General features: G+C 31.7%; 2 protein-coding genes and 1 pseudogene across 5 annotated transcripts; 1 reads left to right on the top strand and 2 right to left on the bottom strand.

The window, feature by feature from the left end:
* LOC143078364 (toll-like receptor 4) overlaps nucleotides 1-2,491 on the bottom strand; it is a 2,545-nt pseudogene extending 54 nt beyond the window's left edge.
* Nucleotides 2,492-63,950: 61,459 nt separating this feature from the next.
* On the bottom strand, nucleotides 63,951-141,330 carry LOC143080528 (A disintegrin and metalloproteinase with thrombospondin motifs 16-like). 4 transcript variants are annotated; one of them, XM_076256406.1, is made up of 25 exons: nucleotides 116,734-117,012; nucleotides 101,960-102,005; nucleotides 96,103-96,452; nucleotides 87,840-87,984; nucleotides 86,167-86,369; nucleotides 84,951-85,034; nucleotides 84,095-84,254; nucleotides 83,488-83,550; nucleotides 82,761-82,803; nucleotides 81,835-81,972; nucleotides 80,968-81,121; nucleotides 80,400-80,495; nucleotides 79,906-80,054; nucleotides 79,483-79,546; nucleotides 78,864-78,975; nucleotides 78,478-78,605; nucleotides 77,663-77,786; nucleotides 76,474-76,718; nucleotides 75,877-76,018; nucleotides 73,546-73,672; nucleotides 72,313-72,520; nucleotides 71,884-72,081; nucleotides 70,960-71,166; nucleotides 65,404-65,557; nucleotides 63,951-64,711 (listed from the first exon to the last, which is right to left on the bottom strand). In XM_076256406.1, the coding sequence occupies exons 1-25, from the start codon at nucleotides 116,785-116,787 to the stop codon at nucleotides 64,584-64,586; spliced, it is 3,522 nt and encodes a 1,173-aa protein (XP_076112521.1). In that variant the 5' UTR covers nucleotides 116,788-117,012; the 3' UTR covers nucleotides 63,951-64,583. The 4 variants fall into 4 exon arrangements, with proteins under 4 accessions (XP_076112521.1, XP_076112522.1, XP_076112520.1 ...); XM_076256407.1 differs by lacking the exons at nucleotides 82,761-82,803; nucleotides 116,734-117,012 and adding an exon at nucleotides 141,265-141,330 and having other exon boundaries at nucleotides 83,445-83,550; XM_076256405.1 differs by lacking the exon at nucleotides 82,761-82,803 and having other exon boundaries at nucleotides 83,445-83,550.
* On the top strand, nucleotides 134,138-136,633 carry LOC143080527 (uncharacterized). Its single transcript, XM_076256404.1, has one exon. It carries the CDS (start codon nucleotides 134,402-134,404, stop codon nucleotides 136,400-136,402), a length of 2,001 nt encoding a protein of 666 aa, XP_076112519.1. The 5' UTR covers nucleotides 134,138-134,401; the 3' UTR covers nucleotides 136,403-136,633.
* Nucleotides 141,331-144,179: the final 2,849 nt, after the last annotated feature.

Below are 144,179 nucleotides of genomic sequence, written 5' to 3'. Positions count from 1 at the left end.
AAGTATTTATTCCACGCGGTTAATTCGAATGATTAAGGAATAACCACAATCTAAGCTTGTTCCAAACGTTCTCAAGTTCTTTTTCGTTGTCTTTCGGCCATGCAATAAGGGCAAGGTCCTTCCATAAAACAGCTAATTCGTGGGGAATATCCTCCATATGTATTCCTTTGGTAATGACAATAATCTTTTGTAAATTCTGTGAGAAGTGATGATATTTTGCCCGCTCGACTGCATATTGTCCCCATATATCATTCTTAAAGGAAGACGTCACAAGAAATATGACATGTCTGCTTTGTTCAATGCAGTCAGCAAAGGTGTCGGCTATAGGCCTCCCTACTGGAAAATCTCTATGTTCTATGCACATTGTCAAACCCCATTTTCTCTCTAACTCAGGCATCAGTATATACTTTATCCATGACAGATCACTTTCAGGATAATACACGAAAACATCATACTTGAATTTTACATCGATACCCTTTTCTAGAGTGTGTCTAAAACGTTTGTAAAAATAAAATGAAATTCGCCATCTAAAACTGTATATAAGTGTAAAAGGAAAGAAAATAGCAATAAATGTTACAATAAGACCTACCCCTGCTTTAAGCCACAAACCGTTGTTACAACCAGCAAAAAGTTCATTAAAATGCGAAGCAGCAATTCTTGTGTTAGTTACTGTTGAATTGTGTAAAAGACAGTTGTAACCATTACGATCGAATGTGAAATTGGTTCTATTCATTTTATGAAGCCATCGGATGAAGTCGTAGTTCTTACAATCGCAAACAAATGCGTTGTTGTCCAAATGAAGCTTAAAAACTCCATGTTTTGCATACAAAACATCGAATAACTCTTGAAATGTACTATTGATATTGGTAAGAAGGTTTTTACTCAAATCGAGTTCTTTGAGATTTGGTATCCTTGTTACAGCAAGCGGAACTGCCCTGAAAAGGTTGTTTGACAAATTCAAGTTGGTCAGTCTAGTCATATTTTCAAATATGTCAGGAGGCAATTTCCACAAAAAGTTATCTGAAATATCTAGTTTTTCAGTTCCTGATACAAACGTAAAAATGTTTTTCTGTTTTTTGATTGTTATATACAAACGTGTGCTCCTCATTACAAGTATTTTAAGTTTAAATAACGGGTACAGTTGTATTTTATCGAAAACTACTCTGGAATCGACTCCAGTTACATCAAGATACTCTATCAAAGAACCATTTGATATGGTTGCCTGATCAACAGTTACACAGAAAGACACATCAAACCGATCTATACTCGCATTCGGTGGTATTTTCCATAAGACTGGTTGCCCGCTGTGTAAAACATGGCTCATATGCACTACTTTTATTGAAGAGGGTAATTTTATTACTCGTTCTTCGGTGATATTAGTCAGATTTGTCACTGCAATATGTGGATAATTGATAAAACTCAAAGGTATATACGAGTACTCGAATTTCGTAAGGTTTTGAGCTTTATTGAAAAACTGTTTGATATTTTCAAGCCGATGTGCATGAAATAATGAAAATCGATTTTCAGATAGTGAAATATTCAAAAGACATTCAGGCCGATTGAATGTAAGAAGTGAACCATTTTCAAAATCTACTATGTTGTTTTTAGAGATATCAAGAATTTCTACACAAATTGTTTGTATATATTTCACCATTTCCTTCGTAATATTTACTTCAAAGCTGTATGCACTGTGGTTTGTAATCGATTCATCATTCACGTGATGAAAGTTTATCATTTCCATTGTTCGATGTAAAAGAGGTTTGAGAAGCTGGAAGGCTTGGATTGGATGCACATAAGTATCCGACAAATCTAGCACTTTGAGATTTGGGAAAGGTTTTCGGGTGTTGACATCTATTCATATGCAAATATTCAATACTCCAGTTAAAATTTATGAATGTTGAATTGTGCAATACCTCTACTTTACAATTATCGAATTCCAAAACCTTAAGTTTATCCATCTTCTTGAACCCTTCTCCAAAAACAGGTATTGGTCCAAGATCAATAGCAAGAATTTCTAAGTTTACAAGTACGCCAAGTGCTTTATCCGGATTATAAGTCGGCAGTTTTGCATTATTTGAAAAGTTCATGTTCCTACTGATATCAAGTAATGATATATTAGCTATAAAGCTAAATAAGATCGGTGTATATGCTAGACAGTCCAGATTGTTACAAGACATCATAAGTGTCTTTAATGATGTTAATCCAACGAAAGCGTTAGATTCCAAGCTTTCTAATTTATTGCTGTTATTTCAATTAATACTTTTAAATTACTGAAAGCATCATTTTCAATCTTCCGTATTTTGTTATGGTCAAGAATTAGAATGTTGATATCGTCAGATAGATTCTTCGGTACTTGTGTCAAGTTCTCATATGAACAATTTGTAACGTTAGATCCATATGGATTTGTTTTCCTTGTGCATTGGTTCTTAGTTGCAATTATAGAAATCAAACAAACATTTGAAACAAATGGCAAAATACTTCTTTTGTACATCACATAACTGTGATAATAAAGTCTTAAATGTCAGTAAAAATATTGTTTAAACGTTCCAATGAGCAATAGTGAATTCTTTTAACACATTTCTTTATAATTTATAGTACCTGTCTGTAATATACGATAACGATGTTTGCATTAACTAGATTTACGGTACCCTTTATGTGCATTCAAATTTTTCATATGAAGGAAAATCAAACAGTGCACACAGTTCTCAAGGCCAACTACTAGTACTATCATATCATTGCAATACAAAAATCTTTAGGTTATTAGTATTTGGGAAATAACGAATCCATACAATTATTTCCTTCTGCAGTAATCTAAATACGTATTGAGGCGATCATACTCATATCTTTTGACTTTGCTACTTTTTGTAATAAAAACAAAACAGTTATAAGTGCTAAAGAAACTTTTATATTCAGTTTTAGAGATTTATTTAAAATGACGACTCTACCATCTTCCTATCGAATTTGCCTGTAGTATCATGTACATATATCAAATTCTTTTTTTGAATATTTTGAATTGATAAACGAAAGGAAAACAGTGTTAACATATCGCGTTTATTTTTATTACAAATAAATGCTTTATTAATTGTTGTTTATTGAAGGTTCCGCGGCAAATATTCCATGTATATTTGGAACAATAACTAGGTCCGACATACGCGTATGGTCGGGGTAATTAACACTATGTTACAGTTTACTTTTCATGATACTTCTAAACTCTTCATATGTTATGACCGTTCATTAGAAAGACGCTATCAGATACTAGGTAATTTTATTATTATATTATAATAAAAAGATTAGCTAAATAAAAATAAGAAAAGAGGGATGAAAGATACAAGAAGGACAGTCAAACTCATAAATCGAAAATAAACTGACAACGCCATGGCTAAAAATGAAAAAGACAAACAGACAAACAGAAAACAATAGTACACATGACACAATATATATAAACTAAAGAATAAGCAACACGAACCCCATCAAAAACTAGGGATGATCTCAGGTGCTTCGGAAGGGTAAGCAGATCCTGCTCCACATGTGACACCCGTCGTGTTGCTTATGTGATAACAAATCCGGCAAATAGTCTAATTCGGTAGGTCACATTCATGAAAGGGAGGGGATTGTTGTTACGACGTAAGGAACATATCCGATATCATTTGTGAAACGGTTATTCCATAACGGTAAACCAACTCGTGATGGCGTCCGTAAAATTTACGAAGAGATGATTTCAACCTCACCATTTTGAACTCTTGGTTTAATAGCTTTCTTGTGAGCAGCAACCCTCTATCAAGAAAATTATGATGATAGGAAATGCAAGCACGGGAATATCGTATCAATTGGGAGATATATACCCCGTATGCAGGTGCTGCTGGAATGTTGCTTCTTAGAAATGGAAAGTTCACAACTGGAAAGCTGAAATCATCTCTTTTGTCGTAAAGTTTTGTTTTCAACCTATCCTCATTGTCAATTTCTAGATGCAAGTCAAGATATGAGGCCGACTTAACTGTATCTGTAGTATCCTTTATCTCTAGTACGATGGGATAGATGCGTTCAACATAGTCACCAAATTTTGAATTATTTAGTAAAAGTTATTAGTAAAAGTTTCACATTTAATTTTACTTACTTGTCAAAACTATAAGAAATATATTTTATACCGATGGTGATTACCGATTTGTTTTTACGAGTGAATGGCAATATTTCGACTTGAAAAAAATAACTTCCAAAAATTTGTTAATGAACTGTTACACAAGAAGTCACTGGGATGTAACATAGTTTATTTAAGTTGTGTATCGCAGTCAGTTTACAATATTTGATATCACGAGCTTCTTAAAAGAAACACCGTATACATATTGGAATGGCCATGGACATCGGTATCACTAAACGCAGCTGAAAAAAGGCTAGCTTTTCACTCGCAAACACAATGTGTAAATGAAAAGGATCGTGCACAACCAAGACTTGCAAATGCAAAAAAAACTATGATACCGTATGGAAGTAAATGTCATCCCAAGACTACATGTAAGAATGCAATTAGCGACGATAACTAACTATGGCAACAATATTTAATTTGTACGTAGTCTGTAAATCATATAAATACATGTGTAACCATCATTGTTTTTTTTTAGATTAAAGTGTTTGTATTATTGAAACGTTTTTAATGCATATTTGAAATTAAAAACCTATATGGTCCAAATACTCATATGGTCTGGCCCGTTAATAACCAAACGAGTATATACTCATATGGTCCGACCATACGCGTACAGTATGATATACTCATATGGTCCGGAACATACACATATAGATAGATTGAATCAGAATGGAGTGGTAATTTCCACCTTAAAATTAGTTATTATATTTTTGAATAACCAATTTTTGATGGTGTTCGTGTTGCTAAATCTTTTATTCTAGTGTTTTGAATTATAGTTCAAGCAGAAATGATTTTTGGCAACGTCATATTTGATATCACCGAATGTAACATATAATAAAAATATCAAAGTAATAATTGTTTCAGAACACAAGTCATCAAATAAACAAATAATTTTCCCGTTTATATCCCTGTCATGTCTGTTTACTGCATCAACGGTTACAATTGATAAGGATTGATTTTTTTACTTATATTTTTCCTTATGTTAAAAATCGCATAAATTAAAATGTTTGCTTAGATAACAATTCTCATCCGTAGGTCTCTGATAACTCTAAAATTTGACCGCCTAGTTTGTTTTGTAATAACATTCTCAAGTGTCAATAGTTTGATCACAGGCTACATGCAGAGTTCGTATTTAAAACCATGTCCAAAACTTTGTTTCATAAATTGAAGCAATATTCAAAATATAATTTTCTATTTCTTAAGAAATTTTACTATTCACCTCTAAACGCTAATTTCGTCTGAAAATATTAAACGGGATAACAACGCTATAATTAAACATACACAAGTTTTCATTGCAGATCAGTATACAATGTTACAAGTGCTTTATTGATTAAAACCGAATTTTATAATGATCATGTGACATGCAGATGTTGCACATCATTATATTATAAATGGTTGACGCATCAATAAAGTTGTGACAATACACACAAAAAAAAAAAAATGAATTTTCAAATTTGGTTGTTTTCGTAAAATTATGATATTCAATTGTATGGGGACAATATTTTTAATTCCCATTTTACATTCAGAAAACACACGAAGCTTAAAATACAGTCTACAATAGTCTGCAGTAGAAATGGAATTTAAAACTGATTTTCATTAAAATTTCGGCAATGCACTAAAAGAAATCATAATCCTTGTATTCAGAAAAATTGAAAACGGCGTACAAATAAAATTAACGGTACCAATTTTGCTGCACCAGATGCGCATTTCCACAGTACATGTCTCTTCAGTGATGCTCGTGGTCAAAATATTTGAAATCCAAAGCTTAAATAAAAGATGTAGAGCTATAATCCAAAAGTGTTCCCTCGCTAATGTATTCAACTAAACTAACTGCATCTGAAATAAGGATACGGCAAATGCAGTTAGGCCTGATTCAGGGCTTTAAATAATTTATTAACTGACAGCGAGTTTTTTTAACTGAACTTTACATAGATAATTATTTTTTTTAAATTTGAACTCAGCCGCTTTTAATCATTAAATGCTACAATTAAACAATGATTTAAGCTCATCATAAGACATTCGACTACCGTAGTTTACTAGTAATTTAAGTTGAACTAGTCCTCATCGACTTTCAACTAAATCTCTAATCTCTCTTTTTATTGGAAAGAAGCAATGATAGAACAAAACACAATCGAAAAAAAAATCTGATATTTGTAGTGATCTCACATGTTCATCGAATGTGCAGCGTTTTTATTACAGTTAACCTATCATCAGAAATATTATCATGTACTTAAAAGTGATCAACTGATTCAAGCACTCTAACAAATATGTGACATTTAAATAATTCAATCACTCTAATGTCTTGATCAATATTTTAATACTTGCAAAACATTCGATAAGAAGGAAATAAAATTAATATATAACCTGGCTCTTGTAACTGAATTCAAGGAGAGATAAAGTACCCAGTAAGTGAATCAAGACAAGACATACCAAAACGATTATTGTTGATAAACATCTTGCACAATGCCCAATTTGTTATATTTAAAGCTTGTGCGAGCAAGATATATAGTTTATGGCAGCTTGTTCAGATTTCTGCGAAGATTTGTGTGAATGATTTTAAGATATAAATTAAGGCAACAATAGTTTGGCAATATTCAAACCTAGTAAATCGAGAAGAAAGACACAAAGCAAGGTAAAACAAATTAAAAACTGACGAAACTACAGTCAAAATGTTTATATAATACAAAAGTGCACATACCTTCAAATTATTCCAAGATGTCAATGAACGCCTTGTAAATTTTTTTCAATTTAACTAGACTTGATGAATAAATCCCATAAACTCGGACAGACACTGTTTTTACGATAATGTTTATAGTTGGTTGGAAGATATAATTGGAAATATCAAAGAAATGCTAAATACTTTTGAGATTACGGATACGGATAAACCAAAATGAATATTAGGAAGAAATGTCTGTACCTAGTCAGGAATATGACAGTTGTTATCCATTCGTGTGATGTGTTAAAGCGTTTAATTTAGCCATTTGATTAGGGACTTTTCTTTTTGAATTTTCCTCGGAGTTCAGGTTGTTTGTGAATTTACTATTGTCTATGCATTTTGCAGGCAGTACAAGATGATAAACAACAGAACTCCTCTGAATCTAATTAGCATCCACGCAGGCTGCTATACAAAATTTTGTCTAAATACATGGAGTTCACGAGAAAGTATAAATAAAGGCAACAGTAGTATTCCGCTGTTCTAAACTCATAAGTCGATAGAGAGAAAATCAAATTCTGGAAACAAGCTAAAACTAAAACGCATCAAATATAATACTAAGTGCAATGACGCATCATTCAAATGTTAAAACTGCTGCACCTATTTATTGTATATACACAACAGCTTCACCAAATTGTGTTTTTGTTCTTCAGTGCATAATTCCAATTCATTGTCTAAGAGTTACCTTGATTAGTTTCAGGCATATTCGAAAGTCAAAAATGGCAGAATTTGAGAATATTTTCCAGATTTATTCTTGTTCCTTTTTATTTCAAATTATGGCTATGTTTTCAAAATCTATTGTCACTCAACGTTTACTTTAAAACATATGTTTTAGATGAAGCATACTGAAGTAGTAGGATAAGGTTTTTTTTCTATCCCTTTAATCATTTCTATACAAGAAATTTGATGATATTGAAAAACGCATCTTTGTGGTGCAATATGCCTTTGATTGTGTATAATGTGTGTCACTAGTTTAAACATATTTATATATGGTGGATTGGGAAACAAGATATTGCAACTTATAGTAATCCCTTTAAACTTTGCGGGTGCGAGTGCTGCCTTGTAGCGGCATTAGCCTGGACTTTTTTCGAAATCTATAAGGGTGTCTTTTACGTGCAAGAGATATGGATCTCTCTTACATAGGTCAGCCATTTATCGTTCCCTTCCGACGGACTATCAGCATTTCTAAAGACCATACTCGCAAAATGTGTCATGGCAGAGCCAAAAATTCAGTCCCTTAAATTTTCTCCACGGAGTGAAGATCGAAACCAAGAACCTTTGTGTTAGTAGTCCGATGCATTAACCACAAAACCAAGGCTATGTGTCCCTATTTAATGCAAGATGCAGAGATTTGAATGGATACCGTCACCACAGTATGCAATATTGAGTGGAAATTGGTATATTACGTCAATACGGGACTAAAGATGTGGGTTGTACGTAATGTCATATGATTACAGAATTATTCAAGAGTACGTCCAGTGAATTTGATTATTGCGGAATGTTCATGTTGCAACTTGAATAGATTAGCATGCGATATAGTTCAGTAAACAAGTTATTAATTGTACTGAATTAGCAATGATGTCTTGTATAATTGCATAAAACAGTAGTATTTTTTGCTAGACTAGCGAAAATTAAGAATTACCAGAAGACTGAAGCACATTTTCCAAAACGTTTTCACAGTTCACTCAAATTACAAATTTTTAAATACATGTTGCGATTATTACATAATATTTAGACTAACTTTAAAATCGCAACGCTCATTTTGTTGATTTTTTTTTACCAAATCATGTTTGATTCTCATACAACTACTATTCATGCTTACCAAACGTCTTTCTCTTTAGATAAAATCAACATCTGACTTACCTGTGTTTATTGAACATACCGGATTTTTCAAGCCGCGCGATTGTTTTAATTTTTTTTTAGAAATGTTGTATCTCTATATTACCAAGACTGAGGAATAAAAAACAAAATCTGTCCATAAGAGTACTGCAAACGGGAAAACGTGAACGTGCGGCGAACATACATATTGACTTCAGAAACTCATTCCGACAACGATACAGGTAGACGGGATTTGTTGCTGACTATCAATGATCATATCAACATGTAGTGACAATGCAACATCACTAGAATTTGTTAACGCAACGTCATTTGCGAGACATGTTTACGATCGCAACGTCAGATGCTAATCAAATTGCAGAATGCCATTCCGTACGAATTCATGCCATAAATGTTTACCATCAACTGAACTGCCAAAGAATCAGCTGAAGAATAACATTTAAAGCCTTAAAGTTTAAACCGCATAATTGCCATAACCCACTGTAATGGTTGGTACAAAGGCAAAATAAGAAGGTGTAAAACAGAACCCAAAACATGTCAAACAGATTTAATTGACCTTGCTGACAATCACCGTGGCTTTTGATACAGGCAGAAATTGCTTTTGACGGCGACACGTTCATTCAAAAATTAAAAAAGAATAATCTAGTGTTGCATTTTTAAAGTCGGTCAGTATATATGTTAGTGGATTACAATTAATTTCTCCTTCTCGTAAATGTGAGAATAAAGTAAAAACTATATACATGTAAAATCATGGAAAATAACTTCATAACAACATGCTGATGACAGTGATGCTACTTCACAAACAGTATCATTTATAGAGATTTATTTCACCGAGGGTATCACCAGCCCAGTAGTCAGCACTTTTTGTGCTGACATGAATTATCATTGATATGGTTATATTTATAAATTAACTGATTACAAAATTTAGAATTTTTGAAATACTAAGGCTTTTCTACCTCAGTCATAGATTACCTTAGCTGGATTTGGCGAAACTTTTAGGAATTTTGACCCTCAATGCTCTTTAACTTCGTACTTTATTTGGCCTTTTTAACTTTTTTGGATTAGAGCGTCACTGATGAGTCTTTTGTAGACGAAACGCGCGTATGGCGTATATACAAAATTTAGTCCTGGTATCTATGATGAGTTTATATATATCCCTTTTTTGAATCGATATAAGATAAATTATATGAATATGCATGTTTGTATTTAAGTCATTATATTGTCCTTGCTAAAAATGTCTGTAGATCATTTTTATCATTCACGTATCGATCTGAATACGTGCACAAATCGACGCATACGTATCGGGCAGATTTGTAAAGAATAGTGATAAAGCCCCAACCTTAATTAAAACTAAATTAAAGTTAAATGCATTATAAAAGATCTTCATCGCGACGCACTTGACTTCATGTATCCTTTTCTCGTATACGTGTTATACGATTCGTCGATACGGATACGCCAGCAAGTACGTGAATAATGCAAATGCTTTAGTTGAAGGTACATGACTCAGTATTATTACCAACATGAGTATTGCGATTGTCCACACTGTTACTGGAATACCTCTAAATACTCTAAAAACCTTTAACAATTATGTTCAAATTATTCGAAATACCAAATGCATGCAAGAATATCGGATGAAAGCATTGACTGCATATTACATTATCAAACACCTAATATACGTATTGCTGATTTACTTTATTTGGCCTTTTTAGCTTTTTTTTGGAATCAAGCGTCACTGATGAGTCTTTTGTAGACGAAACGTGCGTCTGGCGTAAATACAAAATTTAAAACTGGTATCTATGATGCGTTTATTCACTATCTATCAAATAAACATAGGTGGTATGTTTTAGTACACGCATCTTATAAATAATATTGTTATCTGTCTTGTGAACATAAAATCAATTTTGGCACCATTTAATGATCTTTGAACGTTCGAGAAAGATAACCGATTTTTACAGTTTATAAAAAACAGATATGCAGCGTCGCTAGATTGTCCGAAGGTGATATGAATGATCCAATATGTGCAGTTTATTCAGGTAATTTGTGATAAAACTTTTTTGTCATGATAAATAATGTATTCTGCTCACCACTTATTCAATCTTCATATTTTTTTTTTGTAATTTGTTTATTTTTGACATAAAGACGGAAAACAATCAAGCAGGATTACACACATGTACAGTTTTGAATATGGTCTAAAGATATTATCATATTACTTCAACTCTAAATAGTAAGACATGTAGCAAAAATATAATTATATTTTTCGTACTAGTTATAAAATATTTAAATCACCTAGGACAGATTGTAATGGCAACCATTTTTTATCTATATATTCGTTTTGTGTAGACGATAAGAAATTCACTGTATGTTGTTCTATTCTTATACAGTATTTCTGTGGTAGTTAGGTTTTTTTTTATCATATAAATCATTTATATATTTTATTATGTTTTATGGGTTATTCCGAGACACCATTAATTATATTCTTTCATTTGCAGAGTAGTTTACATAAGTTTACCTTTATTCTATTGATTGTCATTGATTGCCTATTGATTATTTATTGATCCATAAAATCTAACTGTTTACCTTGTAGCATTTACCTATTATTGATTTTACTATCAGTACTCACTGTTCACTGGAGTGTTTATGTATTCTTGTATTCTGATTGGTTTATTAAGCCTTGCCCCAGTTTTGGTGGTAGTTCTGAAAACCGTAATGGAGGATTGATGTCTTTGTTGTGATCTTGATATATTTGTATGTTTTGATGCACTTTGTGCTCATAGACTTTATATTGTGTTTGATTAGTAGTTCCATAAGTACTATGGATTAGTATAGTGATGGAATTCATTCTGGAACAGGACATCATGACTTTATATGAACCATATTTGATGTGAACCTCTGTTACCATTACTGTAGAAGTATGAAGATCGTTACTGTTAGTATTCTGTAGACTGTCGATGTTAGTTATTAAACTCAGTTCAACAGAGTTTATGTATACTTGAAATAGCATAATATATAGTGTTCATGTAAGACAGTGAAGAACATTTGATATAATATAGAGTTATCTACCGTTGATATATATATGCTATGGTTATTTGTAGAATATGGATTTACATGTATCTATTTAGTTAATTGAAATAGTGTGATATGATCTTGACATTATAGTAGTATGTTGAATTGTCAAAGCTGATGATTTTACATGAACGATAAGTGAATATTTGCAAGTGTTAATTATCATCAGGCATGTCATATCACCTTGTGTATAAATATTGTATAAGAACTCTAAACATTCAATGTTCTGATTTTATGTTGATCTGCAGAAATGTTTAATAACTGTAACACAGTATGATATAGTATTTTTAGATAAATGTGATTAATATGTATCTTGTTATATTTTGTAGGGTTTATAATTATATGATTACATCATTGTTGAATAAAGAACCCTAGACTAAGATGAATTGGACTTGTTATTATTTGACTGTCCAGAAATCACCTTTTACATTTCAAATATGCAATACTACCTTTCACAGAAGGTTTTTCTCCTGCATTTTTACAGCTATCAATATAGAATTTTAAAAATTAACATTATATGTTGTACGACATTATATGGGTCAAAAATTTCCCCAATACCGAAAATAACATCTTTTGCCTCTATATATTTAAGGCTAAAAACACATTTTAATAATTAATTTTGGAGTGCTATCCAAATATTTTTGCTGTATATACATTCCCAAAAAATATGCAGTAAGTTTTCTTTGGTTTCAGTACAAAAAGTGCAAAATTCTGTCTCTGTTTAACCACATTTATAAAGAAAATAGTTTGTGTATACAATTCTATGTAATAACTTGAACTGAAAATTTTGAAGTTTAGTGTTTTTTGTTGCCTTAAATGCCATCGAGTAAATTTTCCCCCAATCATCAATTTTAACACATAAATTCTCAGACCATTTGTTTTGTGATCCTGATGAATTTTCTTTAATATTTTCTACAAATAGTTGATAATTTTTTTTTTTATCATTTTTAAGTCTTTTTACAATATCCTTTTCAATAGTATCTAATCTACCTTGATCTGAAATTGTTTTCTTCCAGATACCTGGAACTGCACTAACAAGACCATAATATTCAACAAAATTGGTTTTACCTGCATACTGAGTTTTAAGCTGTTCAAATGTCAGTATGTTTTTTTCATCTGAGATTAGATCATTTATAAAAAATATACCATCATAACAATAATTTTCATAAATAAATGGCTTTCCCCATATTTCAATAATAATATTCAGCCAAATGGGTTGACTCAGGATATTTATGGGATTGTTTCATTTTTCCATACCCTCTTTTGTTAGGTACAATATTTTATCCCCTCCATATTTTTCTATATAACTCAATAATAAAATTTTCCAGGGGAAACATTCAAGGGATTTAGCAATTTATAAAGCAATGACATTTTTTGGGACATACAGAAACTTTCTTTATGGGGGGATTTTAATCCTCCCTCATCATAATTATTTATCATAACCTTCCTTTGTATTTTGTCTGGTTTTCCATCCCATAAAAATTTTATGAAAATTCCTTGTATTTCTTCCATAACCTGAACTGGTGGATTTGGAAGTACTGTCAGAACCTGTACCAACAGTGGGAGAGCCAAAGTTTTTATAACAATGGTTTTGCCAATATATGTCAAGCTTCTGTATGACCATAAATTGGGAAGGCTTTTTGTGCTTTTAATTTTTTCTTTATAGTTTTCTAAAGTTTTATCCTCATTTAAGAGATTGACGCGAATTCCCAACAGTTTAAACTTTCCTGAATTATTCCAAGATAATTTCTTATTTGGTAACAGTTTTTCATTACTTCCTAATCTTGAGCCAACCCATATGGCCTCAGTTTTATCTACATTTACCCTCAAACCAGCACAGGCAGCAAAACTATCAAAAATATGCAATGCTTGTTTAAGAGATTCCTCATTATCATCTAGAATCAGAGAGGAGTCATCTGCATATTGACTTAGTAGAAACTCTGTGTAGTTTACTGTGACACCAGATACCTTTGGGTCATATTTTAAAGCTGCAATAAGGAGTTTCAACACAAGAACGAAGAGATAAGGGGATAAAGGATCCCCTTGCCTAACCCCCCTAGCCAAAGTAAAAAATTCTGATAAATATCCATTATTTGAAACTGCACTGGTAATGTCAGTATAAAAACATTTTATCCATCTACAAAGTGTGGGACCAAACCCATAAAAATCTAAAGTGTTTTCAATAAAGGACCATTCGACCGTGTCGAAGGCTTTTTCAAAGTCAACCAGTAATAGTAATCCTGGAATATCTTCTTCTTCTAGTTTATCTATCAAATCTGCAATAATTCTAACACATTCACTAATATATCTTCCACTTAGAAATCCTTTTTGTGTCTGACTTATAATATTTTGTAGTAGAGGCTTTAATCTATTTGCTATGGAAGCAGATGCTAATTTATAGTCAACACATAGTAAAGTAATTGGACGCCAATTTTTGATGAAGTGTTTTTCTTTTCCCTCTTTTGGTAGACATACTATTAACCCTTGTCGCTAACTTATGAGAATTTTCCCTTTTCAAGGCTCTCATTCGGGCAATTGACAAGTGGAAATTTTATGTCATTCCAGGAAAATTTATAGAATTCTACAGTAAAACCATCTATGCCTGGTGACTTAAAATTTTTCATATCTTTAAGGGCAATACTGCATTCCTTTAAGGTAATTTGACCCTCACAGGAATTAATCTCTCCTCTGCCAGGTTTATTTAAGAAAGGATTATTTTCATTCATGAATGTGGCATTCTCCTCATCACTTGGGTTAGAACTTTTGTACAAAGTTTCATAAAATAATTTTTGTTCTCTAAGTATAGCGGTTGGATCTTGAATAACTTGATTACCTTCCAAAAGTAATTTTGATATAATTTTTTCTGTATAATGTTTTTTTTTCAAGATTACAAAAGAAACGTGTATTTTTCTCCCCTTCAACTTGCCATTTTGCCTTTGCTCTTATTATAATTCCGTTAATTTTTTCTTCTCTTAAAATTTTAAGTTCTGTTTCAGTCCTTTCAATATCTAGTCTAATTTCATCTGAATTATTTAAAACAAAAAGGTTGTTTAATTATTCAAAAAGCATATTCTCCATCTTGTCTTTTTCTTTTTTCTTAAATGAAGAGCAAGATATGGCTGTGCCCCTTATTTTCATTTTTATAGTTTCCCAAAGTAGTTGGTTATCAATTTTGTATGCCTTATCAAGGTTTTCAAGATCTTCATTTGGATTGCATTCATATTCAGATATTACATCTGTAATATTATGCTTGACGTTTTAAAATAAAATCAATATCCTTCAATAAACTGTTGTTAAATTTCCAAGTCCCCTTTCCCCTGATCTGATTAATAAATTTGAGCTCAATCGTCACTGGTGAGTGGTCAGATCTATAGATTATCCCAATATCTGATGTCACAACAAATGGTTCTAAGTCAGAAGAAATGCAAATATAATCAAGACGACCTTGTGTTTTTATTAGGGCCCCTCCAAGATTATCTTTTAACTGTAGGATTTTGTATCCTCCAAATATCTAATAAGTCTAAATTATTCATCATTTCATGAATCTTAACTTGAGCTCTTGGGTTATTCTCAGTCTGATAGTTCAGAGTATCAAGGCTATAATATTGTACTACATTCCAGTCTTCAACAACTATAACTGAAGAATTTTCAAAAAGACAAATTTTATCAATTTTGTATGCCTTATCAAGGTTTTCAAGATCTTCATTTGGATTGCATTCATATTCAGATATTACATCTGTAATATTATGCTTGACGTTTTAAAATAAAATCAATATCCTTCAATAAACTGTTGTTAAATTTCCAAGTCCCCTTTCCCCTGATCTGATTAATAAATTTGAGCTCAATCGTCACTGGTGAGTGGTCAGATCTATAGATTATCCCAATATCTGATGTCACAACAAATGGTTCTAAGTCAGAAGAAATGCAAATATAATCAAGACGACCTTGTGTTTTTATTAGGGCCCCTCCAAGATTATCTTTTAACTGTAGGATTTTGTATCCTCCAAATATCTAATAAGTCTAAATTATTCATCATTTCATGAATCTTAACTTGAGCTCTTGGGTTATTCTCAGTCTGATAGTTCAGAGTATCAAGGCTATAATATTGTACTACATTCCAGTCTTCAACAACTATAACTGAAGAATTTTCAAAAAGACAAATTTTATCAATTTTGTATGCCTTATCAAGGTTTTCAAGATCTTCATTTGGATTGCATTCATATTCAGATATAACATCTGTAATATTATGCTTGACGTTTTAAAATAAAATCAATATCCTTCAATAAACTGTTGTTAAATTTCCAAGTCCCCTTTCCCCTGATCTGATTAATAAATTTGAGCTCAATCGTCACTGGTGAGTGGTCAGATCTATAGATTATCCCAATATCTGATGTCACAACAAATGGTTCTAAGTCAGAAGAAATGCAAATATAATCAAGACGACCTTGTGTTTTTATTAGGGCCCCTCCAAGATTATCTTTTAACTGTAGGATTTTGTATCCTCCAAATATCTAATAATTCTAAATTATTCATCATTTCATGAATCTTAACGTGAGCTCTTGGGTTGTTCTCAGTCTGATAGTTCAGAGTATCAAGGCTATAATATACTACATTCCAGTCTTCAACAACTATAACTGAAGAATTTTCAAAAAGACAAATGCTTTCCAATGAATGAAAAAATTCAGGACAGTCCTCATTTGGGTCATACAATGCTACAAGTATTAACCTATAATCTTTAACAGTAATATCTAAAATAATGAAATTACCATTAGTATCTACCATTTCATTATTTATTTTAAACTCAAAGGAATACTTAAACAAGATTGCTACTCCTCTGTTCCTGTTTGAATAACTACTAAATTTACCTGTATATCCCCATTCTACAAGCCATATATTTTCATTTTCTAAACAACAGTGAGTATCAACCAACACTGCAATATCATAAAGTTTCTTACAAATTGAAAAAAATATCTAATCTTTTTACCTTATTTGCTAATCCCCTACAGTTTACAGAACCTACTGCTATGGATGCCATAGATATGCATACAAAATGTTTATCAATAAAATATCCACATGTATTACACACTTATATGTGTTGCTATCTGTCCCAAGTGATTTATATAACTTACATGTTTTGCATACTGTACACCAAGATTCATATCTTGTGTTGTCTTTAATAATTTTGGTTGTGTGTAGATACCCCCTGTTGAAGAATCTTAATAAACCATGAGTTGTGTTTTTCTATACGCTTAATCGTCGTGATAGCTAATGCATATAATATAACGTCACATAGTATAGCGTTATGTTTGTACTTCGCGTATTTTCCGACATTCTGGGGGCCGACAAAAGTAAAATATGTAATGAAAATTAAAAAAAATGTAAATTCACAATATAGATAAATAAATTTAAAATTACTGTCTATCTCAAATAAAATAACCTAGTTCTTTAACCTTAAATAAACACAATTAAAGTTTATTTCTTAGTCCACTCGTGGATGTTCTTTCTGGCACACACTGCGGCTTCACGAAACGGTAAATCGTCTTTGTATGTTACTAGTTCCTGGTTCTTGAGTTTCACGTGTTTCTTTCGGGTGAATATTGTCACATATCTCTAAGGGATATAATTTGACGATCGGTCGAGAAAAGCATCCGGATTTTGTTCTCACTTCGGTTGCTCTTGTAAGTCCATCGTTTCCAGTTATTAAAGAATCAACGACTCCGATTGTCCATTTGTTTCTTGGATACTTGTCTTCATGGATTTGAACATCTCCCACTTGAATTGTCTGGTCGTTTTCTCCTGTTCGGGTGTGGTATTCACGTAGCGACGTTAGATATTCTGATTTCCATCGCGATCAAAATTGGTCAATTACGAAAGTTTGTAGTTCAGCACGTTTAGAAATGTCGCTTCTGTTGGTGAAACTTGTGTTTTCGTCGATGTCTTGTCGTGGATACGGTGTAGTTGTAATCCTTCTCCCATAAAGCAGGTGCGATGGTGTCAAAGGTTCCTGATCCTCGATGTCGGTGGACACATACGTTAAAGGCCGATCGTTCAACACAGCTTCAATTTCGGTGACTATTGTTTGTAAATCCTCCAATGTAATGTACGATCTTCCAAGAACTTTTCGTAAGCACATTTTTGTTTGTCTTATTAAGCGCTCCCACCAACCATCATACCAGGGAGCTCATTTTATTATGAATTTCCAACTCGTTTCACAGACGGATAACGCATCGTTTAAGATTTCAGATTTGATTAGTCTCTCTAAAGTCTCGGATGCAGCCATGTATGCTGACGCATAGTCAGATATCATCACTCTCGGCAAAGACTTGCGGCTCGTAAATCTCCTAAATGCTTGTAAAAAAAAATCTTTCTTTAAGATCTGTGACGACCTCTAAATGCACTGCGAGCGTTGACGCACATGTAAATAAGCATATGAATACTTTGCTCCCTTGTCCGTTATTGTCTTTAACATATAACGCGCCAATAAAATCAACACCTGTGACGATAAACGGTGGTTCCATTAATCTTGTCTTTGGTAGAGGTGGAGGATCTGGCGCACTGTACGGTTTTCCGGTTACTTTACGGCAAGTAACTCATTTACGAAGAACTTTTTCACTTTTTGACGTATTTTAGGTATCCAATAATTTTGGCGAATCTCGGTGACTGTGGCTAATACTCCTGAATGTTTTAAATGCTTATGAACTTCCGATATAAGAAATTCAGTAAAATGATAATTATTTGGTAATAAACACGGAAATTTTGAATTTTTACTAATTGGAGCATTATGAATTCTCCCGCGGCAACGAATAATTTCTTTCTCATCTATATATAGTGGTAATTGTCGAATTAAAGTATTGGGTGTGTTCGATTGCGACTTCAAAGTCGTGATTTCTTTATCAAATGAAATCCTCTGAGAACTTATTATCCATTTTTCTGTTGCATCTTGTAGTTCCTCGCATGTGATGAATTTGCTCTGTATTCTATGTAAGCGAGATTTGCGGCAATTCGCTATGAATCGGTAAATCCACAAACTAACACGTAGTATCTTTGTTAATGTACTGTATCTCATAATATCCAGTTTGCAATGAATGCCATGTGTATTATTCACTTCAATGGTATTTGTAAAGTTCTCCTCTTGATCTATATTCGTTAAAAGAATGCATGTGTTAGGTGTCCACTGCGGCCAAGATTTTGAACAATTGATCCATTCCGGTCCATTATACCACAGTTTAGCATCTGCTAGTTGTGAAGCGCTGATCCCTCTTGTCAATAGGTCTGCAGGGTTGTCATTCGTCGGACAATATTTCCACTCTGAATCCTGTGTTACAGATTTAATTTCTGTAATTCTGTTGTGGAGGAATTTTTTCAAATGTTTAGTCGTTGTTAACCAATGTAAAACTATTTGACTGTCCGACCAATACGTGACTTTATTTATTGATAAAGGTGATATTACGTGTGCTGCAATTCTAGCTCCTATCACAGCGGCCATTAGTTCTAATTGTGGTAATGTCAATGTCTTTATAGGTGCAACACGGCTCTTAGCAAATACTAATGTTGACTGCTGTCCATTTGTAATATAAACAGCTGATCCGTAGGCTCTCTGGCTGGTATCAACGAAAACATGTAACTGTTTTGGTTCATCTGTACTCTCAGTTAAAAACTGTCTCGGTAACTCTGTGTTTGCTGAAAAGTCTCTAGCTAATTTTATCCACTGTTGTTGTACTTTTAACGGTAGTGGCTCATCCCACTCAAGTTTGTCTTTCCAGAGGTCTTGCATTAAGATTTTGGCCCTAACGGACACTGGAGAAAGTCTTCCCATAGGATCGTAGATTCGAGATGATTGACTCAGTATTTCACGTTTCGTAATGGTTGGTTCCTTAATATCTGTTACATTAACTTTATGAAAAGAAATTGTATCTTTTTCAGTGTTCCATATCATTCCTAGTATTTTCACCATTATGTTCTTTTCGGCTAAATTTTGTTTTTTTGCAATTTCAGTTAAATCACTGCAGTTTGAGCTTCAAGATCGCAAATTGAATCCTCCCTTTGACATGACATTTCTCGCATCCTTTAAATATGTAATGGCTTCGTCATAAGTCTCAACGTTTGACAGAATATTGTCTACATATAAGTCCCTTTTCATCGTTTGTATTATATTATTTTCATTTTCGTCCAAGTGCTTAAGTAGAGTGGCATTTAAAATAAATGGTGAACATGTTGCGCCAAACAATATCGATTTCAACCTGTAAGTTGTAAGATTGCCTTGTGGGTCGTTGGGGGTCAGCTAACCAAAAGAAACGTGTAGCGTCACGATCCTTCTTGTCAAGTCCTATCTGTAAAAAGGCCTTTTCAATATCTGTACTGATACCATATTTTCCGATTCTGAATCGCATTAATATTTTCATTAAGTCATTTAGATGTGTTGGCGTTGACATTAAGCAATCATTTAAGCTGGCTAAATCTTGCTGTGGTTTACAACTGCAGTCGTACACTATACGAATGGGGGTAGTCTCGGAATCTTTTTTAACAGGATGGTGAGGAATGTAGTGAATCATATGTTTGTTGTTATCATCTTCCGTATCTGGAACTCTCTCTTTAAATCTTTCTTTTCTTGGTCATTGATTATTTCACTGTATTTTTGTAGCAAATGCGGTTCCCGGTTAAGGCGTTTAATTATATTCTCGGTCCTACCTTTAGCAATGGCCATATTTGAAGGTAAATCTGGATGGTCAAGTTTCCAAGGCAACTTTACCGTGTACTTTCCATTCTCGTAATCAATAGCTGTGTTCTGGTATGTCTGTAAATAGTTGTTGTTCTCCTTGTTTTCACATGTATTGATTCCTATTGACTCAAGTGTTCAAAACTTTTCAATCTCTGTCTCCTCCAATTGATGGGATGAAATGATGTTTAAAAGAACTGTAGATCTTGAATGATGGCTGATATTTCCAATAGTTGGTCCTGATAACAGATCTCCTATCTTTGATTGTACAGCGATGGGTCCTTTTCCTCTTATGATTTTGTCCTCGATAATTTTCCAGTAATAATCCGCGCCTTTTAGTAGGTCGATCTCAAAACGCTCTCCACTGTGTACAGAATGTGCAAGTTCAAGTCCTCTCAAATGTGGCAAGCTCCTTGTAGTCTGTGAAATATTGTTATGAATCGGGACGGCAATTTCCGGTACAATGAGTGAGTTTATACGCACATTTTCACCCGTGTCGGTCTGTAATTGTATTGTTGCAGTTTCCAAGTTACGAACTTTCTGAGAATCACATAAATCTCCCAAACGCAGACAGTTGAATGCTGACTTTCCCCGTTGTTTTGATTTCTAGTTTATCGGCTAATTTCTGAGTGATAAAAGAACGTTGCGCTCCTTCTTCAAATAAGATGTTACATTCTATTTTTACGTCGTTATATATAACTGGTGCAGTTGCTGTTTTTAGAAGAATGTCTTGTGATGCATACAATACGTTAGTTTTGTCTGTTGTTTCAACCACGTTGATAGCTGTCTGTTGTATTTTCGGCTCCTGCTTCGTACCTGTATTGACCTCTTTCCCTTTACATATGCTTGTATGCATTCCGTTACAATTTTTACACCGTTTTGTAGACTTACATGCGGCCATCCGGTGTGACCCTAAACAGTTAAAGCATAACTGTTTCTGTTTTACAATTTGATTCCTAGCGTTTGCGTCTGTTACTTCAGAGCACTCCGTCGGATAATGCTCACCTGAACAAAAAATACATGTATGCGTATTTACCTTCTTCCGTGTGTCAGTTAATTTACCTTTATTGTTTGATCTTGGTTGTGTACCTGTGAAAAATGCTGTGGTGTGCAATCTGTCCGGTTCCATGACTCCCTGTCCTGCCTCAAGTATTTCAATCTCTTCAGTTATTGATTTTCGTAGATTTTGCAATATCAAATAATCTCTGCCGTGTTCTCTTGCAATAGATTTTCTTATGTCAATCGGTAACTTGTCCAAAACTACAGGTACCAAAGTAACCAAGTGACTCTAATCCTCGTACGTATGAATCTAATCTGCCTCCGTAAGACCCAAACTAAAAGCATCATTTGTTGGTGCGGGTAAATTCATGAGTGGTTTCACGTAAGCATGTATAAGTTTGCTAGGTTGTCCGAACCGATCTCTGAGAAGGTTGACTGCGGTTTCGTAGTTACTATAAGTCAAAGCGAATCCCTCTACTGTTTGTGCGGCGCTTCCCTCTAGCTGGGCTTTAAGATAGTTAAACTTTTGGATTGGCGTTAATGTGTCGTTGTAGTGTATAGAAGAGGGACGAAAGATACCAAAGGGACAGTCAAACTCATAAATCTAAAACAAACTGAAAACGCCATGGCTAAAAATGAAAAAGACAAACAAACAACAGCACACACGACACAACATAGAAACTAAAGAATAAACAACACGACCCCTACCAAAAAACTAGGGGTGATCTCAGGTGCTCCGGAAGGGTAAGCAGATCCTGCTCCACATGCGGCACCCGTCGTGTTGCTTATGTGATAACAAATCCGGTAAATAGTATAATTCGGTAGGTCACATTCAGGAAAGGGAAGGGGATTGTTGTTACGACGTAAGGAACATATCCGATATCATTTGTTATACGGTTATTTCATAACGGTCAACCAACTCGTGATGGTGTCCGTAAAATTTACGAAGGGATGATTTCGACTTCACCATTTGGAACTCTTGGTTTAATAGCTTCCTTGTGAGCAGCAACCCTCTATCAAGAAAATCATAATAGGAAATGCAAGCACGGGAATATCGTATCAATTGGGAGATATGTACCCCGTATTCAGGTGCTGCTGGAATGTTGCTACTTAGAAATGGAAAGTTCACAATTGGAAAGCTGAAATCATCTCTTTTGTCGTAAAGTTTTGTTTTCAACCGACCCTCATTGTCAATTTCTAGATGTAAGTCAAGATATGAGGCCGACTTTACTGTATCTGTAGTATCCTTTGTCTCTAGCTCGATTGGATAGATGCGTTCCACATAGTCACAAAATTTTAAATTATTTAGTGAAAGAACATCATCTATATAGCGAAAAGTAGAGTGAAAGGATAGTGCTAACTTCTTATCTTTCTTCCTAAGAAGTTCCTGCATGAAGTCAGCCTCATAATAATAAAGAAACAAGTCGGCAAGTAGAGGGGCACAGTTTGTTCCCATTGGAATGCCGACAGTCTGTTGAAAAACACGTCCTCCGAACGTAACAAATATGTTGTCAATCAAGAAATCAAGCATCTTGATAATATCAGTTTCAGAGAATTTTTTGTTCGAATCAGAGTGATCCTTTACAAAGTAGGATTTATCCCTCCCTAAGACAAGATACTTGTATCTACGTTGGCCATTCTTTTTTACGAAGCAAAGTACAAACTCTTTCAATTTGTCTTTTAGTTTGGAATGTGGAATACTAGTGTACAGAGTAGAAAAGTCAAATGTTTTAATACTGTTACAAGATGAGATGACTCGAAACAATCCCAAAATGTCTGCCACTTAAGAATATCTCCAGTATCATGCGAAATTATAGTATTTGTTTCAAAGGACTGAATAAAAATCCGAATTTGTCTAATTTTACAATCACGTCCGTACATATACTCATCTGAGTCGGTGATTTTCCTCCGATGTCTGTTCCAAAAGTCTGTTATTCAGGTCAATCAATGTTTTCTGTTTCTGCGTGACGGCATCATCAAGGGCTTTCACTTCGTCAACTTCTGTGTCTGTTTTTGACTTTAACTCGTCGAATTTCACCAGTAGCTTCGTGACGGCTCCTTTGTGTCCGGCACGAACTGACTTCAGCTTTGAATCCATATATATCCAAAGGTTACGGCACCAATAAATGTTGAAGAATCTTAATAAACCATGAGTTGTGTTTTTCTATACGTTTAATCGTCGTGATAGCTAATGCATATAATATAACGTCACACAGTATAGCGTTATGGTAACAACGTTACCATAGCGTAATGTTTGTACTTCGCGTATTTTCCGACACCCCCTTGATGAAGCCTTAAAATCTAAATGCAGTCTACCAATATGAATTTTCTGCTCTTTTAAAGTATTAAAGATCAAAATTAAAATATCAAAGTAAAATTTAAAAAACAATGTTAAAAAATAAAGATAAATTTAGTAACAATTTTCCCCCTTTTGTGGTTCAGGTATTTATGTCTTAAAAAAAAAAGAATAAAAGAAAATTAAACACATTTAATGTGCCAGTGTGTTGTAGCCAAAAGTATTGCTAGGATGTACAAAACAGTAGTTTTCATTTATTTTATATATATAATATAAAGATGATAAATGAGACAGTTGACTGCCTGTCTATTACACAAAAACGTTTTTTTTTTTATTAAATTGATAGCAGACCTTTATTAACTTATTTGCAGAATGTTTGATTCTTTATATGATTGAAGGTTTAAACTGATAATAAATCAGTGTCAATGGAACTAACTCTTCTCCAGTACTAGTAAGTTTCCGATTACATTGAGGGTAGGGAATTTATTAAAAAAAAAACCTATTTGTAAGTTATATAATAAATCATTTCAAATTCTTTGATATATAGGATATTTTCAAAAAAGATGCAAAATATAACAGAGGGATATTTAAATCATAAGACAGAGGCATAGTAAAATAGAAAAATACCAACAGACCAATAGACAAACAGACAAACAAAAATACAACCTAAAAAACTAAAGGCTAAGCAACAAAAACCTAATCAAAAACTGAGGTTGATCTCATGTGCTCCCGTAGTCAAGACTTCGGTGTTGACATGAATATCAATTATATGATCTTTTTATAAATTTACTGTTTGCATTAATATTAATTATTTTAAATGCTATGGATTTTTTTTTAACCCAGATAACCATAGCCATATTTGGCACAGCATTTTGGAATTTTGGGTCATCAAAACTCTTCAACTTTGTACTTGTTTAGCTTTCTAATATTTTGATCTGTGAATCTTTAAAAAAAAATTTATATGTCAGTGGGTAGCCTGCTGCATTATGAATATTGTCCAACATGACCCATTTCCCAGTGTCATCATTTTTGCAGGAACTAACGGTTGTTAATTTCAATTTATTCATACTGACTCAATTTCACACTACTGGTGTGCTGTTAAGTATTGTAGAGGTTCTTTAGCCTGTAGTCAGTGCTTCGGTCCGGATAGAATTCTTCACATGATATTGGCCTGAAGCGCTACGGATGCATATTTTTTTCTACTTGTTATTTCTATTAATCGGCTCACTCCTATAGGATTTTAAGTCCTTGAGTGTATCATCAAGTCAGTAGTCAGTCCATTTCTTTTCTATTACTATATAAACTGATTTTTTTTAATCTTTATTATTTACAATTACGCTAAACATAAATTTTATATTTTTTAAGGTATATGAGTTAGAACGATTGCTAGTCTTTTATTGAAACAATGGCAGAAGCCGATGAAGACGAATCAATGACAGAAGACGATGAAGAAGAAACACTGACGGATGAAGAGTTCCTCCCACTCTCAAAAGAAGAATCTAATTTAGCTAGAATATCACTATTGACAAAGGGTATTGCACCGAAAGCTGTACGGGAATATTTTAATCGACGATTCAAACCAAAAAAACTGAGAGAATTAATTCACAAGAATCATAATATACTCTATGATTTAAGGTTCAAACGGATATTAACTCAGCGTCAATGGAACTTACTTTTCCCCAGTAATGGTAAGTTTCCGTTTACATTGAGGGTAGGGAATTCATCCAAAAAACCCAACTACATGTTAGTTTGGTATTGAACCACTCAAATTCAATTATTTATGTAATATATTTTCAAAAAAGACGCAAAAATACGATAGGACATTCAAACTCATTAGACAACAGCCTGGTCATTAAAGACAAAATAACAACAAACAAACAGACACAAAAAGTACACAACAATACAAAATAAAAAAACTGAAGACTTAGCAACACAAACCAAATCAAAACATAGGGGTGATCTCAGGTGCTCCAGAATAGTAAGCAGATCTTGTTTCACATGCGGCATTCGGCTTGTAGCTCGTGTTAGTACAAAACGGTTCATAAACAATCAGACTGAAAAGTGTAAGTATTAGATACAATACAAAGGTAACAAAGAAACAGGCCGGTAACAACCGTTGCTGGATAGTTTTTCTGGACGAGTAGTCAGGTCAAGGTCCGAGGCGATACCCAAGATACCTTCGGACCTTGACCTGATTACAAGTGCAGAAAAACTATACGGCAGGTTGTTTTTTGTTACTTTTGTTTTGTATCTGACATGTACGACGTTGTGTTAAATTGATTTGAAATAAATAGGCTGTGATCTTTATTTCACCCCCCTAATTCCCCCTTTATAAAATTCGTAAAAATCGAACCTTTGCTGCCAAATACATGAATTAATATTCAGAAGGAGGAGGGGTTCCGGGGGTTGGAACACCCTTTTTTTGGACGATCAATGCATTTTAATGGAGACATATAGTTGGAACACCCTTTTTTATGGGTTGGGAACCCCTTGTTTAAAATGACTGGATCCGCCTCTTATATATTTGAATTCAAGTTATATATAAATTCAATAACAATGTAAATGTAAAGAATGAATTTTCTAAATCATTAGTGAATGAAATGGTATGAAAAAATGGATTTTGTCTTGTTACGGTACATATAAAGTCAAATACTTAAAAAATCAATCATGCTCGTCTCTACATGTGTTGATCACGATTAATTAAACACGTGTTTCTATATGATCCAATCGCAGCCTACCGTCCAAAATATGGGCCATAAGTTGAATGATTTTCTTGGACATGTATTACACGAACACTTTTTATTTATAGGATCAATCGTGCATTGGCGAGTTGATAGGGATTTTATCTTTTGATTAGATTTCATTTTTATTTACATATTTCCTGTCTTTTTAAATTGAAATATAAACGTCGGTGTCATCATTTCTTTACTTTCAGCATTGTCCAAAATTACTATGCATGTCCATGTATTGAAAAAAATACGTTTATTGACCGATTAATTTGCTCCATAAAAAGGGAAAGGCGGTATGTTCTTTTCTAAATATATTAACTATTTACCTTTACAAGGCCATCACCCAATATATATATATATATATATATATATATATACAACTCGTCTAAACATCAACCCAACAATGTTAGATCTGTAAATTTGCTTTCGCAAATTTTTGGTTCTTCCCTCGCCGGGATTCGAACCCATGCTACTGTGATAATATATATATATATTTTAAATTAGCACTTTTATATATACGGTATTCGAAAAAATTCAGGAATCATGCAATTCATTAATTTGTTATCTGCTATAGCAATTTTTTCTCATAAAATTTGGGATCAAAATATATTTTTTTATTAGGAGATAAATGTCGAATCCTTTAGAGTACTAGTATGAATAGTATTTTACTGGAAATGTTTAAAAAAAATATTGATGCTAACGTAAATATTTTATCTTAAAAAAACCCAGGAAATATGTCGGTGAACCAAAACGTTCAAATCTAATTGAAAGTTAAAGTGCCCATGAACTCACTGGTCATGCACGAGTGATTCTATTCATAAAAAGTGTCCGTATAACAACTAAAAAGAGTCCGTGTATCGTCTAAAAAGAGTCCGTGTAACACCCGTTATTGTCCTGTTTTCCTATAGCTCTGCGGGGGCAAAGTCGGATAATTATACTTTAAAATTCATCAACATAATGAATAGATCGAAAAAAAGGACTAAACACACAAAAAATATTTTTAATTGTGAATATCTAAGTAAGGACAAACAGAAAAAAAACAGACACATTTTTATTATTGTGATTATTATTTTTTCTATCATTGTGTTTATGTTTAAAGTAGTAAAACTTAATTTGCACCATAATGACATCAAATGTTATTATTTATACAACATTTCGCATGTCTTGACATTTAAATGTTAAGTGAGGGTTCAGAGCAAGCACACATTTTTACATCTGGGCAATATGTAGGTACCTGCACCAGGTCAGCAGCCTGTAATACATAACAATGAATTACTCTCTACTATTTTTGTTTTACATTTATTGTTTCATGTACATAACTATGGCCGTTTGATTCAATTGTTTTACATTCTAGAATGTTGGGGATTTTTTTTATAGCTAACCATATGGTATGGGTTTAGCTTATTTTCAAATTACTTCCGGTGACCTAGAGACGATTATATTTACGTCATTTCTTCTCTTGTGGAAAATTGTCATTTCGGTAATCATATCACATCGGCTTCTGTTTATATGATTTGCTGAAAGACCTCAGTCCTTAATTATTGAAATTAATCATCGTATCAAAGTTTAAACTATATAAGTCTGATTGACCTAACGACCTCAGGGTTGTATCTAGTAGTACATGTATTGTTATTGCGTTATGAACACTTATGGTAATGCATCTTGTACGACTTTACCCCCAGCAGAGCTATAGAAAAACAGTACGGGTGTTACACGGATACTTTTTAGATGATACACGGACACTTTTAAGTTGTTACACGGACACTTTTTGGTTGTTACACGGGCACTTTTTATGAATAGAATCACTCGTGCATGATCAGTGAGTTCATGGGCACTTTAACTTTCAATTAGATTTGAACTTTTGTTTCACCGACACATTTCCTGTCTTTTTGGTTAAAATATCTACGTTAGCATCAATAACTTTATTTCAAACAATTCCAGTAAATTACTATTCATATTTTGATCCCCAATTTTATGAGAAAAAATACATTGTGGTCAAGCAGATGAACAAATAATGTTCTGATTCCTGATTTTCCGTATACCGTAAATAATCGGTCTAATTTCGAAAAAAAAAATGAAAATAGTTGTGTGATAGCGTTATAAAAATAAATAACGTTCTCACATAGAAAAGAAGAAACCCCCTTTTGAAGCTAAATGGTCGGTCCATTAAGGTTTTTTTACTTCAACATATGGACATGAATAGTATTCTGGACAATGCTGAAAGTAAAGAAATGCTGGTACCAACCTTTATATTTCAATAAAAAAAGACAGGAAATATATATAATAAAAAATTCAAATCTAATCAAAAGATAAAACCCCTATCAACTCACCAATGCACGATTGATCCTATAAATAAAAAGTGTCCGTGTAATATATGTTCAAATATGCAGCAAATCGTGAAGAAAATTCATTCAACTAATGTCATCAATTTTGAACGGTAAGCTGCGATTGGATCATATAGTGACACATGTTAAATCCTGATCAACACTATCAGAGATATATAAAAAAAAAAACACTATATATATGAACTATTAAAATCAAATCCAAAATATATGCCTATATATATATATATCTTATAACAAGACAAAATCCAGTTTTTCATAACATTTCATTCACTTATGCAATAAAAAAATTCAATCAGTTGATACATATATATTGTTATTGAATTAATCTATATTGAATTCATGAAATTTGGCGGCAAATGTATGATTTTAACGATTTTTTAAGGGGAAATTGAGGGGCAGTAGAATGACATATCCTTCACTTTTTCAACAAAAACAAATACCAATTCTGTTTATTTTAAATTGATTACCCCCCACCCCCGGCTATTCCATCCGTTTGTTCCACAATAAAAAAATCCAATGGTAGCTCTTTGTTTTTTTTATATATAAATTACTTACTAGCGAAGTTGCATTCTGAAAAGTCTCAAATGTGAACAACACTCATCTTTTCCTTGAAATGGTTCTTTTTTTATAAAGTTATTAAATTCTTGAAATGTTGTTTTAGAAAAAAAAAATCTTGACTTAAGGGAAGTGTAAATAATGTTTTTAAACTGTAACTTACATTAACTGGTATATTGCCCTTGACATTTCTAATATGTTTAGTTTTGCTACCTCTTCTAAATGCAAAATGTACTACTTCCTTTCTGAAACGTCGTACAAGTCAGATACAAAAAAAAGGTAACAAAAAATAGGCCGGACACAACCTGCCGTATAGTTTGTCTGCACTTGTAGTCAGGTCAAGGTCCTCGACTAGCGCCTCGGATCATGACCTCACTACTCGTGCAGAAAAAACTATCCGGCAATGGTTGTTACCGTCCTGTTTCTTTATTACCTTTGTATTGTATCTACATTGTAATACATATTTTATATCAATATGTTTATGTTGGTAGTGTTGCAAGGTCGTGTCTTTTTTTCGGTCTGATTATTTGTGAATGTTCGGTCTTTTTATAACGACCACATAATTGTCTTATGAAGGGAGTGAACTTTACGGATTTTAATACCGACATGTTCGTTGACAGTATTTTTAATTTTCAATTACGAATTCAATAACAACTAATTTCATGATATTATTTGGTGAAATAAAGGTAGACTTCTTGTAGGTGTACCTAATTCCGAGTCATTTGACATAACCTTGATGTTATGTTTGCTTAGAAATGTAATAGAAGTTGTTGAACCAAGATCCGGATGGGATGGTAAACCATTTGAAGAAGACACACAAATTGGTGCTGATTTGACAAGAATAAAACACTATAGGAATATATTAGCTCATTATGATAGTGGCGAAATGGACGATACTTATTTTGAGAATGTTTGGAAAGATTTATCAAACGTAAGCATTGTTTTGGTACAAGGAATTTTTTGTGCAAACGATGTTCAATGTTTCCCTTTGTACACGCTTATTTTTTTATATTTTGAGATTTATTGATCATTGTCATGTGTTTTTTTATATCAAAATATTCATGTTTCCTGGTAACTTTGAAATAGCAAATTATTTTGTGTATTTTTACCTTCTATTATCTGCAGTGAGAGGTAAATGCCTGTATGCCATCGCATAGTTTACGGAACATCTTAAATGAAATCGCTTATTTCAACATGCTTTCTGAATCTTTATACATTTTTGATGGGAATATTTTAAGCATATCTGTCCATTACAAAAAATGCGAAATCATGGCCAAGTAATTTGGGCTCAAACTGACCAAATAATATATATCTTTCAGCAAAACGATCAAATATGACACAGTTTCCGATGCATGAATATTTAGTAATAATATTTTTTTCGTATTTAGCAGTATAGCGGAAAATTATTGTAGTAGCGCTCCGTCTTAACATTCATGTGATTAATCACATTTGTACATGTACATGTAAAAGATGAGCGGAAAGTATTCCTGTGTAGTAATCACCCTCAACCCAACATTGATACTAGTTAAGAGAAACGCCGGTGTTTTAAGCAGCTCACCAGTAAATGCTTTTACGAGAGAAAGTTTTAATGCTGTATCAACATCTCAACAGGAATTATTGAAAAATATATACCTTAAAATGGACAGTTTATTGACAAATATGCAGACCACCTTACAACAAAATCAACAAGACATTTCTCATACTCAATTAGCTAAAAGGGAAGACACTCTGATCTATTACTACACTTTTCTAAGAAATTCAACGAATAATCAATTTAAGTATGGCATGAAATTTAAATTACACTGAAGGACGCGAGGTCAAGTTTAGAATTCAAGAGTTGACTAGACCATCAAAATGCTAAATCCAGGATTGTCAGAAGGTATTGCAATTGTGCCACAGAGATATAACTCGGATGGAAAGTGGTAAATGAGTATGTTGCCAACCCAGTAGCAGAAGACTCAGAAGATTAGAGAACAACGTTCAGAGCTAAATCTAGAGCAGAGCGTGAGAGTTAAACCAGGAAAAACCTCAAATCTATACAAGTTCTTTTTGCCAGGAGACAGACGGTTCTTTCAATTCAGGAAGATCGTTCTTTAGCGAAAAAAAGGAAGGAGACACTGGGTAGACAATTGTCCTGATAAGAAACAAAATATAAGTAATTATTTGTATTCATCAAACTTGATAGTTCAAGCTTATTTTGTAATAATTTAATTTTGGATGTAACTCGTCTTCTGATTGGCTGACGTCGTTTTGTTTATCATATCATAGACACAATTTTGTCATGTTACCATGCCGTCATCAACGTATTTCATGTTTTACGCGGGTTTAAATGGAATTTAGAATTACATTATAAGAAATAACTGTAATTTTTTGGCAGTCTATTCGAAATAACATAAAATATGTGGTGCACACTGTCAAATAACCCGCTACGAACGTGATTCAGTGTGCACCACTTTTTTTTATGTTAATCCTTCATAGAAAGAAAAAAATATTACAGTCATTCCTTAAATAATTCAAAAATAAGAAACGACGGTTTCAATAATAATTAACCTGTTGATCTTGTTAAAAATGTCTAAAATCTGCCTAGTGTTATCGATGAAAGGAGATTAATAACAGATAATACGCAAGTAATTGGTGAACTACAAAACGGTGTAAGATACCTTTCAAAATTGACCCAGAACACAAAATTATCTATGAGAAATAACTGATCATCTGCAGGTTTTGTTAAGTCAGAAATTAAAACTTTTGAAATGTTATTTACTAGTAACAGTAAATTGAATAACTTGTGTAATAACTCCTTTGACTGCTGCTGCAAATCAGGTTTGGTATTGGATTGTAAAAATATCAATCCTCATTTATTCAAATTTTGATTGAAGTATTACGGTTGAAGGTTACAGTGAAATTTTTCACCACACGACTCCCTATACGGTCATAATTTAAAAGAGTGCTTATCACAATGGAGATTTTTTAATTGAACAGAGAAAATTGAGGTTTTGCATTGGAATTAGATGGTACAAAAAGATATTTCGTTTTTAATGAAAATTGGATTGGTTACAGCTAGTTGAATATTTTCCAAAGTTCTTAGAGAAGTTGTCAAGCATTTCAGGTTTAATGGGGCACAATAAATTATGTTTTTAGATGATGGTTTGGGAGTTGGCAAATATTCTTGTCGAAAAAGTAGTCAGTTTGTTTAGATTCCACGCCATACACTAGGCTTATTAATTTGCAAATGTGTTTGGGATCGAGGTAAAAATTGATAATGTTGGGTTACATTTTGAATATTAAATATATATGGTAAAATGTGTGTCAGTTCTTAGAGCATGGACGCAGCAGATCAAACTGTTGACTATATACACGTGTAATTTCTTACATTGGAAAAGGTAAAGTTTTGTTAAAGGCTTGAATTTTAGCGAGCATAGTTTGTCAACTTATATCAACGCAAATAGTATTTGGTGTCAGATCGGGTAAGATTGAGAACAAGGTTGATGTACGCCTGTGAGAACAGTACTCTAGTATAAGTAAAGATCACATCAGAAACTTTTGATTAGTTAAATTTTAGAGACTTTCCTGCAGAGCAAGGCATGTTAAATATGTGAATATAGGCACAATTGATGTTCACGAAAATTTTTATGTGAATTTGTTTTGTGATGCCTCAGACGTAGGCTTTGGTTGATTTGTTTCATGTATGATAGTTGCGGAGTATTTGGTATAACTGGGTAGAAAATGAACCGTTTGAAAGTGAATTTGAAAGCGCCAAGAGAGTTATGTATACTCAATATTCTTAGTTGGAGAACACATAAGTTCGAGTCAACAGTGACAATCAAAATGTTGCATGAATTTAGGAAATACGACAGTTGTTTTCCATTCGTTTGAAGTGTTTTATCATTTGATTTTGCCATTTGATTAGGGAATTTTCGTTTTGAATTTTCCTCGGAGTTCAGTATTTGTTGTGAGTTTACTTTTTAAACGGTTGGTAGCAGAAATTGATAACTGCAATACTGTGGATTCATTTATTTTCGTGGGTACCAATTTTTGTGGTTTGAGGAAAACTTGCAAATTCGTGGATATTTAATTTCGTGGTTTTGGCAAAGTCTACATACATTCCTTTAGAAAATTTGTAACTCGTGGAATATTGAAATTCGTGGTTCCCTTGTACCCACGAAAGCCACGAAAATTGATATCCAACGAATATTAATGAATCCACAGTATCACGTTTTCAGGTTGGACACAGGTTTCCATCATTTTTTTTTCTTTATCATATTTTTGTTGATCATACTATTTAATATTCGGAGATTGATGTGATGAATGTACACAGCAATTTCTGAAGTACTATGTTTTATCACAGTAAGCCTACTTTTACAAATATTTTAATTGTTAATAAGTTGATTTGGAGTCACATCAATAGTAATTCTAATTCTTTTAATATTAGGAAAATCAGGAAATTATATCTTATGATCCAGTCAACCTCTTTGATTCTTAAGTGTTAACTTGGAAATATCACAAATCAAGTATCCTTAGCCTTAAAAATACGATACGGGCCTTACAGTCTTTTTGCAGTTGACGATAATTTTGCCAACTGTATGAATTATCATCAATTACTGTTAGTAGTAGTAATGAACGTGATTGTAACAAATTGATGATTTCAACACCTATCTAAGCTCTAAAGATTTGATATACATAGATGAAGGTATGGTATGACATAGTTTATCGGTTCTAAGTGATGTATAAAGGCAACAGTAGTATAACGCTGTTCAATAGTTATAAATCGGTACAGCAAGATCAAATCCGTGTTACAAACTAAAATTGAGGGAAACAACGGAACAACAGAACATTGAACTGTAACAAATACCAACGCCAACACACATAGAAACGGACTATTTGATAACAACTGCCATATTCTTGACTTTAGTACAGGACATTTGAGAAAAAAAATATAATGAGATGAAATTATTTTTTTTATGGCAGGCCTTACTTATATGTCAATGTTGCAAATGACGCGAAATGACAACATTTCGTGACAGGAATACAATACAAATAAACGAAAGAACACTAACGACAGTTACGCCCTCTTTTAAGGTTGTTTTAAAACATCGATAACTTTGTGAAACATCCATGGAATTTTATGAAACTTGGACAGAAACTGTATTTTTGACCGCAGACATTATAACAAGCATACTTTTGAATTTATTTTTTTCTCATTAAACTGATAACTAGACTGAGTTGGTTTTTTTTTGCAGTTTACATTAAAATGCAGTCTAATTTTAAAGGGAAATTTGCGATCTTTTACTTATGGTTTAAATATGTTCATAATGACATAAACTATTTATTCACAAAGTTTTAACGCTCTATGTACAGACATAAAGCAGAAATTCAATAATTAAAGAAAGGTCGTGACGTTTTTCTCCTTGTATTGCATGCCGGGATTTAAAATACAATCATTACAAAAGTCTTGGTTTTTAATCATATTTTAACTCTATCTTCTTCTCTTTCTTCTTTTTCGGAGGTCCACCCTATTTCCAGGGTCACCGCATTAAAAATATCTTAGTGTAAGATAGCTTTTAAAAATGCGTATTTTTATAAAATATTAAAAATTTTGTTAGGTTTAAATATGTAACTTTGTTTAAATAAAACAAAAATAATAAGGATAAAAGGTAAAACTTGTATTTACACTGTACATATCATACTGCCATAAGCTTAAAACACTGATTAGATTTTAAAATTGAAAAATGGATAAATTAATCAGTTTTAAAAAGTCTTATTAAAAGAAAAAAAATATGCGATAAGATTTATTTATGTCAGTGATGATAAAAAGTTAACATCAAAAGAGGTTCTTCATTAGATTTTTCATTAAAATCTATAAAAAAAAAACAACATTAACTCATGTCGTTAATTTATTTTAACATGAATTATTATTTATGTTAAAAATAGAACGTAGAGCGTCATTTTAGATACCATTTATCTTCCAGCAACATGTTTAATTCTCTATTTTAATGGAGTATTTAAGGGTGGAATGACAAACAAAATTATCATCAATGATCATGGTGATATGTTCTTATTCATATCCATTCTCATGACCGACACTAGCCAGATTTTTAGATGTTCACCAGCAAGGAGTCAAGTACAATTGTTCTTTATCCTTCATTGAATTTCTGCACTCTTGCAATGGTATGCAGAGTATAAATGTTATATATATTTAACTGTAATTCTGCTCTTTTGGTATGTTATGCATGTACCCAGTCTTTGCAGATTCTTTCTATAGCTACTAGTTGAGATTTTGGTATCCGATGGTTGGTGGAACTGACAATTAATATTGGAGTAACTCATTTTCAAATTCAATGAAGCAGTCGTAGTTGATCTGATTTTCAATCATCAAATGTTTGAGTCTGATATGGTGATTTTTCTGACAGGGTTAAGGCTTTTGCAGTTAATAAGAAAATGGTTATAGTCTTCTGTTTCTTCCATACAAAGTTTGCACTCTGCAGATTTTGTTGAATCTAAGCGTGTTTTTATACGTTGAGTTTTATACGTTCCAGTAAGTATTCTGGATTTAATTATGCCTTTAGCAACATCTCTCTTATTGTCTCTGACACTGCTCCTACAATTATCAGGACTTCGGAAATTCCATTTGCTTATTTCCATATGATTTAATGTTGATTTTGTTTCAGCTATCTGAGACCATTTTGTTTTCCATGTTGAATCTATCATATCATGGGTCAATCTTTTCCAGTTTTTCTTTGGATTTAAGACTATATCATGCGCAGAGGGCAATTCATAAGACTTGGGAATATTATCCACTTTCATATACCAGCTGTTGGAGTTTTCATCTTTTGTCGCTAATTGTCTGATTCCTATTTTATACTCAATTGAATTTGTATCTTTGTTATCGTAAGCGCACCGAAGACTTATGCTATATCTAATAACCATCCGATAATAAGAAAATAAAACACACAGACGTGAAGATGTACACATTCATGAGATAAATTTTCAATATTTACTGTATATATTTCGATTTATTTTTGAAGACAAGACAAGAAATTGTTATTATTTTTTTGTTGTTTAATATTTGCTTTTTCAGACTGATAAAGTAAATTAATTAAAGTATATAACTTAAACTGTTAAGACAATATGTAGGTTTACGCTTATTGACCTTGTATTATCTACGCTATGACTAGATTTATGCGATGTGTGTATTATTCTCGGACAATACTCGTGAAACGCCTGTAAAAAGGTAAACTGTTATTTGGAGATCGGTAATTAACTTGGCATCTAGGGCACACCGTGCCAGGTGTGACTGTCTATTCGGCTCAGTTGATTATAAGACAGGAGGTCGCATTTAATACACAAATTTAAAATACATTCTCAAGGTGTTGACAAATAAAAGTGAATTGCCGTGGAATTATTTAATCATAGTTGGTGCTATTATTTTATTTGATTCAAATAAGTTACTTAAAGCTAAGAAATGAACCGGTTAAATTCAGTTGTCGGAATGAAATGATATGCACTCCTATTTTATTTATTTAAAAAAAAATGGAAAATTGAACTTATTTTGCAAAAGTATTTTAATTGTCCTAAATGTACAGGAACAGTTAAATTTAGACATTTGAAAGCCATGACCAAAATGAAAGGTGTACCTGTATTACTTTTCGTCTTCTAGCGTTTGGCATTAGATTTTAGCTGAGACTACTATTACACATAGTCTTAGATTTTAGTGAGGTCGGAAGGGTTAATCTAATGAAATAATATAGATTAGCTGATATCATTTGGATAATGGAAGGAGCTATACTATAAAACACATGCATTTATTACCAATACGCTCGAGATCAAAGGACGTTTGTTTTGCTGATCCAGTTTTAACTTTTACTCACATATTTTTTTCTCTTTTGATTTGAGCGTGCTTGTTTTTATATGATAGTGTTTTTCAGTTCTCTTATCTCGTTAGAGGAAAGCAAACCTGCACAGTATATTCTGAAGTTTACTAATTGATATTCTTGTTTCACATGGAAAATGAATGAACAATTATCAAAAAAGGCATTCATTTTGAAATATGCCACTGTTTTCTAGAGTGAAAATGAAGTCACATATGTGACGAACTGATTAGAAATAACGGGACCAAAAATTATATATAAAAAGGAAGAATATTAACCGAAATAAAAATAAAAGTAAAATTGAAATAAGATTATATGGGGGTGTGGTCTATAGGTTGCACATTGTAAATACAGCTGTTTCTCAAAACACGACTCTTTTGGGGATTAATTGAATATTCATAGAAAATTCATTTTGTTTACATACTGGTTCCCAGTTATGCTCTCTGTGTTCCATATCGCAGAGACAGAACTTGGGAGTGTTACCAGTAAATAAACACGTGCATATTGTTTACATTGAAATCTGTGGTAACCTTTCATTCGAGGTAGAGGTAGTTAAGAAAATTAGTGTAAGTTTAAACTCTGAGAAGTTCAGGGCATATAAACGTTGAAAATATGCCCTATATTTTGACATTTGAAAAAAATTGTGGTGCATATGAACTTTCAATTCTAGGATAAGATTTTTTTCAAAACTTCATAGTAAAAGTGGTACAGTTTTAGCCGTAAAAGGAGTTCCTATGGGAAATTGCATTGTCAATATTTACAGAAATTCAACCTATACCTATTCTTATAACCACTTGAATTTTGTTAAAATTTTGTACAGAGGATTTATATCACGGACAGTTTATATCAGATTTGGTATATTTTATAAATTTTGCCAGAGCACACCTGGTTCACTCGTGTTTATGTACGTAATTAGTTGACCTTGTTCATTGTGTATTTTATTAAAAAGCCTGCCAGGAGGTCGACCTTTAGAATACCCGAATATGTCACTTTTACAATACCCCGGTAATTACCGGTATTAAGCCATGCTGATTGCAAGAAGACAAGTTTTTGAAAGTTTGTCAAGTTAGGTAAAAACCCAAAATGAGCTAAAAATATACTTTAAAAAAAAGCATTTAAAAAAACTTTTTCAAAAGAGATAAATCTCAGCTATGATTCCTCCACAATAAGTATCTCCGAACTTTTCTCTCTCACTTTATTGAGACTACTATAACATTATTATATCAGAATTGCTATATAATACTTGATACTATATCTCAGAGCAAAAATTGAAATTTAACGACGAGCTAAAACGTATGTACGAACTTCTGTTATTTATAGCTCTTAAACATGACTAATGCATTGTACGCTAAATATTTAACCGACTTAAAAAAATTATGATGTCTCGTAAATAATTTTTTGAAATAATATTATCAATCTTAGTCAAGAATTGCTTGATTTTATGATCTTGAAAACTATGTTGTCGTCTCCTTTAACTTAGTCGGGAAAAACATCCACCAGCTTGGCAAGTCATTTTAACACTGATTAACGGACATGACGTGCTGGGTACTAGGACTTTGTGTTCATTAGATATACGTGGTCATTAGTTTTTAAGATGGCGACTTGGCGAAAATTGATAGTCGAGTTTTAAAAATCGATTATCTCACTTATTATCTAGACGAATACACCTTTTATATTTTGGTAATACGTTTATTTATTTAGGATGAACATAATATCATTTTTTTAGTTTTTTGCGAGTGTTCCCTTTAAGGGTTGTAATATCAATAACTTAGTTACACATTTGTGGAACTTGTTTTTTTTAATTGAACAGAAGTCTCTCAAAAATCAAAAACAACATTTAAAAAGAAAACAATCAAATGTTTAATAATTTTGCAGTCAACATGTTCTTTTCTCTTCCGCATCAATAGCAGACGAAAAACTGATTTCCGTATAAAACTTTCGAATTTTTATAAATTAACTGGAATTTTTGAGAAAAGGCGCACTTGTTCCTGTATGTTTTAAAATTGTTTAGATAATTGACTGTTTGTTCTTTTTTTATCGTCAGAGAATGAGTATGCAATAAAGCTGACTCCTTAAAACAAGAAATTGTCCATTCTTAAATTTGTTCTTGATTTACAGGAATATATCGGTTTGATTTATTGATGATAGGGCAAAACGATAGCACAGATTATATGTTTTCGAATAGTTTATGATATAGTCATGTTTTTGGCGTGTGCATTAAATAAACTCATCATAGATACCAGGACTAAATTTAGTATATATACCAGACACGCGTTTCGTGTACAAAAGACTCATCAGTGACGCTCGAATCCCAAATAGTTAAAATGCCAAATAGAGTACGAAGTTGAAGAGCATTGAGGACCAAAATTCCTAAAAGTTAGTGGAATGTAATGATTTTGCGACACAGTCCATTTGCGCACATAATACGTTAATAAGTTTATAAGTGTTGTAGTATTATTTGCGTCAATAAATGTGACTGCGTCACTAGTTTATAAAATACTTAGTATTATTTGCAACAAAACTGAGTAATTATATGATTGCGCAAATTCTTAGATAAGTTTTTATTTCATTTTGAGGTTTATGAACAATTATACAAAATAAAATAAATTAATGAGCATGTGACGGATCACTCTTGGCGATTAGAATTAATGATGAAATTAAATCATATACGTGTAGACTTATAGTTAAATAAATCAGTCTATGTCATTTGTAATAATCCTTAGAACATCAATTGAAGCTACATATTATCGAGACAATACCGGTATATTGTTTATTTTAGACTTTTTTATAATTGGAACAATGTTTTACACTGTTATAAAACAAATATTATAATTTAAGTCAAATCGGTGAACATGAATTTGGCAGTTAGTGCTCCTTTAACTATCAAATTTTAACAAAAACGTAGTGGCTGCAATACTTTTTCGCCAATAATCATTTCATCCAAAGTCAGTATATATGCAGCTTCATACTAGGTAATTTAGTCAAGGCGCCATCTTATTTACCAACGAGTTGACCCGAAGACCTCTGCTGACCTTATAAGCGATATGAACAGAAATCAAGATATAAATATATAGCAGACTCGTGATTTTTCCAGGTCTGTTTATTTCATATAATTGTAGATTAAATTCTAATATGAAAATCATCAGTTTTTACCAGTATAAGATTGATTTTAAATGAATCTAATCATTCAATTATCTTTTTTTACTCTCAGTGTTGACATTCCTTTACTTTAAATAATTGAACACGCACAATGCATGCGGTATCCATCTCCAGCTAAGGGGTTGAATTGAAGTTCACATGAAAAAAGATTCAATGAGGTCAAATTATTCACTTGCAAGTGAATTTTTCATCATCTGTAACAAACATAAACTTTTAGCCACCGCTTTACAAACAGAGCCAAATACAATGAAAGTCCCAACTATGTATTGGCTTCCGAAGCTACACAAAACCCCTTACAAATATAGATTCATTTCGTCTTCAAGCCATTGTTCAACTACTAAATTGTCTATTCTTCTTACCAGCACACTTGGTACAATTAAAAACCTGATAATAAATTGTTCAAATAAGGCCTTCGAAAATAGTGGAATAAATTACTTTTGGAGTGTCAAGAACTCGTTGGAAGTACTTGATAAATTGCATGCTTATATTGGTGATTTTGAATCTGTTCAAAGTTTTGATTTTTCTACCCTGTATACCACATTGCCTCACATTCTCATTAAGAAAAAATTCACACACCTAATTAAATGGGCATTCAAAAAATCAGAATGTGAATATATGTTCAAACTCTTTTAGGTCATTTTTTAGTAGCAATAAAGAAAAAAACTATGTTAATTGGACATGCTTTGATACTATATATGCCCTGGAATTTTTACTAGATAACATTTTTGTTCGCTTTGGAGATTCCGTATATCGTCAGATTATCGGAATTCCAATGGGGACTAACTGTGCACCACTTATTGCGGACCTGTTTTTGTATTGTTATGAGTTACAATTTATGACAAAAATAAGCAAAGACCCATCGAAACAACATCTGATAAACAAATTTAATAATACTTTTAGATATTTGGATGATATTTTGGCTCTCAATAATGACGACTTCAGTATGTATATTAATGAAATTTATCCTGTTGAACTTACTTTAAATAAAGCTAATACTAACAATGACCACTGCCCTTTTCTCGATCTTGATATCTATGTCACTAATGGAAAGCTGAATACTAAAATTTATGATAAAAGGGATGATTTTTCATTTCCTATCGTTAATTATCCGTTTTTAGATGGTGACGTTCCCTTGTCACCATCTTACGGTGTTTATATATCTCAACTTGTACGATTCGCTCGTGTATGTAACAATGTTTTCGATTTTAACGAGAGAAATTTATGTATTACTGAAAAATTATTACACCAGGGTTTTCGATATCACAAACTAGTCAAAACATTTACTAAATTTTATCATCGGTATAAAGACATCATTCGTAAATATAGCTCAACATGCAGACTTCTAATACGTTCAGGTATTTCACATCCAATTTTTTATGGTAATATTCTTTATAAAGCACAAAAGTGTCAGTATTCACCTCAGAAACTTACAAAACCTTTGAATAGACTTATTAAGAAGGGATATAATTACGATACTGTTGTCAAGTCATTAAAGATTGCATATTTTGGCGTTAATATTGAGTCACTGATAAGGTCTTTGCATCGGAACTAAACACATTTATTCTAAAAACAGTTGTTGGCATGACACGGGTTATGTTCTTCTCATATATGTTATGATGGTATGATACTAAACCCCTAACGGGAAGGATTGTGCCTGATGTTCATATGATGAAATCATAACCTTTCAGTCAGTTTAATTCAAGTCTGGAGCTGGCATGTCAGTTAACTGCTAGTAGTCTGTTGTGTTTTATGTATTATTGTCATTTTGTTTATTTTCTTTGGTTACATCTTCTGACATCAGACTCGGATTTCTCTTGAACTGAATTTTAATGTGCGTATTGTTATGCGTTTACTTTACTACATTGGTTAGAGGTATAGGGGGAGGGTTGAGATCTCACAAACATGTTTAACCCCGCCGCATTTTTGCACCTGTCCCAAGTCAGGAGCCTCTGGCCTTTGTTAGTCTTGTATTATTTTAATTTTAGTTTCTTGTGTACAATTTGGAAATTAGTATGGCGTTCATTATCACTGGACTAGTATATATTTGTTTAGGGGCCAGCTGAAGGACGCCTCCGGGTGCGGGAATTTCTCGCTACATTGAAGACCTGTTGGTGACCCTCTGCTGTTGTTTTTTATTTGGTCGGGTTGTTGTCTCTTTGACACATTCCCCATTTCCATTCTCAATTTTAGCTTATTTTGACAAATTTGAACCGTACTACTAAAAGCGATATTCTATATCACTATTTCACTTTCAATAATGATTGAACAAAAAATATCAAATTTCATCTTTGTTTTTATATTTCGTATCAAGTGCCCCTTTAACCAGAAGTGTGCGTTTCGTCTTTTTCCTTTTTTTTTTTTGTATATGCAATATAGCAATGTTTTGCTCAAACACAGTTCTAATAACAAAATTAATTCCTGTATATTTTTTTCTACTTTTAAAAACAGGCAATAGGAAGGCTTGGTGGAGAAAGCTTAAAAAAAGAATGTAACAGCTTGAAGATAAAACCACTCGCAAATATGGTGCATGAGAACATAAGAGGTAAAACTTGATTTATACCAAAATTGAATGTGTGTACATTGTCTACAAATCACTTAAGATAGTATATACAAGGTCTACGAATAATTTGAGCTAGTCTATAAATCATGTGAATCAATAAAGTTGAAAAATGGTAAACAATAGTGTACTTATAAATAAAACAGTATCAGAGTTCATGTTGAGTTGTTTGCTGGTCTCAAATAATATTTTAGTTTTTATATACATTTCTCTAATTCTATGGAAATAAATCCCTTTCCGAACCCATTGTATAAAAAAAATTAATCAACGTGTGGTTGCCAGTGATCTAAGAATATGATTGGCTGAGTCAAAGGGTCACAACCTTTCTCAGCTCCCTGAAATGATAAAAATATTCTAACCGGTGTTAATGAAATCGTGAAAAATGGAAGACTCTCGAAGGGGATTTTGGTTTAGAAAAAAAGGAAATTTTTCTTTTAATCATTAGAGAAACAGATTATTACATAGTAACGCGTGGATTCTCGGATTTATCCAATCTCGATAGTTAAATTATAAATTTTAAAGTCCTCGCCGAGGCTCGGACTTTAAAATTGATAATTTAACTATCTCGATTGGATAAATCCGATAATCCACTTGTATCAATGTAATAATCTATATTTATCTAATTGAACAAAAAATATTAGACGCTTAATTTAATTCATTATTACAGCATCATGACATTAGCTACAAGGCAGATAACTAATTTGAGGAATAAGTCTAACAACTGCAGCATAAACCATTTACATTCAAAATTTTCCTAGGTGTTATGCAAAATAGTAATTTAATAAACATTCAAAATTGTAAAATCAAACTGTATAATATTTTGATCGATTATATATTTCTTTGTGTAGATTTAATAAAGAAAGAATTAGAAACATGGACGCTTCGTAACAAGAATTTCATAGAAACTGGTGTGGCCAAATATATTCTAGAAAAGGCACTTGAGTTTAACTTTTTAACCATTGTTGGAAATTCGGGAGTTGGTAAAACTACTACTTTACAACATGTGAGTCTAATCCTTCAAAATGAGGGATATGATGTTATTCCAATAACGACATGTGACGAGATAATCAGGTATTATAACCCTTATTTACCAACTGTATTTGTGTGTGACGACTTTTGTGGGACATGCAGCTTAAATCAAAATCGTTTCCGGCAGTGGAAAGATAGAATTCTAAAAATAAAAGTGATCTTAAATTCAACAAAGACGAAAATAATTGTCACATGCAAATCGCAAATATACAACGATAAAAGAATCAAAACTTTAAATTTATTTAACTTGTGTGTTTGCAATTTTTCGTCAACAGAATTACGTTTAACAGATAGCGAAAAATATGCAATAGCCAAAGAATACACTGGACACCTGGCGAAATCCGTGTCACAAAATTCTGGTAAATACGACTTCTTTCCACTTCTATGCAAGTTGTATTCAAGGAACAAGTCTAGAGTTCAACTTGATAGTTATTTTCAAAACCCGTTTCAAGCTTATAAGTCTGAACTTGACATAATGCTTATTGAAGGTGGACAGAAAAAGTATTGTGCTTTAGCCCTGTGCGTCGTCTTAAATAACTCTGTCGTAGAAAATGACTTAATCACCAAATTAGATCTAAAGTTACGTGAAATAATAGATAACGTTTGTGAGGCTTGCAGGCTGAATAGGGGAATATCGGCGTTTGAGTTGCGAGATGAAATGGAAACTTTGATAGGGTCATATATTAGAAAAGAAAATGGTGTTTATTCTACTTTTCATGACAAATTATTCTATTTTATGTCGCATTACTTTTTAAATGCAATGACGGAGTGTTTACTTCAAAATGCGTCAAGTGGGTTCATAAGTCAGAGGATTTTCCTGTTTGAACCTCAAGGAAACTTAGATACACTTTGTAATGTAGTGCCAAAGGGTTTTAAACGAAAGTTCATAAGGAGAATATTCGATGATTGGCACAAGGGCCGAGTAAAAGATGTGTTTACGAACATAAATTTCAACTCTCAACTTTTCCAATTTTTGTTTCTCATTCATTTTGATCAATCATTAGACCTGAAAGCCCAACAAATCCTATCAAATAAATCTGACGAATCTGGATTCACTCCTCTCATACTATGTTGTTCCTTTGGTTACATTGACCTATTAGAAAGATTCTTTTATCTCAATGTCGATGTAAATAAATGTAGAATTGATGGTGTGTCAGCTCTGTTCGTTGCCTGTGAAGAAGGGCACTTGGAAATTGCTACAAAACTTATAGAGAGGAATGCTGACATAAACAAACAAATGTTAAATGGTATAACACCTTTTATGATAGCTTGTCTTAATGGTCATTTGCCTATTGTTCAGTTGCTATTACGCGCAACGGCAAAAAATGAACTATTACACATAATGTTTAACATGTTTAATGTCGGTTTCGAGGTAGATGACCGATCAATTATTGGTGCCTTCATTTGGTTTGTCGTCTGTCATGTATGGGACTTGGAAATTGCTACACAACTTATAGACAAACACGCTGAGGTCAATCAACCAATGTCATATTGGACAGCACTTTTATATATAGCTTGTAACAATGATCTCTTTCCAGCAGAACTGATGTTCTTACGAAAGATGACAGAGACAGCTAGTTCTTATCCTAACATCGTTTCATTTGAAATGAGCTCCGATAGGATCGTTGACCATTTACCAGATGCAAATGCACGTGTTGATTTCAATATGAAAATTAGCGATCAAGAAAAATCTGCATTTACCGTATTCCATCTAAACAGAAATTATATAAAAATAAATGTATTTAAAGCGTACGGGAAATTGTTTGGTGATTTTAAACTTACATGTGTGTGTGTTGTTGTCGTTTTTACATTAATACGTTTTGCATTGGAGCAGTTTGTTTAGTGTTGACAACGGTTAATCAGTTTATCGGCTAATCGGTTAATCGTCAGCAAAAGGACCCAATATATAATACCAAAACAAGCTTATTGGTTAACCGGACCTTTTTCAATTATAATAGATTTTACTTAAATGTGTATTGAAATCATTAGTAAAAGCTTGAAATAAAAGTCGTGTTATTTAGTTTGACATATCGATTTCCAGTATATTGATTACAATTGTCAATCTTGAAAACATTCTAGTTTAAAAAAAAATGAATTAAGACACAGACAACTTGTCTGTCAGCTCGAGACAAGATATAAAGTAAACATTATTAGCGTGGATGTATTTTATTTCACTTCATTTGTGATTTAGAATTGGCATAGTATACAAGTTTAGTGTATATCGTGCAAGTACTTAAGTCGACACTGTAAATGGTATCGGAAAATATTAGTTAAAAGGAATTGTTCCAGACAATTCTATGTTATCATGGGAGATGTCACTAGACTTTTAGTCACTTGAAAACACCAAACAATCTGTGAAAACAAAGTACGACATACAAAACTTACCTCAGGACTTTTTATTAAATTCGGAAGATATTTGTGACTTAAACAAACTTATTGTATACCTTGAAAACTCAAATTAGTCACAAAACGATTTATACCAGATGTATTGTGAATTTGTTAAAGTGGTAAAAACAGAGATGTCAAGTAAACTTCCTTATGTATTACGAATGGGTTTAATAAAAAACGCCGTAGATGCAAAAACCCATGGTGGAATGAAGAACTAACCGTTTTATGGAATTGTGTTTGTAGTGCCGATAAAATATGGATTAAAGCAACATGTAATAAAAGAACGTTACGTCATAATTATGTCCAAAAGAGGAAACATTTCGATAAAGCGTGTCGACGTTCAAAACGCCAATATTGGTATAGTATGCAAGATGAATTAAAGAATTTTGGAGTAAAATCAGGAAAATTAGAGTAGGAAACAACAGGCAACGTATTCCAATGGAAGTGAAAATGGAAGATAATTCAATATGTATCGATCCGAAAATTGTTTTAGATAAATGGAAGTGAGATTTTTCAAATATGTTAAATTCTGGAAATTTATATGAAGTTATCGTAAATGATGTTAGCAGTTGCTTAATAACCGATGATATTCTTGATAGTGAAATAACCAATGAAGAAGTTCTCAATAATTAAAAATTGTCAAAAGCGGGAAAATCTCCTGGTTGTGATGAAATTCCGATGGAGATGTATAAATAAGATAGCTATACGCGCCCTTACTCAAGTGTTCAATATTTGTTATAATACCGGAATGATACCGGAGCTATGGAGTAGAGGAATAATACCCGATACCAAAGAGTTCGACTTCCGACCCTCGAGACTCGATGTCTTACAGAGGAATAACATTGGCGCCCACTACATATAAACTGTATTGCGAGTACTGAATTCAGGATTACCTGTAAAACTTGATCAGCTAAATTTTATACATGATGAACAAAATGGTTTTAGGTCAAATCGTAATACTATTGATCATTTTTCAACAATTACAAGTATTATTGAAACGAGAAATATGTGTAAACTGTCAACTTTTGCAGCTTTTAATGATATGAAACAGTAAACCGATTTTTTTTTAATTTTCTGTAAACTTGAGTTAATAGGATGTTCAATATGGTCTAAAAAAAAAAAGGTGTGTGTTATCTCCCATTTTATTCAATATTTGTTTTTTCTATATTTTTTTTATTCATCATGGATTAACAGGCATTTGCATAAATTATCTATAATGGCACATACTAAAGCAAGCAAGAAAAATAAGCATAATCAAGCAAATAAGAGTAAACAAAAATAATACTAATAATACGATATGTTATAACGGAATATGGATGAAGTATAACATTTTCATAAAAAAGTATATAGTGATAATGGAAATTACATTTCAAGCACATCTATACATAATAATTCACTATTAGATTAATTAATGACTTTATCACAGGTGTTCCAGTACATGTTATAATCTTTCAAAATATGTTTTTCTAAAATTAAATTTTCTTTGATATAGTATTTAAGTCCCTCTATATGAGGTTTTTAATCTTGCATCTTTGATCTGTATATAAAATACTTTACTAGGAAAATGACTTTTTTTATATAAAATTTAGTTTATAGTTATCATAAAGACCAAACATGACTATATCTACATTTAGAGGTATTTCATTATGTGATGGTGCCATTTGTCTGCTACAATATGACAGCCTCACAATAAGTGTATTTAATTCCTATCCATTTAACATTTGTTTTATCTAAGTAAATTTTCAGTCCTGATATCTCAGCATAGAATTTTAAGATACGGGGGATGCATCTAAAGAGAACGGAGATCAATCTTAAATAAGTGATGTATCATCAGCATATTGAGACAATCGTAATACCTTTAATATCATTACTATTTCTGACAAAAATGCCAAGTATTTCTGCACATAGCAAGATAATTAGGTAAGGAGACAAAGGGTTTTCTTGTCTACAGCCTCTTTTCACACGAAAAAAATCTGACGGACAACAATTTGAGTTACTGTTGAAGAAATATTATTATAAAATGTTTTTATCCAGTTCAAGATTGATTCTCCAAAATTAAAATATTTAAGTGTCTCAAATAAAAATGACCAGGAGATAGAGTCGAGTGCTTTTTCAAAATCAATGAAGAATAATATACCAGGATTATCATTTTCCTCCGTGAAATGTAAAATATCGTATATAAGTCTACAATTCTTCCCAATAAATATCCCTGGAATAAAGCCTGTTTGGTCAGCATTAATTAGTTTATTAAGAACTGACTTTATTCTCCCGGCTATATAGCTAGATGCTAATTTATAAGTTGAGTTTAAAAGGGTTATTGGACGCCAATTTTTTAAGAACTGTCTTGATTTACCTTCCTTTGGGATACATGTGATTACTCCCTGCTTCTGTGTGACAGATATTTCCCCTATTTCATATGCATCATAATTAATTGACTTGAAGACAAATTTTCCAATATCTACCCAAAAAACTTTTAAAAATTCTGCTGTGAAGCCATCTGATCCAGGGCTTTTATTATTTTTCATCCTTTTCAATGCTTGTGTTAGCTCACTATAGGAAATATTACCTTCTAAAGAATCCTTTTCATTATCTTTTAATTTAGGTGTTTGAAATGGTAATTCCCCTGATAGATTGACATCTTTTATAGTCTTGTCTTCTGTAAAGCTTCTCATAAAATAATTGTGTTTGCGTCAATATTTCTTTTTGATTTTCTACTACAGTGTTATCATTAATAATATTTTTTTAAATAGTTTTAATTATAAAATTTGGGTTTCTAGGTTACAAAAATAATTAGTTGGTCTCTCTCCTTCTTCAATCGATTGGGTTCTTGACCTAACATATTGACCTTTAATCTTGTTTTGTCGCAAAATTCTAAGTTCACATTTTTAGTCTCTATTACATTTATATTGTCCTCATTGATTGTGTTTTGTTCTAGATTTTGTATTTCTTCTGTAAGTTTTTTTCCTGTTTTACCCTTTCCCTTTTTATATATGTCGAAAAAGAAATAGTCTTACCTCTGGTCTCATTGAGAAGTGTTTCAAAAAATAATTGGTCACTGATTGTAAACTGTATATCAAAAGCATCAATAATACTGTTTAAAGCATCTCTGCTATAACCTAGCACTGTATATTGCTCAACTGTGCTAATAATTGTTTTTTTAATTAATTTTACATATTCAGTATCTTGAAGGAGAGAGTTGTTGAATTTCCAGATAAACTCATTTATCTTTAAAGTTAAAATTACTGGTGAATGATCAGATCTGTAGCTGTTGCCAATGTTTATATCACATATGTCATCTATAAGGCTTTCAGAGATCAAAAAGAAATCTAACCGTGATTGTTTAAATGGATTTATTTTCTCCATGTAGATTTTTAAGATCAGGGTATCTCTCTCTAAATGGATCTACAAGAGTCTTATATTTTATAATTTCTAAAATTGTATCCCTTGATTTTGGATTATTTATATGTTTATAGTTATGAGTATTTAGGTCAAAATTCTGACGAGATTAAAGTCTCCACAAATCAGACACAGTTGATTACCAAAAAAGTCTAAAATTTCTGTTAGTTTATCATAGAAGCAAACAATATTCGGCCCGTACACATTTATCAGAGTAAATCTCTTTTCTTCAATGTTAATATCCAATTCCAACAAATTGCTATCCTCATCTTTTTGAACTTGGTGTATTTTATATTCAAAATTATTTTTAAACAGGATAGCAACTCCTCATTGATTAGATGCGTAAGAAAATACATTGACCTTTCCACTGGTTTCTTATCAGGATTTTATCTTGTTCTGCAAAGTGTGTGTCTTGAAGACAATATAGGTCAAAATCTTTTGAATGCAGATAATTAAAAATGTTCCCCCTTTTTCTCTTATTTGACGTCCTTGACAATTATGAGACATTATTTTAATATGTTTACCCTCCATTACAATAATAAATCTTCAAAGAATTTAAAGTGGATAACTGCCAACACAAAGGAGTGAACGGTGTAGTTGAGATATCAGGACTGACATTATGCTCTATTTGCTTAAAAAATATACCATGTATGTTCCAAGTAACAAAATTCCATATTTTATATAAAATATATACATGAAATAAACAAAAACAAGTTAAAGGGAAACACATTTAAAAGACTAAGATATTTCATATTTTAATGCAGATTTACACTTGTGGTCAAGGGGAGATAATTTGTTTTTAGTATATTTAAGCTTTAATGTATATTGATCTACATCATTATTTGTAATACATGTCATTATCTTAATCCTGGTACCTTTGATAACTATTTATCACAAAATATTTATTCAGATTGGTAAACTATATTATACATTGAATAATGAACAGGATTAATATGGCAAAAGAAAAGAGATCACACAAGAAGCACGTTACCATAAAATGTCCATTGTTTTGTGCTCCCTCATCTGATCTGGTCAAACTTGCCTACAATTTATAGCACCATCAGTACTGCATGGTGTCATCTGCAATTCACATCTCAATGTAAGCTTACACAAGGCATTATAAAGATAGATAAGATAGATATAAGAATCACAAACATATAATACAGCTCACTTAAACTGACAGTGATTACCTCTAAAAATTCATGCTTGATGTTTAGTTTAAATTCAAATATATTTATTAAAAATTTAGTAAATGAGGTTAAAGTTTAAATGTTACCGTTTTACCTGGCGAGTTTTTCTATCAACAGGCATTTTCTGTTTATAAAATCAGGAGGTATCATTCATATAAAGAAACTTCCGTTTCCATTCCGTTTGGTATTACAATTTACATTTATTTATTTTCAAGTTTCACTTCCGAAGAACTTTTTTTCAACTTCAACCATCAAATTTGCAAGAAAGTCTTGAGGTTTAACTCTTTAAATATGAACATAGTAAAAGTCTGAAACCTTCCGTATCAAATGATATTTGTAGTTAATTTTGGGAGAAACTTAAAATGTATTTACGCTGACGTTTTCGTGGCGTCATTGCCGTTTAAAAAAAGGCCATTTTTTTTTATCAAAAATCACGTGACCAGAATAATAAAATCGACGCCATTATGAGATTCGCTGTCCGACTGTTAGTATTCCACGAGAAGAAAAAAAACTATGTATTTTGCTCTATGCTGGTGATATTGTTTTGCTTACTGAAAATGAATCAGACTTACAGATGTTTTACATATGTGGTGCCATAACAATTATATTAGTGGTAATTTGAGTAAGTCTAAGATTATTCATTTTAGACCACCTTCATTTCCAAGGTCTATCAATACATTTATGCCGGGTTATGATAATATTGAAATTGTAATACAATATCCTTACCTTGGTTTACATCTTACAGAATTTTTAAATTATGATTTAATGGCAAAAGCTATTACCAAGTCTGCAAGTATAGCTCTTGGGTTATTGGTCGCAAAATGTAAATCAAATAGAGCTTTTTGTTACTCTACTTATACAAAGCTGTTTGACACTCTTGTATGGTCAGTCATTGCTTATGGTGCGTCAATATGGGGAACAAGATAATTCTCTTGCATTAATGCAGTTAAAAACAGAGCGATGAGATTTTTTTATGGTTGTGGGAAAGTGTACACCAAACTTATCTCTGTATGGTGATATGGGCTGGATTCCATGCAATGTAAAGCAATGGACAGCTGTTTTTAGATTATGGTCCAGATTTTTGTATAATGGGCAATGATGGATTGAACAAAAGAGTATTTATGTGGTCATATAAGTATGGAAATAAACCAATTCAAAACTGGTGCTTCAGAGTAATGACTAAGTTTAAAGAGTATAATCTTGACCCATATGGTAATTGTGATATATTGTTAACTAAAAATGTAATTAAGGATATAGAATGCTTAGCTATTGATTTATATAAAACTGAATGGCATAATCAGTTTGTTTCGAAAGCAAAAGCAAATTTACAGATCTAACATTGTTGGGTTGATGTTTAGGCGAGTTGTACATACATAATGCAAACAGACATGTATCACCGTCACTGCTGGTGATCCGATGGATAAATCTGTTGTAGAGTTGTCACTGGCTCAGACGTACTTATGAATATTATTATTTTCTTTGACTGTATCTTACATTAATTTGTAGACTCCTTTACTATAGATAATTAAGCTAATATGTAAAAATAACATCTCCATGCCTTATATATCATGTACTGTAGTACGACGTTAGATTAAAACTGATGTGGAAAGGTAACACCTGGCCACCGAAAGCTTCATTTTTATGAAGCCCAGGTGGTCGTGTGGTCAAGCGGGACGGCTGCAGTGCAGGCGATTTGGTGTCACGATATCTCAGTAGCATGGGTTCGAATCCCGGCTAGGGAAGAACAGAAAAATTTGCAAAAGCAAATTTACAGATCTAACGTTGTTGGGTTGATGTTTAGACGAGTTGTATATACATTATGTACACAGACATGTATCACCATCACTGCCAGTGATCCAATGGACAAATCTGTTGTAGAGTTGTCACTGGCTCAGGCGTACTTATAAATATAAATATTTTCTGTGATTGTATCTTACATTAATTTGTAGGATCCTTTGCTATAGTTAATTAAGCTGATCTGTAAAAATAACATCTCCATGCCTTACATATCATGTACTGTAGTACGACGCTAGATTAAAACTTACTCGGAAAGGTTACACCCGGCCACCGAAAGCTTCATTTTTATGAAGCCCAGGTGGTCGTGTGGTCTAGCGGGACGGCTACAGTGCAGGCGATTTAGTGTCACGATATCTCAGTAGCATGGGTTCGAATCCCGGCGAGGAAAGAACAGAAAAATTTGCGAAAGCAAATTTACAGATCTTACATTGTTGGGTTGATGTTTAGACGAGTTGTATATATATGTAAATGTATATACCATTTTTATAGTCTCTCATAACTCTTTTTAGAGTGACTCTTGTTTTTTTTGCAAATGTTTTAATTCTTTCCAACTTTAATGCTTGGAATATATCAGAATTTGCCTGCATACAATTATACTCACATCCATCAATCAAAACAGCAATTAATCTTTCGAGTATACATATTTAGTTTTCAAAATCGTTGTCAGCATATGACATAGTTATATCGTCAGCATTTTTATAAAGGGTTTTATGTTCAACGAAATAGAATATGTCACTAATGAAAATATTAAATGATAGAGTCCCGATGATTGACCCAACTGCTGGGCACTCCTTAAAGTTTGAATTGTTACCGACGATCTGTTAGATAATTTTGAAATTATATCACTGATTTTGAAGAAACACGATAGCCAGGTTATTAATTAAAAAAACAATGTCATAAGGTAGACTTTTAAAAGTATTCCAAAGAACCATAAGTGTTACTGCCACATACATACTTTTATCAAGACGATCTTCAAGGAGTCTCAGCATAATTTTTATGTTGGATGCTGGTAGACTTTTAACAGAAAACTGGTTTAACTGTACTATAAAGGTGTTTTTTTGTCCTGCAGCATAATTATATATGTTCATAGATTTCATGTTTAGCTCAACTGGTCCAAAAGGGCTAAGTGAGCTTTTTTTATTACTTGGCGTCCGTCGTCCGTCAACTTTTACAAAAATCATCTCCTCTGAAACTACTAGGCCTAATGTAACCGAACATGACTGTTGTTATCCATTCATTTGATGCGTTTGAGTTTTTGATTTTGCCATTTGATTAGGGACTTTCCGTTTTGAATTTTTTCCTCGGATATGTTTGTAATTTTTTGTTGTTGCAGTTTTTAGTTATTATTTCGAATATTTTAATAGATAGAGATAGACTGTAAACAGCAAATATGTTCAACAAAGAAGTCAAAGATGATCAAAAAGTACTTACCCTTTAATAAAAGTAAATTTTACACCATTTGTTGTAATCGTTAACTTTACAAAATTTATCTTTTCTTAATATACCTGGGCACATAGAATGCCATCCAACCAACATTGCCCCATAGATAAAAATAGAATATAGGGGTTAATTTGAGAAGTAAATTTAAACTCCCCGGAATTTTTTGATACACCTTGAAAATAACAAGCAACTGTTTCAAACTTTGACAATTTGTCAATGAACGTTTTAGTGTGTAAATCACTTTAAATAAACTGCTTTATAAACTAATTAAGTATTGACATTTCACTTGGACACTCAACATATACACCCACGACACTTACTAAAGAAGAAATCCTGGATAACCCTAGTTCTGATATATGTTCCTTTTGGAATTTCAACCAAAGATGAAAAACTTTATTTTTTATCACTGAATTGGATACCATAACTACCATACAAACAACGGTATATCGTTGGGTCTTCCAAGTTCTCCCCACAACCTCTGTCTAAATTATAAACATCAATTTTATCAACAATCAAAGCCAGGCTTCAAAGTTATTGCGAAACTAACTATTCAAGAGGTGGCGTGAATCATATGTGGTATATAAAAAAAATCATCTTCAATACTTTTAAAATATTGGACTTTTCTACATTTTACACAAGTATTCTTCATTCCAATGTAAAAGACAAATTGAAAGAGTTAGTCCTGTTTTTTGTTTCTTAAAAAAAAGGTGGCCAACGTAGATACAGGTTGATTGGCATAGGGAGGGGAACTTCCTAATTTTCTGAAACTGACATTATCAAGATGCTTGATGCCTTGATTGTCAACTTACTTGTCACGTTTTCAAAAAACCAATCGGTATTCCCATTGGAACAAACTGTACTCTCTTCTTTTCGACTTGTTCTTTTAGTCATATGAGGGCGACTTCATAAAAGAACTTCTTAGGAAGAAAAAAAGAAATAAGCAGTAATTAAGTGTCTCAATTGTGAACTGGTGATTAATTTGTCAATATAAATGTATTCAGTTTATTCGCATGAATTATAAGATCTGACTTGACTTTCTGCAAAATATCTATATTATAAACTTAGTGTGGCATCTCTAATTTCTGAAAAGGATATTATTTTTACTGATGACATATGCAAGAGACACAGACTAGTGTTTCTATAGACAAAAAAAAGCAAATATCAAAAATCACTAACAAGAAGGAAACTTTTATAAACCTTGTACCTTTGATAACTTTTTCATGTACCAAGCTTATAGGTGCCCAATTTTTACTCAAACATATCTCATAACACTGTAAATTTGAGCAGTGCATCATGGAGAATGATGTCATTGTGATCAGATATGTATGGTAATACCAACTATGATAAATAATTCCGATTTCGCTCCTTTTGCTGTAATGAAAGTTAAATTGTTTGAAATAAATGAATATATTTCCCTATTATAAAGCTTTAATTTTTTGCCCTGCTTTGGCTATATGTTTTTTCTATTGATTTCGTTTTATCCATTCTTAAATTTTGTTTTACAATTTTTAGTTTAGCTTTGAGATTTTTTAGAAACATTTATTGTCAGCATGTACATCTAGGGTAGAAAAACTTGGTACCATTAATGTTGTTTGGTTGATTGATTTTTGGTGTTTTAACGCCAGTTTTAAGCATCGCATTTAGGCTATTTCGTAGAAGCCAGTTTTTATTTGGGGAGGAAGTCGAAGTGCCCGGAAAAAAATCACTGACGTTCGAAGGAAACTGAAAATCAAAGTCAATTAATATTGGAGTTGAGTGCACCCGCACCAGAGGGGTTTCAGATCAGAACCTCAGTGTTGACTGGCTAGTTATTTCAGTAGGAACTACTTAGACCAGTCGGCCACCGCGGCCCCCATTAATGTTATTTACCAGACTAATAATTAAGAAAAACGTATTGTCCACACCATATTCATCATTGGTGCTCAGTCAAAACCATTTGGAAAAAAACATTTAAACACGTTATAAATTTTCAAGCGTCCCAGGGACTTTCTATACTAAAAGTATAAAAAGTCCCTGAGCGTCCGAAGCTATTTTCGTAATTAGCCTTCATCAGCAACGGTCAAAGCCGAATATTTAAATGGCAAGGATGTAAGATAGACCGAAATCCTTGAAATACTTTAAAACAAAAAGGACCTAAAATAATAGCCAAATCCATCGGAAGCCAATGTTGCCTGAGGTAGTTGAAACCTTAGTTTTTTGTGCAATTTCAAAATATGTAAACGGGCTATTATAGATACATGTATTTTGTTACCGAAGTACAGACTATTGAACTGATGATACCTTCGGGAATTGATAGTCCACCAGCAGAGAGTATTAGTGGGTGTGCACACAGGATGGTGATATGCGTCTAGTGTGGTGAGGTGATAGACTTAACACCCACCATCAGGTTGTTCACTTTGTGGATGAAAAGAGAGTCGAGTGCGTCAGCCTCTCCTGCTGGTACAAAGCCTTTACACCATCAAGACTCTTGTAATGCCTTCCCGCGGCAATACACGGATACTGGGGTCCAGTATCTCAGGCTTAATTGCAAGGGATTTCAGAGCAGCAAGAGCCTACGATGCAGAGTGTATACCCGCCGTCGAGCGGATACCCCCTGGCTCTCATCAATCTTGTACCAGCTATGGGTTAAATGCCCCACTGCCTTGTTGGTGACTTGGGAATAGCCAACGGCTATGGAAGTTAATCCAAACCAAACAGAAAATCCGGGTAGATGGAACTCGTTAGCAAAAGCAATCGTCTAAGACATGGAAAACCCCTACAAAACAACCCGACCCTTCACGTAGGTTTAGCTTAGGGCCAATACCCCTAACTAAAGAAAATACGTTACAAAAATGACTACAGAAAAAAACCCTCTTAATCGTCAACGGCTTGAGATTGTCGCCCTATGTCCCACTTGGGACGAAGTGGAGTAAGTCAAGTAAGTCAGACATTTCAACTCGGTGCTGTAAAAAAGGAAATGACGTTATAAACATCATGCCCTACCATAAACTGTTAACGAAAGCTGTAATTCCTCATAAATCAACAAAACAACGTCCTGAATGGTGTCGATACAATGTATTGGGTTACTTTATGTTTTTATGTTATTGCCGTCTCATATATAGATATATATTCAAAGTATCTTCAAATCATATTTCATTACATTAACGAAGATAAGTAAAAAATGTTTTGTTTTCTATCGAATCGATTATTTGTGGGTTCTTAGTCTATCGACTGGTAAACTAGTGTTGCCTCTACTTCATTGCTGGTATTACATGAAATAGTAAAGAACATGTTACAAGGGAACTTAAGTTATTCAAAGGTATACACTTAAAATATTTGATGAAAAAGAAATATCTGGTTCAATAAAAAAAAAATCAAGACCTTAGAGACATTGGACTCATTAGGACACAAAGCTCCTAGGCTAACATTCATACTATCCTGACTAGTCAACTTCAAATGTTAAGTTATGAGCGTTCCATGCAAATTCAAATAAGCGTTTATACTTGGACGCAAAAAAGGAGAAGGTATGATAAAGAAAACTTTTTATACATTGAATTCGTAAAACAAAACAAAAATTAAATAAATCTACCAAATAGTATCCTTCAGAGGTTCATATACAAAAGGCAACAGTAGTATACCGCTGTTCAAAAGTCATAAATCGATTAAGATAAAACAAATCCGTTACAAATTAAAATCGAGAGAAACACATCAACTATCAGAGGAAAACAAAGGAACAACAGAAACACTGCAGTGCAACTCCACGACAACATACATGTGTACGTAGGAACAGAATATTTGATATTAACTGCCATATTCCTGCCTTGGTACATATTTGAGGAAAATATGTGGGCTATATCTATTTTTTTTTTGGTTAGCAAACGTCCCGCTTATAAGACTATGCTAAAAATACCGCTAAAATGACAACACTACGTGACAGTTATACAATACAAACAAACGCACGTACACTTAGCTCAGAGAAACAAACAACAATATATAATAGTACATTAGTAACAGGTTTGGTAAAATAACAACGAACGTCTTATATTTACGAAAGCACAGTCTCCATAGTTACGTATATTTGTTCTTGAAATTCATTCAATTAAATGTATATCTGTCGGACCTTATATTTGCATTTTGAATTTTGTCATGTAAATTGGCATTAGGGTTTTTAACTTTTAAAAGTTAATGGAAAACTGCACAAACTTTCAAAAATAGAATCATTTTGAGATCTTATCATTAATATTTAGATATGAGCCTCAGGATTAGAAAATTATGTTTGCTTCAAAGAGTGTTCTACCAAGATAATGAATAATGTGTCGTTCACCTAGGTCTATTTATATCTGTCACAAAATACAATCTCCAAAATTGTTGACTAGAATATTATTCATTGCGTGTATGTTATTTGATATTTTATTTAACGCCAAGTTGTCCCAAATTAAAGTTGTCTTTTTGACATTGTTTTACAAATTGTATTTATATTGTGCTATAGATCAAATTTATTCGTTCAGTGTATGTTTACTTGTTTTTGTTAATTCGTTCTTTTTGATCAGCCATTTCAATTGATATTTTATAGTGTGTATTTCTGTGTTATACTACTGTTTCAGAGTGAAGGTATGTTTAAATCCGCTGTTAGAACCTGTTGTTCAGTGGTTAAAGCTTGTTGATGTGGTTTATATTTTTTGTTGCTTTTTAGCTCAACTGGCCCAAAGGGCCAAATGAGCTTTTCTCCTCACTTGGCGTCCGTTGTCCCATACCCATCAATCAACGTGACGTATTAACTTCTACAAAAATATTCTCCTCTGAAACTACTGGGCCAAATTTAACCATACTTGGCCACAATCATCATTGGGGTATCTAGTTAAAAAAAATGGTCAGGTGACCAGACAAACCATGGCTAAAAATAGAACAAAGGCGTAAACTCTGAAATCAAAGCATTTAGAGCAAATCTTACAAGTAGTTAATTTGTTTATCTAATCAATATCTACCAACCCTGAAATTTTCAGATGAATTAGACAACTGGTTGTTGGGTTGCTGTCCCACCACCATGGTAATTTTTATGGAAATTTTGCTGTTTCTGTTTATTATCTTAAATACTATTATATATAGAGATAAACTGTAAACAGCAATAATGTTCAGCAAAATAAGATCTAGAATAAGTCAACATGGCCAAAATGGTCAGTTGACCCCTTAAGGAGTTATTGCCCTTTATAGTCAATTTTTAACAATTTTCATTAATTTGGTAAATTTTTACAGAATATTTTCCTCTGTAAGTTAACTTAAGGGTCAAGTTTATTACAAATAGAGAAAATTGTAAGTAGCAAGAATGTTCTGTAAAGTAAGATCTATAAACATGTGTCCTTTGTTTAATATGCACAGAGACCAAGGTGAGCGACACATGCTCTTTAGAGCCTCTAGTTTTATATAGATTAGACCATTGAGTTTTCTGTTTGAATTGCTTAACACTAGTCCTTTTTGGGTCCTTTATATTTTGCTGTTTGGTATGAGGCAAGGATCCCTGTTCAAGGCTGTACTTTGATCTATAACGGTTTACTTTTTACTCGTTGTGACTGGTAAAGAGAGTTGTCAAATAAAATTGAGAAGGGAAATGGAGATGTGTCAACGAGACAACAACCCGATCATAGAGCAGACAACAGCAGAAGGTCACCAACAGGTCTTCAATGTAAGGTATTCAACACAGAACTTTGCCTCACATCGACCAGCAAGCTATAAAGGAGTAAAAAAACGACATGTGTTAAAACCATTCAAACAGGAAAACCAATGGTCTAATCTATATAAGACTGTTGTCTATATATCTATTTTAGTTTTCAAGATAATGGGCAACAACACTAAAACAGGAAAAATGACATTGAACAGTAGTATCTTTTGTAGGTCAGATCAGCTTAAAAAAGGAGGAAGTCAATCAAAAAATAATGATTACATCTGTTATATTTTTATTTACAATTTGTACAGTTTGAGGTAAATTACAATCACATTATAATTACAAAGGTTGTATAATATGTAAACTCGAAGTTTCTGTAAACTGGCCATCAACAAACATTACCTTTTTTGATTTTCACAAACTGGATTTATTATTATATTCAGAGGGTACCAATTTCTTGCCTATAGGTGAACCATGCATTCAAATGTTTAACAAAGTACTAACTTTATAAAGGCTCTAATGCATACTTCAGCTTAACTTCAAAATCTATTATCAATGAAAATACAATGTAATCTTCAATCTACTAAAACACAGTTGCAATGAAAATAAATGAACCCACAGCTGGCATGTCAGTTAACTGCTAGTAGTCTGTTGTTATTTATGTATTATTGTCATTTTGTTTATTTTCTTTGGTTACATCTTCTCTGACATCAGACTCGGACTTCTCTTGAACTGAATTTTAATGTGCGTATTGTTATGCGTTTACTTTTCTACATTGGTTAGAGGTATAGGGGGAGGGTTGAGATCTCACAAACATGTTTAACCCCGCCGCATTTTTGCGCCTGTCCCTAGTCAGGAGCCTCTGGCCTTTGTTAGTCTTGTATTATTTTAATTTTAGTTTCTTGTGTACAATTTGGAAATTAGTATGGCGTTCATTATCACTGGACTAGTATATATTTGTTTAGGGGCTAGCTGAAGGACGCCTCCGGGTGTGGGAATTTCTCGCTACATTGAAGACCTGTTGGTGACCCTCTGCTGTTGTTTTTTATTTGGTCGGGTTGTTGTCTCTTTGACACATTCCCTATTTCCATTTTCAATTTTCTTAGATAAAATATGATACTAAACCCCTAACGGGAGGGATTGTACCTGATATTCATATGATGAAGACATAATCTTTCAATCAGTTTAATTGAGGTCTGGAGCTGGCTTGTCAGTTAACTGCTAGTAGTCTGTTGTTATTTATGTATTATTGTCATTTTATTTATTTTCTTTTGTTACATCTTTTGACATCAGACTCGGACTTCTCTTGAACTGAATTTTAATGTGCGTATTGTTATTCTTTTACTTTTCTACATTGGCTAGAGGTATAGGGGGAGGGTTGAGATCTCATAAACATGTTTAACCCCGCCGCAATTTTGCGCCTGTCCCAAGTCAGGAGCCTCTGGCCTTTGTTAGTCTTGTATGATTTAAAAAAATTTAGTTTCTTGTGTATAATTCGGAGTTTAGTATGACGTCCATTATCACTGTACTATTATGCATATTTTAGGGGCCAGCTGAAGGACACCTACGGGTGCGGGAATCCTCGCTACATTGAAGACCCATTGGTTGCCTTCGGCTGTTGTTTGCTCTATGGTCGGGTGGTTGTCGCTTTGACATATTCACCATTTCCTTTCTCAATTTTATTACAGATAAAGACTTTGTGTATTATTCGAAATTGCTGGAATAATGGATATTTGTTTTATTATACAATTACAACTGTTCCCTAGATCCATGATGGTCATTTTTCTTTAAAAAGATACAACAAACAGAAAATGTAATTAAAACAGTTTTCATCTCCATTCCTGTCCATTAAATCTTCAACAAATGATTTTATGAATAATCACAGTATACTTTTTTTTATTAAAGGATCTCATTTTGTCATCAGGTGTTTATTAATAATTGCAGTAAGGTAGTAGGAATTCATAAAAATATCTTTGGTCTATCTGAAAGAATGTCTCCATTCACCAAAGTGAACAGTTGAGCATTACATTTTAACTTCAATCTAATCTGCAATAGCAGTCATAACAATAAGAAAATAATACATTTCCATTTTTTTTTTAAATGTGTATCATTAATATGACAGATTTCTTACATGTTTAGTTTCATCCCTAAGTAATGCCGTTTATATTTATATGTCCTTCACATATTGAGCAATACTTTGAAAATAGAGGAGAATGTTACAGATAGGTCCAACACATACATTACATGAATCTCATAAAAATCATGTAATTCTACCTTGTTTACTGAATGTTTCTATCTTCAAAACCTATCACATATACAAGCATTTATTTTTACAAAAACAGAACTCTTACTGTTAAAAAAATATAACAAAAATGTAAAATCATTTTACTTAAAAGTCATTTCCAAATTATCACAGCTCTAATAATAAAAAAATATTTACAACAAACATAGCACTATCATAATCAACATTTTCATATGACATATGGACAAGTTTACGAAACTCTTTTTTTTAATTATCATTTGTAAATTGGTCCTAAGTATTTTACTTAATTTCTTCACTTTTAAAAGCTGGGCCTACTTTCTTATCTCTCTGAATTTCACTGAATGCATTTTAATATTCACATTCTTGAAAATTTACAATTACATGGCTTTCTTATGAAGACTATAAACATAAACTAAAACTTACAAGAATGTGTCCAAAGTACACGGATGCCCCACTCGCATTATCATTTTCCATGTTCAATGGCCATGAAATTGGGTAAAAAATCTAATTTGGCCTTAAAAGTAAAAAGATCAACCAAAAGGGAATATGTGTACTAAGTTTCAAGTTGATTGGACTTTAACTTCATCGAAAACTACCTTGACCAAAAACTTGAACCTGAAACTCACACTTTTAATTTCTATGTTCAGTGGACCATGAAAATGGAGTCAAAAGTTTAATTTTGTTTTAAAATAAGAAAGACCATATCATAAGGAACATGTGTACTAAGTTTCAATTTGATTGGACTTCAGCTTCATCAAAAACTACCTTGACCAAAAACTTTAACCTGAAACTCATACTTTTAATTTCTATGTTCAGTGGACCATGAAAATGGAGTCAAAAGTTTAATTTTGTTTTAAAATAAGAAAGACCATATCATAAGGAACATGTGTACTAAGTTTCAATTTGATTGGACTTCAGCTTCATCAAAAACTACCTTGACCAAAAACTTTAACCTGAAACTCATACTTTTAATTTCTATGTTCAGTGGACCATGAAAATGGGGTCAAAAGTTTAATTTTATTTTAAAATAAGAAAGATCATATCATAAGGAACATGTGTACTAAGTTTCAAGTTGATTGGACTTCAGCTTCATCAAAAACTACCTTGACCAAAATCTTTAACCTGAAGTGGGACGAACGGACGGAAGGACAGACGGACAAACATACGGAAGGACGCACAGACAAGAAAACATAATGCCCCTCTACTATCGTAGGTGGGGTATAAAAATATTTCAGGACATCATTGTGAAATTGATAATGGAATGAGCTGAAGTTGTAAGATTAAAACACAACTTTGGACCAACAATAGCATTAATTTTGTCATAATTTTTACTAAGTAATACCCAGTAATCCTTCAATGTCATCTAAATGTATATAAATATGACAAGAATATACAGTTTTACTGAAGGGAATTAGGCATGCATACTTTAATAAGATTCGAATTTGAAACATTAAAAGAAAACAACACTTTATAAAGAACTCATCTCACTTTTACCTTCATCAGGAATGCTCAAACCCCTAAATCAGAAAGCCACAGATATATAAGACCTAGACATGTAAAGGGCTATTACAAAAAGGGACCGAAACATGTATATAGTCTATTACTAAAAGGGACCTAAACAAATAGCCAAATTCACCTAAAGTGAAAATTCAAATTCCAGTATAAATCCTTAATAAATAAGTTAAAAAAAAAACAGATTTCAAGTGCTTCTTAAATGAAAAGAAGCAGGGGTACCTAAAATCATTTGCATATTCAAATGTGGCCTTGTTTAATATTTCACCATGAATGAATGAAAACTTTCAATTAAATGGACCTAAGCAAAGTACATATAACACATAAAAAACAATCTTTACCAAAACGTACAATCACATTTACTACAAAATGAGGTTAATTAGTGAGATTACTACATCATCATGTAATAAATTGAAGAGGCCCATGAGATCATAGGCCACAATGTAAATATAATTGGACAAATGATACTTAACTAGAATTAGTGTTACAGAAATGATACTGATACACTTAGTATATGATACTTGATGATGATATTATTCCATGATAAGTTATTTTTACAACAGTTACTTTCAATGAAATGATGTTGCAGCACATTATGCATTATATCTGACAGCTTTGCCCTGATAAGGTTTTACAACAGTAACTGCTATAGGAATTATTCAACAAATATAATGTACGGAACATGACAGAAATTTCATGACAAGTTTCAACACAGTTACTCGAATACATGTTATGTTGACACACATTGTGTGTTCTTGTACCCCATGCCAACACTGGTTATGTTTTTATCTGGATATGATTTCCAGGAAAAGTTTTTAACACAATTACTCCCATAGAAATTATATGGTCACACATTTTGCGTTCTCATACCCGATGTCAACACTAATTATGTATTTAACTAGACAAGTATTTCAGGACAAGTCTTACAACAGCTACTGCCATAGAGATGATGTTGACAAACATTATGTACGATATTTGACTGCTATTCCATGACAAGTTTTACAACAATTACTCCCATAAAAATGATGACGACACACATTATGTTCTCGTACCAGATGACACCAAGGATATTTATCTTCACAAACTGGACCTGAAAATACAGCAGGAAAAACTAACTTTCATGTTTATTTCATATTTTCTAAGACTCAAATAACCTGTAGATACTAAAGTGTCATCTGGTTGAAATGAGCATAAATAAATATGGAATGTGTCCATGAGATACAGATGATGCCAGACCTTGCACATAATGTTATAAAGGGACATTAATAAATAATGGTTAAAGTGATGCTATACAATGATCTGAGTTTTGTGGTAATAAACATTGTAAGTTTCATAACATTTAGTTGAGGCAAACTTAAGATTGAGAATGGAAATGAAAAATTGGTCAATTTTTCCATTTGTAAAGGGGCATAACTCTAGAAAGGTCAAAGTGATGCAATGAAAATTTAAACTTGATCTGAATTTTGTGTTTATAAGCATTGTGTATACTTTTCATATAAAACATTTGGTTGAGGCGAACTAAAGTAAGAGGATGGAATCAAAAAATTCAGAAACTTTTCCATCTGTTAGGAGCCATGACTCTAGAAATGTAAAAGTGAAGCCACCCAAATTCAGATGTAATCTGTGTTTTGTGTTAACAAGCATTGTGTATAAGTTTCAAACTATTTGGTGGAGGCAAACTGAAGTTAGAGAACAGACACCAACTTTCCCCACTCCCTTCTAAAAGAAAAGAAAACTTTCTGCAGTATAGATTTGTGAGTATTAAACCATTAATATACATACTACGATAAACTTCTTTCTGTTTACATGGTTGTAGTTTACAAGTTTGAGAGGCTGAAGGTCGTTTATCTATTTCACATCCAGAAGCATCTTCATTTCTTATGTTCAAACAACGAACCTGACGTCTCTGTTCTCCTTCTCCACAAGTAACTGAACACTAAAAAAATCATAAACAATGAAATATACTTAAGATAAGTTTTTTCGATGGAAAATATAGCTTACTTCTGGTAGTAATAATTACTTTCCAACTTCCCAATGAAGAAAGAAAATATAGAAGCCACTTTAAAAATTTCCTTTCCATCAATATCATAAACACTTGCTGTTTAATTGCAATAAAAAATTGAAGAAATGCAAACAAGAATTCAAACCATGTATTATATTATTCAATTATTCTATAAACAACTGTCATACATGTGTCAGGTTAAGCCAGCTATACAACCAGGTTTAACCCACAATTTTCTTCAGAAATACCTGTACCAAATAAGGAATATGACAGTTGTTTATTCCCTTGGTATGTTGATTAAAAGCGTTTGATTTTGTCAGTTTTTATGGACTTCCAATTTTTGAATTTGCCTTGGAGTTCAGTAATTTTGTTGTACCGTTTTATTCTCACCTGACTGGGCATTACTTTAACAACTACATCTCTTGAAAATATTTGCTTCAGTATATAGTAAATATGGATTCAACAGCAGAATCAAACCAGATGAAGTGTACAATAATTATCAATTAAAGACAGCTAAATTTCAAATTTAAAAAAAGTGAAATTTGTCAGGACATTTAATATCCTTAACTTAAAAAAATTAAATATTATACTTGATACAGCAGTAGAATATGTTTTTCTAGATATGATTTAGTTGGCAATATTTAAAATATTCTTTCTGGTGATTTGTCAAAAATTGTGTTTTCTATGAGTGGCACTATTAAGACACGGTTGTTTTCTTTCATTCTGTTAAAACCTAAGAATGAATGTAAAATTACTTCATAATTGAATTTGAACTAAGTTTAACCAATTAAGTATTGAGGCAAACCATAAGTTGATTCTTACAACATGAGGAGCTTTTTTTTGAAAAATTGTGATCAACTAAATAATAATCATAATTGTTGCCTTTCATTAAATTAAAGATTGTCATTTAAAGATAATGCAAAGTTTTATTGAAGTAATGATTTCAAATCACCTTCTAATGATGCCATGCATGTATATCTGCCCTCAGTCTGATTAAAATCAAACCTCTAATCACTTCCTTTATCTGATCTTTTAAATCCCACATATCAGAAAACTGGAGCAATAAGAGGGTTCTTTTAACTTTGTAACTTAGTAATATCAAAACATATATGGGCGTTTTTCAATAAAATCTTGAATTCTTGTCCCAGCCACTTTAAAAAAAAATGTGTTTAATCTTTGTAAGTAAATTTTTGTGCCGTCAGTACATTGAATTAGATTTAACATTTTAAGCAAAGAAACAGTCTAATTAAATTGATAAGATATTGATTCCTGAATGGTCCAAAATAACCAAAATGGCATGTCCCTCGACCGCCTGTTCAACATTCATACTCTAAAATATTGTAAAAAAGGTAGAAATAAATGTTATTTTTACTTAATATAAGTTCTTTAATAATTTAAAAGTATGATTAGAGCCAACATATTTTAATAAACAGCTTTTGAAAAGGATTTTTAATTTAATAAGGTTGTGTCCCTAACAAAATGTCAACTACAAAACGAAGTCATTAAACTTTGCCAATAAACAGTTTTATAAAATCAATGTAATTTTTTTTGCAAGAGATATAAACATTAGGGTCCTACAAAAGAAGTGATGCTTTTATAACGGCAGTTAAATTGTTGGTAAAAAAATTGAGCACATCATATGGACCACTGAGAAAAAAGTAAAATCACAAAAATACTGAACTCAGAGGAAAATCAATTCGGAAAGTCCATAATCACATGGCAAAATCAAATAACAAAACACATCAAAAACGAATGGACAAGAACTGTCATATTCCTGACTTGGTACAGGCATTTTCAAATGTAAAAAATGGTGGATTGACCTGGTTTTATAGCTAGCTAAACCTCTCACTTGTATGACAGTTGCATCAAATTCCATTATATTGTCACCGATGCGTGAACAAAACACACAGACACAATAGTTAAAAATGTCAAAAATAGGGGTACAGCAGTCAACATTGTGTTATCATCTTAATCACTATAAAAACAACAAATGTAACGAAGAAGCACAAAAAAGCATACATCAAATTAACATCCTCATTTTGATTATATTATACGATTTTATTTGTCTATGTAAAATGCACCCATCAAGGAAGGAGAGTACTGGTGTAAAATTGTGTGTTTGAAATTTTGCGCGTGTGAGAGTCATACCGTATTTTTGTTAATGTCCACTGTGAAACGGTCAAATCTCCTTCAGTATCTGGTTTTTAGATTATGAAAAAAATATCAGTGTACAGCTTAATACGTGCTTTGAGGAATACAATCAGTCTTGTTACTATTGCAATATAGGGATTGTGGGAAAAAAAATAAAACATGTGAATATGTCCACTACGAAACGGTCACCTACCATACAAGTATGGGAGAAAACATTTCGTAGTGAACACTACCACTACCATGCAGTCTTTTTTTTACTCTTTTTTACGACCGCAAAAATTTTAATTTCGTCGTATATTGCTATCATGTTGGCGTCGTCGTCTTCATCCGAATACTTTTAGTTTTTCGCACTCTAACTTTAGTAAAAGTGAATAGAAATAGATGAAATTTTGACACAAGGTTTATGACCACAAAAGGAAGGTTGGGATTGATTTTAGGAGTTTTGGTCCCAACATTTTAGGAATTAGGGGCCAAAAAGGGCCCAAATAAGCATTTTCTTGGTTTTCACACTATAACTTTAGTTTAAGTGAATAGAAATCTATGAAATTTTGACACAAGGTTTACATGTATGACCACAAAAGGAAGGTTGGGATTGATTTTGGGAGTTTTGGTTCCAACAGTTTAGGAATTAGGGCCAAAAAAGGGCCCAAATAAGCATTATTCTTGGTTTTTGCACAATAAATTTAGTATAAGTAAATAGAAATCAGTGAAATTTAAACACAAGGTTTATGACCACAAAAGGAAGGTTGGGATTGATTTGGGGAGTTGAGGTCCCAACAGTTTAGGCATAAGGGGCCAAAAAGGGGCCCAAATATGCATTATTCTTGGTTTTTGCACCATAACTTAAGTATAAGTAAATAGAAATCTATGAAATTTAAACACAAGGTTTATGACCATAAAAGGAATGTTGGGTTTGATTGTGGGAGTTTTGGTCCCAACAGTTTAGGAATAAGGGGCCCAAAGGGTCCAAAATTGAACTTAGTTTGATTTCATCAAAAATTGAATAATTGGGGTTCTTTGATATGCTAAATCTAACTGTATGTAGATTCTTAATTTTTGGTCCCGTTTTCAAATTGGTCTACATTAAGGTCCAAAGGGTCCAAAATTAAACTTAGTTTGATTTTAACAAAAATTGAATCCTTGGGGTTCTTTAATATGTTGAATCTAAAAATGTACTTAGATTTTTGATTATTGGCCCAGTTTTCAAGTTGGTCCAAATTGGGGTCCAAAATTAATATATTAAGTATTGTGCAATAGCAAGAAATTTTCAAGTGCACAGTATTCAGCAATAGCAAGAAATCTTCTATTGCACAGTATTGTGCAATAGCAAGAAATTTTCAATTGCTTAGTATTGCGCAATAGCAAGAAATCTTAAATTGCACAGTATTGTGCAATAGCAAATATTTTCAATTGCACAGTATTGCGCAATAGCCAGAAATATCTAATTGCACAATATTGTGCAATAGCAAGAAATTTTCAATTGATTGGAGTTAGCTTTCTTTGTCCAGAATAGTAGTTGAGTCAACTTAAATCATTGTTTTATACAATGTATATTCACTTTTACTACCAACTGATAAATTAAAACAATCTTTACCATTCAGTGATAACAAGCACCTTTTGTTACATTTTAATATTTTATGATGTATCTAAATGAGTAGTTATTGTTGCAAACTCCATTAGAAATTTGAATTGAGATCAGTTTTGGAAAAAGGGAAAGGGGGATGTGAAAACAAAATGGGGGGGGGGGGGGGTAAATTTTTCTCATTTCAGATTTCATAATAAAAAGAAAATTTCTTCAAACATTTTTTTGAAAGGATTAATATTCAACAGCATAGTGAATTGCTCAAAGGCAAAAAAAAAATTTAAGTTCATTAGACCACATTCATTCTGTGTCAGAAACCTATGCTGTGTCAACTATTTAATCACAATCCAAATTTAGAGCTGTATCCAGCTTGAATGTTGTGTCCATACTTGCCCCAACCGTTCAGGGTTCAACCTCTGCGGTCGTATAAAGCTGCACCCTGCAGAGCATCTGGTTTCAATTATATTCGTGCAAAACAAATAACAAGGGTTAGTTTCTTGTAATTTTAGGTATGTTTTCATTAATATAGAATAAGGTTGATGTCAACTACGAAACTTTTTGTTCACTACGAAACGGTTTTGTCAACTATGAAACGCATCAAAATGTCCACTACGTAACATGAGTTGTACCTTCATATGTGAAGTACTGTCTAATCTTTATCGATTAAAAATGGTTCTCCAATTCAGAAAAGAATGAGATCTTTCTAGTATATAAAGTAAAACAAACTGGAATGTCTATAGGAGACATTTAAAAATTGCAGTAAGATGTGTGTTTAGAAGCAGTTTCGTAGTGGACAAATGTCCCCCTATGAACAGTACCAAAATTATGAAATAATATCATTTTAAAGAGTATTTAAGATTGCACTTTTTGTTTACAAACAGGTCTATAATAAAGGTATTCAAAAAATCTCTTGAAATAAAATTTTAGACAAGTTGATTTTCCATTCTTTTAGGTCTGAAATTCACGCTTTTATTTAAAAACACCCATATAAGTAATGACATGTAAAGATAATTAGGCAACTATCAAATACAATATTCACAAAACCTCAAGACAATTTTTTTCTATAACATTTTTAAAATGGATTTGAACATGTAATACAACAAAAATGTGTTTATTACATACAAATGAACTATAATCCCAGCTGGGTTAAAAAGCATGCTAAAACATAACTAGCACATAATAAGCAGTATGAGCTTTACCGAATGGAAAGTCTACACTGTATGGAAAAGCAATGCTTATAGGTTGAAAGAATGAGCATTATTTGTGGTCAATATTCCATATTGTTTACACTTCATACATGAACATAACTTACTGTGGATTCATTTATTTTCGTTGGTACCAATTTTCGTGGATTACAGAAACCTTGTAATTTAGTGAATATGTGATTTTGTGGTTCTGCCAAAGTTTGGACACAACTTTAAAGAAATTTGCATTCTGTTGAACATTTAAATTTGTGGTTTACCTGTACCCACTAAACCCATGAAAATTGGTATCCAACAAACAGTAATGAATCCACAGTATGTTTTAAAAAAGATCATAAAAGACTTGAACAATCACCTAATAATGCATGACTATATCAAAAACAACAATACAAAAAGCAGACCTGTGACCATGGTCTTGTGTGCCACTGTGGCAACCAGACATAAGCTGCAGGACATGGCATAAGGTGGCATGATTCTACCATGGCAACGTCAGGTTTGTCTAAGCCAAAGCACATCCTGTTACTGGACAACTCCTGAACTTTATCACCAATGATCTGATTGCATCTCAGGTACCGTGATCTTGAACCGTCTCCACAGGTTTGAGAACACTGTTAAAAGGCATAATGGCATGATTCAAAAAAGGAAAATTAGTGAAGCAAGCACTGTACAATCTAATATAACTGCAAATGAAGTATGCCATAAGCAATGCATAAAAAGCCTATAGTAGACTATCCTAGGCAATGGCTAAGATGAAATTCTGAGCATTATCAAATTAGGATGTGTGTATGTGTTTCTAATTTTTGCTGTATGCCAAAAAATAACCCATTGAAATTCTGTTAAATATTGATTTCAGAATCTCTTAATTAGAATCTTGTCTAAAATTGAGTCTCCTTCTTTCAAGCTTTACTCTCGAACTATAAAAGACCTTTTGTCAATAAAATATCATAAAGGCAATGGATCTAATGTTGAAAGTTTAAATTCAACCTATGTTTTAATATTTTTCCATTTGTCCTTCGCAAGAGTAATATAGGGGATCTTAAAACAGCAGTTATTTTTATCCCTCAATAGTTATACAACAAATTGAAAGACTGACTAATAAAATACCATTATAGGATCTATACTTTGATGACCTTTTTGAACTAGATAATTTTGTCAAAGCAAAAAGCACAAACAGATTTGAAATTGCTGCAAAAAGCTGAAATTTCAAAGTCTGTATATCAGAAAAAGCAACCTGAATGTAAATGAAATTTAAAAAATGAATGAAAGGGCATTAGTGTACTATATTCTGAATTTGAAAATGGTCATGAACTGGACACCATACTTACTGGTCCCCATGGTGACAGATGCCATTCAAAATGATCCTCTGGTGGACATTCTTCTTTCTTACAGGATTCTGTAATGTTAGGTTTGTTGCCACGACAACTGTCGTCTGCTATTATGTTGTTACCTCTAACCCCTTTGACCCGTTTACTTTTACAGACCACCTTCCTTGACCAAAAACCCTCTCCACAACTCACAGAACACTGAAACAAAAAGGGTGCAATGTCATGATATACAGTAATCTCTGTGTAGTAAAAAACACTTGAATCATACTCTCCTATTGAACTAATATTTTTAATAATAAGTCCTCAAAGCTCTTCAACTTCATACTTTATTTGACATTTTTTTACTTAAGCATCAGTGATGAGACTTGCAGATGAAAGGCAAGTATATTGGTATAAAAGTTCAATGAAAAGATAAAAATGTTCTGTTACCTTTGACCATTTGCCTTTAAACCATCTAGGAGGACATGCATGACTGTTGCAAGGCCTCTTTTTAATTGGTTTAGGTAGATTTCTACAGAACTTTCTTTTGACAGCTTTATCTATTGACATTGAATGTTTCTGTCGACACATGATCTTTCTCTTCTGTTTACCTCCTCCACATTTCTTGGTACACTCTCTCCATCCTTCTGGCACCCATCTTAAAATGTACACATAAACGTATTTATACTAATATGAGATTCTTGGGTCATTTGCTTCATCGGAACATAAAGAATTATGGGTAACATCATTGTTCGTACACCAAAATGAAAAGAACGTTACTTTGTTGCTTGAATTTCATTTGTTTAGAATCTTTCAAACAAATCACAACGTTTTGGTATACGCTTTTAAAGATATGACCCAAAATGCATTAGATTCTGAAACATGGAAATATTCCATATGAGAATCCATAACCTAACAGTTATAGGCAGACATTGTTGAAGGCTGAATTGCAACCTATAGTTGTTAAACTTCTATGTCATTTGATCCTTGGTGGAGAGTTGTCTCATAAGCAATCATACCACACCTTTTTTGTCTTTGTATATGTAATGCTTCAAGTTACATTTTTGGGAGTTTTTGTTTTCTTTTACTAGTAAATTTAATAGAAAAATATGATGATATCTAAAACTTTACATTTAGGTATCTTTCTTGTACTATACTGATATAAAATTGAAAATGGAAATGGGGAATGTGTCAAAGAGACAACAACCCAACCATAGAGCAGATAACAGAGCTCCTGAACATTCTTTTTTTTTCATGTAATTTTTTTAAGACAATGATAAAACTGAATATACCATATAAGTCCTTTGTTAAGCTACCAGCTATCAAGACTTGAATTGAAGTAAGCTCTTTGAAATATTCCTCATTTCCATTCTCAATTTATTTTTTAACTTTTAATTGCAAAAGTGGTTTAATTGCTAATGAGAAAATTATCTAACCAATAAAGGAGAAGAATGTTAGAATACAGCCTTTAATAAATCCTGTTTTACAAGACCAATAGGCAAAATATTTCTCTTTTACCTGATATGGTCAGAATTTAGACCATTATGCTAAACATTGTCCCAGAAGTTAAACCAACAAATATTCAATACACTTTATCACATCGATAAAACTGGACAAAGGAGTAATATTGTCTTAAATAGTATGACCTTATTTTACTGGGTCCCTGTATCATTGGATACTGACCTAGGAGGACAAGGATTCTGGTTACATGAGAAGATTCCAGTCTCTGGTTTGGATTTAGAATCACAGTACGCTGGATCTACTTCTTCATAATGGTTTCTACGACAAAAAGCTGACACTGTTTTACTACCTATAAATATATATTGTTAAATGCATTAGGTGAGTAAACAGCCATAAAAATTATGCTTTATATCTTAGATTTATATATGTTGTGTACAAGATGTAAGTTTGTACAAATTATAATTTGTACAGGGTTTTTGTACAAGTTATAAGTTTTTTGACACCTACCTTCTTGCAACAGGTGATACAGGTTTATCTTATAATATGAACCAGTGTATTGTTTTAAATTTAAACACATATTCTTCAAACTAACATTTAATGCTATTCTCCTTGTCTTCAAACTGGAAATGAGGATATGGTTTAAATTATAATTTTATTTTTTTCCTTATACCATATTCATATTCATACAAAATCTTTGTGTGGTCTTATAATGGTTTTGTATCAATGCTCAGTTTAAGTCTGTATCATGAAGTTGTGAAAATATGACAGAAATATGCGAAACAAAAGACTGTTTGCTTGCATCATCCATTTGTGTTCAGCAGGTCAACACTGATTACTTGTACAAAAAATCTGTACAAATTATAATTTGTACAACATTACAACTTGTACACAACATATACATTGCAAATAGTTAAAAACATAGATGTATTTTTTGACAGTTTTGTTCTTACAATATAAAGGAGTAGGGGAAAAATTAAGCTCAAAATTTAACAAAACCAAACAAGACATAAATGGCCTAAAAGATTTTCAATTACTATGGGTAAACACAATTGTGTAGTACTTACAATAAAAAAAAACAATCACACATGACAATTAACTACAATAACAACCAATGAAACTAGAGGCTCTAAAGAGCCTGTGTCGCTCACCTTGGTCTATGTGCATATTAAACAAAGGAGTCACAAATGGATTCATGACAAAATTGTATTTTGGTGATGGTGATGTGTTTGAAGTTCTAACTTTACTGAACATTCTTGCTTCTTACAATTATATCTATAATGAACTTTGCCCATTAGTAACAGAGAAAAATATTTGGTAAAAATTACATAAATTTACCAAATTAATGAAAATTGTTAAAAATTGACTATAAAGGGCAATAACTCCTTAAGGGGTCAATTGACCATTTAGGTCATGTGGACTTATTTGTAGATCTTACTTTGATGAACATTATCGCTGTTTACAGTTTATCGCTATCTATAATAGTATTCAAGATAATAACCAAAAACAGCAAAATTTCTTTAAAAATTACCAATTGGAGGGCAGCAACCCAACAACCGGTTGTCCAATTCATTTGAATATTTCAGGGCAGATATATATTGACTTGATTAACAATTTAACTCCTTGTCAGATTTCCTCTAAATGATTTGGTTTCAGAGTTATAAGCAAAAAACTACATTTTACCCCTGTTCTATTTTTAGCCGTGGTGGCCATCTTGGTTGGATGGCCAGGTCATCGGACACATTTTTCAAACAAGGTACCTCAAAGATGATTGTGGTTAAGTTTGAATTAATTTGGCCCAGTAGTTTCAGAGGAGAAGATTTTTGTAAAAGATAACTAAGATTTACGAAAAATGGTTAAAAATTGACTATAAAGGGCAATAACTCCTAAAGGGGTCAACTGACCATTCCGGTCATGTTGACTTATTTGTAAATCTAACTTTGCTGAACATTATTGCTGTTTACAGTTTATCTCTATCTATAATAATATTCAAGATAATAACCAAAAACGGCAAAATTTCCTCAAAATTACCAATTCAGGGGCAGCAACCCAACAACAGGTTGACCGATTCATCTGAAAATTTCAGGGCAGATAGATCTTGACCTGATAAACCTTTTTACCCCACATCAGATTTCCTCTAAATGCTTTGGTTTTTGAGTTATAAGCCAAAAACTGCATTTTACCCCTATGTTCTATTTTTAGCCGTGGCGGCCATCTTGGTTGGTTGACCGGGTCACGCCACACATTTTTTAAACTAGATACCCCAATGATGATTGTGGCCAAGTTTGGTTCAATTTGGCCCAGTAGTTTCAGAGGAGAAGATTTTTGTAAAAGTTAACGACGACGGACGACAGACGACGGACGACGACGACGACGACGGACGCCGGACGCAAAGTGATTGGAAAAGCTCACTTGGCCCTTCGGGCCAGGTGAGCTAAAAATGAGAATGTTTTTTTTAAGAATTTTCATATATGTGAGCCACTTCTCTTACTGGTACTTAAGGTAGAGATTCCAATTTTTATGAAGACTTATTCAAGAACCAAAAAAGCTTCCTACCTCCTGCACATGGCTCTGAACATGCTGTTACAGATATACTCCAGGAATACATATCAGATCTTCTTGTGGTTAACTTCTCATGTTGATCTATAGGTAATGCATATTCATAACTGATTCCAGGATTTTTGTCTTGTACTAGAATCTAAAAAATTAAATATACACATTGTAAATTGATCATACAATGTAATGAAACTTGAGGCAGATATCATGAATTGTGTTTTTTTCTTTTTTACCTATATAGCTTTGAATTACTGCAGAATCCAAGATATTTATTTTGAAAATATGAAAACATTTAAATTCTCATGCTGAAACTGTCCATAAAATGAGATCAAGTTAAAAAAGTGTTCTGTTTTATGTTAATAATTCATTTGGTCTATAAAAAAACAAGGAGATGAGTATACACTTAATGTAGAAAAAATTAAATAGCCAACTGCATAAAACATTTTAAAAGTCCAAATTTGATGCATATGCTGTTTCTTTGAATCGGTACCTTCTATACAGATGATTCAATACACTACACAGCATCAGCTTCTTACAACACTATTACACAAATATTCAGGAGTGAAAGATCTTTGCAATTCCTGTAAAATGTTTTACCTCTAAAACTAAGTCTTCTGTTAGTGGTCCATCACATGTCAGTGTCTCTGGTTCATTGTATGGTCGACTGTAGTAAAACTTAGCTCCTCCTATCTTATATTCACCAGGCCAAGCAACACGATGTTCACCATTCAGTAAATATTTACCAAATATATCACGTATCGACAGATAGTTTGATGATAAGGCATTTTCTTTAATTTTTATAGATCTAGCTGTCTTTGGTAATACAGCTATCGGGAAATATGCTGAAAAATATTAAATTGAGAGAAATAAACATTATTATACCTAAACACTGGAAGTTAAGCAACCAACAATCAATCAATCAATATTCTACCGAAACAAAATCAAGCATATTTGATATAACAAATAGACAAACCAATAATAATCAAACAGCATATTCTCTTTAAAGTCAAGTTTTTATCTGAACTTTTTAAAAAATAAAATAATTGTGTTTGGTTTGTTGGCGCTTATTGCTACAGTTTTTAAAAATATAACATTTTACAAATAATAAGTTAATTCTTTGTTCATAATATACATATATATTGATCTACTTACCATACTAATAAGGGAGGAAAGTATTTTTTTATAAAATTGTTTTTTTGCCATTCCTTCAAAATTTCAAAGCTGTATTATATTATTGACACAGACTAAACACTGTATCATTGAATTCTGCAGAAAGGATTTATGGAATAACTAATCCAAGAATTCAAATAGAGAAAAATATTCAACAAGTGACCGAACAACACATTAATTCACGAATGCGCATAGCGCATGAGTTAATTATCAGTGTTGTTCGGTCACGAGTTGAATATTTTTCGATATTTGAATTTTTTAATTAGTTATTCTTTATATTACATTGGCAAATGGCTTTTTTTTAAAAGAAATTAATGTAAAACATGTAAGGAACTATATCTTCTTTCTACGCATTCACAATATGTTTTGATCCGCCGCTATCGACGTCTTGACAACGCCTATTGTTGTATGACGTCAGAGAGTGAAATAACCATGTTTATTTCACATGTGAAATTATCGGTTTTGATTTAAAATTTGGGAAATCAATTAATGTAATTCATTGCAACCAATGTAATAATTGAATTTAACTGCTTTTAATATTAGCCTTCATGTATATTCCATCTAATATTTTACTTCTAAAACAAGGTAGCATGCACATATGATAACCTTTACTTACTGTTTAATTTAGGTTGTTCTGTATATTCACCACTTAATATTCTACAAGTAGAGTTATCTCCCCTACAGACTCCACAAATGTCATTAGAGGCATTAGAACCAACAATCCAGTCACATCCTATTGGCTGAATAATAATTAAAAAGGTGATTATGTTATTGCCAATACACACTTCAGAAAGATCATAAGATAAATTAGGAGGGACCAAAAATAGCAATTTGAAGCTTAAAACAAAAATGTTATTATCTCCCTTACACCAATTACTGTATAATACATATTTTTGAATTAATTGTGTGTATTTGTTTTTTTTAAAACTTAAGGAACCATTTGCAAAATGTAGTTAATAAACACAATGAAAAACCACCTAGAACAAATGAATATTACTACATGTACATGTGCTATAAAGTCCATATTTTTTGCATTGACTGAATTATTACAATAATGGCTGAATTCACAATAATCTATGATGTTCAACATTGCATTTTTAAACAGAGGCTTTACACATAAAAAAAACCCAACTTATTTGATAAGTAAAGCAAGCGCTGGTTGTCAAATCCAAGTTGAATATTTGCCATAAGTTAAAAATATATCTGCTGGATAAAATTTAGAATTGAAATGGGGAATGTTTCAAATACACAACAACCTGACCAATGGGCAGATCATATGTTCATCATTCATGACCAAAAAGTTACTTCTTAAATGTCTATTTTTAATTTTTCAGTTATTGAGATAACTTCTGTTGTCATTCTATTAATTAACATTATCTTTATTTTGATATGATGAAATAAACTTTTTAGATGGTTATGTTTCATGCGTACCTTGCACACACCATTTATACAAAGGTTGTTTTTGTCCATACACTTCATACCATCAACAGCAGTATGTTTGATATTGAACACATAACTGTAGGTCTCAGCATAGCAATGCAGAATACATGGTTCATTAACTGAAAATACACCAGAATAACTTTTAAATACTAGAAAATGTAACCTTAATAAAATGTAATGTGAACAGATGTAATTCTTGAAAAAAATCCTAAGGCCATACAAAAAATACCTAATATCTCTTTCACAGTCCCACTTTTTTTCTGATTTCAAACAAAAACCTATGATTATTTCTTAATATTATTTTCATCTAGAAAGAGGTTTGAAAAAATGTTAAAAAAAATAAAAATAATTCTTTATCAGTTTATAATTTAACTTACAGTCATAAAGTTTATGATTAGGTTTCCATTTGAGGTACCATCCTCTGTAAGGTTCTTTGTTGTAAGATGTACACTGTACATCATAAAAATCCCCATCCCCATCAGGACACACCTATAATATACAAAATAATCCATCAAATATTATTCAAACACTCAAAATATAGTGCAGATAAATAATCAGCATTTTAGGTAAATGCTGCTTCATTAAAACAAAGTTCTTGAGTTGACTCTCAGAAATTGTACTCTTAGGGGTCAAAGGACTTTTTACCAACAGTCAGGATTTGGCTATTGGGAAGAATTCATAAATGGCTAGTTAAATTATCCGTAATTTGGGAATTCTGGACTGAATTATATCCTGATGTGGGAGCAGATATGATATGTGTCATTTTGGTCTCTTGTGGACAGTTGTCTTATTGGTAATCATACCACATCTTTTTTTTTTATAGACACAATATTTTTACAGGCATTCTGGAATTTGTGTTAATTGTCTCTGGATTTTGGATTAAGATCAAATTCTACCCTGTCCTATTATAAAGGGTGCCGTCAACTCTTGTACATGTTAAAGAATTATAAAAATAGTAACAATAAGATCTATGTAACCATTCAAACCAATACTTACCTTTACATTACACATTTTGTAAACTTTATCATCTCCCTGACAGGGCATACCACCATACTGAGGTCTGAAACAAATATCAAAATCATAAAAATATAAGGATTTGGTATATATCTATTACATTTTATGTAGTTTGTTATATCATTTTCTATTACCGTCAAAATTAAGATATTGTTTAAATCTTGTTAACCTCACACAAATTAAACATAATCATTAAGAAGCTGATCACTATTGTATTGATGTACAGCTAGCTTATCCTTTAGAAATCCTTTATTTTACAAGACATAAAGACAATACTGTACACCAACTTATATTCACAGATTCTTTATTTTGTGATTAGCCCTTTGTAGCCCATTTCAAGGAGATTTAATTTTGCGATTCTCAAATTTACTTGATGTACTTAAATATGGAAAATAACATACTTACAATGGTTTGTTACATTGTCTCTCTCTCTTCGTAACACCACCACCACAAGAACGAGAACATTCTGACCATACTGACCACTCGGACCACCCACCATCTACAGGACTAGGACCATGCTGTCCAAACTTTACACATGCACCTTGGCGACACCACTGAAAAGAAACAGGAGTATACTTCACATTCTATATGAAAAGTTATATAGTTATATAAAAACAAGTACCTTATATTAGATTATTTATTATTAATTTGTCTTACCTTTGGTATTTAAAGAGATCTTGCAACTGTCATAATTTACTTTAAAACAACAGAAAATGAATTCCAAGAGGAATTGCTCTGACCAATGTGTTTGTCATTTACTTCTTATGTGCCTCAAAAAGAAGTAACATTTACCAGTCTTAAAGCCATTGATAAGATATGCCAAGTGATTATAAACAAGACCTAACAGATCACAACCCGACTTAAAAAAAAGAGTAAAATAACAAATATTGCCTACCTACCCTACCATGACCACAAGATGTTCCCTCTGCAGCTGGTAAAAACTTTGTCTCACATCTTTGTCTTCCTCTGAAACACCATAGTGACTTACAGATGTCCTGAAATTATAAATTCAAATTTTACTAGTAAGAAAAACTAATTGTTGAATTTTAATCAATGTTTGGCACTCAAATCCTCAGAGTAGCCAGTCTACTGAAGTTATTGGTAACGGTTTAACTTTTTTCCTTCTATTATGAAGCAATGTTTCTTATAATTTAAATAAGTTCTTACAAAACAGCTTTGGTGCAGACTTTTAAGGAAAAACCCTTAATCTTATAATACTTTGCACTAGTTTGTATTCTTACTTTCAGTTGATATGGCATATCAAACTGGTACCATTAGTACTATTTAATGAATGATTTTACTTTGAGAGACTCAACCTATTTCAGGAGAAGACAGTATGTAGAGTTCGCTGAAGACTGTATGTTGCCCTCTATATAGCGGTCTTTGGGTTATATTTCTTGTTGGTTTGGTGTGTCATTGTAGTTAACAGAATATTTCAATAAGACAAATCACTCTATGACAACAAACCTTTCCAAAATCATATCCACAAAGCTTGGCTTTATCACCAAACTGCCATTTACACTGCATATCAGCATCATACAACTCTCCTGGTAACTTGTCAGGAAAAGATAACTCTGCTACATTCTTAGAATGGTTAGACAAACACTGTGCTTGTGGTGTACTAAAACAATAAAGATTTTCATTTTGATTTAAGAACGCATTTTAAGCTTGAATGATTTCTTAGGGTTCTGTTGTATGTACTATAAATAAACTTGTGTGTTCATTTGTTATTGCGATTGTTGAAAAATGGACAAAAATGTGAGATTCCTGTCACTTCAGGAAAACATGTAAACAAAAAATTCTGCAAAAGTTCAAAATACCATTTTTAAGTTTTATGAAAAAACTATCATGCCACAATTTTCACAGTATCAATCAAAAACATTTCTTAATTATCTTATTTTACAGCAATCATTTTCATAATCATAATCATTGGATTAGCTGCTGCAGTGCAATTGTAATATAATCATAAAACACAGAGCACCGATTTAGAAAATCCTTTATAAATACTATATAAATTAACTGGTACACATCATACATAAATATGTAACCATATTTTCATCTGTAAGGCTATTGCTTGTGGGGCATTGGGTTGCTGTCGTGTTGACATTTACCCCACATCTCCTTTTGTTCATATGAATTCACAAATTTGCTTAAAACTTGTCATATCAATAAATTTCAACAGCTCTGTAAGTACAATTTTTATGGAACTAATTTAAGTTTTAAATATAAGTCACAGTCTGTTTAACAATCAGTTATTAACATTTTTAAAATGAGTCAATACAGTTTCAGGGGAGATAATTATTAACATTTAAAAGATTTATGATGTTAACTTACTTCAAGAATCTCATAAGATAGGCTTTACTACATATTGACCATTGGAACAATCCATCTTTACTAACAAGGGTAGGTGACATCAATTTACCAGCAGACTGGGAACAGTAGTTACCCTCTCCATCATGGAACATTCCAAAACTGAAAAAATTATATGAAACTTCATAAATTTTTAGAATAAAAACTTTAAATTGAGTTTTAGGTTGTTAAGGGCTTGTATAAATACCTGTTATATTAATGATTGTAAAGATTATGTTATTCATATGTATTTTTGGTGTTTTGTATTAATGGGTTACTGTAATTGATGTTTACCCAACATCATCTTTTATCTACATTCATTAACACTATCTAAGAAAGTTTCAATACTACATATACTACTGTAAATTAATTATATCTTTATCACTTTTGGATGTACATCTTTTAATATGTAGGGATTGCCATACTGTAAATTCAGAAATTATTGCATGCATTCATTATTGCGATTTTTTCATTTGAGACTAAAACACGATTTTAATTTTTGTGATATTCAGTAAAATCCTGTTTGATTCATATACAAAAAATGCCAGTTTTAATTATTGCAATCATAACCCTGTCGCATTTTTCGCAATAATAAAAACATCGCAATAATTTCTGAATTTACAGTATTATATCAGGTCATAAATGACCCCTTCACCCTTTCAATACAAGGGACAATTCTCAAAATAAGTCATATATCATGACACATTTTGTGCTGTATGGAGAACATGTTTATCACTTACTTGTGCCCCATCTCATGTGCTTTAATAAAGGCTTTCGTCAGACCTGTATCTACTTACTTGTGTCCCATCTCATGAGCTATAGTAAAGGCTGTAGTCAGACCTGTATATACTTACTTGTGTCCCATCTCATGAGCTATAGTAAAGGCTGTAGTCAGACCTGTATATACTTACTTGTGTCCCATCTCATGAGCTATAGTAAAGGCTGTAGTCAGACCTGTATATACTTACTTATGTCCCATCTCATGAGCTATAGTAAAGGCTGTAGTCAGACCTGTATATACTTACTTGTGTCCCATCTCATGAGCTATAGTAAAGGCTGTAGTCAGACCTGTATATACTTACTTATGTCCCATCTCATGAGCTATAGTAAAGGCTGTAGTCAGACCTTTATCTACTTACTTGTGTCTCATCTCATGAGCTATAGTAAAGGCTGTAGTCAGACCTGTATATACTTACTTATGTCCCATCTCATGAGCTATAGTAAAGGCTGTAGTCAGACCTGTATCTACTTACTTGTGTCCCTTCTCATGAGCTATAGTAAAGGCTGTTGTCACACCTGTATCTACTTACTTGTGCCCCATCTCATGAGCTATAGTAAAGGCTGTAGTCAGACCTGTATCTACTTACTTGTGTCCCTTCTCATGAGCTATAGTAAAGGCTGTAGTAAGACCTGTATTTACTTACTTGTGTCCCATCTCATGAGCTATAGTAAAGGCTGTAGTCAGACCTGTATATACTTACTTATGTCCCATCTCATGAGCTATAGTAAAGGCTGTAGTCAGACCTGTATCTACTTACTTGTGTCCCTTCTCATGAGCTATAGTAAAGGCTGTTGTCACACCTGTATCTACTTACTTGTGTCCCATCTCATGAGCTATAGTAAAGGCTGTAGTTAGACCTGTATCTTCATTGATGGTACAACTTCTCACTCGGTTACACATGCCTTCTATTGGTGCAAACCCTACAGATATCAATATATATTAAAACAGGTTGTTAGTTTGGCAAATCGAACTGGTGATTATCATTATAGACTTTATGGTGACCATTTATGTTGCTCAGTTGCTGTCTCATTCGTTTTAACCCATTCAATCCTTTTCTATAAATTTTAATATAATTCAAAAGGATTCATTCAGAATTAGTTATGTTAATAGTAAATACAAGTACTACAAAATGTTTTCTTCATTAATAAAACATCATACATTTCAGCTCTAATTTACTTTGCTTATGATAAGGGAGATAACTCTATTTCAAAACACAGAAGTTTTGACTCAACTGGAATATCTTAAACATTAAGTTTTAACATAAGCCCAGGGTCCTTCTGTTTCAATATAAAATCATTTTTCTCTTAATTTCCAAAACATGAAATGATAACCTAGTATAAGTAATAATAATCATGAGCACTCCTTTATATGAATATAAAATATAGAATGGTCACCTACCTATCTTAAAATCAAAATAGCAGGGTAACTTACCTCTATAGAACACCAGACAATACAGTATCTTACCTAGAGTATCACATGGTGAGTTTTTATATGAACACAGATCCATCCCTGTCATTAGTATAGCATGGTCATGTTGTCTGCCCCTGTCTCCCTCCAGTACGGCTTGCCAGGAACAAAAACTGTTCAGTGTCTTGTCTGCATGATACCCAATAGTTAATCCTGGCTGGAAAATATACAATAAATGTTTTTTCTTGACAAGCAATTACAAAATGCATTAATTAGAAAAAAAGATACATCTGAGCAAAGTTTGTCAAATTGAAATATAGAACATATCACTATTTAGGTTCCTGTTAATCACTTTTGGACAGTGGTGCCAAACATATTTTAAACAGTGAATTTGAATGTGTTTGCCTAAAAAGTTTTGTTATGGCAGACAAATAGAAATAAGAACTGTATCAAATAGTTTTTGTGGCATTACCTACACATTTCTGGATGATATTCATAATTATCTTTTAAAAAAATAGTCATGTAGTACATCTGTTGAACTCTTTAAATGCGATAGTGGTTTGAAGGCAGAAGAGTTAAAAATAGCCTGGTCATTATAATAACAACATTAATACATACATACAGATCTTATATTCTAATTCATACCAAGATCACTCAACAGCCTGGGATATAGTGACAGGTATATCACAGGCTGTTGGGTGATTTAAGTATAAAACTAAAATTTAAGAAGTATAATACTTATTTTTATAATGATAAATTTGAAACTTGTATATATGTAATAATGCAGTTAATAACCAAGCCAAAATATAACAAAAAGGGTACATAAAAATGCTGAATACTGCAGACCAAATATAGGGTACTGTACAGACTTCAACAATGAGAAAAAACCATTCTGTATAGTAAGTCTTTTTACCTCATCTCCCTCCAGAATAATGAGTCCCACTAACACTATACTGACTTTATTACCAAGACTCCTATCTCTAAATAACTCAGCAACCTAGAAAAAACAATACATAACAAAGTTCATAGTGAATATATTAATTCTAAATAAGATATAAGCATTGTAATTTGTTTGGTGAGAACTGTTCTGACAATATCAACATTCAGGAAATTGATTTCCCTTCTTTTTAACAAGTACAGATGAACTCACAACCATATTGTTATTACATGTACTATCTAACCCTGTTCGAAGGCTTAGGGTAATGATCTGAATCTAGTGTAAAACACAGTAGGTTTAAAATCTAATTTGTATAGACAAAATCTGATGGACTTTATATTATAGAATTATCTTACTTCCCTTTTAAATAATGCAAGGATGTATATATAGAGGGAATAAAAAATAAAATATATTGTATAAAATAAACGCACACAAAAAAATCACAAACGGTGCGAAGCAATTATAACAAAAAAGTAGTAATTGTTGTATTTATTATCCTATTATCTGAAAGTTTGGATTACTTCTATTTATTGATGTTGATAACTATAGCTACTATGTACTGATCATCAAAATTCTGCATATTTATACTCCCTGTATTCATCTCACACTGGAATGCTTCATTTTGTGACTTGGAGTGAGTATTTTGAAATATCAATATGATGCAAAATCTTATACTGTGAATTCATTTATTTGTGGGTAACAATTTTCGTGGATATTTAAATTCATTGTTTTAGTAGGTCTGTGTCATTCCTTCAGAAAATTTGTAATTCTTTGAACATTTAAAACGTGCTTACTCTGTACACATGAAGTCCATGCAAAATTGTTATTTTGTTAACAATAGTTATTTCTTGATTTTATTAGCATAGCAAAAGAGGATGATGCAAGTTTTGATCAAACTTATCAACATTAGATCACAATAGTTCGTTGTAAGGGGATGATAAATGGCTAACCCTGTTAAGAGAGCAATATCTCTTGAATGTAAAAGACACCTTTGTAAAAAAAGAGCAGGCTACTGCCGATACAAGGCAGAATTCACACCAGTATAGTGGAAAAGGATTAAGTTGCAATAAGTTGTTTCCCAATCCACTATAAATAAGTTGCAATAATATGAAGAGCTGATCAGAGTGATACAGGTATAGGGCAGACCTATTATGTTTCCTTGACTTTCCCAAATCAATGTTACTTTACTCACCATATTGAACAAAGTGAGTGTATATGTTGTTATATTTTGGTCTCCATGTTTTTGGTACAAGTTTTTATCAGCTACAACTAATGTTTCAACGGTCCTGTCTGCTAGGGGATCTTTCCGTTTATGTCTGTTATTATCTGACTTTAATGATCTTTTATTAATGCTGCTATCATGATTTGATTCAGATGAATATAAATTGTCTTTATCTGAAAAATATTTCAACAATGCATTGTATTTGGTATAATTGCATTGAGATACAAAATGTAAAAAGGTGGTTCATTTTTGCAGAGTTTAGATTTTGGGCTTTTCAAGTCATAACTATTTGCAAGGTTTTATTTTGAGGTTTTCTGGTCCCTGAAACTTATCTCTCCTTAGCTGCTGGGTATTTGACTTATCTCTCCTTAGCTGCTGGGTATTTGACTTATCTCCCCTTATCTGCTGGGTATTTGACTTATCTCTCCTTGGCTGCTGGGTATTTGACTTATCTCTCCTTGGCTGCTGGGTATTTGACTTATCTCTCCTTGGCTGCTGGGTATTTGACTTATCTCCCCTTAGCTGCTGGATATTTGACTTATCTCCCCTTAGCTGCTGGGTATTTGACTTATCTCTCCTTGGCTGCTGGGTATTTGACTTATCTCTCCTTAGCTGCTGGGTATTTGACTTATCTCTCCTTAGCTGCTGGGTATTTGACTTATCTCTCCTTAGCTGATGGGTATTTGACTTATCTCTCCTTAGCTGCTTGGTATTTGACTTATCTGCCCTTAGCTGCTGGGTATTTGACTTATCTCTCCTTAGCTGCTGGGTATTTGACGTATCTCTCCTTAGCTGCTGGGTATTTGACTTATCTCCTTTTAGCTGCTGGGTATTTTACTTATCTCCCCTTAGCTGCTGGGTATTTGACTTTTCTGGTCCCTGAAACTTATCTCTCCTTAGCTGCTGGGTATTTGACTTATCTCTCCTTAGCTGCTGGGTATTTGACTTATCTCCCCTTACCTGCTGGGTATTTGACTTATCTCTCCTTAGCTGCTGGGTATTTGACTTATCTCTCCTTAGCTGCTGGGTATTTGAGTTTTCTCCCCTTAGCTGCTGGGTATTTGAGTTTTCTCCCCTTAGCTGCTGGGTATTTGAATTTTCTCCCCTTAGCTGCTGGGTATTTGACTTTTCTGGTCCCTGAAACTTATCTCTCCTTAGCTGCTGGGTATTTGACTTATCTCCCCTTAGCTGCTGGGTATTTGACTTATCCTCCCTTAGCTGCTGGGTATTCACTTTTCTCCCCTTAGCTGCTGGGTATTTGACTTTTCTGGTCCCTGAAACTTATCTCTCCTTAGCTGCTGGGTATTTGACTTATCTCTCCCTAGCTGCTGGGTATTTGACTTATCTCCCCTTAGCTGCTGGGTATTTGACTTATCTCCCCTTAGCTGCTGGGTATTTGACTTATCTCCCCTTAGCTGCTGGGTATTTGACTTTTCAGCATTTATGAAGATGAATAATGAGAACATAAAGAGTTTCTTTCATTTTGCTTATACCAATAATACGAAACGATTTTTTATGTTTAATCAGCCTTTTCCACATTTTTCAACTTATTACATGTATTGTTAATTTTAAATAAATGTATGATTTCTAGTAGCTGTTATACTGTTAAAATAAATTGTCAAATATTGAAACAATGTACCTACGTCTACTGGACCTGCTGTCGTAATACTGTTTCTGGTTTAATGATGATCTTTTATACATTTTATGTGGCTGGCCTTGACCTTTGACCTTATGACTTTTATGAGGTTCTATGATGTAATCTTCATCTGCTGTTCTAATGATACCTCGCTGAAAAAAATGTACAAAACATATAAGTATAAGTAGCAATGTACTGGGTATTCACAAATTTTCCCATGCATTTTTAAATCTTAATGGGCTTTTTTTTTATTTGACAGTAGAAAAATCCATATCTGCTAACCCTTCCTTGCCTCACTGGAAACTTTCAATCAGAACCTAATTTCCAAAAAAAGGTCATTTTTTCTTGCTGGAGATAATAAAAATAACCCTAGCTAATTTTCTTCCACAAAAACAACACAAAGTTGCATGATTTCATACAAAAATGCCTATCTTTATAGCTTTTAAGCTGCTGGTCAATCAATTAGTAATGATATTCAGTAGTTCCTTGGAAAAGTGTGATGAAATATTTGTCTCCACTCAACATAAAAAGATATTTAATGTCCAACAGCCCAAATGAAAACGATGACCTGTAAATTATCAGTATTAACTAAAAGAATGTAAACTGAGCATGGAAATGGGGAATGTTTCAAAGAGACAACAACCCAGCCATATAAAACAGAAAACAGCAGAAAGTCACCAACAGGTCTTCAATACAGCGAGAAATTCTTGCACCGGGAGGCGTCCTTCAGCTGGCCCCAAAACAAATACATATACTAGTTCAGTGATAATGAACGCCATACTAAACTCCAAATTGTACACAAGAAACTAAAATTAAAAATAATACAAGACTAACAAAGGCCAGAGGCTCCTGACTTGGGACAGACACAAAAATGCGGTGGTATGTGTCAAATTTCAGCTTTAGTTCAGCAGGCATTACAAAAATAAAGGCTTGAGAAAAAAATTCTTGAAATTTTTCTTCTAAGTTCAAATGCAGTTATTTTGCTAAAAAGTTCAATCCTAATGAAACCCGAACATCATAATAAAAAGTCCTAATAATTATGTTTGATTTTCAAATGATGGAATGACAGAAGGAAATAATGAGAGCCATGAGTAACACTGAGTGGTTCAGCATAATGAAACTAAAGTTATCTCCAATGCAGCAAGGATTGTATGAAGAGGGGGTATACCTTTATTGGGACTCCAGGATCAGATGTTTTAAAGCTAGAGATTTAGGGATTGATCCTAATGGGATTTGGGAAATTTCTGGATTTAAATTTCTTTATCTTCAGGACGTCTGGATTTCATGTTTTTAAGCCTGGAATTTCGGGATCAGGACCCATCCGACCCCCCACCCCCCCTCCTTTCTATAAATTAACACTATCTACAAAATTCTCTTGATTTTTTGTTAATTCTACAAGTACATGTTATGTGTGACATATCCATTAAATAAACATTGACTCATAAAGATTTTGTCATTCAAAAAAATTGCTTCCAAGGTTATACTCTTCAACACATTTAAAGTCATAAATCTTAGCAATGTAAAATACAAAACCATTTTTTTCTATAAATATCTCTTTCATATTTGATGGTTTTTGAAGTTGTTTCTACTTCCTTTCTATCATTATATAACAACTTTTTAGATAATTTATTATCTTATTTATGATAAAGGATACAGGGTTCTTAACATACAAAATCTTAAAAAATTTTACAAGTATAATTGAACATAGGTTATACATTGAATTCAAAGGAACTAACATGACTTAATATTTATGAAAATGACCTTTGCACTGAACAGTTTAAATACTGAAAAAGTGCATCTCAGATTAAGAAGAATATATGCACTCATAAGATAGAGTATGTGGTCAAGTTACATCCACAATAGTGTAGGAGTAAAGACAGTTTAAAAGACAAAAAAGTTTTACTTCAAAGCAAATTTTGTGCATTACATTACATTTTACATCTACCATCGAAAAAAAAAACCCCAAAAATTCTCATAAATGCAAATATATAATTATGTATTTCAAAAAAACATGCAATATCTGATTTTTTTTTACTTCAAAGCAAATTTTGTGCATTTCATTACATTTTACATCTACCATCGAAAAAAAAACCCCAAAAATTCTCATAAATGCAAATATATAATTATGTATTTCAAAAAAACATGCAATATCTGATTTTTTTTTACTTCAAAGCAAATTTTGTGCATTTCATTACATTTTACATCTACCATTGAGAAAAAACCAAAAAATCTCATAAATATAACTTAAACATGTATTTCAAAAAACCTGCAATATCTGATTTTTTTTTTTTACTTCAAAGCAAATATTGTGTGTTACATTATATTTACATCTAACACTGAGAAAAAAAAAACACAAGTTCTCATGAATATACATGTATTTCAAAACGCATGCCGAGGAGTAATGACTGAATCACCACAACTTATACACATGAGAGATCTAACAAGAAGTACATAGAACCTCTTTTATCATACTCTATTTCCCAATCTTTGTAGAAATATTATACTTCTATACCTTATTAATGTAAATTTATTGTTGTAAACTATTTCAAAGGAAGATAGTAAAGTCATACATCATGGTATAATGACACTTCAAAACTAAAGTAGTAATAATAGTAAAATCTGCAGCTTACAGGGCATTTCTTAAACAGGGACTGGTTCAGTAAGACTGGACAAGAGATGGAGTTAATTTAATATAATTGTACAATAGTATATTTCTAAAACATGGACCTGTTAAATAAAGAATGAACAACACATGAAGAAATTTAATATAATTGTACAGCATCTTGAACTTCTCTATCTTTCCTTATTTGCATAATTTAGTCGGTAGTTTACAATATATTTGATATTTCCACCCATATTCAAGCTTGCTCTGAGTTATGTGGTAATAATCAAAGTTTACAAGTTTCATAACATTTAGTTGAGGCAAACTTAAATTAAAGAACTGAAGCAAACACAATTTCCATTTATAAGGGACAGTAAAAATGATGCAACCCAAATTCAAACTGGATCTGTGTTTTATGATAATAAGCATTGTGTATAAATTTCATAAAATTTTGTTGAGGCAAACTAAAGCTTGAGAATGGAAACTAATTTTGAGGCATTGTGCTTACAGACGAACAAGGGTACCTCTTTATGCCTCTCAATGACAGCAGGGACATAAAAAATTGTTCCTCTGCACTGATTTCTAAACTTCTCCGAGACATTGCTGATATTAATCTATGATTTAAGTTTAATAAAAATCTGACAAGAATTATCCAAGAGAGAGTATTATCAACACAAAAAACTTAGTCTTTAAAGTTACCATTGTATTCTTTGTTTATCATCATTTAAATAATTTGATATTTCTGTAGATCTAAAGGTTTTTATTCTATTTATTCTACAATATTAAGCATGTCTTCCTTTCAAATGTAATACAAATTAATTTGATAATTCATTGTGTTTATAATCTCCCATGGTCAGCATTTACATTTAGCTAGAACAATTAACATCATTTCTTTTCAATGAATATAGGGCCAGGAATTCCACATCTTATACAATCCATGTTTTACAATATGTCTAATCTGAGAATACCTACCAGATGAGACAGGTCTATTTAACATTTCAATCATAATTTATAAACAAAATAAAAGAGAAATCTGTCAGATTTACGACATTAGCCTAATATTTTTTATCACATACAGTAGCCTAGAATTCCAAGCTTTTTCTTCATTTAAATTTTAGAATATAATAACACAATTAATCTCAATATTTTCTTGTCAATCATAGGTTGTTTGAAGTGATAGATTTATTTCATATTTTGTACATGATAAGTTTTTTGATAAAAAGTAACACTTTGAAGAAAATCAATTTTAGGATTAGAGGTTTCAATAGAATTTAATATTCACAAAGTTACCAGTAACATATTACATTTAATATAAGCCTGTACCTCGCCCTATAATAAAACATGCAACTTAACTACGAAAATGAACTATTGGGCGTTAATTGGTCATTAATATAAAATTTGGTTAAAAACACAGAAAGCTTTTCATCCTTTTGAAGAAAAGTTAATACCTTTAATAAAAACAAATTATTCTGGCTTAGGTTAAGCACCACATTAATAAAATGAGTAGTTTATCATACAAAATTCATTTTTCAAAAAATGATGAACTCTTAAATTCTCAGGTGTCTAGAACTATTTAGAAAGGACTTAAATTTTTGTCAAATTAATTTTTCTTTCTTATATAAGAATGACCAATTGGAAACCCCCTTGAAGGATCAATCAATTCCGCGCTTTACTATTCCTTTGGACTAAAATGTTAGACACCATTCCTATGAAAATCAAAGCCATTCATATTCATAATTTAACACAAAGAATTCCTTTCAAGTCATTAAACACCTTGCTTACTCCTCAGATTAAGAGATCTTTGTAAAAGTCTTATACATACTGTATCATAAAAACCTGATTTCTTTTCTTTCCTAGCAAACTGATCACTATTCGATCACACATTATGATGTGGCTTTTTTACAAATGGTGCTTATAATTCTTATGGAACGCTGAAAATGCATGAAATATTTGCCACTGGAAGTTTTGAAAGCATCAATCAATCCTATGTTCTTTTTATGCCCCACGATAGTATAGGGGCATTATGTTTTCTGGTTTGTGGCTCCGTTTGTTCGTCCGTCCGTTCGTCCTGCTCCAGGTTAAAGTTTTTGGTCAAGGTAGTTTTTGATGAAGCTGAAGTCCAATCAACTTGAAACTTAGTTCAATTGTTGCTTATGATATGATCTTTCTGATTTTAAAGTCAAATTAGACTTTTGACCCCAATTTCACAGTCCACTGAACATAGAAAATGAAAGTGGGAGTTTCAGTTTAAAGTTTAAGGTCAAGGTAGTTTTTGATGAAGCTGGAGTCCAATCAACCTGAAACTTAGTACACATGTTTTCTATAGTATAATCCTTCTAATTTTAATGCCAAATTAGATTTATACCTGATTTCACGGTCCATTGAACATGGAAAATGATAGTGCAAGTGGGGCATCCATGTACTTTGGACACATTCTTGTTTCAGTATGTTTTGTTTGTGTTTGCTTGTTCTTGTTAGTCTGTGGTTTATTCTGACTCCAATTGAGTTTGTTCTGATCTGTGACCTTGTCGGTTAGGTGGGCCAGTGACCTTGTACTCTTACCTCTCATTTAAAAGAACCTATGATCTTTAAAATGCTCATATTTAATAGAATCAAATCAGTTTGGACCTGTATAGTTTCCGTAAAGTGACCTGTAATGACCTGAGTTTAAATGTGACCTTGTGACCTTAGGGTATACCATACTGAAGCCACTTTGTTCTGCTCTTCTTTGTTTACGGACTAACTTTCTTCAATACTTCTTACTAGGTATAGCATTTTATTCACAACTTTGTTTTGAATAACAGGTCAATGATAAAAAGCTTTTCAATTTAATACCAGTTTTTGAGCTAGGAAATATAGGCATTTTAAGCCTCCAATTGATATTTTATCGCGTGTTTTTCTATGTTGTGATGTTATACTATTGTTTCAGAAAAAGGGAGAAGGTTTGGTACCATTAAAATGTTTAATCCCGCTGCAAATGTTTGCACCTGACCTAAGTCAGGAATCTGATGAATGGTAGTTGTCGTTTGTTTATGTAATTTATACTTTATAGCTTGTTGATCGGTGTGCGCCAAGGCTCCGTCACTTGAAGACCTTACCTTGACCTATAATGGTTTACTTTTATAAACTGTTATTTGGATGGAGAGTTGTCTCATTGGCACTCATACCACATCTTCCTATATCTTTTTTGAAATACAAAGACATCTGCATTGAATGTTAAAATTGCACACATTTAGAGCCTCACGTTCTGTTCCTACAAATAATCTCATTTTGAGATCTAAAATACCAGTGTATACAGTTATTTGACAGTATAGCCCTTAAAATAAGATTCTATCAGAACCTACTAATACTTTAACATACAGCAACACCCAAACTCTTCACCTTTATAAACCCTGAAACAAATTTGTGGTCTCATAAATCACACAAAAAGAGAACATTTATTTTCGCTAAGTTTAAATTGTCTATATTTATGTCATTTCAAACAATTAAAAAGAGATATATAGACAATTTAATTCCCATTTTCTAATCAAAAGAACACATCAAAGCCAAATTGAGTGACCACACCCTTCTCTACAGGTGTCTCGGGACAGGTAAGGTCAGCCTGATAAAGGTATGATGACCTGCTGTGATCAAAGGTCATGTCAGGTCAACATTTTGGCAATAAATGTCAAACAAGTCATAAAACTGTTAGAAAATAGTATTTTCAAGTCTTATTCTCTCTTTCTTATCTTAAAGTTCAATGGCTTTCAAGATTGAAATGTTTGTGATAATAATTGATCAAGAAGAGAAAAAAGGATAAATATTTGTAAGTCAAGTATTCAAACAAAAAAGCACTTGTTTTACAGGAATTAAGGTTTTACTTTTGAAGTATCATGAAAACTAACACTTTAATTTCCTATTCAATAGCCCATTGTTCACATTCATATTTGAAGCATTTGTAACATGCAAAGGTGGCTTACTAAACTATGTCAAAGAACTAATAAAGACAAAAACATATTTATTGTACCCCTGTCAGTGATGCAGGAAATTAAGAATTAGGTAAAAAATTTTGGTAAAATATTTTTGCAATTTTCAATATAAATGTACGCAGTGGTGGACCGAGAACTTTGCCTAAGGGAGGGGGCCCGCTCCAGTCATGCTTCAGTGATTCCCTATATAATCAACCAAATTTTTCCCACAAAAGGGGGGGCCCGGGCCCCCCAGGGCCCCCCTGGATCCGCCTATGGTACGTAACAACTATTAATAATAAGACTATATATTATAAACAGGTATTTTATTATTTTGTTTATGAAGATCATTTATTTTTTAAGTTACCTCCCCTTACTTGTAAAGAGAAAAGAGGGATAAAACCAACTAGCCCTGTCCTCATTAATTAAACTTTACTCAGCACTCAAAGTACACAATTTTTTGACCAAATCCAGGATTTTGATTGGCTGATTTCTGAGTCTGAGTACAAATATCCTGCTTGAAAGTTTTATGACCTCAATGCCAAGTTAATTTTGGTATCATAATCTCAAGGCTTGATTTAATTGGCTAAATATTGTCCTCAAATATCCTCGTTTAAGGTCATCTGAATCTTTTTCATTTGATGAACTAAATCACATCTTGCTTATGGGAATGTCAACTTTTTTAATAGTTCGTTTCTTTAATAAAAAAATTGACATCTTTTGACAGTTGTATGCTCTTAATATTAAATAGACAAAACACAGACAATTTTATACCTAACCTATATCTCAGAGGGATGAAAATTTAGATACAGATGTACATGTCGATGGTTATCTTTTTCACCTGTACCTTGAGAAATGTATGTTTTACAACAATTTTCCCTCTTAGCATAAAAAGGTTAGATTTCACATGTGATATAGAAAAAAAAGTGTTTTATTATTTAACAATGTCATAAGTCATTTTTAAACAAATAAAAAACATTGGTGTATATTTCAATAATGTTTGATTTAAGAGTTGATTTCTGGCTTATAGACAGTTTATTTTTGACAGAATAATTAACCATAATTCTTTAAATGATAATTTATTATTACTTTGAAAAAGAAGAAACGACTGAACTATGACAAAAACACTTCAAGTAAAATAGGTTAACATCAAGCTATTGACTTGAGTTCAGACTGTTCAATACAGACAGACTATGGAAAAAGATATAAGACAATTACTCTGATATCAAGTATCATCACCTAGCATCCTCATTGGAGTATTTAATACTGACTTACAACCTATCATTGTATTCAATATTATCTAAATATAACCAATTTTATTGAAATTTACTATCACTGAGAAAATTTACAATCTTTTTATGTTCCTTAATAGTAAATTATCAACTGAGATAAAAATTTAACTTGCTTTTTGAAGACAACTTTGGGGGAGTAAAAAATATGAATTATTAGTATGGAAAGCTGTGGGGGCATGTGTCTATGTGGTAAGTTCTAAATCATCTCAAGAGTTGCTCGTCTCTTTGCTGAATAAATATTCTTAATAACTATTATCATCAAGAAAATATAATCCTTTAAAATGGAGCTAACTGATTTAAATGGAATCAATGAAAAAAACCCTGTTCAATGTTATATTACCACGGCTCATCACTTGAAAAAATTATAATGCTTAATTTTCCCATTCCTATTTTTCACGATCTAGACAAGCTCACAAAATATAAACCTACCATTCCATCACAGACAGAAAGAGCAGCAGTACCATGACGATGAGATCGCACTTTACCAGAGAAATGACAACGAGTTTCATCCCAGGGTTTCTCTTGAGATCTGACGAAGGTTTCCTTGTGAGAATTGACATTATTCTGCCGATGATACACCTTAAATCCAGGTGCTAAAAGTTCTTTCTCTTCTTTAAGATCAATTTGGAATGTCTGACTGAAGCCAGTAATGTTTACATATAAGTATGGTGATGATGATGAGGAGGAAGATGGTGAACTTCTTTTATGACGAATATGATGACTAAGTTCATGTGAGACAAAACTTCCATCACTATCTACGATGTACGGAATCACAATTTCTGAAAATACAAAAAGATTTTTTTTAAGTGTCTTCAGGGTAAATGGATTCAACAAATCAAAAATGGTTTTCAGGATTTTCTACATTGTTTGTAGAATCCCAGGATAATGCATAAGCCAAATAATATGCTTAAAAAGGTAAAAAATGAGATATTGCCCAATCCCTTTTTTCCAATGAGCACTATATATAGTTCTATATGTCCATTGTTAGCTACTACCTGTACATAGTGCATTTATTTGTGGCCATTTTCTGCAGTAGACTTATGTTTTCTGAAATACGTAAATTTTGACAACTCTTAAGAAATTTACAGGATACAAGTCTAAAAAATCTTTCAAATTAAACTTTTTCTATTTAAGGAATGATATAATTTTTAGCAATCAATTTCGTTTTTAAATCAAATTTATAAATTGAATCCTCACATCCACAGATTAAGAAAAGTTCTGCCTTATGGAAGCACGTAGACTAATTGTTGTGCACTTAATATGCAAGAAGAGCTTGAATGCGTATGAATTTATCGTGAAATTGGACTAACTACTTGTGTGTGGTCGAGGGTCTGAGCTCACATGACTGATTTAACATAGAGTATATTCCGTTACAATCCTGTTAATTTACTTGTTTCTGAATTAGAGATTTTCAGTCCTAAGGTAGTTCATGTTAACAAAGAAGGCAGGATTTGAGAGTTGCTATTTAATAACTATGAATGGAAGAACAGCTCTATCAAATTATATCCCTTACAAATAATGTATTAAGCAGCTTATAGAAAGCCTTGTACCATGCAGGCACGGTATCCGTAAGCTTATTAACACGATAAATTATCATAGGATAATTGTGTTGATTCGCTATAATTTTTGTATACGTCTTGGGAGGTGAAACCAAGTGCAGACAACGATATATACATTTATATGTATCAAAGTGTGAATCAGAATACCGTTAACTGTCTATCAGAAGTGTGAAGTTTGGACGGTCAAATTATAGTGTCAAATTATTAGATGGGTATATTTGACACCACAGATTAGCTGGATGTTTATTCAAATTACCTTAATTAAGTTTCCTTTCCACTCATCATATTGTTTTTAAAAAACTTTTGAGGCCCCTCAAAAAGGGGGGGGGGGTATTTGTTTTTTAAACAAGATAATCATTTAATCAAAAATACAGTCCTATATAGTCGTTTCATAAAAAAATCATGAAATATTAGCCTGGTCATCATAAACGGCCAATTAATCACATAAACATAAACCTCACGAGGAGGCTCACTATAATTTTCTGACCAATGGTTAATCAAGGATGAAATGAATCAGTAACAGATATAAGGAAAACCACAAAGTGTTATATTACTTCCTTGATGCAAAAAAAGTACTTTTAAACTTTAATAAATCTTAAATTCACTTTGACAAAACATAAGGCTTACACATATGACAATGTTTCAGATTTTTTTTCTCATTAAAATTTGTTAGTCATATTTTCTATTGAAGATTCTATACCTCTTCTAATATTATAAAAAGAAATAATAATTGGAAACCTAAGTGTATTATCCTGCAGATTTAAAGGATTGCATGTCTGCCGGCCTTTGCATGGGCTATACAATTCTTTCTTCCCTCAATGGTTACAAAAACTTTTATCTTTTTTCTCAAACTCATATTGAAACATCATAAAAAGAGTCACCAGCTGAGCTCATTTGTTCATTATAATTTGAAATTGAATTTCAACAGCAGTTGCGAATAAGAATTTACGCAGAGTCTTAAACTTATTAATTGATTAATTACTTTGAAGTACAACTGAAGAAAACTTTACTTTTTTCAAACAATGTCACAACAGAGTAGGGAAAACTGTAAGCAACTATGTTCATTCAAGAAAAATTAGCATGACTCATATGTATCTTAACAGTTCTATAAGTACTTTGTAGGTACAAATGTAGTTTTATACCATTCTTAAACAACCTGTTTAGTTCTGTAGGTTACTTTTACTTTAGACCATTCTCAGGGACATTTTAGTTCTGTAAGTAATTTCTATGGCACATGTTTAGTTCTGTAGGTAATTTCTGTGGGACATGTTTATAGTTCTGTAGCTAATTTCTATGGGACATGTTTAGTTATATAGGTTATTTCTATGGGACCTGTTTAGTTTTATAGGTAATTTCTACGGGACATGTTTAGTTCTGTGAGTAATTTCTATGAGATGTGTATAGTTCTGTAAGTAATTTCTATGGAACATGTTTAGTTCTGTATGTAATTTCTATGAGACATCTATTAGTTCTGTAAGTAATTTCTATGGGACATAGTTCTGTAGGTTATTTTTAGTATTCTCAGTGACATGTTTTGTTTAATTCAGTTGTTTATGTTTTACCCAAGTCTATAGGACGACAAGTTTAATGCTGTAGCTTATATTTTTACCATTCTCAGGCACAAGTTTAGCTCTATAGGCAATTTTTACACTTCACAGGGATGAAATGTTTAGTTTTGTAGGACATATTTAATCATTCTTGTTTACTTCTGTAGTTATTTGTTTACCATTTTCAAGAACAATTTGTGTTTTTCTCTGCTAATGTTTAACCAAGCTCAAGGACTCTGTGTTAAGTTCTGTAGGTTATATTTAACTGTTTTCAAGGACAACATGTTCAGATGTGTAGGTAATGTTTAGTGTGGGTCAACCCTCAATCTATCCCCACTATAGTACATCATGTTTCATGAACTTTGCCAATCTTTTTTCTTTATTTGTGAAGTTTAACAAGTCTGAAGACATACATAAAATAGTCTGGAACAATTAAACCAATTTGTTATTATAGTTTCACATGCCACAAAAAGCTTCCCTTTATCCCCTAGACCAGACAGATCATTTATGTTTTAATGGTAACTACATGTACACTTTTATAAATTTTATTGTGATTGTTTGGTTCAGAATCAAGTCATTCGTTCCCAATGTATAAAATAATAAAGTTGAACCAAGTAATACCTATGTATTACCTAGGAGTAAATATACATACAGCTGTAACATTTGTCTAAATGCCCGATAATGGACAATAAATGCATGTCTATATGACTTTTTGATAGCAACATTTAAATCTTTGTAACAAAGGTTTTTGCCTATGAAAACGTTGGCTTGCTTGACAAATCTGAGACAAAAAAAGTTACCCATTGGTTTTAATTTGGTTCAAGCAATAAAATTTCAATTTAAAAAGAATAAGTATATAATTATCTTTTAAATATATTTTTATATAGTTTTTTGAAACTAGAGCTAGAGGTAATTTTACATATTGTATGTCTGCGGTTTGACTCAACAAAGAATCAGTTGACAGGGAGGCAAATAAAAGCAATGTTGAAAAAAGGGGGGTCCACTATACATATATATATATATCTACAGATAAATTAACAAAGGTTACATCATTTACATGACCTTACTTTACCAATAATCTTAAAATTGTTCTATTTTCATTTCTTTGAAAAATAAATTGTACTGTTTGTGATGTGAATTATAATAATTGCGGTCAGTTAAAATTGACAAAAACAGTTATCTTAATAATTGATCACCATTTTCTATTCAGTCCCACTGTCATCTGATCTTACTAATGAGGAGCACTACCATTTAAATTTTGACACTGAAGTCCAACTACTGTTAACTTACTATTGTTAAAAGTTTATCACCAGAAAATGATAATATTTAGATAAAATCAAGAACTGTCATCCCTACATAAATGAGTTTGTTTTTGTGGTAAATTATTTTCTAGTAATGATGGATTTATAATGTGAGTCATTGTCAAAATAAACCCACCCTGAAATAGCCTAGTTAAACTTAATAAAAAAAAAAGAATGTTCAGCCAGAAATTTCTTTCATGATAAAAATTAACCAAGTTTATAAAATGTCAAATGTTATCATAGCAAAACTTCTATATTTTTTAAGGGTCACTGGATTTTTAGAAATTTTTGCATCTTACATGTATGCTTTTTTTTTATTAAGTATAGACAAGGATTTGTATAGTAATCATTGGTATAGACTAGTTAGTCTGTCATAGGGTTTTGCTTTCGTTTAAAGGTGCTATGATAAAGCTAAAAAAAATTATATCTTGAATGAAATTGCACTTGCAAATGATTTGCGAGGAAATTGCAATGATCATGTGTGAGTAAATTAAACTGATTTAAGAGGAAATTGCAATGATCATGTGTGAGTAAATTGAACTGATTTAAGAGGAAATTGCAATGATTTGAGAGTAAATTGCAAAGATTTAATGGGAAATTGCAAAATTTCCAATGAATTTACAGGAAATTGCAACGATTTAAGGGGAAGTTACGATGACTCAAATAAGAGGAAATTGCAATGATTTTAGGGGAAATTGCAATGCTTTTGGGGGAATTGCAAGGATTTGAGTGAAAAAAATTATCAGTGGAAAGATTATTTAAATCTAAGTGGTAAATTTTGAGATACAGTTATTATTTTTATCCTTATATAAAATTGTAAAAGAAGATGATGTAAAAAAAAAAGTCAGAAAGTCTATATAATTTCACATCTATCTGTATTTAGAATCTGCAGATTAAAAGTAGCCATCTTTTACCAACCTGTTGACAATTTATTCCACTGTTTACCCTATAACAAATGTAATAAAGGATATATACCATATTAAAGATCATATACTACTCATATATGCCTCTATTTTTCTACAGATGAGCATATATTAAATTTAATGGTGTGAATTTTCTGTTTTAATTACCATTTCATTTAAATTTTATAGTGACTTTATAATACCATTTAAAACTTAGGCTTCCAAGTATTAAAGTCAAGGAAAAATGTGAAAGAAAGTAAGCTGATGCTAACATTTATATCTTATACATTTATCATATCCCCCTTTGTTAAGATTGTTTAATAGTCGTCTATGTAACAGTAAACAATTTTATAATCTGTTGCTCAGCTGGGTATAAGGTACCTATTCACCGTGGTCTATGGTAAACCTCAAGTGTTTCCCTTATCATTGTGAACAGTCAGTATGCTGTAAACTAGTTTTTGTCAGTGATTTATTTTTGTGAGTAGAAAAAGTAACATGGGTGTAAATTGTCATTATTAGAATGAACTTGGATCTGCTCTTATATTAAAATACCAATAAATTAAGAAAATTGAAAACATATATTGTTGTGGAATACAAAGGCCTAATCAGAAAAAAAGAATATCCTCAAAAACAAGATTGAATGCAGAATAAAAACTGTCTTCCTATAATTATACAAAAAAATATCCAGTCAATTTCTAGTTTTAGAAAGTTCCAAAAAATATACAAACAAGAAAATTTGTTCCTGAAATGTGTCCATAGAGCCGATGCACTATGCAGATATTTACATACTCAATGAACCCTCCAATCTGGGTCAAAACACTACATTTTTCATAGTCAAACCTGTGTATATTTCGGCCAACCTCAGGGCCAGAGGAAAATGACATTATAAGCATAAACTGACCATTTAAGACAGTGACCAATGAAATGAGGTAAAAATGCAAAAGGTATTACAACAATTGGACTATGTTTTAGCTTACCTTCTGTGGAATGATCTGTGAGTAAACAGTCACATGTCTGTAATATCTGAAACAAAGTAATAAAGACATCTTTATAAACATCAAATATACTTAGAAATAGTCAACAGATTCTAAATAAATTGTCAAGACACAATTAAATAAAAGTACCAAACTTAAAATAGAGGAATTACTAGAGAGAAAGCATACAGAAAGACTTCAGGTCTCTCAACACAATAGTACAATAGAGCGTTTGTTCTTTCAAGCCATATCAATCATGTGTTACAGTGGAAACAAATTATGACAAAAAAAAAGAAGATAATGCTAAAACCAAAAATTAATAATACTTAGTGATGATTTGTAAACTGACCCTTTTCAGCCCTGCATAATATCTTTCCAGTACTTGTAGTAACTGAAAGTTTAACCATTCAAATTCAATGCACAGCTTCTGCTAATAAGTATATCATATTTGCCTTGATCTTAAATATGTTCAGTACATCTTTCTACTTTTTCCTTAAGGTAATACTAACAAGGTCAAAATATAATGTTAGAGGAATCATAGGTGGCCAGTTCACTGATGTTTTATTTTAATGTTTATGTATTCAATTTTTAAAACCTTGAATATATTTCTGAAAATTCTTTTTGTCCCCAGCTGACACTATTACGCTTAAATAAATTATGGGTTTAAGGTCAACTGAAAACAGGTTGTTTAAACTCACTAAATAAAACACCACCAAAGTCATAAACACTATCTGATGTCTTTAAAATCTAATTTAAATGATTTGTCAAAACTCTAATAAAATCTTCATTGCATCCAATCTTTTTTTTATATGACTATTAACATCACCATCATTTTAAGGCCTTTCTATATACCTTTAAAACATGAATATAAATGTGGGTAATGATTGTGTTTCAATATCTTTTGATCTTTAACCATAAAAAAGTTGCAGTATTTAACACTATGCCAGACCAAAAAAGTCCATCTTTGTCAAAAATGTCTATCTATGTCTAGAAATTTTAATATATATAGTGTCTAGTCAATCCTTCATATTTCAAATGTGGAGTATATATGATAATGAAGTAAGAACATATGATAGTCCAGGGTTATGGCCCTTTGCGTAATCTAATATCATCAGGAAACTGGGGTTATGTCTCCAAAAGATTAAATGGTGTCTTGATACAGAATTTAAAGACAGAAGTGTTATTCATTTATATTTATGCTATCATTCAAATCAATTTACAATTTAAAATGTAGTTATACATAAGATAGTATATCACCCATTCATAGTTTTTCTATTCATTCATATTTTATCGGAAGCCTCAAGTATTAATTTCTTTACTTGATACTTGAGAAAACAATCTGCAATACATGTCAACGTGGAACATGTAAATTGTTCTTTTCAATGCAAAATTAGATATACAAAGATTACCTGCAATACATGTCAACGTGGAACATGTAAATTGTTCTTTTCAATGCAAAATTAGATATACAAAGATTACCTGCAATACATGTCAACGTGGAACATGTAAATTGTTCTTTTCAATGCAAAATTAGATATACAAAGATTACCTGCAATACATGTCAACGTGTAGCATGTAAATTGTTCTTTTCAATGCAAAATTAGATATACAAAGATTATTCAAATGTTGTGCTGTTATACCACTCTTTCAGTAAATAGTCCTTTTCAATCAAAAATTAGATATGCAAAGTTTGTTCTTATGTTATACACTGAATGTCAGTTTAGAAAATGGGTTGAGTACTCACAAACATATTCACCCCCGCCCCATTCTGCAAGTGACTGTCCAAATCAGTCAAGAACCTTTTATATGAAGGTTGTTATTGGTTGCTATATGTCAAATTTGTTTTCCCTATGTTGATTTTAGCATAAATCAGGCCATTTCTCTTTTTAAATTGTTTCATAAATTACCATGCTATTGCCTTTTCTATCATACAGTACCATATGGTATGTCCAGTTTTTCTCTGTGTTGAAGGCTGTTCACTGTCTTATAGATGTTGAAATTCATGTCCTTCGGTTTTGGTGAGTTACTATAGGTTGCCTCATTTACAATCATACCACATCTCCTGCTTTATTATACCAACAGAAATATAATAAAGCAAAAGATATAAAAGTAGATGTTTTGACAAGCACATCATAATTTGCAACAATGAAGTTCTAGTAATTTATTATAAGCTAGCAAATCTTAAAACTATCTCATATATTGACATACCTTGTTATGTTTGACAAGAATTTTGTATCAGTTGACTTTTGTTAAGAAGTAACAAAAATAAAGTCTTTTAAGCATGTTTAACACAAAACACTATGAAAAAAACAAAGACCTCTTTTAATCAGAAAATAGTGTAAAAAAACATACAAAAAATACTATCGCACTGATCTGTGTCCACACTTGTTATATATCTTCAATAATATCCTATAGTAGATATATTATATGCAGATAGATTTTTTTTCACAAATTTGATGTTGTTCCAAATGGTCAAATGTGAGCTGTTTGTCTTCCAATTTCTCACAAAAAATATCTTTGTAATTTGAACAACCCTTAAATGAAACTGATGGTGCATCAACGGGAAAACGCATACTAGTATTTCAAAATCATGTTTTTGAAAGATCTATTCTTTACCATATATTGAATCATGTATATTGTTGAACTCTGATCTAATGCTGGAAAACCTACCCCACACATACAGTCTAGAGAAATTATTAATGTAAACTGAAGGATCAAAGCAGAAGTGTAGAATATCCTAATTAGAACATTTAACCTAAGTTTGTATTTCAATGGCTATGCTAATACACATACATTCACCTTTGTCAAATATAATAACACCCATGGAAAAAAGATTACTAAAGCACTTTGCTACCAATTATTTTCTAATTATCAACTTTCTGCAAATCATCATTATACAATATACCATGTATGTTCGTTGGGTGTAAAGGTCATCTTGTGCCATCACTACCAAGATGCTATATGAGAATGCATGTTAATGAAGAGAGAAAACTAAAGGCTAATCTCGAAGCTTGTACAGCTGAATTTGAAATGTATTATTTTAGGTTCAAATGTAACAATAAGGTGGATTTGTGATATATATCCATAACTCTTGCCACCTGTGAAAATCAACACCAAACTTTTGAAATTTGATCAGTATATTTCATCTATTTCAAATATAATTTTCTAAGGGTGCAGGGAAGCTCACAAATTACTGTATACATTGTCACACTTCCTTACCCTTCAGTGTTTCAGAAAAAAATTTCTTGGTGCCCTCTGTCCTGTCATTACAACATTTAATTAAAAATAGTTAAGCTAGAAATAAATATGTAATAAGCAATGCCCTAAATTTTCTGACTTGACTGGCACATGACCATGTTCAACCCTTCCCCTTCAGTGGAATAACAAAAGGCATTAAAAATACTTAATTGACAACAGAATGGGTACAACCTTTATACTGCAAATTGATCCATCTAAAAATGTATCTAGCAAGGAATGAAAGAGAAGCAAATAATATACATGTAAAGATATTAAACCAGTTTTCCAATTTAATGTTCACTTTTCTTTATAAAATAAGTCTGCTGAAAAAAAAGCCTCTAAATTTAATTCTCACACATACACTACTTCTTTTAAGTTACAATTTGAATCTTACAATTGTACATTGTCCCATTAAACTGATTTGTCAGCACGTCATAAAAGAAGCAAAGATTATAAGTTCAAAATTGACAATTTAAAAAAAGATATAAATTTACTGAAAACATATATCAAAACAGGTGCATCTTTAAACCATATGTATTAATTCAAAACCATATATATAGATACTTATATTATCTTTAACTGAATATAAAACTATAAGAGATGTATTTCCTTTACATGTATAAATATAAAACTGAGGAGATATCTGATTCTGACTTAAATAAATCATATAAATATGGGGATAAATTAAATAAAATATACATCAGAGGAAGAGGAGATAGCCGTGTATTGGTACAAATAGTCATATTTAAAACGGAAAAATAAACAAACGTATCAAAATACTCTTACTTCATAAATCAGAAACATTAAACAGTGTATTTAATGGATAGCCGTAATTAACGTGTAAGATTTAAATCACATTACATCAATTCACAAACAGAACATTTTATTTTTACTCCTATTTTTATGGTTTAAGGTGTTCATAATCAGGATAATCTATCCTTCATAGAATAAAAAAAATTATATATAATACAATTAAATATCAAATATGACCTTGACATTTAAAGAAGTATAAGTCGCACATAAAATTAAAGGGTAACAAAAATATGTAGGAGTCCATTATAGGCCCACTCTTTTATAGAAAAAGGCTGCATCTATGAGATAGTAGGATAATGTCAATAATGTATGGAACTAATACAAAATATCTTTTGCTTTCCGAGATGCTTTCACTGATTTTTAAATACCATCCTATAGCTGAATTTTTTTTTTTTAGAAATAAATAAACCAAACCTACTCATTATAAGCCATAAATAGTAAACTTTCATAAATATGAGATGTGATAACTGCAAATAACAAATAATTAGAAAGCAAAACATATAAAAAAAAAAGATTATATAAACTTTGAGTTGCATGGAAATTACAACTTTACAACTACAATATATGTCTTATTTTACAGTGCATTCTAATAAAAGCGCCCATATCTTTAATAAGAAGTTTTAATTGAAACAAACAGTACCATTTACTGACATTTACAGATGGTTTTTTTGGCTTTATACAAGTACATAATGATCATAAAATTGAATGTTAGTAAACAAAAAATCACATAGCCTATTTCATCTGTACTTATCTTGCCTGAAAGTTGGCAGCACTTTTAGTAAGTGTCATGTAAACTAAGAAACAATCATTCAGGTCTGATTCAAAAGAAAAAGCATAGTTATTTTGGTAAATTAGGCAAAAAAAGCTGAGCATAGTGGATCAAATTATTTTTTTTATGATTTTATGCCCAAATAATTTTTTTTCAAAATTAAATTGAAGGTGTAAATTGCCTTCTACGCCTTTACCTTAATCTGCCACTGGTTTCATTCAAATTTTGTATGATGCTATTAACCTTTTGATAAAAATTTATGGTGATGAGTGAGAAAGATCAAATTATTTTGTATGGCAATCTTTTACAATTATGATAAAATCATGAAATATTTGCGACTGGACAATAAGCAAACAACAATCAATCAATCAATCAATAAAAAAAACGATGTAATTAAATCACAGAACAATTCTTTTAAAAGAAACATTTGTACAAACTTTCGAACCATATTTGGAATTCTACTAACTCCTCTAGATCTGTCATGAAAACATACTGTAAATTAAGATAGTATTGTAATAATTGCAATGGGACAATGTTTGCATGTATTAAAAAAACTAGCATTTTAAATTTCGATAGCATTATTTTCGTATGTAGCATTTTCAAAATTTGCAATAATTTATTTCAAACTTGTATCCATTAAATTAAATGTTTAACAATCACAACAATTAAACGCACACAACAATTGTGAATTATCAGTATTCAATTTAAAATTATAGTACCTTAAAAACACATTCATATTCAATTCAATTAAAGGGGCAGAATGCTACAAGAGAAAGAAGAGTACTAATTCCACCACTTAAAAGGATGATACACACAATATGTCCATTACAAAGTATTTTATCATAGTGTTAATAGGGTGTTAATAGTATGAAATTATCTGTTGATGTAACCAGTCTGACATAAGACATCAATCTTACTTCATTAGGTTACTAGTACAAGTTTTATTTATCAAGCTAAGTGCTACCTTTCTAGTCTTTTTGTCTAAGATAAATGAACCATGTATACTTCCATGAAAAGCGTTTTTTAAGAAACAATATATATTCTTGAAATTCAAAGTAAGAGTGCTATAAAAATTAAATTGATACTATATAGTGTTTTTTTTTTACTATTTCCTTGTTTGATTTTAAGAGAATTTTATGTAGACCATACCTTTTGAATTATAATGTAATTCATTTCACTGTAGAGGTTTGTTCAATTCATAATACAATACTAGACCAAGCAGTCTGGCCCATATCTTGTTCTTTGTTTCATTGACTCATTTTTTTTTTACATTTAAAATAGCAGGTAAAATCACATAAAATACCCCTTCCCCAAACCTAGCCAATTTAATTTATCTCATCCCCTTTAACTGTTGGACCTTAATTATTTTCCTTTATATGCTAATCATCATAAAGTGTTCTACAACACTGTGAAGTTTAATCAAAGTCCAACTGTTTATTAGAACTTTCGCTTACAAGGCACATGGACAGACAGAAGGACAAATAAACAGACGAATGGACAAACAAGGTGATTTCTATTACCCCACTCAAATGGTTTAATTCACAAAAACTGAAAGGGGGGAAATGACTTTCCATCATAGAACAGAAAATTATATATAGTTTGGTCTACATCATATCATTATGTTTAAAAGTGATCTCTTTCATACAAACACCAATTTAATATTTTTTTTAAAGGTAACCCTGTTCAGTTGTGTTATGTTAGTACACTCCAGATCTGATTCAAGGTTCTTGTATTTGTTCTCAGGTAAATCTGATTATGTCACAAAACGCTTTTAATACACAGAAAATTGATATGGACTCAAAATTGTCTAAATATAAATTTGGATTGAAAATTGAAGTTTATCTCATTATTTTTTATTGGAAACAGTGACATTACCTGTAAATTATGTCCTTGTACAAGCTTAAAAGCTTCAAGATCAAAATCCTACACTTTAGTTTTGAATTTATAGTAGGCTTCGTTTTTAAGCTTTTAAATTTTTATCTGATAAATGAACCCAGTTATGAATATTGCCCTTTACATTATAACTTTTATAACCTAGTACTTTTTGGGACGTCTGATAGCAACCTCATGTCTGATGATTCTCTTAATGGGAGAACCACAACTTATTTCTGAACACTCAACATGAATAGTATATGATTGATTGTTGGTTGCTTAAGGTCCAGTGGATCAAAGTATAGGAATTAAAGGATTCAAGGACTTCTCATAGCTACTTAATCAGGTTCTTGTCATTTAATGAGAATTTTGTTTGGTGACCAATAAAATTGAGAATGAAAATTCGGAATATGTCAGAGACAACAACTCGACAAGAAAGAAGATAACTTCTGTTTTTAGAAGGTCACCAATGGGTCTTCAATGCAGCAAGAAAATCCTGCACCCGGAGTTGGGCCTCTGACTGCAGTTGGCCTCTAAATAGAAATGTATAATGTTCAGTGAAAATGGACATCATACTAAACTCCTATTGTACTACATGTACATGATTACAAAAGTTTACTTCATGATACATTGTACTATAATATCAGAATGAATTAATTATGAAATATTTGCAACTGGACATTAATAGCAAGCATCAATTGATTCTGTATACTAACACTGAAATAAGATTTTTAGATGTGTATTCTATTCTCTATTCTTTATAACAAATCTGGGCAGACAATAACGGCCTCCTCAGGAGAATTGTATACCCCAGCCCTGCACCCACTTTCATGATGGAGCATAAAAAGGGTACCATTTATGTAATACATGCACTTTCACAATTTATTTTTACTGCAATATGCACCAACTGCTACAAAGCTAATATCCAAACTTAATAGATTTAAAATTAAACTTTTTAAATAAACATAAACCGATGACAAGTTGTGAGCATAAATTAGCCGACATTTAATTTTGTCTATTTCCATAAACAAGTAATTATTTAAGAGTAAAACTAGAAACGGATTAGATCTTAAATGTGATAAACCACAGTCAAAGTAGCTATATGAATGAAAACTTCATAAGTTATTGATGAGTTTCACTCCACCGTTTTTCATTCATGAAAATCTCACAATAAAGTACTTGTCAATTATTAAAGAACTTTTTCTTTGAAGATAGATTATGCTTTTAAGAATATGCAACAAGATTTAACAGCACTGAAAAAAGTCTCGTCACATTAAATAAACAAATTGTCAATGAATTGTTCCAAAAACTAAGTTAGAATATCGAAAAAGTTTGATCCTTGATGCATAGAGCTACCTGCGTTTACGTAAGAAAGGCTCCCCATAAAGAACAGGTTAATACAGTGTGTGTCATATCATGTTCTGACACTTTTCAACTTTTTACAATAAACCAAAGTATTAGTAGTACACAATATATCTTGAATTACCTGTACAAAAATATATAATCATAAATCTATTTTTTTTTGTCTGACTTCAGAGTTAAAATAAAAATAATTTAAGCTTCTACACATTTGCTTCAGCATTTAATATTATACCAGACCTATATCCTTGTCATTCATTGCATGATGTCATGAAATTTCTCAGAAATATTAAAATTGTGCTTTCCCTTTCTTCACTAGGAAATAAATTTAAAACAATTTAATCAGTATTGAGTAACAGCATCATTAAATATTGACCACTGTTATGTGATGCTGGCCATCTCAAGAAATGAAAAAAAAATCAACGCCATTTATAATCAATTGGGAGGACAATTCAGTCTGTTCAGTTACAAAGTTTCAAAATTAGTAATCAAATATTGTTCTTACTCATATTTCTCTTTATTTTGTTTTTTTCAGTTTTGTGTGTGAAATATGATAAACATCATTAATTTTTTGACAATAATAACTGAAAATTATAATTTTACTTTATGAATTTGACAAAATTTGACGATAGATATTATTTCCGGATGGGATCTCTCCCTCGATGTTTTAATTAGATTTTGAGTTATAATCATTTTGCTTCACGCAAACCTAAGCCATTCATAAAAGTATAAAAGATGCATGCAAAATATGAATGCTTGATTGATAAACATCCACACAAGCTGTTTTACACTACATGTACCATACACAGAGGTGGGGGTATAAAAACAAGACAAACCACAAATATCAAAAGGAAAATCTAACATGCCTCCTTCTGAGTTGTTACCATATAATTCCTGTAATTTATTGGTGTGTACAATACTGCAAACAATTACAATTGTTTCCCATTGTAAATGTAACATGTAAATACATATCTGACACATGTTAAACTACTATTTTATAACAAAAATTTGGTCTTGATATTTCATTCACAAGAATGACACTTTTTCAGTGAGAAGGTTTTGAATTTTACTGATTAAACAAAAACTAGCAGCTCATTCACCCTGTCAACAAAGACCGATCTTAATATGCAGTCATCTATGAAAAGGTCGAGCCTACCCATTTTGTTTGTAAGTTTTCCCCGACATACAAAATATAATTTATTTGTACTATAAACTGCTCAAATATATTCATTCTTACTTTGCCAGTAAGTAAAAGCAAATTTGTTCAAACAAGATCTATAGAAAAAACCTGAATGAAAAATACTCGAGACGGTCGTTTAAAACAGCTCGCAAATCCATAATTCATTCACAAAGTCTTCATTCATCAGTTTTTAAACCAAGCACCCATTTAATTTTTTGTTATAAATAAAGTAATAATAATAATAAAATATGATTTAGCTACTTCATTTTCAATATTTATGTAAACGATTTAACAAACTGTTTAAATATAGATTGAGATAAAATCATAATGTACCAAGTCCCCATTTGAATATCGCTGCTCAAGTCTTTTCTTTACAAATAATGTGGTTATCATGTATAAACTTGACCACCAAAGATGAAAAACAATTACTGTAAATATTAATTGATATTCTGTACCAATTGAATATATTACCATATGATTTGAAATTTATTTAATTCATAGATTTCTTTATTTAAAACCATAATCACATTTATTTACAAGGAATAAAAATACAGATTATTCTTTTAAAAAGAAATTATAACTTTCGACCAATCATATTGAAAGAAAGGGGACACAGTAGCAACTTCTCATGTTTCATGGTTGGTATGTTATTTAGGCCTTACTATAGTGTGTGATCATCTACTAATTCTCAGAAAAATCAATTGTATAGAATGCACTGCAAAGCCTAACAAAAAGAGAGATAATTCCTTAAATCTTTGAATGTTTCCTTATTTGAGTTGAGAATTAGGTAACTATCAACTATAAACAACAAAAGTAATTGGTTTGATAGACTTTTACCAACAATGCCTTTCTTAAGAATATCCACATATCATCTGATTGTAAAGACATTTCTTTATAATACGGTATAGCTGGTTATTTTCGCAGAGTATAAATTTTCGCTTATTTTCGCAGATTGAACAAAATCGCTAAAATAAATTCCGCCAATTTAAAAGTGTACATGCAAAGGTATTGATGAAAGATTTGAATCCACCAAATTAATATTACTGCTAAAATATTTCGTATGCCTTATTAAATGAAAATCGTGAAATTTTACACCCTTGAAAATAACCTGCTATACCTTGGAAATGATAACCATGTATACCTTTAAAGCACTAAATGTCCACTGTGGTCAATTTAATTTAAACGTATAGAACTAATGATAGTTTAATGAATAAAACAAGTTTTGTTACCATTTTAATGCCAGAAAGGTTATCTAATATGGATCTGAAAAGGGACCTTCTTAAATGTGTTCTACATTAAAACCCTAAAACAGTAACAATACACCAGTATGATATGACCTTTAGTATTTAACAATATCTTCATAGGGCTTTGATGTTGAAACTTCAAAAAGTCACCAAAACTGGGTTTTAGTACCCTGACCTTAATATTTTTGTCCAAGGCCCTAGTTAGATTTTTATCTTGATTTTATCTGTGAGTCATACATGCATTAAGTGGCTAAAAATGATGAAAGGGTAATACAGAACTTTTAATCTAAATGACCACTATACAATTCAAATTGTTAATCCTCTTTTTGGCTCAACACACAGAATACAAGTCTTTCTTTATATGTCAGGTGTCACCTTTTTGTACTTAAACTGAGACACAAGGAACTTTTTTTTTAAATATTCCGTTAAAACTGTTTTATTGGTGTGTTTTCCATACTTTGGAACTTAACAACAATCAAGTGTAACGTACATGTGGTTTCATAAAAAGGACATCTCAGGTGCATAACATCACATTATAAATGTGAAATTTTATATATTTTATTGCTGATACCATAAAAATTATGCAAATGAGTAACATCGTAATTGACATATACAGTGTAAATAAACAGACATTGATATCTTTCGATGCATGTGCAGAAAGGTAATTGCCCCATATAGATAGTAACACTTTTTTACAGTTATGTAATAACAACTGGAAATGTGCACAATATTTACTACAAAAGGAAGCTAACATTACAGTTAAGGCAATTAAGAGCACAACATGAAGTCATTTGGTAAATATATAAGGATGTAAACAAACCTAAATTGGTTTGGACAATCTATAAATGCTGTGAAATTAAGACAGGTCTAAAATACAAAATCATCTTAAGTTTTTCAGTTATTTCTTCTTTTGTTTGCACTTTTTATGTCTAGTCCTTCTTCAAAAAACAATAAAAACAATAAATTCAACTACATGAAGTGATCTGAACAACAATAGACACATATTATAACAGCTAACCAAGGTAACTGTACCTTTTATCAAATTCAAGACATTGATTTGAGCAGGGCATCTCCATCCCAGCTCAAAAAAAAAAAAAAAAAAAAAAAACAACAACAAAACAACAAAAAAAAAAGAAAAAACACATAACACAACACAAGAAAACATTTACAAAATAAACCCACATACACAGACAGACAGGACAGACCTTGCAAATGAATGGTCTATGGTATAAAATCATTGTGCTTAGTTTAACAATAAATGACACAAGAGACATATACACTATATTAGGAGATACATGTAACTGTTCTGTACAATAAAATAAATCTCAATTTTGCATTATTTTTAAGTTCATCAGAGCAAGGAGACAGTTATTGGTATATGCAAACACTGATGCCTGAAATAACTGACTGGTCTTAAACCCCTGCAATAACACGAGTGCACACACTTAAATGTCCCACCTGCTTTACTGACCAAAACGTTTTTATGTTGATAGTCTTGAATATACAGTTTTACTACAAGTTTCTTAACATGATACAAGAAAATGAGGTCAAATTCAGATCGATGCAGAGCCAGAGATACAAGTAAATCATTCATTTTTTTATATGAATAAGGCGTTACACTAGTTACACCTGCCAGTTGGACATGTACACCTTGCAATCATTCCTTACACCAAATTTAGTTCACTTATTGCATAAAGAATCAGAAAAACAGAATAAAATACAAAACCTGAACTTTTACCACTGAACCATGAAAATGAGGTCAAGGTCAGATGACAACTGCCAGTTGTACTGTACATTTTACAATTATTCTATACTATAAATATACTAGACTACTTAGAGGATATGAGATAAGGACTTAATTGAACTTTGGTCACTGATCCATGAAACGAAGGTTGGGGTCAAGTGAAAACTTTAACTGTCTGACCTTGCAAGGAATGCACATACCAAATATAGTTATCCTTTTACTCATTTAATATTAGAGAGAAATTAAAACATTTAAAACTAGAGCTCTAAAGAGCCTGTGTCGCTCACCTTGGTCTATGTGAATATTAAACAAAGGAAGCAGATGATTGATTGATTGTTGGTTGCTTTACGCCGCATAAGCACAAAAAGATGGATTCATGACAAAATTGTGTTTTGGTGATGGTGATGTGTATGTACATCTTACTTTACTGAACATTCTTGCTGCTTACAATTATCTCTATCTATAATGAACTTGACCCAGTAGTTTCAGTGGAAAATGTTAGTAAAAATTTATAAATTTTATAAAAATTGTTAAAAATTGACTATAAAGGACAATAACTCCTTAGGGGGTCAATTGACCATTTTGGTCATGTTGACTTATTTTTTTTTATCTTACTTTGCTGTACATTATTGCTGTTTACAGTTTATCTCTATCTATAATAATATTCAAGATAATAACAAAAAACGGCAAAATTTCCTTAAAATTACCAATTCAGGGGCAGCAACCTAACAAAGGGTTGTCTGATCCATCCGAAAATTTCAGGGCAGATAGATCTTGACCTAATAAACAATTTAGCGCCAATCAGATTTGCTCTAAATGCTTTGGTTTTTAAGTTATAAGCCAAAAACTGCATTTTACCCCTATGTTCTATTTTTAGCCGTGGCGGCCATCTTAGTTAGATGGTCGGATCACCGGACACATTTTTTAAACTTAATACCCAAATGATGATTGTGGCCAAGTTTGGATTAAATTGGCACAGTAGTTTCAGAGTAGAAGATTTTTGTAAAAGATTATTAAGATTTACCAAAAATGGTTAAAAATTAACTATAAAGGGCAATAACTACTAAAGGGGTCAACTGACCATATTGGTCATGTTGACTTATTTGTGAATCGTACTTTGCTGAACATTATTGCTGTTTACAGTTTATCTCTATCTATAATAATATTCAAGATAATAACCAAAAACAGCAAAATTTCCTTAAAATTAACAATTCAGGGGAAGCAACCCAACAACGGGTTGTCTGATTCATCTGAAAATTTCAGGGCAGATAGATCTTGACCTGATAAACAATTTTACCCACATCCCATTTGCTCTAAATGCTTTGGTTTTTGAGTTATAAGCCAAAAACTGCATTTTACCCCTATGTTCTATTTTTAGCCATGGCAGCCATCTTGGTTAGTTGGCCGGGTCACCGGACACATTTTTTAAACTAGATACTCCAATGATGATTGTGGCCAAGTTTGGTTTAATTTGGCTCAGTAGTTTCAGAGGAGAAGATTTTTGTAAAAGTTAACGCAGGACGACGCCGGACGCCGGACGCCAAGTGATGAGAAAAGCTCACTTGGCCATTCGGGCCAGGTGAGCTAAATATCTGACATCTTTTTTCAAGAAGTCACTAAATCCATGAAAATGTGGTCAAGGACAATAGACATATGACAGTTGTAAACTTTACAACCTTCTTAAATATAAAACTTTAAAGTAGTTTAATATAAAGGTATATAGTATTTTTTTACAGAGACAAGTGCCTGTGTACCAATGGTAGCAATTAAGATATTATGTACAAACACTATTAATTTGCTCTGACTTATCTGGTGGCAGTAAATTGACACCTATAATTAGACAGTATCATATTTTGTCAACAATATTGTTGAAATAATTGATGTTCTTTATCTGTAATTACTTTAAGTCTTAAGATGTTGCACTATGTTTTGCATGTTGAACCTCCTTATCAATAAAGTCTTGTCAATTGATATAACTATTACATACAACAGGTTCAGGTAGATGTTTAAAAAGCTGCTGTTACTTTTGATAACTTTATATATATATATCAATGAATTTTTCTAATAATCAGGTACCACCAGCATCAAGTGTTATTTTAATTTGCAATGAAAAATAGATTTCTTGGAAATAATTTGAAGTTAATATGAACTAGCATATATACATATACTTATTTAATAATTAAACTGCAGACAGCTATTAATTTAACATTTCATGTAAAAGGAAAATTTGCATTTTGACTTGTATTAACACTATTTATTCAAATTGATTGATAGTTGGTTGCTTAACGTCCAGTTGCAAATATGTCATGCATATTCAGGACAAGCCATTTATTCTAAAAAATGTTTAAACTGCAGACAACTATAAACATCAACAGAGCCAAAAGCCAAATTGGTATTTAAACATGCAAACTATATATTCTAGAAGAAAAAAGTTAAAAAACAAACAGCTATAAACATCAACTGAAGCAAATACTAAGTTTGCATTTATGATATAAAAGCAACAATTATAATTAAACTAAAAAAGAGTGATTTTCTACCTGTAATATTAAAACTACCTACCATGTATGGAATGACTAAGAGAGCAACATAACTTCTCCAGGTATATAAATTCATCTTAATTATCCATATAAATAGTCACTTCTTTAAAAACATATTAAATTGTAAAAACTTTAAAACAGTCTCCATTCAGACAAAAGCTATAATTCTTTGTGAAGATGAGTTTATTTTCTATCGTTTTACAGCCATAAAAATAACTTATGATCGTATTATCTTAAACTGCTTAGGAATCATAATATAAAAAGACAAGCTTAAAATTCTTTTTTAACAGAAGACTGTTGGAAGTTTTCTTGAAGTACATTTGTGTATTTACTGTATATATAAGTAATTTACATGATTGACAAAACAACGATGTCAATGTCTCCAGCGTCTGTGACAGACAGGTAATCAACCAATCAGAACAGGTGACAGGTAAATGATTTCCCAAGCAAATTTGTTTGAATGAAAATTTAAAGGGCTTGTTTCGCTATCGCAGCAGTCGTGATAAGGGATTAACTTCAGGTAATACAGCACTTTAATAAGTAAACAGCAAGAGACTTATATCCATTTGAAGGAGGAAAAAAAAAAAACATCTTTTTTTTTTAAATATCAAGACAATATAGACTTTTCCAATTTACCACTTTAAAAATACAAATGCAAGCAATCTTTTAAGAACAGCTAATTTTACAACAGAAATTAATTAAATAAATTGTTTTACAAACACTTCAGGTATATAAGTATCAGTTATGATCAACATACATAGAGATTAATTTATCCATTTCTGGCTTAGATTTATTTATACTGTAAAGTAAAATAATGTGTTCTAACATTGAGTCAAAAAAAGTACTAATGAGAACTTTAATGGGCAAATATGAGAGTGGATAAAAGTTCTTTATACTAAATATGGTTGACCTTATAGTAAACAGACTGATAAATACACTTAACAAACTTCAAATTGACCAATGAACCAAGAAAACGAGGTCAAGGCCAGATAAACCTAGTACAAAGACATGTACACTTTACAGTCATTTCATACACCAAAATATATTTGACATATTGATTACATACATCAAAACTAATATGGTTGATCAATAAACCATGGAAATGAGGTCAAGTTAAAATAAACTTAAAGAGATAGATAGATATGTACATATAAAAAATAATTCCCAACAACAAATAAACTTGACCTATAGCTTATAGTATCAGGGAAACAGAACTTATCCTGAAAACTTGAGAATGACCATTGAACCATAAACATGAAGTCAAGGTCATGTTCTTCTCACATTCATTCCATATGCAAAATATTGTTAACTTTTTGCTTATTGTATCACAGAAAACGACCAAAACCATGAACACTTGTCTTTCAATCGTGTCAATATAAAAAAGAAGATGTTGTATCATCATGCCACTGGTATGATTACCAATGAGACAACTCTTCACAAGAGACCAATGACACAGAATAACTATAGGTCAATGTAAGGTAAGATAATATTCTAATTTTAAAAACTCTAAGGAGGATGACTCCCAACAAACATTGATCAGCCTTGATGTCCCAAATTGCCTGAAGAATACTGTAAAAATCGCTTATAAAAAATGTGAGAACTGTAGATGTAAGAGCACTAATGTTGAAAGAAAGGACATGAGCATTTCATCTTCTCCCCTCCCTGCTAAGTGGCTGCATAACTGAAACACTACACAACTACCAGCCTTAAAATTTCATTTTAAATTATCATGCCTCAAATAATATCTTTCTGATTAAAACCTGTGCTTGGTCATACTGCTAAATGTCTTGTCAAAAATGGGGATGCCTAATCAGATTCTGTGTGTTGGTAGAGTTCTACTTTTTCTACACGTTTACAATATTTGGTTTTTAATTTTTTGTCAACTTGTTTTTGTTCTAGCTCTGCTAGAAATATTTTCTATTAAACATTAAATAAACATGCAACAATCAATCAAGTATTCCATCAAATTTACCATTGTGAGATTAGATTTATTCACTACATATCTAGATCTGAAACACTTAGGCCACGTTAGTAGGTACAATGATTGATTTTTACTCTTCAATATTTAACCTACAAAAATATGGACTATAGAGGGAAATGGACTAAAATTTTTGCTGAACCATTTTAATTTTTACTATTTTTTTAAATCTTTAAAATTGTGTGAGGGTAAACATGAAATAAAAGAAGGATAGATAGGCAAAAAAATAAAAATAAATAAATTTACTATATATATTTGTATGCCTTTGTGTATAAATGGTCAAATGTCCATGCTGACCTTGCAATTGAACCCAATTTCTTTTTAAAATATTTTTGTTTGAACTTATTCTCTCTTTATATATTGCACTTTAAATATTTTGATAACTTATTAAAACAGATAAACTTAAGATGTCATACAGTACAACTATATAAAAAAGTACCAGTTGGTCTTTAAAACAATGCTGTTTACTTTGACAAATTCTCCAACAGACACCAAGCCATTGAGAACAACTAAAATTTATTCTTCCCTCTCACCGTAGTTTAAAAAGTCATTCATAAACCAAACTTCTCAATACTATTGTTTATTTAGAATAATTCCTTGTTGAAATGAAAATACTCACACATAAAGAAAACTAGAAATTTGATCTGTTTGAATAAGAAGGATGTGGAAATCTGTGAATGAAAATTAAGCCCTATACATTGAATGGCTATTAAACTGACAGATTTAACATAGTGTTAATTTGATAAGCTAGAGTCTCTGATCCTGAAGACACATATTAAAGTGTCATTAGAAGAAATCTTTTAAGTGTCAGTAACATATCTAGTCAGGCAGTTTCGTGACACCATTTACTTTTTTCCAGGGTTTTTCAGTTTTTTTCACAGGTTCTTTTGTACATTGCTGTTTTTTAGTAATAACTGTGTGTGTCAATTATTTCTATAATACCTGTTAATTTGTGAAAAAAGAAGAACAAATTTCACTGAATCTTCTTTCTGTTTATTAGTCAATAGCTGACATTGTAATATGGTTAAGATGCACTACAATGTGTAAAATGACTAGAAAAATGTAAATTATTATGAAATCAGGTTTAATCCACCATTTTTTACATAAGAAAATGCCTGTACCAATTAAGTCAGGAATATGACAGTTGTTTAACTGTTGGTATCCAATTATTTGATGTGTTTAGGCTTTGATGATGATTTTGCCATTTGGTTAGGGACTTTCCATTTAGAATTTTCCACGGAGTTCAATATTTTTTATTTTAACTAAATTAAGAAGATATTAAACTCTTGTAACATGATCTCAGAAAACAAAAATGAGGTTATCAGAATTGAACAAGACTATCTGTCAACAGTGAGCTATCAACAAGTTTTGTTTGTAGTCACTTATGAACAAGACTTACATCTGTCAACAGTGAGCTGTCAACAAGTTTCATATTTAGTCACTTAAGTACATGACTTATCTGTCAACCTGAGTGAGCTGTGAACAAGTAATGTTTGTAGTCACTTATGAACATGACTTATCAGTCAAAAGTAAAATCACAAAAATATTGAACTTAGAGGAAAATCAATTCGGAAAGTCCATAAGCACATGGCAAAATCAAATAACAAAACGCATCAAAAACGAATGGACAAGAACTGTCATATTCCTAACTTGGTACAGGCATTTTCAAATGTAGAAAATGGTGGATTAAACCTGGTTTTATAGTGCTGACCCTCTCACTTTGATGACAGTCTCATCAAATTCCGTTATATTTACATTGATGCCTTAACTAAACAGACACAATAAATAAAATAGTCAAAATATGGGTACATCAGTCATCATCGTATAACAATTTTAAAAGGAACAATTTAACAGAACACAAAAAAACACCTATCTACAAACACGTCAGAAAATTTTATATGTCACATAAATTTGTCGTTTAATGTGGATGCAAACAGTTCTAAAGTTTACATAGGCAACAACAGTGAGCTGTGAACAAGTAATGTATGTTTTCACTTATGGACAAGACTTATCTGTCAACAGTGAGCTGTGAACAAGTTTTGTTTGGATTCACTTATGAACAAGACTTATCTGTCAACAGTGAGGTGTGAACAAGTTTTGTTTGAAGTCACTTATGAACAAGACTTATCTGTCAACAGTGAGCTGTGAACAAGTAATGTATGTTGTCACTGATGGACAAGACTTATCTGTCAACAGTGATGTGTCAACAAGTTTTTTTTAAGTCACTTATGAACAAGACTTAAAGTCAACAGTGAACTGTGAACACGTTTTGTTTGTAGTCACTTATGAACATGACTTAATCTGTCAACAGTGAGCTGTCAACAAGTTTTGTTTAAAGTCACTTATGAACAAGACTTATCAGTCAACAGTGAGCTGTGCACATGTGCAAGTTTTGTTTGTAGTCACTTAAGAACATGACTTATCTGTCAACAGTGAGTTGTGAACAAGTAATGTAAGTAGTCACTTATGAACAAGACTTATCTGTCAACAGTGAGCTGTGAACAAGTTATATATGTTGTCACTTATGGACAAGACTTATCTGTCAACAGTAATGTGTCAACAAGTTTTTTTTAAGTCACTTATGAACAAAACTTATAAGTCAACAGTGAACTGTGAACAAGTTTTGTTTGTAGTCACTTATGAACATGACTTATCTGTCAACAGTAAGCTGTCAACAAGTTTTGTTTGACGTCACTTATGAACAAGACTTATCAGTCAACAGTGAGCTGTGCACATGTGCAAGTTTTGTTTGTAGTCACTTAAGAACATGACTTATCTGTCAACAGTGAGTTGTGAACAAGTTTTGTTTGTAGTCACTTAAGAACATGACTTATCTGTCAACAGTGAGTTGTGAACAAGTTTTGTTAGTAGTCACTTATGAACAAGACTTATAATCTGTCAAAAGGAAACTGTGAACAAGTGAAATTTCAGTCACTTATGCACTTGACTAAAGTGAAAACAGCCAAACAGTGAACAAGGATATAGGTTGTAAAATTATACTTCTAACTTTAAAACTGGTCGCTTCTCAATGCCTATTCATCGTTGTCAGATTATCTTAATTAAAGCTTGGATAAGTGTTATGATGATATAGTACAAAAATGACTTGTTATCAATCATTTATTTAACCTCATGATATATTTAAAACCTTAAGGCACACTTAAAATGAACCTAGAGGTTTTGAAAAGTTTTATTTACACACAGGTACTCATAATAGGGTTCAATGTCAAATATCAAAGATTTTGCATTGCAAAGCTTTGAAAAGTTTAGATGTTAGCCAAATATACTACTATCTTCATTTTTGTAATTGCTGAAAAACATATTATCATATAGGTACTTAAATTTGTGCTGCCATTTGAACTTTCAATACACCAATAGTGATACATAATTTAGCAATTAATTAACCTTTATTACCACAGGGATGAAAACCCTTCAACAGTTCATTCATCAAATTAGATCATATTCTGTATATTTTTGTAACATTTGCCATACATACTATTTATTTCCCAAGCACTTGTTTATTCATAAACCATTTAAAGACATTTAAACCTTAACAAAAAAGGTACCACTATCCTCAATGATTCATTTGAATGTATCTTGCGAGATATCTTGTGGTTTCTGTGGTCTGTCACGTACTCAACAGCGCTTATTCAAGGTTATTATATCATTTTATATTAACCGCATACTTCACTTTTTCAAGCATCTGTACAATAAAAGAGATACAATGAAATTAGTAGGTAAAAACCACATCACTACGATTTAATGATGGGAACTTCAAAGTTTTGCTCATATTTTGTGGTTTCTATATACAGAAATAAGGAGTGTGACACTCACCTTTTATATATATATATATATATATAATATATATCATTTTTCACTTCAAATCTGATAAAGGAGCGAAAAGTGCTACAACAACTAGAAACAGGAATGTGTCCATAGTACAAGGATGCCCCACTCGCACTATATCATTTTCCAGTTCAGTGGACCGTGAAATTAGGGTCAAAGCTTTAATTTGGCATTAAAATTAGAAAGATCATATCATAGGGAACATGTGTACTATGTTTCAAGTTGATGTGACTTTAACTTCATCAAAAACAACCTTGACCAAAAACTTTAACCAAAACTTTAACCTGAACTTCGCACTATCATTTTCTATGTTTAGTGGACTGTGAAATTTGGGTCAAAACTTTAATTTGGCATTATAATTAGAAAGAGCATATCATGGGGAATAGGTGTACTAAGTTTCAAGTTGATTGGACTTCAACTTCATCAAAAACGTCCTTGACCACTCTTCAACCTGTATCCTTTTTTATGAAAGGATGAACTTAAAATAACCTGAGACCACTGTATTGCAATCAAGTTTTCTTCAATTGCTAGGACTACTTTTCTACTTTTGCTTGGCACTGAGATACAGTTTCCCTTTTAATTTTCAGTTGTTTCAAAAGATTTGCGAATCAGAAATTTTGTATGTCCTTAAACTGACTCATACAATTGTTATTTCTTCTTTATTAATGTATTTACTAGAAATGTGTTTATTTTTTCAGCTTTTTTAAATTAAAAAAACATTAGTAAAAAAGATAACAACAGTTTACATATATATGTTCTTATATTTCATCTAAAAATAGATGTCAAGTTGACCTTGGCTGTAGAAAGTGAAAAAAGCCACCCATTAAGTGTCAAGTAAATATGATCCCTTACTACATATAAGTACTTGTGACACTTATTTGAGATCTTACTGTTTTGCATGTAAACTATCTATATCTTCATATAATTGATGAGTGAATTGTTAAATTTGCACCTTTATAAAGTTATCACAAATCTTTGGACTTTCCATGAATTGTAGAATGGAAATGATAAATTTAAGTGAATATTAAATTATATATGTATATCCTAACGTTAGTATAATTATTATCGACTCCTAGGAGTCGATGGTCGATGTTAAGAATTGAACGATGGACAGTCAGTGCATGAATTTTTCTTGCTACCTGATTGGAAGATATTACGAGACGTGAATAATCAAAGTTTATTGATTGGTTAGGACAATCCAAACCTAGTAAATGTCCTTCAATCCCGTAGAGTATGGGATTTGTCCTCTCTATTTTAGCAATTAGATTTTGCCTGATCATTAATCATGCATATTCATGATATTGGTACACAGGTAACTTTTATCTATAAATAGTCGAATCTTCTGGAGTTTCGTAAAGAACAACGTTAAACGATATACTACTTCATAACGTGTGACCTCACATGTGTGGTAAAATTTGTTGATTGATGCACGTGGCTATTCTAGTAAATGAATAAATCTACAAAGCGAGAGCACTTTCCATTTTCATCAGCTAAGAGTCGACTAGCCCTTTTTGAAAGCTTATGCTTGTTTTACTTAGAAACATTAATATCTATACATGAAAAAAAACACATTTAAATACTATTACAGATACATGGTAAATGAATAAAATGTGTCATACATAAACATGTTACCATCCCCTGCACTTTTGAATACTGTGGATTCATTTATATTTGTTTATAAAAAAAAAATATAGACTAAGCTTATATGGGATTGTATTTATATGGGATTGTATGTATATTTGATTTAGTTTTTTTTTCTGAAGTATCTATTCAAGCCTATGGAAGATGTGTACTTTGTTGAACATTTAAATTTATGATTTACCTATATTCACAAAATCCACAAAAAATGGTACACCACAAATAATTATTATTTTATTATACTGTAAACCAACTTATTTTCACGACTTTTATGAGTTTAAAAATAATGTGAATATTAAAAAACGTTGCCAATATGTAAAAATATGATCTTTCCTTATTTGACCACTTAAATTAGATTAAAAATCATTACAAAGTGGCCTTGAAAGAGCTAAACATGAAATAAAGTATCCTCGAAAATAAGTTGGTTTACAGGAAAAGTATCACCAATTATATCTGGTGACTTGAGGAAGTAGTTGACAATTAACATATGGAAAAATTATGATTCAAGACATTTAACAATATTTCATTTTTAAAAAAGTTTTAAAAAATCTATAAAATCAAATCTATTGCAATTAATAATATACAAACTTTGATGTCAGTAGCAGGTGCACACTTATTCTAATGTGTTCAATCGAGTGTTTTATACTTTAAGTAAGTAACATAATTTTGAAAGCAACCGATACTACATATGGTACAATGAATTGTATTGGGACTTTTTTTTTAATATTTCACACCTGTGAGTAGTGGTGACTTCACGTAGAGAATTGCAAATTTATATACAAAACACTTGAACAAAAGACTTGATTTTGTATGAAATCATAATATGCAATGTATATACATCATGTTAATTTTTTACACACTGTAGTGAAAGATTATATGCCCCAATAAGGGTAAAACTGCTTTTTAATATACATTTTAAAAGCTAAAATGAATGAGTTTTCAGAGTTTTATCGTACAATGTGAAGGTGCCAATAGGAAAGACATTATACAAATTCAAATAACAACAATAAATTAAAACATAATATCTTGCACTCACTAATGTTCAACGTTTTCTTGTAATACTTTCATAACTTTCTACACTGTTAATTCATCGTAGATAAATCTTTCATCAGGTTGCAAAAATATCAAATTTCAAAGGTATATTGTGTGCATAAATACAACTATTAACTGCTTCAGAAATCAATGCGTTACTGAATCATTTTATTAAAATCTTCTTAGTAAAGAATATATAAACTTTAGTTTAATTTCCCCTGGAACATTACAATATCCTTTAGTAATTTATTATATAACATTTAGATTAAAGTCAGTTTCAATTTAAATTCAAGATAAAAAAAAATTAATTAAAAAAAAAGCTGTTTGAGAATTTATACAAAATGAGAGACAATGTTTAGTAAAGATTTCTACTATTCATACAGTGAGGTGAAAGATCTTGGTATGAATAAAAGGAGATGTGGAGTAATATATAATGAACAGCAATGTAACAACACAGAAAAACAAACAACTGAAAACAGTAACTGTCAAAGATGTCTAATTTTGGAACATTCAAATATGAAATCTCAGTGGCAGATCCAGGGGGGTTCCAGGGGTTCGAACCCCCCTTTTTTGGCCAATCAATGCATTTGAATGGGAGCATATAGTTGGAACCCCCCCTTAACTCTGGGTTGGGAACCCCCCTTTTTAAAATGGTTGGATCTGCCACTGAATCTAGAACTTAAAACATATGGCAAGGTTCAAATTGAAGCTGGCTTGAAATGTTGAATTGTAGCAATCTAAAATCTGATTAATTTTTACTGAAGAATTTGCAGTGGCTTTACAATCTTGTTTTTAAGAACTTGATTTGATTTTGTGTCTAAGCTATTGATTCAGAGAGGGTCATTATTATGGTAATTAAGGAAGGAACACAAAAATTGTGCAAAAAAAAACCAAAAAAACAACATTGGGGTTCCTGTAGCATTCACTCTTAGGTCACAAGGCCACTTTTGAAAATTGCCTCAGGTCAAAAGTCACTTTTCAGCAATTATGCAAAGTTCTTTACTGATTCAATTCTTTCTTTTACAAAATGTTAAAGGTCACAGGTCCTTTTAGATGAGACTAAAGGTTGCCTGCCAAACCTCAAAGATCGCAGGTGTGATTTGACCATGTTTAAGTCACATCATTCAACCTGCTAAATATAAAAAACAAGATGTGGTATGATTGCCAATGAGACAGCTCTCCACAAGAGACCAAATGACATAGAAATGCCAGTTCCATGTTAGAATTTTTACATGTCTTTATGGGGGTGAAATGTGATTGTGAAATGTGATTTAGAATTTAACTATAAGTCATCCATCTTAAAGAATTCTACTTAAACTATACATTTTCATTAAATAGCATGTTTAAATTTCCTAGCCCTTGCAGCAGTGAACTGGATCAAACATTTTTATATGCACGATTTCAATGTAACAGCTTCTGTCATCTTTATCTAAAAGGGGATCTTGTTTTAATATCTGAACATCTCACTTATACAAGGAGGAGAGATTGTTGGTATTAGAAGTTTGTCAGCATCAATTTATGTACAAATTGTTTCAAACTTTTAATATTTGAAAATGAAATATTCAAGAAAGAAATAATTGTTGAAAACAAAAAGTTACCACCCACAATCAAAATATGGATTACCGGTAGTTCTTTCACTTCTTCTAAACACTAAAAAAAAAATTTTCAAGGAGTCAAACTTTTTTTTTCATTTCCAATCAATGCACTGTATTTCAACATGATACACAGTTGGGAAGGAACCTACAAAAACAATACTAATTTAAACAATTTGATTTTAATACAAATCTTGTGTCAAAACTTTGCAAAGCCTGCATGGACACATGATCAGCATTCAATCAGATTGCTAATTTTTCAGGCTACGATGAGGTGTAAGAAATTGTATCATTTTAATTTCCATTCTTTAAAAAAACGTAAACTTAAAATATGTACAAGCAATTTCACATCTTCAAAATCTCAAGGGCTCGTTATTAAAAATTATAATGAATTAATAATTACATATATTTTACATAACCAGCCACATTACATCGTGTGTGAGTCACAAAAACATTATTATTAATATGTAAAAAAAAATCTACATTTAACCTGTCAACGCTATTTATGATTCAGATCTCCTGTCCTTCATACAAAGAGATTATCTCATAACCAACTGGGATACTTGTACCTATGCCAAATTAAATTAAGTTTACAATAAAATTAGTATAAAAAGTTTCTCTATTGTAATGTAGAGCAACATAGTCATCACCAACTATTTCTTACTCATTTTTATTTCCATTAAATATTTTTTTTCCTAGTCTACATTTCATGTAACAATCTGGCCAATGTTATATGATATATGATAAATTGTATCGATGAAATGTAGGTTAGGAAAAAAAAGTAAGTTACAGAGCAATGAGCTGGCTTACATGTATATATGTCAAATGACTACATGTATATATGTCAAAGGACTGTTCATGTATGTATGTCAAAGGACTGTACAAATATGTATGTCAAAGGACTGTACAAGTATATATGTCAAAGGACTGTACATGTATGTATGTGAAAGGACTGTTCATGTATGTATGTCAAAGGACTGTACATGTATGTATGTCAAAGGACTGTACATGTATGTATGTCAAAGGACTGTACATGTATGTATGTCAAAGGACTGTACATGTATGTATGTCAAAGGACTGTACAAGTATGCATGTCAAAGGACAGTACAAGTATTCATGTCAAAGGACAGTACAAGTATGTATGTCAAAGGACTGCACATGTATGTATGTCAAAGGACTGTTCATGTATGTATGTCAAAGGACTGTACATGTATGTATGTCAAAGGACTGTACATGTATGTACGTCAAAGGACTGTAAATGTATGTATGTCAAAGGACTGTACATGTATGTATTTCAAAGGACTGTACATGTATGTATGTCAAAGGACTGTATGTGTGTGTATGTCAAAGGACAGTACACGTATGTATGTCAAAGGACTGTACATGTATGTATGTCAAAGGACTGTTCATGTATGTATGTAAAAGGACTGTACATGTATGTATGTCAAAGGACTGTACATGTTTGTATGTCAAATAACTGTACATGTATGTATGTCAAATGGCTGTACATGTATGTATGTCAAAGGACTGAACATGTATGTATATCTAATGACTGAACATGTATGTATGGCAAATGATTGAACATGTATGTATGTCAAAGAACTGTACATGTATGTATACCAAAGGACTGAACATGTTTGTATGTTAAAGGACTGTACATTTTTGTATGTCAAAGGACTGAACATGTATGTATGTTAAAAGACTGTACAAGAATGTGTGTCAAAGGACAGTACAAGTATGTATGTCAAAGGACTGAACATGTATGTATGTTAAAGGACTGTACAAGAATGTATGTCAAAGGACAGTACAAGTATGTATGTCAAAGAACAGTACAAGTATGTATGTCAAAGGACTGAACATGTTTGTATGTTAAAGGACTGTACATGTATGTATTTCAAAGGACTGTACATATATGCATGTCAAAGGAATGTGTATGTATGCATGTCAAAGGAATGTACATGTATGCATGTCAAAGGAATGTATATGCTTGTATGTCAAAGAACTGAATATGTATGTATGTCAAAGGAATGTATATGTATGTATGTCAAAGAACTGAAAATGTATGTATGTCAAAGGACTGTACATGTATGCATGTCAAAGGATTGCAAATGTATGTATGTCAAAGGACTGTACAAGTTTGTATGTCAAAGGATTGTAAATGTATGTATGTCAAAAGGATTGTAAATGTATGTATGTCAAAAGAATTGTAAATGTATGTATGTCAAAAGGATTGTAAATGTATGTATGTCAATGGAATGCACATGTATGTATGTCAAAGGACTGATACATATTAAACTTTTACAATGCGAACTGGTATATTAGAATCAACTACACCTATGGGAACAGTGTGGACTTGTTTTCTAAGATGAAGATTGATTGATTGATCGAGTTTAACACCACTTTCAACACTATTAGTTATTTTGTGGTGGTCAATTTTTATTTGTGAAGGAAGCCAGAGTGCCTGGAAAAAACCACTGACCTTTAGCAGGAAATATGACAATCCTAGTCTATTACGATTGGAGTAAAAAGCACTTGTATGTGCTGGGTTTAAACAGAGTGTTAAGATGCTAGGGATACAGAAGTTAAACTAATAAGACCACTCAGCCACCAAAGCCCCTTCCTTAAGATAAACCTACATACCAGTTCAGATAATCAAACTTTTATATTTTTTAAACTCTAATCTTTGAAATGTAAAACTGGATGCAAAACTAAACATTAGCCTGAACAAAGTTTCATAACTCTATGGTCACTTCAGAATTAAAAGCTTGTGTTGACCAATGTCATAAGGAACAAATAGTAAAATAATAAAATACTGAACTCAAAGGAAATTTAAGAACTGAAAATCCCTCATCAAATGGCAAAATCATAAGCTCAAACACATCGAACGAATAGAAGCCAACTGTCATATTTCTGACTTAGTATTATGCTTTCCTTATGAAGAAAATGGTGAGTTGAACGTGGCTACCACAAAAAAAAAACATTTATAGAAAATGAACCCTAAGCATCGGAGATATCGCTATCCTTTGATATATATTTTTAGTGTACATGTATATTAACTGAAGACAGGGATAATAAGTGCAACCCAATACTTTATATATTTAATGACAGAAGGAAATGTTACCTGTTACCTCGACAATTTAAATTGACTTAACTTTTTGACTCTAAATCAATTACATATTATTCAAATGTTTTGTAATATGCTTTACAAGTGTGATTTTTTTGTGATTTTTCTTTTTTTGCTACAAAAATATTCAATTTTTCAAATTTTATAAGTATCATGCTATTAAATATCATGAAAAACTGAAAATTTAGGTTTCAGTATTAAACGGGTTAACAGACTATCACTGTACTAATTTGTGATCAAAGGCTTGTCAAAGTCAGTCCAATTGTCATTTACGACTTTTATAGTAACTTAATTAAAACATGTAACTGCTAATGACATTATTCAGATTTCAATGATTAACCTTACACAATAGTAAAGGTTCTATCCTATAATGTAAATGTCTTTTTATTATGATGTTAAATAATAAATCATGCATATTTTGACATGTGTTGTATTTGTGCATCATTTGTTTCCGGAAGTGTAATATTGTGCAATGCCCATGTCTTTTTGTCTGCGGTTATCAATTAAGTATTGTTGCATGATAGTTTTTTTATGATGATTCAAATATCTGTAAAAATTCCATATTTGTACAATTTAATCAATGAATGACCATATGGCAGAAATCTAGATCAATTTTCCTATTCAAGTATATTAATGAATTTTATGAACTATTTGAATGGCTATTTTATCATGAATAACTGAAATGATATACCGGGTGGTGACCGAGGACACACAGAAGTTATATTACAGATTTGATAAAACGATAACATCAGGTTAAAAACATATAAGAAATAGTCCTAAATAATTTTTTTATAGATATATTAATAACAATGGTGTTCAAAATGGTATTGGTCCATGTTCCAGCATGAAGCAAACACATATTAATCAATTGATTAGGGCTTTCCGCTTTGAAGTTCCTGGGAGTTTAGTATTTTTGTGATTTTACTTTTCACCTGTTATTCTATTTATGTATATTAGATGAATTTATACAACATAACATCATTTTTTATGCAATACCTTAGTTTTCATCTTGAAACAAATTGTGACTGACAGATAAACAGAAAAAGGATGTACATTACATTATACCTACACCCTCATCTGATTGATTAAATGTTGGTTACTTAACGTCAAGTGGCAAATATTTCATGTATGTTCAGGACAAGACACCTTCATCCGATGGTTTGGGTATAAAAGTTGTGTCATGAAAATCAGGTTCTACATATTTTAAACCCTTGAATGCCCAAAATTTTCTTTACACACTGAAATACATTTTTTATTTTCCTCCATCTTTGATTTTGAAAAAGCAGATAACAATCAGTCTAGATCTTTAATGAAATGTGCAAATTTAGAGAGAAGTATGTAATTCATGTGTATGACTTATCCTTTTAAATTGAAAATCATGTTTTTTATCATATTTACAGGTGTATCTTACAAACATCAGATTATTTTTGTATTATTCAATTTTTTTTTAAATTCGCCATATAAGGGTAGACAACTCAGATACAAGGGGAAATAACTTGATAAAGTAACTTTTATAATAGAATGTGTTGTGAATTTACCTATTTTATTATTAAGCAAGAAAACGAGCACTAGTCCCATGCACATTATTTCTTTTTCTCAAGTTATCTGAAAGCATATAATTAGAGCTATATTTTCATATTATATCTTAAAATTCTATGGTGTATTTTTTTTTATCACACAAATTTGGGTTTTCCATGCATAATCTATACAAAATCTGACAATTTAGGTGATCCAGACTTTTTATTATATTTAAAAAAAAAAGCATAACACAAACTTCATTTTGACAAATTATCAAAAAATTATATGGATTTAAATTAAGACCCCCCCCCCCCCCAACCTAACTTAAAACCTACTCTCATTATACCAAGTACTACTGGTACATGTATCTATTACTTTATTGCATACAGAAATATTCTAAATGAGAGATGAAAATTAGTTTTAATTATTGGGTGTCTGTAGCTCAAAATCTTACTTCAGTATTAGGTAGTAAACAACTGATTAATCTTCTCATGTTTCAATTATCATAAATCTAAATGAGTAGACGTAACAGGTCATTTTCATCTCAGATTCCCATAAAAATGATATAATGTGGAATATCTGATATTAATTAAACATTGTTAATTCTTCCCTCACCAAGACTGGGATAGACCCCCACAGGTATAAAGGTTCGTTTCATACTGTATAATTCCCTATTATTGACCATAAAATATCACTTAGAATGAAAATCTGATCAGCAGAAATATAGTAACTGGATTGCTCACCTGGAATACTAAAGTATGATTTTAAAAGAACATTTTGAAATGAATGAGTTTGTTTTAAATTTGTTGGTTGGGTGATGAAGGTGAGTTAACATGGTCTTGTGCTGTGTTGTCGGATGGCTGTAGGTGAGCTAATATTGTGTTATGTTGTTGGGTTGCAGTAGGTGAGTTAATATTTTGTTGTGTTATTGTGTGAAGGTTATAATTTGGGACTGTAGGTCAGTTCACCCTGTGTTGCATTGTTGGGTTTCTTTTGGTCACTGAACATGTTATTGTGTTATTGTGTTGCTGTAGGTTGCTTAACATGATGATGTTTGATTGCTATAGGTAACTGAACATAGTGATGTGTTGTTGGTTTGCTGTAGGTCACTTAACAAGGTGATATTACGTTGATGTAGGTATCTGAACATGCTTTTGTGTTGCAAGGTGACTATAGGTCACTTAACATTGTGTTGTTACATTGCTATAGGTCACCAAACATTTTGTTGTATTGTTGTGTTACTGTAGGTCACTGAACCTGGTGTTTGGTTGTTTGGTTGCTGTAGGTAACTTAACATTGTGTTGTTACATTGCTATAGGTCACCAAACATTATGTTGTGTTGTTGGGTTACTGTAGGTCACTGAACCTGGTGTTTGGTTGTTTGGTTGCTGTAGGTAACTTAACATTTTGTTGTTACATTGCTATAGGTCACCAAACATTATGTTGTGTTGTTGGGTTACTGTAGGTCACTGAACCTGGTGTTGTGTTGCTTGGTTGCTTTAGGGATGATACACTTTGTTGTGTTAATTGGTTTTGATTTTTATTGTTGTTTTTTTTGTACTGTCTGTTTTTTTTTCACAGATTACAAAACTATTAAACCATGCTACATGTAATGCTTCAATGGACCTATGGACCTATTCTCTGTCCGAATTCACATGCAACATAATTAAATGATTTTTCGGTTACTAAAACATGTTGCTATTAATGATAGATCTTTATAAAACAATCATTTTATGTTGCTGCAAACAAATTTTAGGATAATTGTCACTCATATAAAAACAGAAGTTGAATTAATAAAATATAAATTACTAAATTCTTAACTTTTAAAGTTTTGGTAAAAATAAGTAGGGTGAGAGCAAAGATAGAACTAGCTCACATCTCCTATCACCAGGTGAGCTAAAACATTACAATACAGCAGTGAAACTAGATCACTTTCAAACAGTTCTTTATAAGAATCACTTCAAAACACTAAACAATATTGAATATATTCATACTATAATTACATATCCATGTATTGAGATCAATTGACAATAAAGTGTTTATTGATGTTAATCTCTGTGTGATAGGTAATTCATCTTTTCTATAAAAAACATAATTACTTTCTCAGTAGAATTATATTTGTCAACTGTTAAATATCACAAGTTTGTATACAGTTAATTCATAATCTTTGTTTAAAATATAGTGAGATTATAACCTCCCCATTCAGACAATAATCTATTGTGATTTTTTTTTACAATTTTGACTTTTACTATGACTATTGTACTACAATAGTCCCAGATTTTTATAATTATGGTTTGTTGAAAAACTACTGGCTCATGGGGTATATATTCCCAAGCATTTTATACTTTTTTTAAAAATTTTAACCTACCCATATAGAAAATAATCTCCTTTCTTACCATTTTCAATTTTATAATTCTGTGTGTGAAAACACTATATTGTTTCATGGGTATTGTTCCTTGCATGGTTTTTAGAAGCATTTTTAAATTATTTAACCAGTTTTCATTTTATTTTCTGCTTGCTGAATTATTTGTTAAATATCTTCTGAAATCATGCTGTCCTTTATCAAAATTAATTTCATTAAGAGAATTATGTTTATTTCAATTTTGTCTAATTAAATTGCCTGTAGCTAATTATGAAATAATTGAATGTGTCACACATGCCTTTGAGCAGTACTCTTTTTCCCAGTGATTGTTTGATTTGAGAATCAGACAGACAGACAGGTGTGATTTTACAACCCCCAGGTACTTCTCTTAAGGCAAAAGTAATACTTTTTGAGTATTGTGAGATTATTCATGATATAAATTTCTGGGTTGGTTTAACCAAAGGACAGTAATGAAAAACTGAGGAATTGTAAAGCCTTGAACATCTGCAGAAACTTAATGTCTTAAAATAGTGAAAAGGTTTAATGAACTATTTTATGATTGTGATAAATTGAAAGTGAAAGTAGCCTGATTAACCTTCAATAATGGATGCTGATTTAGTGGATGTGAAACAAATGTTTTCAGACATGATGAGAAGGGTCCAACCATGGACTCTTTCTCATTTCATCATGTGGCTAGACCTTAAAATAGCAGAATACAAAGTCCTAGGATACATGGTTCTGGATAAGAAATCAGCATATGATAAAGATCAAGCTACAGTATACAGACAAACAAGTAGAATTAATACAGCATCTCCACTTTCAGAATCTTCGAGTGAACAAACATACGATTTTCAAATTCAAGGGAAACGTACCAAACATAATCGATCACCAAATATGACGAATGACTATATGGAAAGTGAAAATTCTACAGAACTTGCTCAACGTAATAAACAGAAAAGTGTCACTAACCCTGGGATGAATGAAAGAAAAGATAATTCATTGACATTTGTAAATTGGAAAGGTCAAAATGGAGATTGTGAAAGACAAACATCTGTTTCTGGAAATCAGGAGAGCTGTGAAAATAAATCTGTTGAAAATAAAATTCTGAATCAAAGGAAACCAAGAAAACCAGGAAAAGTTTTACAGAGTATTGTGAATAATTTAAAGCAAAACTCTATCAATAATCCTCTAGTGGGAGAATCAGGACCAGATTTATGCAAAACAGGGAACCAGAAGAATGAACAATCTGAGAGAGAAGTGTATCCTTCACATAAAACTATAAATGCACCATCCTCACAAGGAAAATATCAAAATAATGGTATCAACATTCAAAACCACCAAGTAATGTCAAGTCTGACAAGAAAACAGGAAAAAATATCTGGACCAATACAAGATGATAGATTATCAAATAGAAACACAGAAATTTACCCATCCCAGGAATCAGAAGTATTTGTTGAGGATAGTGCACCTTTGTATAAGAGCCAACAGTTTAGTTCATTGATTTCACTTTCAAGGTCACGTGGAAGGAGACGAAGGTCATCAAATGAGGAAATAACCTACCCATTAATTAAAACAAAAGATACTGAAATAACACAACCTTATGACGAATCACCAAGAGCTCAAAATCTAGCTGATTTCTATTTTGCTCAAAATCAGCTTGATGAACAATTTGCTGTTAGGCGAGCAAAACAAAGTGTTTGCAAAATGACTGCAAAATATTATGAGAATGAAGACCCACCATCAAACAATCAGTCTGAGCAAAATCATAATAGTAATTCATTAACACCAAGCAAATATGACAATGGGACTAAAATATTAAAAGATGTGTCCATTAAACAGGAAGTTGCATCACCAGGCAGAAGTGAAGTTAACAGTCCAAGAAATTATGAAATTGAGAAGACACCAAACCCTCTTGAAAGTTCAATTCCTAAACAATTTAATGATTATGAGAGTCATACCAGTATGTCTAACACTGGTAATGAAATGGTGGTTAATGGAAATAACGTGGTTGTTAAGTCAGAACCAAAAAATGATGAGGAGTACAGCTGTTCCTCTGCAACAGGAAATTATTACAATCAAAGTTACAGTTCTGACGGGGACACTACAAGTTACAAGGACACTTCAACACATTTTGAATATCATGGAGACGATATAGCAGAAGAATCTTACATGCAGGACAATTCTGAGTTGTATGGAGAAGATAGCAGCAATGATGTGCTACAGGGGTCTGCTGGGACAGACCAACATGACAATAAAATAATGAGGCAGAGAAGTTATAAGAAAAGACCGTCGGAAAGTTTACCAAATCAAGTTCCAAGAGATGCTTCGTCAGGAAAGTTTGTGTGTGAACTGTGTAGTAAGACCTTTACAAATAGATCATCCTACTTCAGACATAAGAGAATTCATGGAGAAAAGAAATACCGTTGTTTTGTGTGCGATAAAGCCTTTCATAGGAAAGAACACCTTCAATCACATATTCATAGACATACTAAATCATTTCCTTTAAAGTGCTGCAAGTGTAGTTACGAATCTCACAGCTTGGATGAAGCAAATACACACTATCAAGATAGTCATAGTCATCTAGAAATAGAATCTGCAGACTGACCAATTTGTATAAACTAATGCTTATTGTTGAATTTTAGAATCTTGCCAAATATTGCTATCTTTTAAACAATTGCCTAATGTTTTAAAGCTTAATTTGACCAGTAGATGTCTTAAAACTTGTTCGTTTTCAGGTTTATTCCTGTATATATTGAATAACCATGTTATTTAAATTATTTTTCAAACTAACTTGTTCATTATTAAATGAAGTTTTTTAATAAATATTTATCTTAAGTTTGTCAGTGGAATCAATATACCCTAGAAATAGATACAAAACTGTAGTCAAAAGCATTTACTACAAAATTTAGTATGAGACTTAATCTATAAAAGTGTTTATTTTTTTCAATTTACCCTCATCATATATTGCTCTTTAGCTGTTGAAGGTTTTTGGTAGAATTCATATTGTTCAATAGCGCCGCTGAGTTTTTTTAAAAAATAACCTCGACTATCCATGAGGATCTTGCAAAGTCAACCTCAATAATTAGTATTCTGTATACCTAGTGTTTTACCTTTTGTCAACTTTTTTTCTTTTGGCCCTAGAAATGTCACAAAGAACTCTTGGACTTTTAGTTTTTATCTTCTCAGTTCTGTTTCATTTTGCTGATTGTCTGTCTTAAGCTTGTCTCCTTGATTCAATATGCAGAGTTACTTCCCCTTAGCAAAATGTTAAACTGTCTCACATTTACACCAAACAAGTGTTTATTGATGTTAATCTCTGTGTGATAGGTAATTCATCTTTTCATAAAAAAAAACTTAATTACTTTCTCAGTAGAATAGCATTTGTCAACAATTAAACATCACAAGTTTTAATATAGTTTTGTTTAATAACTTTAACCTTCCAAATATAATCTATTGTGATTTTGACTTTTTCCATACATTTAAGGTGTGTGAAAATAAGTACCATCTTGCACCATCATCAAAAAAGATTTTTATTTCATTTAAATTTAATTTTCTGAAATAAATATATAAATGGGTTATAACTATATTTGAAAATCAACACCACAGACTTATTTATGAGATTCTCAAATTATCCCAGACTATCATAGCCTTAGCACTTATAGAACTGAATGATTTAATACATACTTAACAACATGCATTTTAATAAACATTTGTATGTTAGGGTCAAGCCCTGGCCATGGTCAGTGGGTCACTGAATAATAAATAATAATATACCTTATATTTCTTTTAAGTTAGTTAATGTTACTGAGTTTAAGATAATTACCACATAAATTTTAAATGACTATTATGCTGAGATCGCATACAAATTTTTAAAATCAAAGCATTTGATGCTAATTTCTTTTGAGGGTGTTCCCATTAAAATGCTTCATTGTTTATGAAGCCATAATTTGGCATGTGAAAGGACAAATCTTCAGTTAACAAAATGTAAATACCATTTTACGGTATAACAATACTGTATATGGAAATGTCAAAACCATGAAAATCATACCAAAAAGTTCAGAAGGTTTTGTAATTGAATATTGGGGACAATATAATTTATATATTCTATTACTGTTTAGGAAATGATTCATAGACAGCTCCCACCACACCCTTACTTCTATTTTTTATAAGACAATTAAAAGAGCTTAAATAATATGAATTAAACTATAGTTGTTTCTGGTGCAGAGTTTTCTTGTTAGCAATCATCCCACATCTTCTTATAATACATGTATAGCATGTAACTGTTATACAAGTGAGAGGCTTATCTAGCTATAAAACCAGGTTTAATCCACCATTTTTTTCATAGGAAATGCTTGTACCAAGTCAGGAATATGACAATTGATTTCAATTCATTTGATTGTTTGATTTTGCCTTTTGAAAAGGAACTTTCAAATTGAATTGTCTTTGGAGTTCTTTTTTTTTAATCATTTTTATTTCCATCAATAGATCTCTAACTTGGTTATTTTTTTAATGTCCCATTCTCCCATGTACTAAAAAAAAACCAGTGAGAGAATATTGTATTGAATAGAGTTCACTAAAAGAATATTAACACAGGAATTACAAAATTTATTGGACATTAGTATTGATCAGGATGCTTCAACTGCACAATATAGGTCAATAAAAAGTAAAATCACAAAAACACTGAACTCAGAGGAAAATCAATTTCGGAAAGTCCATAATCACATGGCAAAATCAAATAACAAAACGCATCAAAAATGAATGGACAAGAACTGTCATATTCCTGACTTGGTACAGGCATTTTCAATGTAGAAAATGATTGATTGAACCTGGTTTTATAGCCAGCTAAACCTCTCACTTGTATGACAGTCACATCAAATTCCATTATATTGTCACCAATGCATGAACAAAACAAACAGACACAATAAATAAAAATGTCAAAAAATAGGGATACAGCAGTCAACAGTGTGTTATGAACAGATATATCATGTTAAGGAGGGGTATTTGCGAAAAATACCAGTCGAGAGAATGTTAAATTTCACGAGCCGTAAGGCGAGGGAAATTCATTCTCAAGACTGGTATTTTTCGCAAATACCCCTCAATAACATGATATATCTGTTTAATTACACCGAATGTTAATGTACTAAAACGCATTGATGATCATGACGTTACAAGCGTCCAGTCAGATAGAGTATTTTTTGGCAAATACCACGGCAGAGAGGGTAAAAAAGGCATATCCTTTAAGCAAATACCCCAGCCGCGTTAAAAATGAACGATATTCATTTGATAACAGTAAATTGGTGAAAAATACACTGGCTATTAACCAATCAAAACCCAGGATTCTTACATAAGGTGTAATTATCATCTTAATCACTATAAAAACCACAAATGTAACGAAGAAGCACAAAAAGGCATACATCAAATTTAACATCCTCATTTTGCTTATATTATACGATTTAATTTATCTATGTAATATGCACCCATAAAGGATGGAGGGTTTTAAGTACTAATGTAAAATTGCGCGTTTGAAATTCTATGTGATCTAATTGTTCATTAGCAATTTTACAACACATTCCTGAAACACTAGTAGAATCTTGTATACCAAACATTCTATTTCTCCATTTCCTTTCTCAATTTTATTGTTGTCTCTTGCAAAGATTATACAACGGTGATGTTATATTCTATCAACATGTAAAATGTCAAATGATACATTTAAATTAATTTGCTATTATTTTTATAGCAAATACAAGGGTATGCCATAAGTGGATCCAAAGGGGGATTTCGTTAATTATATAGGGAATCACTGAAGCTGAAGCATAACTGGAGCCCCCCCCCCATATGAAAAGTTCTGGATCTGCCACTGTATGCATACATTTGAATGGGCAATAAGTTTGATCTTTCTACTAAATGAATTTCCTTGATAGAAAAGCAGTAAATTGCAACTAATCCAGCCAAGAATCACAATCAATTGTGTAAATTCAGAAATTTTTGTGTGAAATTATTTATGCAATTTTTGCAGAATGAACAAAAATGTGAGTTTGATTACTGCAAGTTAAGGAAAATATTCATAGATAAACAAAATGCATGTTTTTATTATTGTGATACTCAAGTAGTTGTATTATTGGCATCAATAAAAACCTCACCATTATTTCTGAATGTATGTTACAATTTAAGAATCAAAACCAATATCTCTTGAATTATAGCATATATTGTTACCACAGGACCAATGATGCCATTTCTATAGCATTCAACTACTCAAGAACGTTTACATTTGAACAAAATCGGACTTCCCATGCAGTTCAACAAACAAATAAAAACAACACTTATCTGTTATGTCACAGTAAATCAGAGTAGTAATTACAATAAAACTAGAATTAGTCACCCAAATGGATTATAACATCTGCAATTTGTTTTAATCATAGTAAACGTAATACATGTTATTATCCTAACTTTATGACTTATTTAGCATAGAGTAGGAAGATCAGGTCAGAGTGGTTAAAGTGCACTGCAACAACACCTTGGTATACAATTGATTGGTTGCAGAACCAAAAAAATAAATTTCAAACGCATGCAGTTTCTAATAACAAAATCTTTTTAATGACGTAACAGCTCATATGCAAAGTACAAAATGTATGTGTGTATTTTTATTTACTACATTTGCACTAAATGAAAAAATAAATCTGTTTTTGTAAATAACTAAACCATAAAGGAGCCATATTTTTAAACAAATAAGTCTTTTAAATACGCCATCTGTAACTTCTTTAATTAAAAGAAACTAAATATCAATATTCAAATTTGACTTAATTGTAGATCTTGTTTGGCTGATCATTTTTAAAATTTAAAATTTCTATATATATAAGCGTATTCAAAATAACAGGCACAAAAATTCAAAGAATAGGTTAAAATTATCATTTAAGGGCAATTATTCCATAAATGAGTAGAATGTAGATGCGTAAAAATTGCCATTAAAGGGCAATAACTCCAATAATAAGTAGTCTGACAGTTTTGATGTAAAAAAGACAACTCAAAATTTTAAACATTTAAACCTCAGACAAATTTTCTCTATTCACAGCTGTATTCAAGATAACAGACAAATTTTGCATTTAACCCTAACAAGATACCCCAATGATGATTGTGGCCAAGTTTTGTTAAATGATTTGACCAAGTAGTTTCAGAGGAGAGGATGTATATAAAAGGCCTATTCTAGATCACAACTTCCAATAAATATTGGTATTAATAGTAGAAACTAACAATAAATTCTTCCAACAGATGATACAAAAATTTGTGCAGGAACATTACACATTAATTCATGTCGCAGAAGAAAAACCATTATTTTTTTTAAGTTACATAATTTTCATATACATACATTGAAAATACACTAAACATGCTAAATGGGAAATTTTAGCATGGTGGATACCTAGATGCAAACTTTTCTTATATTTCAAAAGTGAAACAATTAAGTTTCTTACCATTGTAAATATGACCACCGACACTGCCAGCAGACGACCATTCATCATCCCAACACTGCAAGGACATCTTTTGACTGTATCTTCTGTGTTACAACCTGATTATATTTCAACACATTAAATTATTATGACAATTGATAATAAATGTTATTTATCACTTTGACTAGACATACTGACTCAATTTTTTGTCATTTTAGATCTAACTGATATCTACCAACAGCCTGCATTCGTTTTCGCAATACGTAACAATTTGGTGCAGTTTATACTCTCTAATACTTAAATCCTCCAAAAAAAATTCATAAAATCTGAATAATTTGGGATGCTTTTGAGATTATTGTATTAAAACTGACAAGATACAAACTGATAATTTTTATTTATTGGCTGTTAGATCTTTGATATATAAGTAAACTATCAGATTTTACAATTAGATTGTATGTAAGGGGAGATAACTAAAGCTTTAGTACAATAAGTTTTTACGTTTTTTCCACGTTTTATGGTTAATCTAATATGCATTCATTATAATGTATACAAAATGTTTTTATCCTATAGAAAAAAATGAAATGCACACATAATGGTAATATTATGCAAAAGTGAAAACAATTTCTACCTAAACAAAGAAATTTAAGAGCTATTTGTAATATATGTTTACATGTTTTTTTTTACCTACACTCATGTTTAAACTTTTTCTATTATCAATGATTCATACTATTTCATAGGACTATAATTCTTCATTGTACAATACATTCAAAATACAGTTTTTTATAAACCATTTTTATAAGATTTTTCTCACTGAGTATCAATACCTAACTTTTTACTTGAATAACAATTCTTATGTCTAACTTGTATGTTTTCTGTATGATTTTAAACTTATGTCATCTAGTTAACTTTCCATCATATACCATATTATTTTGTTTTTATTTTCGTAGTTATCAATGTCGTGTCTAATGTTGAAAAAAAATATTTTCGTAGTTATCAATGTCGTGTCTAATGTTGAAGAAAAATAAGATCACATTTCTTATATTTTTTTTTGTGTTTAGACATTAAATCTAAGGAGTTATTAGTGTGTAAAATTTGACTTCAGTCTACAAGTGTCTAAGGAATATTCTTGGTCCTTTAGTGTTAGAAATTAGTCTCCTATTTGTGCATGGAAATATATTGGCCCCTTTCAGGCTTTGTGTACTGATAGTCTCTGGACTATTCTTGGTCCATCAGGCTTCTTTCAAAAATTAGAAGTTGTGATAAGAAGTTGTGGTATGATTGCCAATACAACAATTATCCACCAGATACCAACATAATGTAGATTTAAGTAATTATAGATTACTGTATGACCTTCAATAACGTATGCAAATCCGTACAATCTTCTGCTGAGTAACACAGGACTATTCTTGGCATTTTATTAGTGTTAGATTTAGCTGCTTAGTTTTCATGGACTAATCTTTGGAGTGATTACTGTAAATTCAGAAATAATTGCAATGTTTTTTTAATCATGAAAAAATGTGACAGGGTTATAATCGCAATAAATTAAACTAGAATTTTCTTAATATCACAAAAATTAAAATCGCATTTTGTCTAAAATGACAATATCGCAATAATAAATGTGTGCAATAATTTCCGAATTTGTAGTATTCTGGGCAAATAAGTGTTGACTTTACGTAGCTGTTCCACAGCATTTCTTGGCACATGCCTTAGAATTATGCTTTCATGTACTAGGTATATTTGCTGATTTAACAAAAAAGTAAGTTAAATTTTGACACTCTGTATTTTGATTTGAGCTTACTGAATTGTTCAATTAGTTGTTAGTGGTTTATTTGGATAAAAATTTGTGATAATATTTATGAAAAAAATTGTAAAATTAAATCATATCATATTTGATTGTAATAATAATAACTAGGGTAAATTAATTGTTTACCTTTTATTAATTATGTGTTATTGCAATAACATTGATCTGTATAATCAAGTAGCTGGGACCATTCATCAAACTGTTACACCATTGGATGTTTCCATCTTACTAATAATATAATAAGTGCAATTATGATTTTTCTCATCAATTAAATTGTGTATTACATAATATCATGTAGAAATATGATTATTAAAGACATTGCATTTATCTTTTTGGTCCGTGTTAGATATTTGTGTGTCTGATTATCTCAGGCTCATTTTAGGTGCCAAATAAACCAAATTATGAATACAGTCCAATATTTTTAATAATTTTCCATAACGTTATTCTTTTCATTGTTTTTTGCCATCAGGTTGTCTGTCTGTCTGCCATTGACTTTGAGGTTTAAATATCACTTTGGTATTAACCGCCTCTCTTCTAGACCAGTCTGCTGAGTGACCTAGGACTCATATAAAGATGTGTTGTGTGAATGCTATTGAGACAATTCCAAAGAAGTAAGGACAACAAGATTCTTTGCAGCCCTCAACAATGAGTAAAACCCATAACAAATATAAAGCCCATTCACAAGTTTTTTTGCCCTCTTTGCCCTTTCAAACAAGAATTTTCCAACTACCGGTAACCTTCAATGAGTTCATCATGGTTATGTCTAAAAATTGAGGAATTTGTATTTTTCTTAGCAAACTGTTAAGCAGAAGACTGGAACGAACTACTGCTATAAAGTCCTCAAATCTAAACTAGAGGCTCTAAAAAGCCTGTGTCGCTCACCTTGGTATATGTGAATATTAAACAAAAGAAGCAGATAGATTCATGACAAAATTGTGTTTTGGTGATGGTGATGTGTTTGTACATCTTACTTTACTGAACATTCTTGCTGCTTACAATTATCTCTATCTATAATGAACTTGGTCCAGTAGTTTAAGTGGAAAATGTTAGTAAAAATTTACAAATTTTATGAAAATTGTTAAAAATTGACTATAAAGGACAATAACTCCTTAGGGGGTCAATTGACCATTTCAGTCAT

The sequence above is a fragment of the Mytilus galloprovincialis genome, chromosome 6, assembly GCF_965363235.1.
Source record: "Mytilus galloprovincialis chromosome 6, xbMytGall1.hap1.1, whole genome shotgun sequence".
NCBI classification, from domain to species: Eukaryota; Metazoa; Mollusca; class Bivalvia; order Mytilida; family Mytilidae; genus Mytilus; species Mytilus galloprovincialis.
The sequence above is the reverse complement of the archived record's forward strand: the minus strand, read 5'-3'. Positions and strand labels throughout refer to the sequence as shown.

Excerpts from the sequence above, each read along its gene's own strand:
- LOC143080528 (XM_076256405.1), bottom strand. The coding sequence starts at position 116,787 with ATGAATTTATATACCTGGAGAAGTTATGTTGCTCTCTTAGTCATTCCA. Across the intron at positions 87,985-96,102 it reads TTTCTGTCTGTGATGGAATG|CGAGGTATCATTAGAACAGC; the intron begins GTAGGTTTATAT and ends CATTTTTTTCAG. Across the intron at positions 80,496-80,967 it reads GTGGATATGATTTTGGAAAG|GACATCTGTAAGTCACTATG; the intron begins GTTTGTTGTCAT and ends TTATAATTTCAG.
- LOC143080527 (XM_076256404.1), top strand. The coding sequence starts at position 134,402 with ATGGATGCTGATTTAGTGGATGTGAAACAAATGTTTTCAGACATGATG.